Source organism: Physcomitrium patens, chromosome 4, assembly GCF_059467195.1.
Source record: "Physcomitrium patens ecotype Gransden chromosome 4, ASM5946719v1, whole genome shotgun sequence".
Lineage (NCBI taxonomy): Eukaryota > Viridiplantae > Streptophyta > Bryopsida > Funariales > Funariaceae > Physcomitrium > Physcomitrium patens.
In genome coordinates, this window is record NC_143413.1 from 3,435,524 (window position 1) to 3,578,787 (window position 143,264).

At 33.3% G+C, this 143,264-nt stretch overlaps 11 protein-coding genes, 3 long non-coding RNA genes and 1 other non-coding gene across 40 annotated transcripts; 8 read left to right on the forward strand and 7 right to left on the reverse strand.

Moving 5' to 3' along the window:
• The first annotated feature begins 27,117 nt into the window (after positions 1-27,117).
• Positions 27,118-30,259, forward strand: LOC112281712 (alkaline ceramidase). 9 transcript variants are annotated; one of them, XM_024518544.3, is made up of 5 exons: positions 27,196-27,485; positions 28,506-28,511; positions 28,621-28,655; positions 28,857-29,255; positions 29,586-30,259. In XM_024518544.3, exons 4-5 carry the CDS (start codon positions 28,984-28,986, stop codon positions 30,109-30,111), a joined length of 798 nt encoding a protein of 265 aa, XP_024374312.1. In that variant the 5' UTR covers positions 27,196-27,485; positions 28,506-28,511; positions 28,621-28,655; positions 28,857-28,983; the 3' UTR covers positions 30,112-30,259. The 9 variants fall into 9 exon arrangements, with proteins under 9 accessions (XP_024374311.1, XP_024374313.1, XP_024374309.1 ...); XM_024518543.3 differs by lacking the exon at positions 28,506-28,511 and having other exon boundaries at positions 27,118-27,485; XM_024518545.3 differs by lacking the exons at positions 27,196-27,485; positions 28,506-28,511 and adding an exon at positions 27,130-27,170.
• A 4,624-nt stretch (positions 30,260-34,883) lies between these two features.
• On the reverse strand, positions 34,884-36,792 carry LOC141045352 (uncharacterized). The gene is made up of 3 exons (XR_012217415.2): positions 36,658-36,792; positions 36,351-36,454; positions 34,884-36,252 (listed from the first exon to the last, which is right to left on the reverse strand). It is a non-coding gene; the product is annotated as an uncharacterized LOC141045352 (long non-coding RNA).
• On the forward strand, positions 36,724-38,177 carry LOC141045351 (uncharacterized). The gene is made up of 2 exons (XR_012217414.2): positions 36,724-36,926; positions 37,067-38,177. It is a non-coding gene; the product is annotated as an uncharacterized LOC141045351 (long non-coding RNA).
• Positions 37,510-37,582, forward strand: TRNAK-UUU (transfer RNA lysine (anticodon UUU)). Its single transcript has one exon. It is a non-coding gene; the product is annotated as a tRNA-Lys (tRNA).
• Positions 38,178-63,169: 24,992 nt separating the features above from the next.
• Positions 63,170-69,005, forward strand: LOC112281912 (uncharacterized). 4 transcript variants are annotated; one of them, XM_073533135.2, is made up of 8 exons: positions 63,170-63,288; positions 63,941-64,156; positions 64,307-64,935; positions 65,104-65,526; positions 65,779-65,911; positions 67,381-67,451; positions 67,736-67,884; positions 68,433-69,005. In XM_073533135.2, the coding sequence occupies exons 2-7, from the start codon at positions 63,961-63,963 to the stop codon at positions 67,835-67,837; spliced, it is 1,554 nt and encodes a 517-aa protein (XP_073389236.1). In that variant the 5' UTR covers positions 63,170-63,288; positions 63,941-63,960; the 3' UTR covers positions 67,838-67,884; positions 68,433-69,005. The 4 variants fall into 4 exon arrangements, 3 of the variants coding, with proteins under 3 accessions (XP_073389236.1, XP_090105638.1, XP_090105637.1); XM_090249512.1 differs by lacking the exon at positions 63,170-63,288 and adding an exon at positions 63,320-63,687 and having other exon boundaries at positions 63,937-64,156; XM_090249511.1 differs by lacking the exon at positions 63,170-63,288 and having other exon boundaries at positions 63,320-64,156.
• Positions 69,006-69,641: 636 nt separating this feature from the next.
• On the forward strand, positions 69,642-72,125 carry LOC141045271 (uncharacterized). The gene is made up of 2 exons (XM_073533136.2): positions 69,642-71,093; positions 71,662-72,125. The coding sequence occupies exons 1-2, from the start codon at positions 70,887-70,889 to the stop codon at positions 71,857-71,859; spliced, it is 405 nt and encodes a 134-aa protein (XP_073389237.1). The 5' UTR covers positions 69,642-70,886; the 3' UTR covers positions 71,860-72,125.
• A 3,548-nt stretch (positions 72,126-75,673) lies between these two features.
• On the reverse strand, positions 75,674-78,778 carry LOC112281201 (UPF0613 protein PB24D3.06c). 3 transcript variants are annotated; one of them, XR_016502498.1, is made up of 10 exons: positions 78,523-78,764; positions 78,208-78,333; positions 77,949-78,025; positions 77,619-77,724; positions 77,356-77,448; positions 77,129-77,194; positions 76,807-76,952; positions 76,531-76,692; positions 76,345-76,409; positions 75,674-75,993 (listed from the first exon to the last, which is right to left on the reverse strand). XR_016502498.1 is itself a non-coding variant. In XM_024517456.3 (10 exons), the coding sequence occupies exons 1-10, from the start codon at positions 78,678-78,680 to the stop codon at positions 75,846-75,848; spliced, it is 1,047 nt and encodes a 348-aa protein (XP_024373224.1). In that variant the 5' UTR covers positions 78,681-78,778; the 3' UTR covers positions 75,674-75,845. The 3 variants fall into 3 exon arrangements, 2 of the variants coding, with proteins under 2 accessions (XP_024373224.1, XP_090105639.1); XM_024517456.3 differs by having other exon boundaries at positions 76,584-76,692; positions 78,570-78,778; XM_090249513.1 differs by having other exon boundaries at positions 76,584-76,692; positions 78,523-78,759.
• Positions 78,779-79,225: 447 nt separating this feature from the next.
• On the reverse strand, positions 79,226-80,828 carry LOC141044393 (uncharacterized). 2 transcript variants are annotated; one of them, XM_073533345.2, is made up of 2 exons: positions 80,116-80,828; positions 79,226-79,781 (listed from the first exon to the last, which is right to left on the reverse strand). In XM_073533345.2, exons 1-2 carry the CDS (start codon positions 80,674-80,676, stop codon positions 79,413-79,415), a joined length of 930 nt encoding a protein of 309 aa, XP_073389446.1. In that variant the 5' UTR covers positions 80,677-80,828; the 3' UTR covers positions 79,226-79,412. The 2 variants fall into 2 exon arrangements, with proteins under 2 accessions (XP_073389446.1, XP_024373227.1); XM_024517459.3 differs by having other exon boundaries at positions 80,131-80,822.
• Positions 80,829-81,384: 556 nt separating this feature from the next.
• On the reverse strand, positions 81,385-83,978 carry LOC112281203 (uncharacterized). 3 transcript variants are annotated; one of them, XR_012217348.2, is made up of 3 exons: positions 83,420-83,760; positions 81,881-82,024; positions 81,385-81,564 (listed from the first exon to the last, which is right to left on the reverse strand). It is a non-coding gene; the product is annotated as an uncharacterized LOC112281203 (long non-coding RNA). The 3 variants fall into 3 exon arrangements; XR_016502500.1 differs by lacking the exons at positions 81,385-81,564; positions 81,881-82,024 and adding exons at positions 82,425-83,037; positions 83,839-83,978 and having other exon boundaries at positions 83,420-83,695; XR_016502499.1 differs by lacking the exons at positions 81,385-81,564; positions 81,881-82,024 and adding an exon at positions 82,425-83,037.
• A 7,018-nt stretch (positions 83,979-90,996) lies between these two features.
• Positions 90,997-96,681, reverse strand: LOC112281527 (EIN3-binding F-box protein 2). Its single transcript, XM_024518160.3, has 5 exons — positions 96,480-96,681; positions 96,275-96,356; positions 96,021-96,138; positions 95,561-95,701; positions 90,997-94,174 (listed from the first exon to the last, which is right to left on the reverse strand). The coding sequence occupies exons 1-5, from the start codon at positions 96,679-96,681 to the stop codon at positions 91,832-91,834; spliced, it is 2,886 nt and encodes a 961-aa protein (XP_024373928.2). The 3' UTR covers positions 90,997-91,831.
• A 2,721-nt stretch (positions 96,682-99,402) lies between these two features.
• Positions 99,403-101,094, reverse strand: LOC112281088 (histone H2AX). The gene is made up of 3 exons (XM_024517264.3): positions 100,891-101,094; positions 100,231-100,479; positions 99,403-99,898 (listed from the first exon to the last, which is right to left on the reverse strand). Exons 2-3 carry the CDS (start codon positions 100,423-100,425, stop codon positions 99,674-99,676), a joined length of 420 nt encoding a protein of 139 aa, XP_024373032.1. The 5' UTR covers positions 100,426-100,479; positions 100,891-101,094; the 3' UTR covers positions 99,403-99,673.
• Positions 101,095-103,341: 2,247 nt separating this feature from the next.
• On the forward strand, positions 103,342-106,918 carry LOC112281850 (uncharacterized). Of its 6 annotated transcripts, none has more exons than XM_024518797.3 (3): positions 103,342-103,479; positions 103,608-104,658; positions 104,780-105,145. In XM_024518797.3, the coding sequence occupies exons 2-3, from the start codon at positions 104,214-104,216 to the stop codon at positions 104,884-104,886; spliced, it is 552 nt and encodes a 183-aa protein (XP_024374565.1). In that variant the 5' UTR covers positions 103,342-103,479; positions 103,608-104,213; the 3' UTR covers positions 104,887-105,145. The 6 variants fall into 6 exon arrangements, 5 of the variants coding, with proteins under 5 accessions (XP_024374565.1, XP_073389538.1, XP_024374566.1 ...); XM_073533437.2 differs by having other exon boundaries at positions 103,419-103,535; positions 103,704-104,658; XR_012217359.2 differs by adding an exon at positions 105,158-106,918 and having other exon boundaries at positions 103,433-104,658; positions 104,790-104,920.
• LOC112281851 (ribulose bisphosphate carboxylase small subunit, chloroplastic) lies at positions 106,009-106,941 on the reverse strand. The gene is made up of 2 exons (XM_024518800.3): positions 106,547-106,941; positions 106,009-106,365 (listed from the first exon to the last, which is right to left on the reverse strand). Exons 1-2 carry the CDS (start codon positions 106,865-106,867, stop codon positions 106,138-106,140), a joined length of 549 nt encoding a protein of 182 aa, XP_024374568.1. The 5' UTR covers positions 106,868-106,941; the 3' UTR covers positions 106,009-106,137.
• A 908-nt stretch (positions 106,942-107,849) lies between these two features.
• On the forward strand, positions 107,850-110,421 carry LOC112281868 (uncharacterized). 2 transcript variants are annotated; one of them, XM_024518830.3, is made up of 2 exons: positions 107,850-108,095; positions 108,740-110,421. In XM_024518830.3, the coding sequence occupies exon 2, from the start codon at positions 108,904-108,906 to the stop codon at positions 110,002-110,004; it is 1,101 nt and encodes a 366-aa protein (XP_024374598.1). In that variant the 5' UTR covers positions 107,850-108,095; positions 108,740-108,903; the 3' UTR covers positions 110,005-110,421. The 2 variants fall into 2 exon arrangements, with proteins under 2 accessions (XP_024374598.1, XP_090105641.1); XM_090249515.1 differs by having other exon boundaries at positions 107,857-108,143.
• A 25,541-nt stretch (positions 110,422-135,962) lies between these two features.
• On the forward strand, positions 135,963-141,405 carry LOC112281436 (uncharacterized). 4 transcript variants are annotated; one of them, XM_024517948.3, is made up of 9 exons: positions 135,963-136,272; positions 136,590-136,846; positions 137,366-137,771; positions 137,906-138,181; positions 138,395-138,484; positions 138,641-139,660; positions 139,834-140,111; positions 140,385-140,761; positions 140,949-141,405. In XM_024517948.3, the coding sequence occupies exons 2-8, from the start codon at positions 136,728-136,730 to the stop codon at positions 140,722-140,724; spliced, it is 2,529 nt and encodes an 842-aa protein (XP_024373716.1). In that variant the 5' UTR covers positions 135,963-136,272; positions 136,590-136,727; the 3' UTR covers positions 140,725-140,761; positions 140,949-141,405. The 4 variants fall into 4 exon arrangements, with proteins under 4 accessions (XP_024373716.1, XP_024373717.1, XP_090105643.1 ...); XM_024517949.3 differs by having other exon boundaries at positions 137,366-137,762; XM_090249517.1 differs by lacking the exon at positions 135,963-136,272 and adding an exon at positions 137,089-137,208 and having other exon boundaries at positions 136,709-136,846.
• Positions 141,406-143,264: the final 1,859 nt, after the last annotated feature.

Here is a 143,264-nt window from a genome sequence, read left to right on the forward strand (position 1 = left end):
AACCCTTGTCTTTATACATCCGCGTGCAATTTTCTTCATATCTCACAAAATATAAGCTCAAATGCCACGAAATTTGTATGTATAGCTTCTTAACACAAAATTTTACATTCTTCAAAAAGTTTGAGCCAAAAATTCGTCCGAAAACTCAAGTTATGGCTCCAACCATTACTACAAACAAACCCGCTTACTTCCTGCTTTTGATTAGGAAGCGTCGCCTTCAACTCCTTACAACTCCTTCATATAAACTCCAAAAGCAATAATTCTTTCGTAAAAGATGTAGGCCTTAAAATCATCGTTCCAGTTGCACCTTCCGATCTTCAAAAGCTGCTGTAAAACTGCTCGTTTTCTCAAAAGAGTAACAGTATGACTTAAATAAATACCTTAACTTCAAACGGTTATAACTTTTTCACCCTAACTCCAAATCCTCTAATTTTTGTATACAAATTGTTCTCTAAACCCTAAACTTTACAATCCTAGCTTCTATTCTCCAAATACCTCTTTTCAAGTCGCCGAAACCCTTCTTTAGGTCGCGGGCAGCCTCCTCAAAGCCCATTGGGTATGGTATTCGACCAATAGGGATGAAGTTTCCCATTCCTTGCCTTCATCCGACCATGCCTTACTTTCATCCCTCCCAATTAGCTTTCTACTAGTTTAGATTTTCATCCTTAGGTTTCCACCTTTTTTCAAGGTTTCATACTAAATATTTAGGTCCTATATATATATATATATATATATTAATGTCAAAATCAAAAGAAATAAAGAAACAAAGTAAAGTTTCTTATTCCAACTTCTTTTTTATTTAATCTACTAGCCACTCTAACATACATCTAGATTTATCAACATATAATATATTTTAGCTAATTTTTACATACTATAAGCATTTACAGTACGATAACGCATGCTGATGCTAAAGAGAAGAAGGACTTCACAAGACATGAAAAGAAGACTTTTGGCATGATTGCCACTAATTTAGATGAAGCCAACTTTTCTAATATCATCTCTTGCAAAGGACCAGCAGAAGCATGGAAGATTCTTTGTAATATATATGAGAGCAAGAACTTGTCGAATATCATCTTCACCAGGAGAAAATTCTTCACTTACAAGATGGAAGAAGGTGAAGACCTCATGGCTCATGTCAACAAGGTAAGGTCCTTGCTAATCAACTTGCTATTGTTGACAAGCCTTTAGAAGAGAGTCATATTGTCATGACCTTGCTTATGAGCCTTTCCAAGTCCTATAATTACCTCATTGTGGCATTGGAATCCATCAAAGTAAAAGAACTCACAATGGATTATGTGATGGCAAGACTTGTCCATGAAGTGATCAAGAGAAAAAAAAAAAAAAAAAAAAAAAAAAACTCCAAAGTAAGGATTCGGCTCTCTTTTCAAGACAAGGCAAAGAGAGTCATCCCAACTAACATGGTAATGTGAGAACATGCTTCATTTGTAGAAAATTAGGTCACTTTGCTCGAAATTGCTACAAGGCTAAGAAAAGAGATAGAAAAAGTGCAAACAATGCTCGTCATGAATATGGAGGTGATGATTATGCATTCATGGTAAGTGAAGGCACTTCTATGGCTGCCATGTCCAAGTGGATCATTGATTCTAGTGCCACCAAGTACATGACTCCATACAAGTGTTCATTTGATACTTATGAAGAGATTTCAAGAACAAATATCCTCATGGAAGACAATGGCATAGTACAAACTATTGGAATGGACTCCATGGTTATAGAGATTGTTGTGAAAGGCCAAAACAAGAAGATCAGATTGAAGGATGTCTTACATGTACGAAAGATGAAGAAAAATCTCCTCTCGATGAGTAAACTTGTTTCACATGGTTATAAAGTGCAATTTGATAAGAATGGATGTTTTATGGAGACATTGAAAGGAGATCATTTTGCAAAGGGCTTTAGAGATGGCAACCTCTACTTCATCAAGTGTAAGAAGGTGAATGGAATTGAAGTGGCGGCATTTGTTGAATTTCCTCAAGATCAAAACAAGTTTGGCATTTGACATCGATGCCTTAGTCATTTGAATGCCAAGAGCATGAAAGAGCTCCAATCCATGGTAAGTGGCTTAGATCTTGGTCATATAAGCTACAATACTATGACACATACTTGTGAAGGTTGTATTCAAGGCAAACAACAAAAGGCCTCATTTCCAAGTGGAGTTGCAACATGTGCAACCGAGTTATTGGAAATTTTCCATTCTGATGTTTGTAGACCTATGAAGATGCCATCAAAAGGAGGTACAAGGTATTTTGTCACATTCATTGATGACTTTTCAAGGAAAGTATGGATTTTCATTCTCAAAGCAAAGAGTGAGTGTTTCACAAGGTTTAAGGAGTTTAAGGCACTTGTGGAGAAGCAATGTGAATGTAAAATCAAGGTATTGCATACAGACAATGGAGGTAAGTATATGTCAAAGCAATTCAATGATTTCTTAAAGTTGCATGGTATTGTAAGATAAACCTCCACTCCTTATACTCCATAACAAAATGGAGTTGTTGAAAGATAAAATCGGACCATTGTGGAGATGACAAGGAATATACTTTATTTATAATACTTTAGATATGAATTTTAGATAAAAATAGTGGTGAATGTAATATACACAAGAAATAGGTGTCCTACAAGTGCACTTACATCAATGATGTTGGAAGAAGCTTGGAGTGGGAGAAAACCTTATGTTTCTCACATAAGGACCTTTAAATGCATAGCATATACAAAGATACCAGATTGTATGAAATCAAAATTTGATGCAAAAAGTACAAAATGTGTATTTGTTGGATATTGTGAAGATACAAAGGCTTATAGGCTCATATGTTTGGAGACTAAAAAGTTCATCAAAAGTCGTGATGTTGAGTTTTTGGAACACAAGAGTGCTTGTGAATACTTGGAGATGTGTCCAAGTGAGAGTAATGGTGTGTTTGTGGACACATCTTCAAATTCAGCAAAGAAGGAAGAAGACAAAGACAATGATGGTTGTAAAGGTGGAAATGAAGATGAAGAGGCAAAGAAGGTGGACAAGAAGGCCTCTACAATTGTTAGGACTAGCAATGAAGAGCATGAAGATGTTGATGATGATGGTGATGAGGATTATGAACCTTTGAGTGAGAAAAGACTATCTTCAAAAGAAAAGAAGGTTAGAGGTGACCATGGAGTGCAACAAGTTGAGTCTTCTTCAAATGAAAGGAGATATCCTTTGAGAGATAGAAAACAATATGGTGAATGGTGGAAGGACCATATTTTTCCTCAAGTAAATAAAGAACATGCCAATGTTCCACTTCTTGCTGATCTGTTGAGTTTATGTGATGCAATGAAGTCCACGGATGCTATGAAGTAGGAGAACGCTCTGATAAAAGAGTACAAATCACTCATGGATAATGGAACATGGGAATTGACTCAACTTCCACCAAATCGAGCTTCAATTGGTTGTAAGTGGGTGTTTAGAACTAGAAGAGATGTAATAGATAATATTGTGAGGTATAAAGCAAGATTAATTGCCAAAGGCTACTTACAAGTTATTGGTATTGATTTCAATGAGACATTTGCTCCCGTGGCCAAATTCACCACCATTAGAACCATTGTGGCAATTGGGGCAATAATAGACTTAGAGATGCACCAAATGGATGTGAAGACGGCTTTCTTGAATAGAGAATTGGAAGAAGACATCTACATAGATCAACCTCAAGGATTTGTTGAAGAAGGCAAACAACATCTTATGTGTAAGTTGAAGAAATCTTTGTATGGGCTCAACCAATCATCAAGGACATGGTACCAATGTATCGATACCTTCTTTGTGAATGAAGGACTTGTGAGGAGTGGGATTGATCATTCTTTGTATGTAATACAATCAAAAGTCTTCTTGCTGATTGTTATTCTTTATATTGATGATTTGATCAACTTGACCAATACTTTGAAAAAGATGGATTGGTTGAAGGCAAAGTTAGCAAAAGAATTTGAAATGAGTGATTTGGGAGAGCTCCACTATTGCTTAGGAGTGGAATTTGTGAGAGATCAAATTAAGAAGATCATTATATTGAGCTAAAAGAAGTACATTAAAGAAGTGTTGAAATGGTTCAACATGGAGGAGTGCAAGTCCATTGGAATACCTTTGGAGGCAAATTTGAAATTGATGAAGCTCACGGATGAGGAATTTACTGAAATTGAAGAAGAAATGAAAGATATTCCAAACAAGACAGCAATAAGCTCACTTATGTATGCAATGGTTGGTACAAGGATGGATCTTGCATATGCGGTGAGTGTTGTGAGTCAACACATGTCAAAAGCTGGACCAATTCATTGGACAACCATCAAGAGGATCTTGAGGTACTTAAAAGATAGTTTGAACTTCAAATTGTATCTTGGAGGTGATGGTATTACATTACATGGATATTATGATGCGAATTGGATTGGATATGGAAATGATAGAAGATCAATAACGGGATATATATTCTTTGTTGGAGTGAGAGCAATTTCATGGAATTATAAGAGACAACCAACAATTGCAAGGTCTACAATGGAGGCGGAATACATGGCAGCAAGTCATGGTACAATGGAGGCAATATGGCTAAGACAAGTTTTAAAAGACATTGGAGTTGTATAATTGGAAGAAATTCCAATGAAGTGTGACAATCAAGGATGCCTTGTTTTTACCAAGAATCCAAATCATCATTCAAGGACAAAGCACAATGACATTCAATATCACTTCATACAGGAGAAGATTGAGATGAGAATAATTGACATGAAATATTGTGCAACAGAAGACATGCTTGCTGATTTACTCACAAAAGCATTGATGAAGGATAGACATTACAAATTGACAAAGGGATTAGGTTTATTAACCTTTGACCAATAGCAAAGTGGGAGTGTTAAAGTAAATGGAGGATAAGTTAGAAGGTAAAAGATTTTATCTTAGATAAGTTATTAATGGTCAAAGGGCAGTAAAATGATGAAATAAAGTTATTAAGGTGGTGGCTAGGGTATTAAGTGGTAGCTAAGATTATAGGTGGTGGCTAGGATTTAAAGTGGCGGCTAGGTTAAGAGGAATCTAGGATTTAGTTGGATGAAAGTAAGATGAATACTAGCCAAAATGGATGTAACCTCTACCTATAAGTAAAGGATGTTGGAAGTAAGAGGTATCTCATTCCACACTTCTCTTGTGTCTAACCTTGCTGATTTTTACTTACTTGTGTCTTGCTTATTGTGTTTCTTTAATAATATCTTGTTTTTTTCAACAAAGTCTTATTTTATAAAACAGGTTGAGGCTTATGAACCCAAAAAGGCTAAGACTTTGTGATTTTTTGGTTTTAAACAAACTTCTATTGTAAAACAACGTGAAGGATTTGAAGAGAGAATAGGACCTTTACTTGATATTGTATATGATTCCAGCCGCATAATCCTTATTGTAGTTGAAGCAACTTATTTTTTGACGTATTATCTTTTTTGGCAATTGTGGTTCTCATTTTGTAATTGTGTTGCTTCTTTGGACAATATTCAACAGGGTGCCTAACTTCTCTATAATATAAGCATAAACCTTCTTGATGTTGTCAATTTTTTTTTTGCTGTATAATAAATTTAAAATGTATCCTATCAATTTACATTAGTTCTAGCTCTAATAAATAAATTTTTGAAAATTTGAAAGTTGTTATTATTTAATTTTTTAATTTCTAGCCATATCTTTATTTTTGAAGTCTTTTAAATAATCGATTGTTGCATGCAATGGCTTGAGCAATAAATTATTCTAAAGGTTTTACCTTTGACCTTATCAATAATAAATCTTTGATATTATCCTTCAATCCATATCAAAATTGATTGATTAAGGCTTTGTCATTCCAGTTCAAATCACAAGCGAGGTTTTGAAATTAAGTAATATATTTGGTGATTAACGACTATCCTTGCTGTAAAGATAAGAGCTTAGTCTCTACAACTCTTTCTAAATCACTTTCTCCAAATGTAGCCATAAATACTTCTAGGAATGAATTCAAATCATAAGAGAGTTTTGAATCTTTTCCATTAAAGGTACAAACCAAGAGAGAATTTTTCTTGATAAATGTGTTCCTATAAATCCAACTTGAGTAAATCCATTTGGATATTGGAAAGGATGCAACCTTAGATAGAGCTTGACTTTTCGTAGAAATCTTCCAAATTTTGATCTTGTTCCATCAAACTTCTTAGGATATTAATTCTTGTCCCCATCATATTTGTAGAATCAAGACTCTCTAGATTTGATTGCGAGGTTGATCTACTTGCTTCATTCAACTAGACAACTTCTTGTCGCAAACTCTAAACTTCTTCAATAGGTGTAGGCATAGTACTTCCATGATTCATGTTAGAAATATGTGAGATTTTTACTCTTACAGTATTAACAAGCTCATAAAGATCTATAATAGCTATAAATCTATTTTTACTTTTTTTGAGAGTAGCATCTATAATCTTTCCTTTCATAGGCAACTCAAACAAATTTAAAAAGTTAAATTAGAAGAAAGTAATCTGTAACTTCTAATATCAAATAAAAATTTCCACAAAGAGGGGTAATCCACTTTCTTTAAGAAAAAGATCAGTATTAAAAAATAAGATTTTTATTTATAGGTGAATAATTCACAACTTTTAAAATACAACAATAGAAGTGCAGTAATCCATTTACTTCTAAAACAAGACAAAAAAGATAAGTTAGTACTCTTATCTAACTATCAAGGATATAAATCTTGAAGAAAGAAAATCCTTAATATACTCTTGTATCAGTGAAAGGAACTAGAAAGTCACTCAAAGATGATATAATATTGAACTAGAATGGCTATTACTAAAAATAAGAAGACTAGAAAGTCTTAAAGTAAGACTAAAGACTAAAAAGGTATTGAAAAGACTGAAGAGGGCTTCACTCTTGCCTCCATATATACTCTTAATTAAGAGCTATGTGGCAATGTCTTATAAGACATCTAAAATGTATTGACTTTACAAGACATGTATCTTAACCTGTAAGGCAAGTTTTTTATATGTGTTCCATATAATTAGCTTATATTTTAAGCTACTAACTCATGGTTAATTTTTTGACCAAGTTTTTCACCTATCAATCAATTATAAAGACATATAAAGTCAAAGCACCATCTATAAAGCTTTTATAAAAGGTATTATAAAATTAACCTATTTTTATCTATTTTTACCTATTTCTATCTAATCATATAGGTATTTATTAGTATATCTATATATATCCATGATAAAAAGAGATTGGAGCATTAGTGAGGCCAAAAGATAAAATAAACCATTCAAAATATCCATAATATATATGAAATGCCATCTTTTTTGTATTCTCTTTTGTAATAAGTGTATGCCAATAGCCACTCCAAAGGTCTATTTTACTAAAGATGGTTGTGCCTCAAAATTGATCAAGAAGATTTTTCATACTTGAAAATAGATATACATTCTTAAAATCTACTTATTAAAGCCTCAATAATCAATGCAAAGTCAAAATCAGCCATCTTTTTTGAGTGCAAAGAGTATAAGTGCTTTCCATGGCAACGTTGTCATATTACGTGCTTTCCTGCTCGAGAATACGTCGGACGTCTAGCTGTAGAAGGTAGTATGGAGATTCGCTAATATTCAAACAGTCTATCGGTTTTTGACTGTTGGAATATAAACAACTACAAGAATACACCGTAAATCTATACGGATGCCCTTTGACTGCTCGCCGAAGTCCTTTTTATCCCAGCCGGTAGGTCTCTAGACGTTACAGAGAACCCTGAACAACCTAAACTGCTAATCTTCGATACCGCTTTATACTCACGATCTTGTATCCACTGACTGTCTTGTTAGATTAATCCAATAAATTTCATTCACTCCGCATACTCAATCCTATAGACACTCTTTTAACTCTTCATCACAGACGTAACTTGATTTCACAAAACAGTCAAGAGTAATCAAACCCACTTCATTAAAATCCCGATTCACCATTACAACACTGACTTCAGCAACGATTGCCTCAGTCTTCCCAAAACCCTATGAAGAAAAAAATCCAATTCTCTGTCTTTTTTCTCTACCCGAAGCATGAAGCTAGCTCTCTGATTCTTCAAAAAAACTCTCCAAAAACTTATTCTCTCTCCCTCTCATTTCTTAATCTTAATTCTGAATTTTCTCAATCCTCCGTCTTGGATCCGAAATTGGCTCCCACCGTCAGAGCTTGGATCCGAAATTGGCTCTTACCGTTAGAGCTTGATCCAAAATTGGCTCTCGCCGTCAGAGCTTTCTCCTCCGTTTTTACCTTTAAGAGATCTTTTTACTAAAAACAACGTTCCTTGAAACGGTACAGAGAACAGGACAGCCTGAAACAGAATCAAAACCCCATAATTGGGACCACATTGAGTCGCCCGACTAATTCAGGTCTCATATTGGCTAAGAGTCCAGTAGTAAGACCCGGATGTTCCCGAAATTGGATCAAATTGGTCCTTCGCGTCAAATTGGCTGAGGCCCGTAGTAAGACCTGGATTTTTCCGTAATTAGACTGCATTGGGTTGCTCGACCAATTCAGGTCTCATATTAGGTAAGAGGACCCGGATTGGATTCTTGAAATTGGATCCAATTGGCTCTTCGAACCAGGCTCATCCGTCGTGTGAATTGGTCCTTTCCCTTCCTGCTGACTCCCGTTATTGGAATCGAACGGAGCATTTCAGTATGCCTCGACTGACTGTAACGGGGTGACTGAACTTGGCCACTCAGTATTCGCACTTGAGTTGGTCGTTGCTCCCAATATTCGAGGTAACTGAACATTAATAAAAGTCCCCTTTCTTTATATTTTCACGGTATACTCGTGTTACAACACGACAACGTGCTTTTTCAAATTAGGCCTTTCTCTAAAAATTTGTCTAATATCTCTTGTAACTCTTTAAGTTCATTTGGTTCTATATGATAAATCATTGATTTGATTCTAGATAATAGTTCTATTTGAAAGGAGGCACCTTGATTTGGTGGCACACCATTAGATAAGTTGATTGGAAAACATTTCAATATTGACGTATAAGTTGCTTTGCTCATTTTTTTCTTTTGGTTGTCTTTTCTATCATTGAAGTAAGATTTTAAACCACTACATATATTAATTCCTTATGCTATATTTACTACTTTATAAAGGTCATTCATACAAATAAGTCTTTAACAACAAATATTTTTGCTACATCACTTGATATAGAGATACAAAGAATTTTCTTCCATCCACTATCTTTGAAGGAGATTGTTCTTACTAGCCAATCAACTTCTTTATTTCTTACCTCTATCTATAGCATATCAAAGATAATGACATATTTGAATTTTGTTACCTTGAACTTTTTTCTCAAGGCATAGATATTATTCAATCTCAAGATTTCTTCTTTGCATGTCTTATTTAATACATTCTCTTAATCATCTGCTAGGTATATACTTCTTCTTTTAATCACCTTCATTTTAATTCCAAATTGGTCAATAATCCTGGTTAAGATATAATTTTTTATAGAGCTACAATCCATTAGCACTTGACATACCTATTGTCTTAATTGATTCATTAGACATACCAATTAATCCTTTTAATAATTTTCTAAGGTTATGCCATTTATCTATGAGAGACATTAGCTATTCTTAATATTGGTCTTTGGTATCTTTACTAAAGAGCCTCATTTTCTTGCTCCACTTCTTTATTGACTTGATGAACCTCAAGATTGTGAATCTGGCTTAATTTGTTGATACCTTAATTTTGACGTTTCAAACAATCTTTGATTTAATGGCTTATTTCTAATAGTAGAAACATAATTTCTTCTATGCCAATATTTATCAACTTTATAATATCAATGGTTCTTGTAGAGCATCAATCTCTATTAGTATTGATTGTTGTACCATAGTCTTGGATAATAGTACAAGATTTCATATTATAAGTTGTGCTCTATGATTTTTGAAATCTATAGCATTGATCCTCTCTGCAATCCTAATTACCTCTTCAAATATTTATGGATTTTTTAATTCCTCTTGCTAGACCACACGTTTCAATCTTTATACAAATCAATCCATCATCTCTACTTCTAAAATATTGTCAATTTGGAGATATAAGAATTTAAATTGAGAGATATAATCTTGCACTGACTTGAATTGTGTAAGGTTGGTCAATTAATTGTATGCTAATTCTTTTGCATTCATGGGCCAAATTTGATTCTTAAGCTTGGATTCAAACTCTTTATAGTCACAAAAATTATCTTGAGCTCTACAATTTTGAGTTAAATTTTTCCACCAAATATCTATTACATCTTTCAAATAGTTAGCTACATACATAATTCTTTTCATGGTGCTTTTTTTAGATAGTTGAAGGTATTGTTGTATATTAGAAAGCTATTAGCATACATCTTCTTACTTTGAAGTCCTAGAGTATGTATTGGACTTAATTAATTTCAGCCTAGCAGATATTGACTCTCTTGCTTTAGAGGCTTCCATTTGCCCTTATAGAATAAATATCTAATCTAAAAGTTATTATATCTAAGTCTCTATCTGGAATTGCTCTGCAATATCTCTCATACTATAATTTCTTTGCTAGACTTTGCAATTAAGCTTGTCATAGTTTCAAAATAATATTTGATGTGATTATAACAATTGACCTCTCATTAGACAATGGCTATTAAGACACTATGAAAGAACACACTAATACTTGCTCTGATATCAATGAAACGAGACTCGACTCTCTCTAAGATCTAAAATCTTTCTAATCTTTAGCAACATAAATCCTATCACAATTCAAGATAAAGTTAATCAGAATAAAATTAAATAGAATTAAACAAAATAGAAAATAAAAATTAGAATAGAACTAAAAAAAATAGAACAAAATAAAAAAAAAATGCAAATCAAATTTTTATTAAAAGAAAGAAAACAAAGCCATACCTGATCAAATATTCAAATAACCTTAGTTAATTCTATACTTTGTCTAACTATCTTGAAACTTTCTAAAATATTCTTAATAGTAGATTCTACAAAAACAAGTATATTTTCTAAAAGATTTTAGAGGTGTTTCTCACTTAGATAACTACCTTTTTAAATTTTTTAAAAATTGGGTTCTATCTAAATAACCACCTTAAGTTTTTTTTAGAATATTCTATAATAGATTCTAGATAGACCATCAATCTAACTCCAATTCTAGAAACTTTTTAGAAATAGCTGTCTTTACCTATCTCTATTTATTAATAATATAAATATCTTATCTATGCTCCATTACATTGATGGTAAAGAATACTCCTTTACTTTTATATTATTTACATATATCATAGAAAGAATTTGTATCTATTGCTTTAAAGTAGACTTTGATTGAGAGTAGCTAATGCCAAAATTAATTGAGGTAGTAAAAAATCCCATATTATTTAAGGACCACCAAAAAATCTTATTAAAATTTTTATTCAATCTCAAGTATTGTCTTTAGCTAAAACTTCATTTGATTCTTCATAAGGTAAAAATTTAAGCCAAAAACTAAAAACAAGGATTAGATTTGCTAATTTGGAGCTTAAAGAGGTGGCTCACTCAAAAATTATTCATCCAACCTTATTAGGATGTATGGACCTTAGATTATATGATTAAAAAGATAATAAGCAATTCATCCAATGGTTGAAAAATCAACTTAGTTCAAGTATTAATAAAATCATGAATATTAATTTTATAGAGGCATTTGTCACTTGGTAACATAAAAAATTGAAATTTCATTTAACAACTTTAATAAATAACATCAACAATGAAGATATTTATAAGGTAAATATTAATACTACTTAAAATTATAATCTAATAAATATAATTAAAAAAAAGTGATTTTAATCCACCTTTGAGTTTTGAAAAAACTTCTAAAGGACTTATGATCGAAAGTGATGTAGCAATTTATTCACAAATATAAAATGATTGGTTTAGAAGATTTAAAAAATAATCTCATATTAAAAATATTGATTAGAAGTTTATTGATGTATCTCTTAAATATGAAGAGCCAAAATTAATTAAAATAGAAGTTCCATTGAATGAAAATGAATTATTGAAGCATAAGTCTTTGAAAATAGAATATTGAAATATATTTGCTTTGTCTTATAAAGACATCAAAAGCATATTTTCAAAGTAGCTACTAAATTTAATAAAAGATATTTATTTTGATAATTATTATTATAGTCATAGAAAAAATTAGAGAGTTTCAATGTATTGTCTAAAGTAGAATTTTTTATTTTCTTTAAATTAGTTTGGGCTTATTTTTGATAATTTTTTTATAGAAAATTCAAAGAATCTGTCTTATTAAATAATTTATATACCTCTATTGAGTAGTTATTTCTATAATTCCTACAAAAAATTCAATTTTTTATCCAAAAATTATTAAATAGATGTTATTTATCACAAAGGTGGTATATTTTTATTTTTATTATCGTTGATTTTTAAAATATTAATTAGGATAATTAAAGCTTTATAGATAAAAATTATATCCTATTATAATTTGGCTTCTATAAAAACAATCATAAGATTATTGCTATTAAAAATTTTATTGGTATCTTTGAGATTTAGAATAATATTGACTAATGTGCCTTGATTAGCTATATTGATTGCAGTACAATCTTAAATTGTATCTACATGATTCTATGAATAGTAGAGCTTGGTTGGAATTTTGACTCTTGATGAACAATATCATTTGTTCTTGCATTTTTATTATTTTTTGTATAAATTTGTTTTGAAATTCCTTTTGGCTTTGAAAGACTTTGTTTTTGATTTTTTCCTTCTACTTACTCCTATCTTCTAGATATATGAGTTTTAAGAGGATAAGTGGTAATCAAACGTCTAAAAATCAAAGATAATGGTCCATTGATTAGAAATAATTATCAACCAATCTATAGAGGATTTTTTGGAAGTTTCTTATATTTTAAGTATAGATGAAAATAAAATTAGAGATTCTATGGTCTTCTTTCTTTCACCTCTATTATTATTGTTTGTTGATATCTTCAATCAATCTTTCTATTTTTTTAACATCTTATAGATTGCTACTTGATTCTTTAATATCTACCTAATAGTATTTTTACTATTGAGCCTCTTGAATAAAAAAAAATGGATAAGTATGTCATTCATCAAAAAGACTCCTAAAAACCTATTGACTATTAATTCAAACTGCTTAATATATGTAGCAACTTCATTCTTTTTTTCTTGTTTCAAAAAAAAAAAAAAAAAAAAAAAAAAAAAAGTTGTGAAGGCATTACTTTGTCATACTTCCTGTCTAAATTTTTCTTTAAATAATTTCATTATCATATCATAGTTTTTGAAGGTTTGAGAAGAATAGGGAAGAAGGGAAGGAAGAAGGTTCCTATATCATTTGTATACTCCATCTTTTAAGGTACTTGAAAATCATATTAGATAATATTTAGGATTGGTAATTGTATATGTTGTAAGAAGCTCTATGAATCTCTCTACATGTGTGGATGGATTAATTATTTCTAATATCCTTAAAAATTGATAGGTTATAAGGTAAATGAATTAACTACAATCCTTTTAGAATTACAATAGAAAAACTTCTTGATTGAACCAAGAAATTTATGGTTATAGAATTGTAAGAGGATTTTTCTTTGCAATCTATCAAAAAAGATTTTGGTCTTGACTCTTCTTCTTCTTGATTTATTTCTACAAATAAATTAAGAGATTTTAGGCTCAATTCTTCTTCATCTATTACTTAGTTAAGATTTAAATCAATTGGCTTCATTATAAATACGTATTATTGCATTATAGATAGTTCTTATTTTTCCAACTATTAGACCTCAATTCTTCTAAATTTTGAGGTAGATTTTTTAATGACTTTCTCCAAATTTTCGTGAATGAAATTAATTTAGGTTGATTGAATCTAATAGAATATTACATTTAGTACAACTACAAACATAATATTCAACTTGGACATAAAACTTTAATATATCAATCACATATAAATATTAATTTAATTTTTTTAACTCTTTCATCCACAATCCACTTAGAATACTTTTTAACAAGGAAAGAAAATATAATAGAAATATTAAATAAAAGAATATTTATTCGAATATTATCCTAAGTAAGATTTTCTTTCTTTAACTATTATATAGAACAACCTTATGTGGAGATGATCCTAATCAATATTGAAGTGAAGCAAATTTTATCACTGCAATAGCTAAGTTTTTTTTTTTTTTTTCCTCTTCTTTCATACTAATTTTATTAGAAAATTATTTAGAATAATTATTGACAATAAATATATATGATAAAATAACGGTTCCTTATAATATATTTAGTATTTATATTATTTATAAGCAATATCATAAAAGATGTTTATAAATTTATGAAATTTTATAAGTTTTTATTGTATTTTTCTTGAAATTGTTACAAAAATTTAATAAAAATTAAATTTTTATATTAAAGGCTATGAGAGTTTTATTGGATTAGAGTCTTAAATATTTGAAACTTAAGGCTAATGAAAGTTTTTGCAATCCTAAAAAAAATTCTGATTTAATTAAGACAAAAATTTATTTGAGAAATTCAAACTTAACTATCTACACATCAACCAATTTGTAGAATAATTGAACAATTTAATATGAAGAAATTACTATTGAAAGTAAAACTTGATTAGAGAAGAAGGATGGTGGACATTTGCGATGTTAAGAGCTTTTTCTTTCAATTAATGAATTTAGTTTTTCTTGAATTTTTTGTACTTCTTACTTTCTTGTTGATTGAAATGTATGTAAAAAAATTTAGTTGAAATCAATAATTTAATTAATAATTATTAAGATTTTAAAACTACTATAGATATTTATTAGGATTTACTTAGGATTTTTTTAGATTTTTTTAGGATTTATTTGAGATTTTTTTAGGATTTATGAAGGATAAATTAGATTTTAATTTGCATTAGGTTAGAATTTAGGATTTGATTAGAATGTTGATTAGAATTTTATTAGAATTTATTTAGGAATATATTAAGATATTATTAGGATTTATTTAGGATTTATTTAGGATTTACTTTTATTTTCTATTTTTAACTTTTTTTCAAGTTTATTTATTATTTCTTTAAGATTTTTATTTTTAATATTTTTAAGGTTCTTTTTTATTTTTATAAGGTTTTTATTTTAATATTTCTTTAAGATTTTATTATTATATATCTTTAAAATTAATTTATGACTTGTTTATGATTTTTAGTTATTCTTTTTAAACTTCTTTTAGATTGATCAAAAGTTGATTTAGTTTATTAAGGTTTAATTAGAATTTATTCAAGATTCTATTAGACTTATTAGGATCTTGTTATTTTTATTTATCTTCCACAACTAGATACTTGGTATATTTTCAAGATAGAATTCACCTTATGTGATAATATTAAATCATATACTTTTGAATCTACTATTAGTCCTATTCTTTTTAGATCTACAAGAGAGAAACAATACAAAGAATATCTAATGTTGTATCAATCTACTCACCATTGGATAGAATGACACCATTGCCAACCTAAAGGAACACGAGCTTTGCCATCTAAAGCACTGCAATACCAATGATGGAATAATATTCTAGTTAATTTTTACCTTCTTATAGAAGAAAAAAACTAAAAACTGGAATAAACAATACTATAGCTGCCAATACTAACTCGGCCAAAACTCCAATGGTACCTCTCAAGAATCCAATAAAAAGAGCAAAAAATTCCAATAGTAAGCTGTCTTACAATACTGGTTGTTAAAGTAAAAGGAGGATAAATAAAAAGATAAAAGATGTTATCTTAGATAAGTTACTAATAGTCAAAGGACAACAAAAGGATGAAGGAAAGTTACCAAGGTGGCAGCTAGGATTATAGATGGTAGCTAGGGTTTTAAGGTGGTGGCTAGGTTAAGAGGAATCTAAAGTTTAGTTGGATGAAAGTAAGATGAACGCTAGCTAAAATGGATGTAACCTCTACCTATGAGTAAAGGATGTTGGAAGTGAGAGGCATTTCATTCCACACGTTTCTTGTATCTAACCTTGTTGATTTCTACTTACTTGTGTCTTGCTTATTATGTTTCTTCAATAGGTTATCGGCCCACACACACTTTGTTGTACTATTCAAGTAAATTGAAGTCATTTACTGGTTGTTGTTCTTGTGTGGAATAGATCTTATGGTATTTACTAATGTTAGAGATTGTATGATCTAATCTGGTGTTTTGACTTGAGAAGGATCTGATTTGGACCTTATAGATCTCTAACATCAGTTTGAAGCTTCTTAACTCCTAGGATTGAGTAATTAAGACCTTATACAAAGATCTTGATAGTGTCTTTGATTTTGTGGTGAGAAAGTGAGTTTTATGAGTCAAAAAATTAGATAGTGAGGTTGATTGGAGTTCACATACTTGTTAGAAGCTTCAAAAGTTGATTTGGAAGTGTTTGGAGTGAAGAAACATTCATTTGTTCACAAGAGGGCATTCTCAGATTTTGCTAGTACAAAATTATTTTAGTGATTTTAAGCACATAGAGACTCTTTTTTTTGATATTTTTTGATAGACCTCTTCTAAGACATGGCTTCAAGTGAAGGTGAAGGTTTGAGAGTAATTGAGAAGTTTAGAGGTGGCAATTTCTACCATTGGAAGGTCAAAATGGAGCTTTTATTGGCGTCTTTGGACCTTTGGGACATTGTAGATGAAAGTGAAGAGCCTCCAATTATGCATGCTGATGCTAAAGAGAAGAAGGACTTCATAAGACGTGAAAAGAAGGCTTTTGGCATGATTGCCACTAATTTAGATGAAACCAACTTTTCTCACATCATCTCTTGCAAAAGACTAGCATAAGCAGAGAAGACTCTTTGCAACATATATGAGTGTAAGAATTTGTCCAATATCATCTTCACAAAGAGAAAATTCTTCACTTGTAAGATAGAAGAAGGTGAAGACCTCATGGTTCATGTCAGAAAGGTAAAGGCCCTTTCTAACCAACTTGCAATTATGGACAAGCCTTTAGAAGAGAGTGATATTGTCATGACCTTGTTTATGAGCCTTCCCGAGTCCTACAACTACTTCATTGTGGCATTGGAGTCCATCAAGCTAAAAGAATTCACAATGGATTATGTGATGGCAAGACTTACCCATGAAGAGACCAAGAGGAAAGAAAAAAGAGCTCCAAAGTGAGGATTCGGCTCTCTTTTTAATACAAGGCAAGGAGAGTCATTCTAACTAACATGGCAATGTGAATACTTGCTTCATTTATGGAAAACCAAGTCACTTTGCTCGAAATTGCTACAAGGCTAAAAAAGAAGATAAAGAAAGTGTAAACAATGCTCTTCATAAATATGGAAGTGATGATTATGCATTCATGGCAAGTGAAGGCACTTCCATGGCTGCCATGTCCAAGTAAATCATTGATTCTGGTGCCACCAAGTACATGACTCCATACAAGTGTTCATTTGATACTTATGAAGAGATTTCAAGAACAAATATCCTCATGGGAGACAATGGCATAGTACAAACTATTGGAATGGACTCCATTGTTATAGAAATTATTGTGAAAGGCTAAACTAAGAAAATTAGATTGAAAGACATCTTACAGGTACAAAAGATGAAGAAAAATCTCCTCTCGATGAGTAAACTTGTTTCACATGGTTATAAAGTGTAATTTGATAAGAATGGATGTTTTATGGAGACATTGAAAGGAGATCATTTTGCAAAGGGCTTTAGAGATGGCAACCTCTACTTCATCAAGTGTAAGAAGGTGAATGGAATTGAAGTGGCGGCATTTGTTGAATTTCCTCAAGATCAAAACAAGTTTGGCATTTGACATCGATGCCTTAGTCATTTGAATGCCAAGAGCATGAAAGAGCTCCAATCCATGGTAAGTGGCTTAGATCTTGGTCATATAAGCTACAATACTATGACACATACTTGTGAAGGTTGTATTCAAGGCAAACAACAAAAGGCCTCATTTCCAAGTGGAGTTGCAACATGTGCAACCGAGTTATTGGAAATTTTCCATTCTGATGTTTGTGGACCTATGAAGTTGCCATCAATATGAGGTGCAAGGTATTTTGTCACATTCATTGATGATTTTTCAAGGAAAGTATGGATTTTCATCATCAAAGCAAAGAGTGAGTGTTTCACAAGGTTTAAGGAGTTTAAGGCACTTGTGGAGAAGCAATGTGAATGCAAAATCAAGATATTGCATACAAACAATGGAGGTGAGTATATGTCAAAGTAATTCAATGATTTCTTAAAGATGTATGATATTATAAGATGAACCTCCACTCCTTATACTTCACAACAAAATAGAGTTTTTGAAAGAGCAAATTAGACCATTGTGGAGGTGGCAAAGAATATGCTTCATGTACAATATTTTAGATATGAATTTTGGATAAAAATAGTGGTGAATGCAATATACACAAGAAATAGGTGTCCTACAAGTGCACTTACATCAATGACATTGGAAGAAGCTTGGAGTGGGAGAAAACCTTGTGTTTCTTACATGAGGACCTTTAAATGCATAGCATATACAAAGATACCAGATTGTATGAAATCAAAATTTGATGCAAAAGGTACAAAATGTATATTTTTTGGATATTGTGAAGATACAAAGGCTTATAGGCTCATATGTTTGGAGACTAAAAAGTTCATCAAAAGTCGTGATGTTGAGTTTTTGGAACACAAGAGTGCTTGTGAGCACTTGGAGATGTGTCCAAGTAGGAGTAATGGTGTGTTTATAGACACATCTTCAAATTCAGCAAAGAAGGAAGAAGATAAAGTCAATGATGGTTGTAAAGGTGGAAATGAAGATGAAGAGGCAAAGAAGGTGGAAAAAAATGCCTCTACAATTGCTAGGACTAGCAATGAAGAGCATGAAGATGTTGATGATGATGGTGATGAGGATTATGAACCTTTGAGTGAGAAAAGACTATCTTCAAAAGAAAAGAAGGTTAGAGGTGACCATAGAGTGCAATAAGTTGAGTCTTCTTCAAATGAAAGGAAATATCCTTTGAGAGATAGAAAACAATATGGTGAATGGTAGAAGGACCATATTTTTCTTCAAGTAAGTAAAGAACATGCCAATGTTCCACTTCTTGCTGATCCGTTGAGTTTATGTGATGCAATGAAGTCCACAGATGCTATGAAGTGGGAGAATGCTATGATAAAAGAGTACAAATTACTCATGGATAATGGAACATGGGAATTGACTCAACTTCCACCAAATCATGTTTCAATTGGTTGTAAGTGGGTATTTAGAATCAAAAGGGATGTAATGGGCAATATTATGAGATATAAGATAAGATTGATTGCAAAAGGCTACTCACAAGTTGCTGGTATTGATTTCAATGAGACATTTGCTCCCGTGGCCAAATTCACCACCATTAGAACCATTGTGGCAATTGGAGCAATAATAGACTTAGAGATGCACCAAATGGATGTGAAGACGGCTTTCTTGAATAGAGAATTAGAAGAAGACATCTACATAGATCAACCTTAAGGATTTGTTGAAGAAGGCAAACAGCATCTTGTATATAAGTAGAAGAAATCCTTATATGGGCTCAACCAATCATCAAGGACATGGTACCAAGGTATCGATACCTTCTTTGTGAATGAAGGACTTGTGAGGAGTGGGATTGATCATTCTTTGTATATAATACAATCAAAAGCCTTCTTGCTGATTGTTATTCTTTATATTGATGATTTGATCAACTTGACCAAAACTTTGAAAAAGATGGATTGGTTGAAAGCAAAGTTTGCAAAAGAATTTGAAATGAGTGATTTGGGAGAGCTCCACTATTGCTTGAGAGTAGAATTTGTGAGAGATCGAGCTAAAAAGATCATTACATTGAGCCAAAAGAAGTATATTAAAGAAGTGTTGAAATGGTTTAACATTGAGGAGTGCAAGTCCAGTGGAACACCTTTGGGGGCAAATTTGAAGTTGATGAAGTTCATGGATGAAGAATTTACTAAAGTTGAAAAAGAAATGAAAGATGTTCGATACAAGGCAGCAGTATGTTCACTTACGTATGCAATGGTTGGTACAAGGGTGGATCTTGCATATGTGGTGAGTGTTGTGAGTCAATACATGTCAAAGGCTGGACCAATTCATTGGACAACCATTAAAAGGATCTTGAGGTACTTAAAAGGTACTTTGAACTTCAAATTGTATCTTAGAGGTGTTAGTATTGCATTGCATAGATATTGTGATGCAAATTGGACTGGAGATGTAAATAATAGAAGATCAATAATGGGATATGTATTCTTTGTTGGAGTGGGAGCAATCTCATAGAATTATAAGAGACAACCAATAATTGTAAGGTCTACAATGAAGGCGGAATACATGGCAATAAGTCATGTTGCAATGGATGCAATATGGCTAAGACAAGTTTTAGAAGACATTGAAATTGTACAATTGGAAGCAACTCCAATGAAGTGTGACAATCAAGGATGCCTTGCTTTTGCCAAGAATCCAAAGCATCATTCAAGGACAAAGCACATTGACATTCAACATCACTTCATACGGAAGAAAATTGAGATGGGAGTAATTGACATGAAATATTGTGCAATAAAAGACATGCTTGCTGATTTGCACACAAAAACATTGGTGAAGGAGAGACATTAAAAATCGAAAAAGATATTAGGTTTATTAGCCTTTAACCAATAACAAAGTGAGAGTGTTAAAGTAAATGGAGGATAAGTTAAAAGGTAAAAGATATTATCTTACATAAGTTGCTAATGGTCAAAGGGTAGCAAAAGGATGAAGGAAAGTTACCAAAGTGGCGGCTAGGGTTATAGGTGGCAACTAGGATTATAGGTAGCAGCTAGGATTATAGGTGGCGGCTAGGGTTATAGATGGCAGCTGGGGTTTAAAGTGGCGGCTAGATTAAGAGGAATCTAGGGTTTAATTGGATGAAACTAAGATGAATGCTAGCTAAAATGGATGTAACATCTACCTATAAGTAAAGGGTGTTGGAAGTGAGAGGCATTTCATTCCACACTTTTCTTGTATCTAACCTTGCTGATTTCCACTTACTTATATCTTCCTTATTGTGTTTCTTCAATACTAGTCTACACCAACTACAAAATTTTTGACTTGAAGTAGCGACATATGCCTAAAAATTTAGAGTCCTTAGATCTAAGAGACAAGAAGAGAAAAATATTTAAAAAATAACAAAAAAAAGTATTTTTATTAAGTCCTAAAACTTTATCAATAGCCATTGTTCTAGGAAATCTGAAAATCTCTTTTGGGCTACTGGAACAAAGAGAGCTAGAAAAAATTTCAGCTTGTGAGCCAATTTCTTTTTAAATGGTTTATATTTTCTTTTCTTTTTTTCTTAGATAATTCTAGACAAATAACTATTACTACTATCCTTAGTACAAGACAAAAATCTAAACATTTTGAAAATAATACAATTATTCTAAGAAGAAATCACCATTTTATATCTTATCATTGAATATCTATTTATCTAGAATTTTCTATCTCTATTTTACCTAACCATCATATTTTTTATATTCTCAATCCAATTTTTTTTATCTAAAACTAAAAATAAATAAATTTGAAAAGTAACAAATATTCAAGATGGAATATTTATGAATCAAGGTTAAAATCAAATCTTTATCCATTAAACCACATGCCTATGACATAAGCAGGGCTAATTTTTTATTGGTTAGATAGAAATATTAAAAAAAAAAAAAAACTTAAGAAGGATTTTAGATGTATTGGTTTTGAATAAATTGATTTTGTAATGACTTTATAAAAATTATACAAAGTCAAGATTGAATTTGGATGACTCTAATTTTGATAAATAAAGTAGAATTCAAATTTTGAAGAATTATGTGAATTTTGTATCAGACTTACAAGTGAAATTTTGTGTGTTTGTACACATATTTGTATTTATTTTGTAACATAAATTTAAATTCAATAAATTATTTAGATTAAAATTTAGTAAAATTCTAGGAGATTAGGATATCAATTATTAGTATTTTAAAGAATAATAAAGACTTTAAAAAAATTATAGCACTATTTCAATTGGATTAAAGTAAAATTTGATGAATTAATATTTGATACAACTGCCAACATTTATACAAATTTTAGAAGCAAAATATCAATATAAGAAAGAGATCTTGGCATTGAGAGCTCAATTTCAAGGTTAGAAAAGAAGCCTATTCCATAGTTGAGCAAATTAAGTGTCTTTTCTCTTAGTATTTTAGCATATTTCTTCTAAATATTTTTAAACTCACTATCAAGTAGGAAATTAATAGGTGTACAAATTTGAAGCAAAATTAACAATTTAAAAATAAATCATAAGAATTTTGATTCATTATTAGATCTATTTACAAATGATTATGATTCATTCGAATTTGGTTGGGATTTTCTTAGGATTTATTTAAGATTTCTTTTTAATTTAGTTAAAATTTGATTATGATTGAATTAGTATTTCTTTAAGATTTTTTAAAATTTAATTAGGATATTAGTAACTCATAAATTACTAAAGATATTCTTAAGACTAATTTAAGATTTTTTTAATTAAAAAATTTTTATAATGTGATTTAAATTTTTTATAATTATATTTGGAATTATTTATAGTTTTTTGGAATTTAATTAAGATTTTATAGGACTTAATTAGAAATTCATAAAAAAAAATAGATTTTATTAGATTATTTTAAAATTTTATTTAGAAATTTCTTTCGGATTTCATTAAAATTTAATAAGATGTATTTAAATTTTTTCTAGGATTAATAGGATATACTTAGAAAATCTTAGAACTTACTTTGGACCTTATTTAAGTTGTTTATGTTTACATAGTTTGTAATTTAAAATTAATAAAGATAGAAATTTATTACATTAAGGATTCTAAAGAAAATCAAGATTACCAAGATAGTGATTTTAAACATCTCATGCATTTTTTTGGATTCTAAAAACTTCAAAATAAATTGAAATATTTTTTTAAATATTAAAAAAATATATTAATAAATTGAATTAATCCAATTTATTGAGTTGATTTCATTTATTTTATTAGAGTTATTATTTAGCTAAAAAAATATTTCAAGATTTACAACTTTATTTGAATAAAAATATAAGAAAATTAAAAAAATATTAAATATCATATAAAGAAGAAATAAAGAAAATAAATAAATATGAAGAGTGAGTGATATATGTTATAATAATTCAATGTCGTCAAATAATGGTTTAAGACCAAAATAGCATGAAAAAAATATTATAAAAGGTCAATAAAAAAATTATGAATTTATTGCTAATAGATTTAATATATTTATAATTTAATATTTATTTAATTTTTAAACACATAACTTTACTTCTTTTATTTTACTATAAATAAAAAAAATATTATAGAATAGATTCAAAACCAATATAAATAACTCTATGACAAAACCAAGAGAGCTTTTTAAAAATTTATTATAAAAATTGTTAAATCAATATTTGAAAGACAAGTATTTATGAAACAAGATCAAAATCACACTCCAATGTATAAAAATAAGTTTTTATAGAAAATAGAGATATTTTTTAGAAATTTGATCATAATATTAAGAAAGTGATCTTATAAAATTCTAAAATATTAGATTTCATAAGATTGTAATTTTTAAAAATTCTTCATTGAAAATATATATAATCAATTTAATTTCAAAGGTAATAAAGATAAGCATGTTTTTTTAATAGATTATTAAAAATCTAAGTTTGATCTATAATTTTTTTTTCTTATAAAATTATAGATATATAAGAAAATAAAAATTAATATTTATGCGATTTTTATAATTTATTTAAGAAGTATTGAATCACAAATACAAATGGTATTAGAAATAAGAAAATTAAATTAAATTTATAATTTTTAGATGTCTTAAGATTTAGAAATTTGATAATAAAAAAATTAAAGTTATTATTATTAATAAAAAAATTAAAGTTATTCATAAAAAAATATGTTATTTAAGCAAAATACTAAGTTCAAATAAAAATTAACTAAGTTAGAAGATTTATCAATTAGACTTTTTCATCAAATTTGGAATAGAAGTCTCTTAAAGATAAGTGAGGATATAAAAATAAATAAGTAAGATGTATATTAAAGAGAGATGAAAAAAATAGTATATATATTCGAAAAGAAACTAAATTGGCTAAGGCCAAAGAAAAGAATATTAAAAATTCTTGAAACATGACTAAAAAGAAGAAAGGTGTTGACAAGAGTGAAGAAGGCTTTATTCATGTTTCTACATATACTATCTAATTCATAATCTTAAAATATTTTTAAAAAAAATATTAATTTTTTATAAAGATTGTTTTAGGATTTTATTTTTAAAATTATGATTTATGAAAGATTTGTAAGGAGTTTTTAGGATTTAATTAATATTTTTATATAATTTCTTTAAACTATTTTTAGAATTAATATGGATTTTATTAGAAATTTTTAGAATTTATCAATAATTTGATGTTTAAAATATAAAAGAATATAAGTTGTACAGTTGATAGAATCTAAAATATAGAATACAAGATTGCTTGGTTTTAGGATTTGTAGAAGGTTAAATATGTCAAAAAAAAATTATTTTAAATACCTCACTCTTTTTATTATAAAAAAATTATAGACTATAAATAGTTTTCTTCTACAATGAAATATTTATTACATTCTATTGCTTTATTTTATATAACACAACAACAATAGTAGAAGTATAATAGATAAAGCTTTAGATATCTTAGTAGTTTATAGAGTTGTTGCAAGAAGATTAGCTTAAAGGTTATTGTTGCAAAAAATTTACATAAACTTTGTAAGGAAATAACACTAGATTTTAAAGTAATCCACTTTGTAGTTTACACAATATTATTTAAATGTGACGGAGGTAGAAAAAACTTATAGAATCTTTCTTTGATTATAAATCAAATACAAATGTGTATAAAATAATGATTCAATTAAATTATGTTCTTACTAAATGATATTGTATTTTTGTATATTATGTCTTGGATTAAAGACTAATGTATAAGAGCTTAGTGATAATATAGAATGATGTTTTCTAAAAAAATCAATTAAGTTATTACCTCAATACAAAAAAAATTGTATAAAAAAAATCAGATAAGTGTTTGATTTTTTAAAGTTCTATTTATATTCAAACCATGAATTTAAGCTTTAACAGATTACTCTAATATTTTATTTTTTCCAAACTTGTATTTTATTTATATGAATGCAGTTCGTAATGATATATTTGTATTTTTAATTTTAATCAATCTTTCAATAGGATTTATATAAAATTTCTGATATTATTCAAACACCTACCAAATTATAACAGCCTGCTTGAAACCTAAAATTAAAATAAATTATTGAATTATATTTTAGAAAAATTAAATATTATTCCAGGTAAGCATCAACCTTAATTGCCTAAATCAGAAATTTTTCAATTTTGTGCAATATTTGGTTCTAAAAAAGCACAAAAATGGATCAATTCTAGAGTTAAAAACAACATAAATTTCACTTTAAAATATGTATATATTTATTTATTTATAATTCAAAATAAGAAAATGAGAAAGAAATAAAGAAAAAGAAAAATAAAACTTAACACATGCAGTTTCTCAATCTGTTTTTGTACTTGTAAACGACCATTTATTCAGAAAACAATCCAAAGCCGACGAATGAAGAAACGAGCGAATAGATGAACGAAATTTGATGGATGTAAACATTCTCCGTTCTAAAACGGGGGCTGCAAAAGGTCTCGGAAGTCGCGATTTGACCGCCATCATTGCCTCGAGATCCCCTCGGGAGATTCTATGTCGGTGGCCCCGGGGGGGATCGCATGGGGAGCTTCGAGAGCGTCGGGAACGCGCTTCGGAGACCAGGTCGGAGACCAGCCCCGAGCCTCGTAGAATCGTGTTGCAGAAACCACTTTCTTAAATCGACTGTCTCGAGACATCTGGGCCGTCAGAATTTTAGATTGAATCCTGGCCGTTACAGGATTTATTGGGAACCAGGGGGGGGGTGGCAGGTTGGAGAGGGGCAGTTTGGAGGGCGGCAGGTTGGGAACTCAAAACCCATTCCGGATTGGGCCCCCACAGATCCATATTCTACCCCCTCATTGGGCCCACATTAGTAGAAACCCATGCCATTGACCACAAAAAAGTTCCAAAATAAAATGTAGGAACTTATTGTCTAATGCTATGCAAATCTACAAAGATTAGTACCGAGTTCACTTACAAATGGGTCAATCCGTAAAGGTGCAAACCTTCAAGTGCAATATAGTATCAAGAAATGCAAGTGAAGATCGCAATTCTTAAAAGATTGTGAATCAACGAGAAAAAAAAAAAAAAAAAAAAAAAAAAACTACAATTTCAGATTTTTTTTAATAGTATTCTTCACTGAAAAAAATAATTAAAAACACCAAAGTTTTACAAATCCATCGAAGCATACCGAAATTTTTCTCGTTAAGAAATTAATGTGGCATTTTGTACCTATTTGTATACTTGAGGCTTCAATATGTCAAAAATCAAAACCCAAATAATTTACTCATCATAGTGTTGTTGATGAAAAAGATTCCTTTTATACTTTTAAAAAGAAGATTATCAAATTATCTGTTTTACCTTCTTTTTGTTTAATTTTATCAAATACTTTAATAAATCAAAATTTCAAATTTATTTGAAAACTCTGTATTTCATTTTCTGATTTATGTATCACGTGACTTTATTCTGAGTCTTTTGTTAAAAACCATTTTACATTTACAAAATACAATAAATTAACATGAACAGGGTTATGGATGAAAAACAGAAAAATACACACAATCTTAAGTTTCAGATGCATCAGTTCCTTAAACTGAAAATTTAACTACATATACACATATAAAAACTAGGTTTATCTGCTTATCTGCATATCTGTTTATGTTTTATTTTCTTTTCTTATCTTTTTTTTCCATAACTAAACCAAGGTTGTTGAGTTAAAAAGTGTTTTTAAGCAATTGAATTGTGATCTCCCCACTCTCCCCTGCTCGCCCCGTCATGTCCCCTTCCTTGCTCCCTTCGCGCTCCCCTGCCCGCCCCCCTGCGTTCCCCATCAGTTCCCAGTAGGCCCTGTAACGGCTATTCAATATGGAAATCTGACGGTCCAGATGTCTCGAGACTGTCGATTGAAGAAAGTGGTTTCTGCGACACGTAGTGACGAGGGGCACCGAGGCCTCCTCCTCCTTGATGCATTGGGGGGGGGGGGGGGGGGTCATCGTCGTTGAATGCTGCCACTGATCCACACTCACCCTTATCGCCCCCTCGTAATTCTCTTCTCCACGAGATTGTTATTGTGCTTTTTTGCTCTCTCTCTCTCTGCGAATAATGCCTGCGGGCTTCATTCCCCACAATGCTAACTGCTTGCGCTGCATCTCCCTCGCGCCACATTACCACCTGCCCTCACTCTTGTACCTGCTGCTAGTCCACCGTAGTCAAGAGGGAAACAATTAAGAGACATGCTAACGGAAGAGGGGGAAGATCCTCTGTGGGAGTCTCCCACAACTTGTGTTGGTATCCGTTTTCGAGAGCGAGTTCTCTGTGAGTGTGTGCGTCGTCTTGGTGACCAGAGTGTTGGGCAAGTAAGTGGCGAAAGTTGCGAAATTTCTGTGTGTTCTCCTAGGGTTTTCGTACTCCTCCGTCACTTCCATCGCCAATCAAGTCACTAAATTGTTGAATACGTTGTTGTTTTGTAGAATTTGGGAAGAGTAAGGTTGGTGACATTGTTGGGTTGTAGTGGGTGGGTCCGATTCGTGTCGGAGATGAGAGATGCTGGGAAGAGTAGAGAGGAGTGGAGGAGATGGTTTCACTTGTGTTTTTTTTTGCTTTTTATTTATTTGTTAATTTTTTTGAATAGGTTTTCTGGGCTCTTTTGTGGTGTGGTGCGTTTTGGGCTTGAGGTTTGACGTTTATTTGATGGCTGCCCTTCAGTGAGCGATTCGAGTTTATTGGTGAACTTGATCCTCTTCGATTGCGAAGGAACTGTTGTGAGGAGCTCATTTTCAGTGTCTATTGGGCGTAAGATCTGGATAAGATCTTGACAAATTATACAAGAGTTTCCAGCTTTACTGTCATCTTTGCGTGTTTGTCTTCTGTTTCTTCTAGTAGATTTTTTGTCAATTCTGTGTTCCACACCATTTTAAACCAGACGAGACATATTTTAGTAGATGTCGCAAACTATAGTAGATGTCGCAAACTAGGGCAGTTGCGATGCCTGATCCGTCGCATCTGCTGATGTTATCATCTGCACGGACAAGGTCCGCGCATTGAGAGAGAGAGAGAGAGAGAGAGAGCACTTTCGAGGAATTCTCGTAATATTCTTTGGCTTCACTTGAAAGTAGTTTGAGCCCTTAAGTACTATGACTTCTGAAGAACGCGTTAGTATCGGAGTTACGTTCTCTTTGCTGTGAGGTGCGATAGACAGTCATCTGATGTTTAGGCATGCTGTACTTGAGAGACGTGTTTGCAGTGAGAGTGAGGAATTTCAGTATTGGGAGCTATCAAGATTTTTGGACACTGTGGATATCACGCTGATAGTGCTTCCAAGTCTAAAGCTGTACTTGATTACCAATTTACTCAGTTTTGGTTCTGTCTGTGTGTAGTCTCAGGTACAGTCCACTACTGATGGGTTACACTGGGTTGGGCGTTTGATGGATAGTCGACTTTTCGCGGAAAACTTGTGTGGGTGATAGCTCCTGATATGTGATGTGTTGGCAGGTTCAGAAAAGTACTCGTTGATAGCTTCGTTAGAGGTAATTCTATTGAACTCGATTGATTCCTGGAGGTTTAGAGCTTCTATAATATGGATTTTGAAAGCCGATAGATCTGCTTCTCCATGGTGTATTGCTAATTTGTTCTTATGTAATTTGGAAGCCTTAGTAGATTCTTTACGCCCTCATATTTGGTTTTTTCCTTTTTGAGCGGGTGCAATTGTGGATGTCTTCTGGGCGTAGGTCGATCACAGGCTGGCAGATTCAATTGAACGCGCAGTAACTATGGACAAGGGAGTCTGCAAATTCGTATGCTAAGAGTCCGGGGACATATAGAATCAGTTCAACTTGTTGGCTCTTTCTCGCTTCAATGGCTGGGGAAGCTTTAACTTCCTCTACGGCTCAAGGGTTCTGGGGTCCCATTACTGCAAGCACAGAATGGTGTGAGAAGAATTATGAGGTTACACCGCTGGTTGCCGAATTTTACAATACCATTTCCAATATCCCGGGTATCGTTCTTGCATTCATAGGTGTATATTATTCCATCAGCCAAAAATTTGAAAGGCGGTTCAGTGCTCTTCACTTATCAACAATCGCTTTGGGTATGGGTAGCATTCTGTTCCATGCCACCCTCAGATATGCGTAAGATCTCTCACCCTTTCCTATCACTGATTTTCTTCAGAGAGTTCGAACCATAGAGTGAAATCCTATAAATAAATTCCTATTGTGCAGCACCGATTCTCTTAGTTCCCTTTGTCTCTCAAAACGATTCCTGTGGGTTCTGTGGGCAACCTTCCCAGCGTCTTTGTTTTTTCACGTTCGCATTTGATATCGTTTTCTTAACTGTTGGCGATAGTTTCACCCTATGCACACACTTTCTCTGATTGACTCAGTTATCATGTGGTATGAGAGGTCCTCCATAATTCTGATATACTTGTCTGTCTGTGCACGTGATCTACGCATTATGAGCAGTCAACAGCAGTGTGATGAGACGCCTATGGTTTGGGCAATGCTCCTGTACATTTATGTACTTTATTCTCCCGATTGGCACTACCGCAGCACAATGCCCACAGTCCTGTTCCTGTACGGAACTATATTTGCCATTCTGCATTCGCAATTTAGATTTGTTGCTGGATTCCAAGTGCATTACGTCTTTTTGGCGTTGCTTTGTCTCCCGAGGATGTACAAGTATTACATGTACACAAAGGATCCGCTGGTGAGAAAGTTAGCTCATCGGTATGTTCTGTGCCTTGCACTTGGAGCTATATGTTGGTTGGCTGATCGGCACTTGTGTAGTTGGATATGTAAGTTGAAGGTGAATCCTCAAGGCCATGGTTTGTGGCATGTTCTTGTGGGTTTCAATTCATATTTTGGAAATACGTTCCTACAGTACTGCCGAGCACAGCAACTCAACTGGAACCCGAGGATTGAATACTCGTTGGGAGTTTTACCCTATGTGAAGGTTGAGAGAAGTGACAACGATCGGAAGGAGGAATAGGAATGCTCACGAGCACCCTGAGTTCAAATGACGTTTTCTGCATGCTCTCTGGAGCTTTCTTGAGGTGCTTGGTTGCTGAGAAGATACAAAGATTGTATCCTTGATGTATGAAAGCCAACCACTGTAATGTATTATTGGTTATACCTCATACTTGAAGGCTGAGATACATCTTGTACGCACGGTAAACATATTTTAATGTTTATCTTATCGATTGAATTTTCTGACTAAGTGGGGGCAGTGAAGGATGAACACATAGTCAAGTTGGTCAACAATCTAAGTATGAAGGGTCTCAATGGGATTTTTTGTTTTTTATTTCTTTATTCTTTATCTGGGTTGCTGTTCCTGAGTTGCTTGTATTTGACACTCACAAATGGTTATTCCTCATTCCTGACTTCCATTGGCACATTGGAAAATATCTTCTTCACTGAAAATATTCTTCAGTTAAATCTTCGAGTTTATTTTGTCATGCTCTCGTATCTGTTTGCCACTCTCTGAGACAAGCTCAGAAAGAGAGACCATGCCCAAACCATCCACCTGGCGGTTAATGGTACCAAACAGTATTCCTGCAATGGAGATTGAGAGTTCGGCTGAATATTTGTTAGAATGCAGAATTTGAATTACTTCAAGTGCAGGATGGGCACCCTTTGTTCCAGATAGCACCAGTTTTGGTCAATAATTCTCATTCTGAAAACTTTAATCGGATCGTAACACATCTTGTCTTGTAAAGTAGAATGGTTCTATCAGAACAGATGATTGGTTTATTTTTATTTTTATTTGTACCCTTCATCACTGACAATAAGCAGACCAGAGTGAGGTGGTTCGGAAGAGTTTGTCAGTCCGACGCAGGGCTGTAGGACATGGCGGTTTGTAGAGCATCCTGGAAAGGTTTGGAAACGAATCTCGTAGTGGCCAGTTGTGATTTGACGTTCTGGGCATGTTCGCTTAGTTGTTAGAAATGGCACACCTGTCCAAATATTATTTGGAAAGCTCAATACCGACCACAAGTTATTGAAATGTTTGTGATTGATTTCTTAACAGTAAAAATAAATTAGAAAAATCCAAACATATCATTTGTTTGAAAGATATGATATATATATATATATATATATATATAGAGAGAGAGAGGGAGAGTATCTTGCTCAATACTCTCTCTCTAAATATATATCAAGATAAATAATAAAAAAATTAATATCGTGGATTTTCTTAGAGAAATTTATCACTGAATATTTTTTTAAAATTTAATTTCTTTAATATAAAAAGTAGACAAAATAAACGTTTTTTTTATTCTTTTATTTGTTGGAAGTTAATTCTAAACTTAAAGTAACCAATAAATATTCATAAAAAAAGAATTAGGTTGCTATTCATCATGAATATAGCCCAATTTGAAACCAAGAACATAAATAATCTATTTTATTTTATTATGGGGTGTTAGAGTAAGAGAATGCCTTGAAGATAAATTAATAAAGTATTGAGAGGCCAGTAAAAAAAATTAAAAAATAAAGCTAACATAGAAACCACCATAGAATGTTATTTGCTAGAGAAGAAAAGAAGATCAAGTACAAATATTAGAGATTATTAATTAAAGACATAAAATATGAGTCTAAAAGTCACAAACTCTATTTGAAGTTGCCATCTTTATTTTTTTTCTTTGAATCTTAGTAAAAGGTAATTTTATTATATATAAAATATTAAAATAATTAGTAATAAAAATAAAAATATATTATATATAATACTATTAAAAGAAATTATTTTTACTTTCATAAAAAAATAAAAGTCTCTAAGGAAAAAGAGAACATAAACAAGGTTTATCAACATTATTCAACAAATGAATTGCATTAACTTTTTCTACATTGACAAGTCATGTAGGCTGATTTATGAGATACTCTTGATTTTATCCAATTCAATGTCCATCCATTGTTTCACAACTTGAATTTTTACTTGAAAATGCATCAGGCACCTAGTTGTAGAAGGTAAATAGAAAATACAACAATAAGATCCTACCAAGTCTAATAGAATTTTAAATAAGGTCTAAGTAATTCCTAACAACTATAATCAAATTTTAAGCAATCTAAAAGAAAGTTAATAGAAATTACAAAAGAAACATAAAGAAGTCATAAATTATTTTTAAATAAAAATAATGAAGATATCTTTAAAAAATATAAAATAAAATCTTTAAATAAATAATAATAATTTAATATACTAAAATAGAAATATTAATAATTCTTAAATAAATCCTAGATAAATCCTAACCAAGTCTTGATTAAATCCTAATCAAATTCTAAATCCTAGACCAAATCCTAATCAAATCCTAAATCCTAATTAAATCCTAAACAAATCCTAAATAATTTTGAAAAAATCTCAAGTAAATCTTAATTAATTATCATATTTATTTTAAAATCTCAATAAATATTAATTGAAAAAATCATCTTAACTAAAATTCTACTCACATGTCAATTCTCAAGCTATTAACAAGCATATAAATTTTGAGGAAAATTGATTCACTACTTCAAAAAAACAACCTCCTAAACTGCTTAGATATTGGTTGCCTTCCTTCTCCAAACCAAGTGTTGATATTCCAATAGCAACTTCTCCTTGCTAAGCCATTTAATTTCTTAAATTTTTTTTGATATGTAGAATTCTAAGTCTAAATAGTTGTCACCAATTTTTTCTTCAATTGAACTGACAAATGTTGCAAGATTGCAATAACCCTCATTGATCCTAAATTTCAATTATCTAAGACCATAATTCACAAAAACTCTCATAATTGTTTTGTTTAATTGTTGATTAACATCAATTTTTTCAAACACATTCAAGACAAATATAATTACAAATTTACAAAATTTTATTTGTAAACATACTATAACAATCACAAAATTCTAAAAATTATGTTCTTTTTGTTTTTAAAAATCCAAATCCATTGAATACATCTCTTTCTTTGAAAAGCCCTCAAAACTTCAATATGCCTTCAAATCATATAAAAAAAACTCTCAAAAATCCTCTCACAAGAGTGTTATCAAATCCACTCTTTAATCAATCAAAAAAACCTTGGAATTGCTAAAGATATATAGTTTTGTGCCTTAGGATCTAATTTCAACCTTGGTTCACAATGTGTCCTTTCCGAGTATTAATTCTTGAAATTTTGAGGTAATTTTTGGTAAAACTTAGTCTTAACTTCTCCTTAAAGATGTCTATATTAATTACTTATCTTATTTAATTTTATTTGACTCATTTATGCTCCTATAAATTAAATAGAAGTCTCTTCAATAAAAAGGTAATATTAGTATTTATTAAATTTTCTTATCTCTTTATCTATTATCTATATTTTAAAGATAATTTACTAAAATATATTTATTTAAGCTCCTCCATAAAAATAAAAATAAAATCTTTCTCCTTTTATCTAATAGTTATGTTACTATATGACATTGTTGCTTACAAGCAATAACTAGGCAACAAATTGTGCAAAGATTAAATGACTTTAAACAAAGTAAGATTCAACTAAAAGAAAAGGAAGGGTATTCTCTTTTGTCATAGAGAGGAGGGTGCTCTCTTTTCTTGTAGAATGGAGAGAGGGTATTCTTTTCTCTCACAAAAGAAAAGAATATTTTACTTGTAAATATCCTTACCTAAAGAATTTTTTGGTTAATTGCTCCTTTCTAGCAACAGCTTTGTCCAACGTTGAATGACTTCTTGTATTACATAAAGAAGTTGACAACATTCATGGCTACTCTTATCTCTTACAAAGGCCCTCATTTCAACCTTATTTTAATTTCTATTGTAAAAACTTTTGTGGCTTCTTAGCAAGTTGTTATCTTGTTTGTTGTAGCTTATTTTAAACTTTCATGCTCTTATTATTGTAGTATCAAGAATTTTGACATGATTCATTCAAATAGAAGTTGTGTACTTTGATATCAATTAGGAGTGTAATACGTTAGGTAATTATATTTAGATCTTTGGTTATATGATGAAGGCATGGTTAAGATCGTTTTGGTTGGGATAGAGTGTAGCATGATTATTGTAGTAAGTCCAACTAGTGGACACACACCCTTTTTTTTTATACTAGTTCAATTGATTCATATTCATGAGGTGTATTGTATATTAATTTGAGGTTGTTACAAAATATATTTCAAAGTCTATGGCGTTCTTCAAGGTGGATCCTTTTTAAACAAGGTGTAGTTCATTTGATTGTACAATATCTAATAGCAAAGCATTTAGTTCTAAATTTGATTGTACACTCATGTTTGGTTTTTTGGATTAGCAATAAGCTCATAAAGAAACCACAAGTTGTTGCTCCTTCTTTAGCCTATGGCCTTAAGAAACTTACTTCGTTTTCTTCTAGAGGTAATTATTTATTTATTTATTTATTTATATATATATATATATATATATAACTTTCAGATTTGAACTAGCAAGAAATGACCTTCCATGCTTTGGTGTTGAGCTTCAACTCATTCCTTTAGCATTTTTGTATATCATGGTCAAGCGATTTGTTATGATCCAAAGAGATGATAAGCTTATTAGTAGCAGATGTAGCATCTTAGATTTTTTGGATCTAAGCTACTAAGCTTTAGTCAACTAATGGCCATTAAATATTCATTGTAACTTCAATCATTATTTTTGTCTCAATGGAAATCTTTGGCCTGAATTACTTGCCTATTATAATCCACTTTGGTGCTTGTTTTTAACCTTGGTAGAGGTTTCAAGATAAGTTTTAACTAAAATATTATGTCTTGAAAAAGCTAATACATTAATTGTAGATTTTTGTCATATAAGATATGTCATGGGTTTCAATTCAAGCCATTAGTGATGTTAATTTTTTTGGATTTGAAACTTTTTATTGATAAATTAGTTCTATTCAACTATCATTCCTTTGCTTTAGTTGCTTTTGCCTCTACTCTTATTGATTCAATTTTTATCAGTGAACATAGATAAAAAATGATATACATTTAAAGTTTTATCAAATTGTATAAAATATTTGGTCTTTAATTCAACAATGTCTTACTTGTGTAAGATAGATGGAATCTATATTACTAAAAGTTAAATCTATGTCAACTTTTGTTCTAGCCAAGTAATGGAGGATGTCAAGAACTTTTTGATTTATTGTTAAACCATTAATTTATATAGATTTTTCATAATACATCATTATCTTAGCAATTGATGAGTAGCCTACTAACATTAGAACTATAATGCAAATGTATAAAACTTAGGTCAATGATGTCAAGTGAGATCATTGTTGTCTATTTCTAAATTAAATGCACTTATATTGGAGCTTATTAAAGCAGCAATTGATAACTTAAAAAAGTAGGATGGAAAGTTTTCAATGTCTTGTGATAGATATAACTTATCTTGAGCTATATTTTTGAGGTTTTATCAAGTAATACTTATTGCTCCTTTATTTTTCTTTCTTTCAATTTCTTCAACATTGAATTGTTTTTTTACTAGTTTTAGCTTGAACTTTTGTAGTTTCTTTCTTTTCATATCAATTTTAGGTGCATATTGTTCTATGCACTATTTTGGAAATTGAATGTTATTAATACTGTTAAACATTAATATATATATATATATCTTAGATCAAAATATTAAAATTTGGAATAGTAGCAAAATAAAGATAATGGATTTAAAGCAATTCCAAACATTAAGGGAATATAGACCTCTATAAATACCATTGATCTAGACTATAATTGTAAATCATTTTTATCCATAACCATTTTTATTCATTAGCTGTATCAAGTCACTTGTTTCCAACCATAAAATATTTATGATGTAATAAACTTCTACATTTTTGTAAATGTTACTTCGGCTGAAGGTAGTAAAAATTTACATTCTTTACAAAATACAGACAAGAATTTTTTCAAAGTTATCTTGTATAAAATGTTTTTATTCTATGAACGTTAAGGGACGTCAAGAGCACCAACATGGAATCCACCCAAAATAAAAACATCTTGCTGGGGGAATAGGCGAAATAAGATTATTATTTCAACAGAAGATGTGATGGGATAAAGATCATGTACTTGATACCAAAAAAATTATAACAAAAAAGAAATCTTCTGCTGCAACCGTAGGACCTGATCCACTGCTACTGTATCAAGCTTCACAAAGCAATGACAATTTCCGCTCTCCGCCAATGGCTGGCGCAGTCGTCGTCTGAAATCAATCGTTAGCAATCTTCGGAGCACGCTGATGATCAATTGTCTGTACAATTCACTCTTAAATAAGCTAGAGGAATAGCCAAACTTTCTTACTCTGACGGCCGCAATGGTCACTGCAACTTCAAGCGAGAAAAGTTTTTAACCTCGTCTCGGCTCCGTCGTGGTCTCATGGTGACAAGGCTTTGACTGACAAATCACTGAAATGACACTGCAACATGTTGGTCAACCGAAAGGTCACAATAGCCAAACTTAGAAACGACAAGTGCCCCTTTGTCAACGACACTTGGGGTACTGTTCTTTGCTCCAACAAACTACCGCCATCAGTCGATTCGAAACACACCGACTACTTTGAAGAGAACCAAAAGAAAGACAGCACAACTGCATGTGCCGCTGATCGTACCAGGAATCAAACAATGTGGAACCACGGAGACTGATCTCGGGAACACAAGTAGACTTCAACCTCATTAAACCCAACTGACCACGGAATGGGACACTGAGCAGGACTGGGACAGATCTGTGCAGGTCTCGTCACCGCAGTTCATTGGATGAGATGAGCTCCTCCTGCTTCATCCAGATTCGTAACACCGTTGGTCTCCTTCACTTTCCAGCATGCAGATCTGACGAAGTCTAGAATATACTTTTTGGAAAGTTAATCAAAGATTACGAGTGGTATTTTACAAACACAACACATGTAGCAAATCAAAAATAAATATATATGTATGATATTAAAATATCATCAATCTTCAAAACAATTATCAACACTTATCACAATACTAGTAAACATTTTGCACGATTTTTGATTTTTTTAGAAAAGGAAAAGAAAAAACTTCCAATGACTTGTTGACATGGAAGACCATGGATGGGGTCAGTTGGGTGATATCCAATGTCGCAACAAAGAGATGCAAGAACAGTATAATGTTGATCACGTTCCGACAAGTTCACACAAGGCTCCTCTAGACAGCCAGCCTATATCTTAATAGGTTGCTCAATAATGCATCAGAAGACTAAGACGGTCGTCCACGTTCCACAACAGATTTTGAATGGTGAATGTTCAATGAGACTTGGAAGAATCGAAACCCGTTGAGAGTTAGTCGTGTAGACCCTGCCCAGAGATGGTACGCATTTCATACACATTTCCTCAAAGTTGTATCCACGAACAAAATGAAACCCCAGGGGAGTGTGTTTTTCCTTTTTCTCTTTTTTTTTATACAGATAAATTATTGATACGCCTCCTACACAGCCCGTTAGAGCGGCCGACCTAGCTCAGTTGGTAGAGCGCGTGGCTTTTAACCACGTGGTCGTGGGTTCGAGTCCCACGGTCGGCGTACCGAAATTGAGAGTTGATAGGCAATCATTGGTGCAGTGTTGATGACCTCAAAATCCTGTTTTCTACAAACAGACACAGCCTGGGTAGTATTTTACATAATTTCAGATAACACATGGAGTCTACATATAAATATTAGTATCAAAGTTAATGCACTGAGTTTCATGCATTTTAAACGTTGGAAATTTATTATGGTGAATTAAAACTTAATGAGACCATTTTTTTGGAGTTTTATTTGAAAATCTACAGGTTTGTATATTTACAACCACTTCTATATGTAAATCATGTTTTATCAAGCAGATCAATTTTATTTTAGTGATTATTAGACTTTTCATCTTAGTTTTACTGGATTTGTAAAGAAATTCTGATTTTAGAAGTTGATAGTAAGGTTAAGCATTGCAAAATTATAATCCAGGGAGTTGATCTGAGGATGAATACAGATAATGATATACTGTGACATTCTATTGAGTGGTTTTTTGATATTAAAACTTTTAGAGTGCATAATAGCTTTCAGAGTACAGAAAATATTTTAGGAATCTTAAGGTGAAATTAAAGAGTAGCTTAAGCATAAATTATGTAAAAAATTCTTAGATTGATACCCTAAGAGTACTCATTGTGAACCATTGTTGAAACCAAATTGTGAGGCACAAAATTATGCACCTATGGCAAATGTGAGGATTTTTATTTTATTGGAGAGCAAGATTAAAGAAAAAAATTGGTAGGATTTGTTTGACTATTAATTTTAAGGAATTTGAATAAATAATGACTTTGTGAAAGCTTTGCAAAGTTAAAGATGTTTTAGATGACTCTTAGTCTTGTGAAATAAGGAAGAATTTACATGTTTAGGAACAACATGAGTTTTGTAGCAAATCTAGAAGTGAAAATTTGTAGATTTATAAAAATAATTGTATTAAATGTGTATTATAAAATTTTTCTTTGATGAATTAACAAGATCAAGGTTTATTAAGATTTAAATAAAGTAGAATTTTAAAAATTAGATTTTAAAGACCAATAAGAATTTCAATGATTCTAAGAATTTTTCTAATTTTATTAGAATTCTTTTTTATTGAGCTAGAAATTATTTTATTTTATTTCCTATCATCTAAAATAATTTTAAAAGCAAGTTAATAGTGTAAAAAGAAACTATTAATATAAGAAGCTTAAGATTGAAGTTGGAAAAAAAATGCAACTAACAACTAAGTAGATTATGAGCTTTTTATCCTAATCTGTAAGTTTAATTTTTTTTTTCAAATTTTGTGTTATTTTGGTAAGAATTTTACAAATTTTAAATCAAGATCGAAAATTAAATTAATAATTAGTGAGGTTTTGAATTGGCAAAAAGATTTGGTTCAGATTTCTTAAAATTTGATTAAAATTTGATTAAAATTTATTTAAGATATTTTAAGAATTTAAGTAGAATTTGGTTTAAATTAAATTAAGATTTAATTATGATAAATTTAATATTTCATTACAATTTATCATATATAATTTGGATTTTTGTAGGATATTTATTTATTTATTTATATGTTTAAAAAAATATTCATGATTCTTTTAGAATTTTATTAATACCTCTTTAAGATTTAATTTGGATTCAATTAGGATTGCTAAAGTATAATTGAAATTTATTTATTATTTTATTATAGCTCGTAGGTTCATATTTAGTTGCAAAATATAAGATTACCTTTCAAGTCCTAGTATTTGATATATTTCAAAACAAGACAACATGTAATTCAACAATGCTTATTTTGTAAAGACAAAGTTTACTATAACAAAAAAAAAAAAAAAAAAAAAAATCAAGCTTCAAAGATAATTTTTATTACATCACCATTTATTTATTTATTTATTTATTTATTATTATTATTATTTTTATTGAAGTGACTCTTTGTCATAGATATATACATTTACTTCAATGATTACATATATGATTAGGTAGAAGTAGGTAAATATAGTTAATTTTATAAAGTCTTCTAGATAAACTTCATAGAAGCTTCATAGACTCGGTTTTGATTTTAGATGTACTTGTAGGATAGAAACTTTTTCAACAAGTTAACCACATGTTGGTAGCTTGTGGAACAAGTTAATTATGTGGCACATATATAGATAAATTACCTTGCAAGTTAAGACATGTGGCTAACAAAGTCAACACATGTTGGACGTCCTATAGAATATTGCCATGCAACTCTTAATTAGAGAGTACATATGGAGGCAAGAGTGAAGCCTTCTTCACTCTTGTCAACACCTTTCTAATCTTTAGTTTTGTTTCAAGACTTTCTAATCTTCTTGTTTTTGGCAATAGCCATTTCAATTCAATATTATATCATCTTTGAATAACATTCTAGTTCTTTTTAGTGACACAAGAGTGTATTGAAGATTTTCTTTCTTCAAGATTTATATCCTTAACAGTTTAACAAGAATGTTAACATATTATTTTTGTCTTATTTTAAAAGTGAGTGGATTACTTCACTTCTATTTTTGTATTTTGAAGGTTGTGAACTAACCATCTTTAAATAAAAAAAATCTTATTTTTTAGCATTGATCTTTTCTTTAAAGAGAGTGGATTACCTCTCTTTGTAGAAATTTTTATTAGGGATTATAGATTGCTTTCTTATAATTTAATTTTTTGGATTTGTTTGAGCTGTTTATGGAAGGAAAGATTATGAATGCTATTCCTAGCAGAAGTGAGAATAGATTTGCAACTATTACATATCTTCACAAGCTTGTCAAAACTCTTAAAGTGGAAATTTTACTCATTACTAATGTCAACTATGGGAGCACTATTTCTATACCTACAGAAGAAGTCTAAAGTCTACGTCAAGAAGTTCTGGAGCTGAGGAAAATAAGTCGATCAGCCTCACAACCAAATTCAAGTGGTCTTATTTTTACAAACTTAAGAGAGGCAAGAATTAGTGCACCGAAGATGTTTGATGGAACAAGATCAAAATTTTGACGACTTTTATAATAAGTTAAGCTCAACTTAAGGTTACATCCTTTCTCATATTAAGATGGATTTACTCAAGTTGACTTCATAAGCACATTTCTATCTAGAAGTATTTTTTCTTGATTTATATCTTTGATGGAAAAGGATTTATAACTTCTTTATGATTTAAATTCATTCTTAGAAGTATTTATGGCTACATTAGGAGAAAGTGATTGAGAACAAGTAACAAAAATTAAATTCTTATCTTTAGGACAAGAATCACAATGAGCCACCACATATGCTACTGAATTCCAAAACCTTGCTTATGACATGGACTGAAATGATAAAGCACTTATCAATCAATTTTGATATGGATTGAAGGATAGCATCAAAGATTTGTTATTAATAATGCCAATAGTCAAATCTTTGGAACAATTTATTGTTCAAGCCATTGCATATGACAATCAATTATTTGAAAGGTATCAAGAACAAAGACTTGGCTGAAGAAGAACAAATCAAGTAATGGCAATAGGTCCCAAGTTTTTTGAAACATATTCATTAAGGCTAGAACTAATGCAAATTGATATGACATGTTTTAAATCTTTCACGGAGCAGGAAAAGACTCAACATTGCCAAGAGGATTTGTATTAAAATTATGGAAAAGCTAAGCATACTGGTCAACATTGTTCAAAGAAGCAATGTAATTACAAAATGAAGAGCACAATTATCAAAAAGATTATATATTGGAAAATAAATTTTTTCAACTATAATAGAGATCAAGCAACTGGAATCATTTGTAATACCTAATAAAGGTTCTATTCTCTCCTCAAATGCCTCAGCTTATTTTATAATAGATATATTTTTAGGACCTAAAAATCACAAAGTCTTTGTCTTATTAGATTTAAGAGCCTCAGCCTATTTTGTAGACAAAGATTTTGTCAAAAATCAAAAAATACCTTTAGTCAAGAAAAATAAATCCATATATATAGAAGTCATAGATGGCCATTTATTATCTTTTAGAAATGTTATCCATGAGACTGTTCCTTTAGATGTAGCAATTAAAGATCATAAGAACTTTTAATATTTAATGTAATGAGATCTCTCTCTAATTTGATTATTTTAGGATTGTTATGGCTAAAAAAATATAACCCTCAAATAAATTGGATCTCTTGTAACTTTAACTTTCTCAGTAGTATAATCCAAGATCAAGTTAGTGAAGTAGAAGTACATAAGTTTAGTACAGCCAAACCTTTATTAATAGTTGCGAGAGCTTTCATGCATGTTGTAAAAAAATGATCATCATTTGATATATATACTACGTTCATTTTATGGTAAAAAAATGTCAAGTGATATTTTTAGGTAATATCAAGAATTTCAAGATATTTTTGAAAAGACAAATGTAGATATTCTTCCAAAGCATTGACCTTATAATTATTTAATTGATATGCAAGAAGGAACTTAACCATCATTCGGACCAATCTATAGCTTATCGTAGAATGAATTGGCTGCATTAAAAGAGTACATTGATGAGAACTTTGCAAAGAACTTCATACGTCATTCTAAATTTTCAATTGGAGCTTCTATCTTATTTGTAAAGAAGAAAGACGGATCCCTACGGATGTGTGTGGATTATCGAGGACTCAATAAGATCACCATCAAAAATATGTATTTTTTGCCTTTGATTTCAATACTTCTTGATCAACTCAATCAAACAAAGATCTATACAAAAATAGATCTACAAAGAATATATAACTTAGTTTATTTCAAAGAAGGAGATAAATTACAGACTGCTTTTTGAACTAGGTATAGATATTTTGAGTATAATGTCATGCTTTTTGGACTCACAAATACATCTGTCACTTTTCAACATCTTATGAATGATGTTTTTTGTGAGTTTTTAGATGATTTTATCATTTATTATTTAAATAAAATTCTAATCTATTCTAAGAATAAAGAATAATATGAATTTTATATTTGTCGCATATTATAAAAACTTAGAGATGCAGGATTATATGTCAAGTTGAAAAAGTGTATATTCTACACTATTCAAGTTGACTTTTAATGGTACATCATTTCTAACAAAGGCCTTATGATAGATCCTAAGAAGATTCAAACTATCATATATTAAAATATTCTAAGAATACTATGAAATGTATAATATTTTTTGGGCTTTACTAATTACTACCAAATCTTTATTAAGAATTTTTTTCAAGTTGCAGCTCCGCTTATACGTTTGACTTGTAAAGACAAACTTGAGTGGAATAAAAAAACAAAAGTATCATTGGCTGCTTAAAGAAAGAATTTACTTTTGTACTAATCTTGTATTGTGTTGACTTTTCTAAGGTATTTTTTATGGAAATAGACGTGTTAAACTTTGCTTTGAGTGTCATGTAGTAACAAATGGGAACAAATGATAAATTCCATCTATTAGCTTTCTATTCGAAGAAATTTTCAGCAGTCAAGATTAATTATGAAATCCATGTCAAAGAGTTCTTTGCAATCGTGGATTCATTTCAAGAATGGTGTCATTATCTAGAAGGCGCTTCAAATCCAGTCACCATATATATGGATCACAATAACCTTGAGTACTTCATATCAACTCATATTTTGAATCATTGTCAAGCTCGTTGGAGCATATTTTTATCCAAATTTAATTTCAAGATCACTTATTGACTCAAAAAATAATAAGTTTTATTAATTTCTATTTCTAGATATTCTTATCTTTGATCAAAAGAAGATGATGAATCTTTAAATCAATAAAGAATAATTCTCTAAAAGCATGAATATTTTCATCTTCAAGCAATAAAATCAATATTAACTATTGATTCAATCTTTATCAAGTAAATTCAATCAAGTATATCCTTTGATCTTCTTGTTCATGATATCAAAAATATTTCTTCTACGTTCTATGTCACTTCAAAGTTTGAGTTCAAAAACAACTTATTATATTTCAAAGATTGTCTATAAATTCTTAAATGTGGGATATGATTACGTGTCTTTCAAGCTCGTTATGATTTTCTAGCAGCCGGATATTTTGGAAACAATAAGACTTTAGAGCTTATATCAAGAGATTTTTAGTGGCCTCAAATGTGGAAGGCAATCAAAGACTTTGTACAATCATGCGATACTTATTCAAAATCCAAAACTCCTCGCCATCAGTCTTATAGACTTTTTCAACCATTACCAATTTCAAAACAACCATGGAGTTTTATTTCTATGGAATTTATCTCAGATTCTATTGCTATTATAGATTATTAAAGGATATTCTTTTGGATATGGGGACTCAATTTGTATCAAGTTTCAGAAGAATCCTATTCAAGATTCTAAAGGTAGATATAAAGCTTTCTTTGGCTTTTTATCCTCAAATTGACGGACAAATAGAACGAGTTAATTAAATTTTGGAGTAATATTTGAGGTCTACCACCAACTAACATCAAGATGATTGGACAACTCTTTTGCTATTGACAGAGTTTGTATACAATAATTTGGTACATTCTTCTACTCAATAAATACTTTTTTTTGCTAATTATGGTTATCATTGACAACTTGATATTTTTAACTTTTTAAAAGTTGATAATCTTATAATAAAAGATTTAGCAAATCTTTTGTCAAAGCTATATGCAACAATGAAGACACAATTAAAAAAAAAACTCAAGAACAACAAAAGACCAATGTGGATGCTTATTGCAAGGTATAACCACAATTCAACATATGTGACAAAGTATGATTACTTTGTTCTAATATAAAGACTACTTATCATTGTGATAAGTTGGACTATTGTAAGTTGGAACATTTTTTTATTTGTGAACTAATTAATCCTATTGCTTATCAATTACATCTACCGGAGTCTATGAAAATCTACCTTGTATTTAATATGTCTCTTTTTGAGCCGCATAAGACAATGAATATCTTTGGAGGAAGACAAATGCCACCTCCTTCTATAGAAGTAGATAATAATGAAGAGTTTGAGGTAGAAGAAGTCTTAGATTGAAAGCGACGCTGAAATAGGTTGGAATATCTTATTCATTAGTGCAGATATGATATTAATAAATATATATAGGAGCCATCAAAGAATCTTACAAATATAGTAAAGAGAGTTTAAATCTTTCATTAACAACATCTATCAAAATCAAGATGAAGAATAACAAAACTTTGTTATAAAAGAGATAAGATCAAAGCAAAATAATAATCTATCTTCTATCTTTCTTTGTAGCTTTTGTGTATTTGTGACGTTAAAGAGATAGAGAACTAAAAACCAGTAGATTCAACTCAAAAGCTTTTATTTGCAGACTTACTAGATGAGACATTATAATTGTGACAACCTTTAAGAAGATAAAATCAGGATGAAGATCCTCAAGAATTACATGTCCTTCTTCAAATAGATGGTGAGATACAATATATTTGATATCACGACCTTAGAAGTGACTCTTAATATTTGGTGATTTTATTAGAAGTAAGAACAACTCGTGACGATGTTCTAAATATTTTATTTGAAGAAAGTTACAAAGGCCTCAACAACGATCAAATAATAGGGTGGTCTTCTCACCCTAATATAGGACACTATCGATGGCTGAGAAGGCCTATCAACCATCTTTGTAGAAAGCAAAGATCAGAATATGTGGCAAATATAATTTGTCACATCTTGAATTTTTTCAATATATGAAGTTTGCTCTTTATGGAACTCGTCTTTAGAAGAAAGACTAATGTCACAGACATATACATTTATCCTCATAGTTACTTATATGATTAGGTAGAATTAAGTGAATATAAATTAATTTTATAAAGTCTTTTAGAAAAACTTCCTAGCAGCTTCATAGAAATAATTTTGATTTTAGATGTATTTGTAGGATAGAAACTTGGCCAACAAATTAAGCACATGTTAGTAGCTTGTGGAACAAGTTAATTCTATGTAGTAGCTTGTAGAACAAGCTAACTATGTGGCACATACATAAATAACTTGCCTTGTAAGTTAAGACATGTAGCTACCAAAGTCAACACACGTTGGAGGTTCTATAGAATATTGCCATGTAGCTTTTAGTTAGAGAATATATATGGAGGCAAGAGTGAAGCCTTCTTCTTTCTTATCAACTCTTTTCTAGTCCTTAGTCTTCTTTCAAGTCTTTCTAATTTTCTTATTTTTGACAATAGCTATTCCAGTTCAATATTATATCATCTTTGAGTAACTTTCTAGTTCCTTTCAGTGACACAAGAGTATATTGAGGATTTTTTTTCTTTGAGATTCATGTCCTTGACACTCTTTTAAGCCATTTTGCATAGAAATAAATACATTAGATTTTTGTCTTAGTAGAATGTTGTTTTAAATGAGAAAAAGTGATAAAATTCATCCTATAGCTTTTTATTCAAGAGAAGTTTTTAGCAACCAAAAGCAATCATATGATTTGCAACAAAGAACTTTTTGTAATTGTGGATTCATTTCAAAAATAGTGCTATTATTTAGAATGTACTTCTATGCTAATGGTTGTTTGTATTAATCACAAGAACCTAAAATATTTTATTTGAGTATGTAATTTAAATCTTTTTTAGTCTTATTGAAGCATGTTCTTATTAAAATTTATATTTAATATTACTTATTCACTAAATAAATAATAAGATTTGTTAGATGCCTTCTATAGATGCTTTTATCTTGTAACAAATAGAATAAAAAGAAATTTTTATGAATAAGAAACAATTCTTTTGAAATTACAAAAATTTCATCTTTAAGTTATAAAATCAACAATGCCATTTGATTTAGAATTTTTTTATTAAATTTATTAGAATATTTATTTAGATTCTTTTATATATAATATTAAAAAAGTATTCTACATTTCATAATACTTTTTAAGTTTGAATTTAAGGAAACCTTTCTTATTTCAAAAGATGCTTATATCTTCTAAAATATGAGGTACAATTATATATTTTTCAAAATTATTGTAACTTTCTTGCAATAAGATATTTTATAAATATAATAAGATTTTGAAATTACTATTAATAGGATCTAAAGAATAAAATATTTTATAATATTAAGTGATATTATTTTAAAATCAAAGATTTCTTGTAAATAACTTAATAGATTTTTTCAACCATTACTTATTCTAAAATAACCATGGTCAATAATTTCAATGAATTTTATTAAAAATCTTTTAAAATCAAGATTTTATGATCTTATATTTGTAATAGTGGGTCACTTAATAAAAATAGTATATTTTATATTCCATAAAAAATTATTATAAGTAAAGAAAAATTTAGGTTTTTTTTAGCAACATCTATTGCTATTATAGTATACCAAAAGATATTGTATCAAACAAAAGAACTCAAATTGTATCAAAATTTAAAAAAAAAAAATTAAAATATTGAAGATAGATATAGAATCATTATCATTATAATTAAAAATTAATAGACAATCAAAGCAAGTGAATCAAGTATTAGAAGTAATATATTTATAATTTATTATCAACTATATGTAAGATAATTAGAAAATTCTTTTATCATTAGTAAATTTTTTAATAATAATAAAATACATTCTTTTATTCAATATTCATCTTTTTATACCAACTATGGATATTATTTATAATTTTATACTTTTTCTTTCTCAAAAATTAATAATCATTTGATAAAATATTTAGCAATTTATTTATTAAATCTATAAGAAACAATAAAGAACAGTAAAAGAATATTCAATGATAAAAAAATTAATATAAATGGCTATTAAAAGAAATATTTTAAATTCTACATTAGAAATTAGATGTGATTATTACATTATAATATTAAAACTATCCACTCTTATAATTGATTGGATTATTATAGACTTAGATCAATTTTTTTTTAAATAATTAGATTAATTTAGATGAATATTGATTAAACCTATAAGAATCAATAAAGATTCATGTTATTTTCTACTTGTCTTTTTTAAAAATATACAAGGTAATAGATTTATAAAGAAGAAGATAATTGCTACCTCCATGAGTAGAAGTTGAAAACAATTAAAAATTTTAAGTTCAAAGAATTTTGGATTCAAGGCAACATTAAAATAAATTAGAATATCTTCAATATTGGTACAGATATGACATTATTAAACGTATATAGGAGCCATGTGAAAATCTGATAAATAAATTATATATTTATTTTTTAATTTTTTTATCAACATCTATTAAAACTAAAGAATTATTATTAATTATGTGATGGTATAAATAAATAAAAAACAAGTTTATGAATCAATTTGTAGAACTTTTTTGCAAACATGGAGAATCAACATCTAATAGATTCATTTTAAGATTTTTTTAACCTAAAAACTATTGCAAAAATAATGAATATCTTCAAAAGAGATTTTACTTTAAATAGATGATTAGATAGAACATGCATAATATTAAAATCTCGAGAAGAGAATCTCAATGCTTTGTAATATTATTAAAGATAGATATTATACTTATCAAAATGCAAAATATATTTTTTGAAGGTAATTATTAAGGCTTTAATAATAGTCAAATAATTAGATAGTCTTCTTATTATGATATGAAATATTTTTTATGGTTAAAGAAACATATCAACCATCTATGTGCATAAAAAGAAAAGAACTTATTACAAATATCATACATCAAATCTTTAAGTTCATCAACTTATGCAATAATTTGATAGCTCTTTATGAAACCTACTACCTAGAAAAGAAGATTAATATCATAAACATTTATAATTACTAATATCTAACAGAAGTAGGTAGAAATAAGTTAAAAATTTAATATCTTATTACTAATATTCTTGTACTTGTGTCAAAAATAAGAACTTGAAGAATATGAATAACTAAGTAAGGCTTTTTTTAAAGAAAAATAACAAAAAATAAATAAATAAATTTATATATACAAGAAGAATTCAAAATAGTTATTTTTGAAGATTAGAAAAACTAGAGATTGTTGAAATTAGACAAGAAATAAAGAAGAAATTGAAAAAAATATGTGTATATTACATATTTAACTTATATAAGTAATAGTTAACATATGGAATAAATTTTCAATCTATCACTTACCAACAAATACTTATAAATATATATTTGTATCTATAAAGCTTTTAATAAGCTTATTCATAAGATATCATCTTCATTACTTATTTTTAATTATTTATGTTATTAATATATATATATATATAGATATGATAATATTTTCTTTTTTAGGTACAAGTTCTATAAGAAGAAATGATTACATATTAAAAAAGTTATAAATGCACTAAATTATATTTGCCATATATTTTGATTTTTTTTCCTTTAAATATAATTGATAGGTTTTTTGAACCACTAATAATATTTCATACCAAGGAAAAAAATTCAAGTTGACATTTGATTATTATTAAGGTCTTTATGACTTTTTTCAATCAAAACAATAGAAACACTATCAAGAGTAGTTTCTACTTCCAAAAATATTATCAAACATTAAGAGTTTCTTCTAAAATTATAAAACCAAATATGTTATAGCTTGCCATCTATTTAAAAAAGAACATATTTCTTTTGAAGGTCTTCACTTCTATTATGCCATCTTAAAATTTGTGATAATCTCAATACTTTATTTTGTTACAAATAAATTATATTGAAAATCAAATAAGAAGTTGAATAAAAGAGTTTCAATAAGAAAGTTAGCAAGAACTTTATTAAATCACATGAGTACAAGATTAATATCAAGAGAGGTTAGCTAAAGCTTTAAAAGATGTATTTTTGAGATTAAAAATCCTTTCAAACTTGATTCTAATATATATTAGGTATTAAAAACCTTCTTGAGAAAATTCCATGTTGCTTGATAATAAACCAAGCTTAAGAAGCTCAAATATCATCTTCAAGGTTTTCTTATTTGAATTGACTATAACATAAGTATTTTCTTTCTTGAGAAGGTCCAACTTCATCTTAAAGATGATCTTGCAAAGATTATAAAAGTTGGAATAGTTAATCTAGTAGCCATGATAAAAAAATAAAAAGGCTCCAACTTTGGCTCTATTTTGAGATTCATGATTTAAAAAAAAATTAAACACTCTCCAACTTGACATATTGGATCATAAACTAGGTACACTAAATTCTAAGGTTGTTGTAAGAAAAACTTATTTTCTTTGTTTTATATAATATCATAATAGTAGCTTCATAAAGAAATCATCATAAAGTAGGTTTGGATTTATGAAGATAGAATCAATGAAATTCTTATATTTTTTGTTGCATATCACTTAAATTTTCTATTGATTCTCATATACAATCATTAATATCATAGTTGAATCAATGAATAAAATACTCTAACTTATCTCTTCTTCATCAAGAATCAAAGACCTTTTGTACTTCATATTTCACATGATTTTTTATTTCAATACAAGGCATTGATGGTTGTATATTTCTTAGAATAGTTGATTTTAAATAAGCCTCCAAGAAAAAAAAATATAAAAGACTAGATGTATCTTCATGGATGTGGATAGTTTCAATCGATAAGCCACTAAATTGATTTGCTTTGGAATACAAAATTTTCCAAGTCTTTGGTAGTTCAATTTTTTACAAATCTGATTAGACTTTATATTTTGTCAAAGAAACCATACTTCATCTTCAATTTGAAAAGTTATAAAGGACATGAATTTCAAAGAAAGAAATCCTTAATACATGCTTGTGTCATTCAAAAAAACTAAAAAGTCACTAAAAGATGTTATGATGTTAAACTTGAATGGCTATTGCCAAAGACAAGATGATTTGAAAGTCTTGAAATAAGAATAAAGACCAAAAAACCATTGATAAGAGTGAAGAAGGCTTCATTCTTGGCTCCATATATACTCTTAACTAAGAGCTATGTGGCAATATCTGATAGAACCTCTAAAACATGTTGACTTTGCAAGACATATATTTTAACTTGTAAGACAAGTTTTCTATATATATTCCATATAATAAGCTTATTTCACAATTTATAAATACAAGGTTAATTTATTGATCAAGTTTTTAACCTACCAATCAACTACAAATATATATAAAGTAAAAACAACATCTATGAAGCTTCTTTAAAAATATTTATAAAATATATCTATTTTTACCTACTTCTACTTAATCATATATATAAATATTAGAATAAATATGTATGTTTGTAATATTATCCTTTTTTCTAGAGAAGAATTTCATGAAGAGTGATCTTCGTATATTGAAGAAATTCAAGATGTGGCAAATTATATTTACTACATATTCTAATCTTTGTTTTTATTAAAGATGGTTAATAGGTCTTCTTAGTCATCAATAATATCTAATACTAGGATAGAAAGACTACCTTATTTTCAACATATTTTCAACAAGAATCATAGATGTACTATGCTTGTGCCTATGGAAGAACTTCAAAGATTGCAGCAAGAAGTTGTGCAATTGAAGGAATCAAGTAGATTGACCTTGTAACGAAATCCATGGAGTTTTGCTTCTATAAGTATGATGAGGACAAGAATTAGTACGCCTAAGAAGTTTGATGGAACAAGATTAAAATTTTGAAGATTTTTACAACAAGTCAAGCTCTATCTAAAGTTGCATCCTTTCCAATATCCAGATAGATTTATTAAAGTCGAATTTATAGGCATATTGCTATCAAGTTATGCTCTCTCTTGATTTGTACCTTTAATAGAAAAAATTTTGCGACTTCTTTATGATTTGAATTCATTCTTAGAAGTGTTTATAGCCACATTTAGTAAAAATGATTAAGAAAGAGTAATGTAGACTAAGGTCTTATCTTTATGGTAAGGATGACGGTCAACCACCATATATATTGCTAAATTCCAAAACCTCGCTTGTAAACTAGACTAAAATGACAAAGCTCTTATCAAATAATTTTGATATGCATTAAAGGATAATATCAAAGATTTGTTATTGAAAATGTCAAAGGTAGAATCTTTGAAATAATTTATTGCTCAAGCTATTGCATGTCATAATTCATTATTAGAAAGACATCAAGAATGAAAATATGGCTAAAGAAAAAAAATTAAATATTGACAATAACTCTTAAGTTTTTAGAAAATAATTTATCAAAGCAAAAATCAATACAAATTGATACAATAGGTTTTAAATTCTTCATAGAGTAAGAAAAAAGTTGATGATATTTTCAAGGTAGAGAGAATTTGCCTCAAGAAAGCACTGAGCTTCTAGCTGCTACTATATGCTCAATCAAGTCTAAGATATAAAATTATCAAGTTTATATATATAATATATTTTCTTTTAGGAAAATTACATCAATACATAAGTCCAAGTATCAAAAATATATACAAATATATGATAAAGTATCTTAAAACCTTATAAAAGATATTTTTTGAATATCAACAATTTATATTTCACGATTGGACTGTTGATGTATTACATGTTGTTTTACTCAGGAATGCACTAGGCACTTAGCTATGGAAGGTGAGATTATGTTTCAAAAGTAGCCAAGAAATCCTAATAGGTTTTATCCATGTGAGAAGAATATAATCTGAATTTCAATTCAAAAGTGCTTAAAATACTCTTCTTAGTAGTCTTAACCATACATAAATCCCAATCACCTTGTTACTTTCATATTTAAGCAATTTAGATTTTTCTTATAAATCCCAATCCTAATCAATGAATTTTAACAAGTTGTAACATCCAATCTGCCCATCCACTTGATATAGAATTTTGCATACAATTGTCAATGCAAGTCTTTTAAATGCTCAAGAAGTTTTAGCCCAATCCAACTTACAGATTGTGAGAAAACCTCCAAAAATTGCACCAATGTCACTTGGCCGCCAACTTGAAAAGTGAAGCAGAAATCCTAGCATTGATATCTCCTTCTCCAATCATTAACTTTGTTTCAAAATCGATGTGTAGCTTGATCTTTAAGTCCTCCAACACCATGCCAATTTTCACCTTAATCTAACTAATGGATCTTTAGATATTATAGAAATCCTACCTAACCTCAAACTGCCATCTTTTAAAACCCTCTTGTGCTAAAAATTAGATTTCTCTAAACCACGCCATTAGATTATCACAAAATTTTGTATACACTTAGCACACCCAATAATCCAAACAATATCAAATTTTCAACTATAGATGTCATGCCAATTGCACGAACTAGCCAAAATTGCTAGTCCAAATTATATTATATAAAATCCAAATCATTGATACAAACCCTGACTTTGAGCAACATTTTCTAAGTCCTCCAAAACCCTCTCCAAACACTTCTTATGTCTCTGGAAAGAACTTTAAGCTAGTTCTTAAATCTTAACCTCCAATCTTTGAATGAAATCCTATTTTGCCATAGGTCATCGTTTTAGTGGCCAGAGGTCTGATTTCGACCCTGTTTCACAAACGGTCGACCCTTGGGTATCAATCTATCCCATTCTAAGGATTTTTTAGCCCAACCCTTTTCTCAACTTAACCTTAGTACCAACTATACTAATTATTTAGCTCTTCTAACCTGATTTCATCAATTTATGGTCTTTCTAAGGTAGTAGAAGAGTCTCTACAACCTAAAAGGTAAAATTACTAACTAACCTTCAACCTACTAATTATTAAGATAAAAAATAACTTAAGAGGCTTTTATAAAAGCCATTTTTAGATACCTCAAATTATAATTAAACTAAGATAATTAGATATTAATTAGAAATTTAATTTTGATTATAATTTTATTATATCATCGTATTACATCATGACACTTGACTCTATGAAGATCTACCTTGGAATTCACGTGTCCTTTCTTGAGTTGTATAAGACAATGAATATCTTTGGAAGAAGACAAATGCCACCTCCTCTTATAGAAGTAGATAATAATCAAGAGTTTGAGGTAGAAATTTTTTTTGACTTAAGGTGACATGGAAATAAGTTGGAATATCTTGTTCATTGAGGTAGATATGATATTAGTGAACGCACATGGGAGCTATCAAAGAATATTGCAAATGCAACAAAAAAAAGTTGAAGCCTTTCATTAAAAACATCTATTAAAATTAAGATAAAAAATTAGAAATCTTTTCTATAAAAGAAACAAGACCAAAGAAAGATAACACTCTACTTTCTATCTTTTTTTGTAGTTTGTATGTAGTTAAGGAGATAGAGAACTAACAACCAATAGATTCAACTCAAAAGCTTTTATTTGGAGACTTACTAGATGAGACATTGCGATTGTCACAACCTTCAAGATGATGAAATCAAGATGAAGATCCTCAAGAATGACATGTCTTTCCTCAAATAGATGGCAAGATACAATATGTTTAGTATCACGACCTTGTATAAGATTCTTGATGTTTGATGATTTTATTAGAGATAGAAACAACTCTTGATGGTGTTTTAAATGTCTTATTTGAAGGAAGTTATGAAGGCCTCAATAATGACCAAATAATAGGATAGTCTTCTCACTTTGGTATAGAATACCATTCATGATTGAAAAAGCTTATCAACCATCTTTGAAGAAAACAAAGATTAGAATATGTGGTAAATACAATTTGTCGCATCCAAGATTTTTTTAATATATGAAGACTGCTCTTCGTGGAACTTATTCCTACAATAGCAAATAATATCATGGACATACATAAGTATTCAAGTAAATAGTTATATGATTAGGTAGGAATAATTAAAAATAAATAAAAGTAGGTTAATTTTATAAGACCTTTTAAAGAAGCTTTATAGATGCTGCTTGACTTTACATGTATTTGTAGTTGATTGGTAGGTTAAAACCATGGTCAATAACTTAACAATGTATTGGTAGCTTGAAGAAAAAACTAACTATGTGGTGCATATATAAAAAACTTGCCTTGCAAGTTAAGATTCGTGTTTTGCAAAGTCAACACATTTTGGAAGTTGTATAAGACATTATTATGTAGCTCCTAGTTAAGAGTTTATATGGAGGCCAGAGTGAAGCCTGCTTTATTCTTGTCAATGTCTTTCTATTCTTTAGACTTATTTCAAGACTTTTTAGTCTTCTTGGTTTTAGTAATAGCCATTTTAGTTTAATATTATATCACCTTTTGAGTGATTTTTTAAATTCTCTTCAATGACACAAGAGTGTATTGAAGATTTTCTTTCTTCAAAATTCATGTCTTTGACAGGATCTTTACCTCAATTATATTGTCTTGAAGGTTGTGACAATCATGATGTCTTGATTGACAAATCAGTAAATGAAAGCTTTTGAGTTGAATCTGCTAATTAATGATTCTTTGTCTCTTTAATGTCACAAGTATACAAAAGCTACAAGTAATAGTAGAAAGTAGAATGCTACCTTCCTTGGATCTTATTTCTTTTATGATAAAGATTTTCTATTCTTTATCTTAATTTGATCGATGTGGTCAATGAAAAGCCTCAACTCTCTTTGTTATTTTTGTAAGATTTTTTGTTCATTCTTTTGTGCATTCACTAATATCATATCTATATCAATGAATAAGATAATCTAATTTATTTTGGCATCGCCTTGAATTTAAGACTTTTTCTATTTCAAATACTTAATTATTATCCACTTCTATAGGTGGAGGTGGCATTTGTCTTCTTGTTGAGATATTTACTATCTTATATGGCTCAAGAAGAAACATATGAAATACGGGATATATCTTTTGTGACAAAATATATATATATATATATATATATATATATATATATATATTGTAAATACCTATATGATTATATAGAAGTCGGTAAAATTAGATAAAAATAAGTTAATCTCATAATTGTTTTTAGAAAAGTTTCCTAGAAGCCTTATAGATATTGCTTTGATATTATATATATTTCTAGTTAATTAATAGGTTAGAAACTTGATCAACAAATTTACCACATATTGGTAGTTTATAAAATAAGCTAATTATATGGGACACGTATAAAAAAACTTATCTTATAAGTTAAGACATGTATCTTATAAAGTCAACACATTTTAGAGGTCATATAAGACATTGCCACATAGTTCCTAGATAAGAGTATATATGTATATAAGAGTAAAGCTTTTTTCACTCTATTCAATGCCATTCTAGTTCTTAGTCTTATTTTTAGACTTTCTAATCTTCTTATTTTTGATAATAGCCATTTTAAATTAATATCATATCATCTTTAAGTAAATTTTTAGTTATTTTGAGTAACATAGGAGTGTATTGAGGATTTCTTTCTTCAAGATTCATTTCTTCATAATTTGATAAGAGTGCTAACTTACTATTTCTATCTTTTTTTAGAAGTGAGTGAATTATCCTACCTCTATTGTTGTATTTTGAAGGTTGCAAATTACCTACGTTTAAACAAACAATCTTATTTTTAAATATTGATTTTTTTTAAAGAGAGTGGATTATCCCTCTTTGTAAAAAATTTTATTTGATATTAGAAATTATAGATTATTTTCTTCTAATTTAACTTTTTGAAAAAATTAAAAGTTTGCATCAAGAAATTATATAATTGAAGGAAGCAAGTAGATTGATCTTACAACCAAATCTAGGAAGTTTTCCTTCTACAAGTATGACAAGGACAAGGATTAGTATATTTGAAAAGTTAGATGGAATAAGATCAAAATTTTGAAGATTTTTGCAACAAGTGAAGCTTTATCTAAAGTTGCATGTCTTCCAATATTTTGATGGATTTATTCAAGTCTAATTCATGGGTATACTTTTATTATAAATTACTCTCTTTTTTGTTTACACCTTTAATGGAAATGAATTTATAACTTTTTTATCATTTAAATTTATTTATGGCCATATTTAGAAAAAAAAATTAAAAAAGAGTAGCAAAGATCAATCTCTTATTTTTACGATAAGAATCATGGTCAACTACTATATATGCTATTAAATTTCAAAACCTCGCTTGCAACATAGACTGGAATGACAAAGCTCTTATTAATCAATTTTGATATAGATTGAAGGATAATGTCAAAGATTTATTATTAATAATATCAAAGGCAAAATCTTTAGAAAAATTTATTATTCAAGCCATTGCATGTAATAATTAATTATTTGAAAGATATTAAGAACAAAGATTTGGTTAAAGAAAAATAAATCAAATAATGACAGCACCTCTCAAGTTTTTAGAAATATATTCATTAGGATTGGAACTAATGCAAATTGATATAGTATGTTTTAAATTCCTCCCGGATCAAAAAAAGAATCGGCAACATCAAAAAGGTTTATATTTATATTATGGAAAAGCTAAAGATACTACTCAATATTATTCAAAGAAATAATGCAATTACAAAGTAAAAAGCATAGCTGCTAAAGAAGATAATGTGTCAAAAAACCAGTCTCTCTAACTACAATAAGGATCGTGGAGCTAGAATCTAGCACAATTTTTTAATAAAAGTCTTATTCTTTCCTCAAATCCTTCATCTTATTTTATAATAGAAGTTTATTTAGGACTAAAAAATTACAAAGCCTTAGTTTTATGAGATTTAAGAGCCTCAACCTATTTTATAGAGTAAGATTTTGTCAAAAAATAAGAAATATCATGAATAAAAAAAACTAAACTATACACGTAGAAGTCATAGATGGTTGTTTATTATCTTCTAGAGATATTATGTATGAATCTGTTCCTTTAGATGTAGCAATTAAGGATCATTATAACCTAGTAATATTTAATGTAATAAGATTTTTATCTAATCTAATTATTTTAGAATTATATTGATTAAAAAGTATAATCTTTAAATAGATTGGATTTCTCATAATATTAATTTTTTTGATAGTTTAATCCAAATTTTCTTTAATTAAATAAAAATATATAAGTTTAATACATCCACATCCTCATTGGTAGGTATGAAAGCTTTTATATATATCGTAAAATAATGGTTATCTTTTGCTTTATATACCGTGTCTATTTTTGATGGCAAAAAGATATCAAGTGATATTTTTAGCTAATATCAAGATTTTTAAGATATTTTGAAAAGAAAAACATAGATCTCTTTCTAAAGTATCATCCTTATGATTGTTCCATTGATCTTCAAAAAAGAGCTCAACCACCATTTAGACCAATCTATAGCCTATCACAAAACAAATTGGTTTCTCTCAAAGAATATATTAATAAGAAAATAGCTAAGAATTTTATATGTCATTCAAAATCTCTAGCCACGGCTCTTATTTTATTTGTGAAGAAAAAAGATAAATCTCTACGGAGGTATATGGACTATCATGGAGTCAATAAGATTATCATAAAAAATAAGTATTTTCTACCTTTGATTTCAAGACTTTTTGATCAATTAAATCAAATAAATATCTATAAAAAAATAGATCTACAAAGAGTATATAATCTAACTGTTGAGTATTTAGTAACAACTAAAAGCTCAACGTTTTCTTAAGGCAAACTCTCTCTATCTCAATATCAAGATACTTCTAAGTTTGAGTTTGACAATAACCTACTTTATTTTAAATGACACTTATATATGCCAGAAGGAGAAGCATGTTTATGTATTCTTCAAGCATGTCATGACTTTCTAATGGCATGACATTTTGAATACAATAAAACTTTATAGCTAATATTCAAAGTTTTTTGGTCGCTTCAAATGTAGAAGGTTGTAAAAGACTTAGTTCAATCATGTGACATTTATTTAAGGTCAAAAACTCCTTGTCATCAACCTTATAGACTTCTTTAGCCATTACCTATTCTAGAACAACTATGGTCTTCTATTACTATGGATTTTATTACGGATCTTTTAATCTCAGGATCATGTGATTCTATATTTGTGATAGTAGATCATTTATCAAAATGATACATTTTACACTATGTACAAAATCTATCACAAGTAAAAAAACTACCAAGATTTTTCTTGATAATATTTATTAATATCATGGATTGTCAAAAGATATTATATCAAATAGGAGGGCTCAATTTGTATCAAGATTTTAGAGAATTCTTTTTCAAATTCCAAAGGTGGATATAAAGCTCTCTTCAATCTTTTATCATCAAACTAATAGACAAATAGAGTTTGTTTATAACAATACAATGCATTTTTTTAAACAACAAATACTTTTCTTTGCTAATTATGATTACCATCCATGACTTGAAACTTTTGGCTTTTTAAATGTTGATAATCCTACGACAAAAGTTTTGGCAAATCATTTGTCTGAGCTACATGCAACAATGAAGATACAATTAAAGGAAGCTTAAGAACGCAAAGATCAATGTCGATGCCTATTGAAAGGAATAACCACAATTCAATATATATGACAAGGAATGGTTATTTCATTATAATATCAAGACTACTTATCCTTATGATAAATTAGACTATTGCAAGCTTGGATCTTTTTTCATTTGTGGACTAATCAATCCAGTTGCTTTTTGATTATATCTATTAGAGTCAATGAAGATCTATCATACTTTCTATATGTCTCTTCTTGAACCATACAAGATTGTAAACATACTAAGAAGAAGACAAGCTCCACTTCCTCCAACAGAAGTGGACAATAATAAAGAATTTGAAATAAAAGAAGTTCTAGACTCATGGCGATGCTGAAATAAATTGCAATATCTTATCCATTGGTACAAATATGATATTAGTGAATGCACATTGAAGCCAATAAAGAATCTTGCAAATGCAACAAAGGTAGTGGAGGCTTTTCATCAACGACATCCATCAAAACAAAGATAAAGAATAATAAGTCTTTGCTATAAAAGAAACAAGGTCTAAAGAAGATTGCATTCTAACTTCTATCTTTGTTTGTGGTTTCTATGTATTTGTGATACTAAAGAAATGGAGAATTAATAATTAGTAGATTTGACTCAAGAGCCTTCATTTGCTCGCTTATTAGATGAGACATTGCAATTGTCACAACCTTAAAGACAACACAATCAAAATGAAGATCTTTAAGAATGACATGTTCTTCTTCAAATAGATGGCAAGATACAATGTTTTTGATACCACAACCTTGGAAACGACTTCCAATGTATGGTGATTTTATTAAAGATAGAAATAATTCTTGATGGTGTTTCAAATATTTTATTTGATAGAAGTTATGAAGGCCTTAACAATGATCAAATAATTTGGTGGTCTTTTTGCTCTGGTATGGGATACTATTGATAGTTGAGAGGCCCTATCAACCATCTTCAAAGTATATGGCAAATATAGTTTACAGCATCTTGAATTTTTTCAATATATGATGACCACTCATCATGGAATTTATTCTTAGAAGAGAGATAATGTCACAAATATACATATGTAAACCAATAATTATCTATATGATTAGATAAAAATAGATAAAAATAGATTAATTTCATAATATCTTCTATAAAAGCTTTTGAGAACCTTTATAGATGTTGCTTTGATTTTATAGGTATCTATGATTGAATTATTAGGTTAGAAATGTAGTCAACAAGTTGGCTTTAAGCCATACATATTAGTAGCTTGAAGAATAAGCTAACTATGTACCACACATATAGAAAACTTACCTTGTAAGTTAAGGCATGTGTCTTAGAAAGTCAACACATATTAGAGGTCCTATAGAACATTGTTATATAGCTTCTAGTTAAATAGTATTTATAGAGGCAAGAGTAAAGCCCTCTTTATTCTTCTCAACTCTTTTCTTGCTTCTAGTTTAGATTTAAGAGTCTCTACATTCGTTATCTTTTGATAATAGCCATTCTAATTTCTTTTTAATATACATACTATTTTATTCTTATTTTTTCGCTTTTCTTTTGACATTGATTTTTCAAATTTATGCATTTTCTTCCAATTCATGTCCTTAACAATGCTTCATCTCTTTTGTTGTAAGATATTTGAATTGTATTGCATTAATTTGCTTATCTTTAGTTTCAAAGTGTAGAAGTAATATATTTATTGAAATAATAGAATCAAAATTTCTAGTACATTGCTTTGTCAAAGTTCACAAGCGTTGATCTTGAAAATATTGAAATAATTGAGTATCACACTTTACAACTTGATTAATAATTTCATTGAGAATTTGAAGATTAAGTAATGATAATAATAGGTCTTTTACATCATTTCTTAGTCTCTAATAGAATTGGCTCATAAGATCTTATTTATTCCAATTGATGTTACAAGTCAATTGTCTAAAATCAGATGCATAAATTAATGCAGAGCATGACCCTTAACGTAATAAACAAATCTTTGTTATTGCCTATTGGGCCTTATCATATTTTTCAAATGCCTCTACAAATCTTTTAAAAAAAAGCTTCAAAATTATTTAAGATTGAAGATTTTTTTCTCAATTAAAGAAATAAATAAAAATAAGACTTTTTTTATGAGTAAAGTTCCAACTAAACCAACTCACGACTCTTTTGTTAGATAATGCTGAAGTTGTAGAAATGTTATTAATTAAATTTAATTAACAAATACTTTAAAATTACAGCATGTACCATCAAACTTTTCTAGAAGACTTATCTAAGGCTCTTTATGTTGTTGAATAGGTAAATTTTCTTATTGAGATATAAGTATCAGTGCTTCTTTAGATATAGAAGCTTGAAAAAGTGATTGTATTATAGATTGAATTGCTCTAGGTCTTGTATCACAATAAAATCTTACATAAATTTCTTTAATTTTAGCAGTTTTAAAAGATAAAGTGTTTAATATATTTATAAATAATATCTAACTTGGACTAAGGAGATTCAATTATACTAACATCTTCACGTCCAACCATCTTGAAAGATAAAAGGGAGTTTCTTAACAATACTAGTTTAAAAGAAGATACTCCATAACCTTTAAAGTACTTAGATGACTTCAAGACGAGGGATAATCCACCCTCTATCAAGAAAGATCAAGCTTTAATATTGATAAAAAGACAGCCTTAACAAACTAGCACGGCTATCTTGTACATAAGACTAAATAAGAAGTTGAACAAAAGAATTTCAATAAGAAAATTAGCAAGAACTTAAGTAATTGAGATGAGTACAAGATCAATACTAAGAAAAGTGAGTTGGAGCTCCAAGAGATGTATTGTCAAGAGTAAAGATCTTCTTAGCTTCAACTCTAATATATATTAGGTATTAAGAAGTTTCTCAAGAAGTTCTCATATTCCTTAAAGACAAAGCAACTTTAAAAAGCTTTTTAAAAAGTTTTCATCATATTAAGGAAGTAATTCTCAGAAGCTTCTTAAGAAGTTTCTATATTTCTTGAAGACAAAGTAGCTTTAAAAAGCTTTTTAAATAACTTTATTTATTTATTTTTACTTTTAAAAAGCTGTTGGAATATTTTAAAATCCTTCTAGAACTTTCTAAGAATCTTTTTAAAATATTTTAAAATTTATTAGAACTTGATAGAATATTTTAAGAATATTCTTAAAATCTTCTTGCTAGATATCCATAAGAATAATAAACAATAAAAATATCTAAAAGCTCTCAAAAAACATTATTTAGAAGATGGCTTGAAATGCTAATTGAAGACTTTTAAATATTAGAAATGAATGTGGCATGAATACAAAAATGTGTTTTTTTTTTTTTTTTTTTTTTTTTTGTAACATACATAAAAGCTCTCATGCTTATAAATAAGGACTTGGTTGCACTAGGCTTTATGACTTTTTACTCGGTTTATAAAACTCTTAATTATATTTTAAAAATAGTCAAGACTATAAAAATCCAATATATATGAATGTTATATTTTTTTTAACCATGATAAAATGATTCCATTAAAAAAATATCTAATAATATTGAATTTCATTAAAGATATTATGACCATTAGCTACTACATCTAAAAGGATAGTTTTATAGTTAACATCTCCAAAAGAGAGTAAACAACCATCTATGATTCTACATACATAGGCTTTGTTTTCTTAATTTAGGATAATCACAACAAAAATACAACAAAGAAATAGATTTGTTTGATTGTATATTTTATAATAAAGCTTCAAAATAGATAATAAATACTTATCCAATAGCAAAATAACATAATATATTAATAATTAAAACAAAATTAAATCAAAAAAATAAAATAAATAATTTTAAAATTGATAAAATTATTAAAGAATATATATATTTATATTTTAAATATTAAAGATATTTTCAAATTTTAAATGAAAAATCATAATTTTTTGAAGAATATAATTTTATTATGAAAATTCCAAAAACTAAAAATAAATACATTATTCATAATTTCTTTTATCTTGTATTTATTTTATTTATTTTTATCATACAATGTGTAATAATCTATAGCTTCTGTTACAAAAAGGTGAATATTTGAAATAAAAGAAATTTTGAGGAAAGAAAAAATATATTATCTTTGTCTATTTAAAAATCAGATAAACTAACTTCATTTTATCAACAACATTAAAATTCATCAATTTGTTTTCTTCTTTCTTTCATTGCCATTTATAATAAATTTTATAATTTAATTAAATTTAATTTCAAATAAAATAGAATTATTTCACAACTTACCAAAATCATATAGTATTTCATGTCAATTTTATTTTTTTCTTTGTCTTCAATTTTATTATCAAATAACTATAAAGAATTCTTTTTATAAAAATAATAAGAAAATTAAATATCTTCCTTAAAATTTTAAAAATTTAAAAATTTAAAAATTAAAATAATAACCAATCACATTTTCTATACAAACCCGTGAAGGGGGTTGCTAAAGAATTTAATTCTTCATGTTCCCACATCGAAACCCCAAAGAGCATGAAACGACCACGCGGAATTAGGAAGAGGACCCAAGCCCGACCCTTGTACCGAGCCTCATGTCCGAACCTAGAAACTGAGCCCAAACCCCCAGCGTCGGTGTCGAGCTTGAGTCCACAGAAACCCTAATCCTGCTTTTTTCCTTTCCTTCATGTAAGCTTTTGCTTCTCACTCTCTCACCCTCTCTCTCTCCCGCTATCTTCACAGGGACGAACTCCTCGTCCTCCTCCTTCTCGTAATTGCTGTTCCAAATCACGACTTGCATCTTGCTCCTGACTCTCCTCGGAGGCACGTTCTCTGTCCCCTTTCGCATGTCTCTTATAAGACAATGAGTGTGTCGACACCTATTTTTCATGAGTTTTGGCCCTGAATCCTGGGTGGTTTTATAGATAGCCATTTTCAATTTTGACGGTGGGGGTTTGTGGTTGAGGTTTATGTTTATGTTTCGGTGTTGCTAGCTCTGGTTGTTGCTGTTATGTGCGCTAGGATTTTCGAGGAAAGGGTCTTGTAGGTCGGTGCGTTGTTGGTTTTTTTTTTTTTTTTTTTTTTTTTTTTTGGTCGTGTGTTTGTGGCTCGCATTGCGTGTTCCTGGTTTTTGGTTGGGTATGGTTGAAACTCATGCGGTGACGTCCGGAGAAGCGCTTCCCCATGTTAGGAATCTAGAAGGATTGGTGGTTGCTGTTGAGGATTGGTGAGCACTTTTAGCTCTGTTGAGATGTGAGTCTGGGTTTGGCCTGTCGAAGGCAGCGTAGGGTGAAATTAATCTAAGTTGCATCATAGTTAGCTTAACACGTATATGCTCGGATTCGCAATTCAGAGTTAAGGAACTGTATTAATCGTGTAATTTCTGCTACGAATCCGCCCATTTGTATTTAGTGTGCTTCATGTACTATCATTCTCCTAAATTGGTTTTTTGAGTGGTTATTAATCTGCTTTGCAGTCAGGAGGAATCATCTAAGTCAGTATGGACCAGAAGAAGAGGAAGTTGGAAGATCCACCAGCCACGAATGCGAAAGAAGACAACACTGCTGTAGTTGGGGGACCAACAGTGTCTGTTCCTTCTTTCGTGATCACTAAGGAGGATGTCAAGAAGCTTTTGGAGTCATTTACGAAGGATCGATTGATGGATTTATTGGAAAATGCTGCTCTTGTTCATACAGGTTATTCCTCGTCGAGTTATCTATCGTCCTAAAGCTCATTTTGGATGTGGTTTTTCAACGCGAGAGATACAGTGATGGGTTTATATATTTTCATGTACTGTTCAACTTATTCACATGTTCTCGATGGGTGTCGCTGTTTGACTTTTGCAGATGTTCTTCAGGAAATTCGCAAGGTGGCTGACAAAGTTCCTGGTCATCGGAAGATTTTTGTAAGGGGCCTTGGTTGGGACTCAACGACAGAAACCTTGAAGACAGTATTCTCACAATTTGGAGAAGTGGAGGAGGGGGCGGTTGTTATGGACAAGGGTACTGGAAAGAGTAGAGGCTTTGGATTTGTGACATTCATACACATGGACGGTGCTCAACGATCACTGAAGGAACCTAGCAAGCGGATTGATGGACGGATGACAGATTGTCAGTTGGCATCAACTGGGGCGTTGCAAATAAATCCTAATCAAGAAGTTTCAACGAGAAAAATTTACGTGGGCAACATATCCCTTGATCTTTCTGCGGACAGGCTGCTGGCTTTTTTCGCAGGATATGGAGAAATTGGAGAGGGTCCCTTAGGATTCGACAAATTCACTGGACGCTCACGAGGTTTCGCTTTGTTTATTTACAAGACAGTTGAAGCTACAAAGAGGGCATTGTTGGAGCCAATCAAGACTTTAGATGGTATTCAAATGTACTGTAAGCTTGCCTCTGAGAATCAGAAACAGGGGCAGGGGAGGCAAGGCCCTCCCGGTAAAAGCGACAATGATTTAATACTAGGCAGGCAGCAGGTAATCTACATCAATCATCTTGTCCATCTGAAAATGCGTTTATTCTTATGGTCGGGGACCAGTTTGTATTTTAAAGCTGATGTGGTGTTCATTTGATCACATGTTTTTACGAAGTGGTACTGAGAGTAGTTGTTGTGAGAACCTTCTGCTGGCTTTTCTTGTGTGCAGATATCAACTCCTCCGTCCCTCTCAAACGAACAAAATATGTCGTACGGATCCATGAATACTGGTTCATTAACTACTGGAATTCCGCTCAACCAGGGCGTGAATCAAGGAATGAGTCAAGGAAGTCACATGGGTCTCAATAATCATAATCAAGGTCTTAGCAACCTGAAGAGCACATTGAACTCGCCCCTCAACTATACATTGAATTCATCATTATCTCCTCTAGGACAGTTAACGAATTCATCGTTAAATGGTTCTTTTAACTCCGGTCACCCACAAACATCCCTTGGAATGGGATCTTACAGTTCACAATTGGCTGTGTCCCAATATGGAGGTCAACCAACTGGCCTTGGTGGGCAACCTACATATTCTTCGATGAATGGGGTTCTTTATTGCTCGGCAGCCAACTCAGCAGCCTCGCAGCAGGTATTTAAAACGAATTTTATATTGCGCATGACGATTTAGTGTAGGTCCTGTAATTTGCATGCTTAACTGTCTATTTTAATTAATTACATTACATCTAATGAGTGAGGCCGTTCGTATTATTCGGGATAACTGTGTTGATCTTGGCGGACCTGCAGTTTGTACCGAAGTACTTGACGTTGCATTCGCCTAATACTATGTCCAACACATGTATATTTAAAATCTGACTTCTCTCATCTACTGTATATTTCTCAGCAAGCAGCGCTGCAGGTAGCTGGTGGTCATTACGGATATGGGTCATATCAAAGTCCTCAACTTCCAACATCTTCTGCTCCTCGCGCCCCTCCCGTAGGAAATATGTACATGCCTTCCAACCATAACCTAAAAGGTAAGCATTGGTGTCTTCACTTTCTTGCTCTTTAAGGTGCGCTATTCTTTTACTGACCAATTGTGAGACCTCCTAATTAAATATGCTCGAATGATTGTCCTCTTTTCGTTCAAAGTTGCGAGTTTGGTTCACGTCTGAGAGAGGCATCGGAGTTTTGAATGAATATTAAATCTTGGATGTTTTATTTTGGATGTTGAATACAAATTCAGCAATAACAATTTTTTTGTCTGTGATGTTTCATGTCTGGATTATCTACATGTCTGTGATCACTGTTCAGTGTATACAAGAGTTTCAGTTGTTTTCAATTAGGATGATTATGTTTGTGCTACATTGGGCAACAGAGGTTATTTGTGAGAAGGGAGATTTAAGTACTAAACATTGTGCTTACTGTAAATGTTCTGTTGCGGATTTTGTTCTTTTGACTTTTTCTTTTTTTCTTTTTTTCTTTTCTCCAGTTCTTTGCAAATTGTGATAGTTTAACCTTTTTATCTTAATAATGTTGCAAGCTTGTTGGTCTAGTTTCTTTGAGGAATTCAAGTTTCGAACGGGATATTACCACAGTTTGATAGCAAATACAAAAAACAAGAGTTGAAATTAGTGGTGAAAAAGTTTGGTCATTTCATAACCGATGCCCATAATTTGAATCTCTGTGACTCTGAAAATCTCTAATATTTATCGTTTTTATCCATCAACTCTAGCGTACGCCATGCACTACTTATTGTTCTAGTAATTGACGGATCTCTGTTGACAATGTTGGTGGACATGGGATTACCATGAGATAAGTTCCAGGCCCGATCGACCAGGTTTCACAAAGAAGCTTTAAAGATTATTTTTTCTTATCAAATTTAATGTATAAAGATCCAAAGTGGTTTATTGCCATGTTTTCAGTCAAGTAATTTCATGACTGAAAAGTTATGGAGACTAATTATTCCTTTTAATTGTATTTTTGCTGTTAAACGAATCGTTTGGTTTTACATTTAACAACATGCTCAAGTAGTGAACGGTTTGAACTGATGGTAGCGTTACATTTGTTGGGTTTTACGGTTTGAGTTCTGCTCCGTTCTGTATTTCTCGTTTTCTCATTTTCTTGTTTGTCTTCTGTTTTTTGTTTTTTGTTTTTTGTTTTACTTTCATTGGCTGTAAAGTTAACTAGGTTATTACCGATCTTTTTTGGATCTTCAATTTTGATCGTTTCTTTCCAATTCGATCAGTAATCGTATCAGATTGCTGTCTATAGCATGATGGGTCATTTCGGTTGATTGAAACAACCCCCCGCTCCCTTTTTTCATTTTTAGTTATTTGTGGATAAATTGTTCACTCTCCTCCAAGCAGATAAATTGATTGTATCAATAGAATCTTAGAGCGCTTCTTCTAGCTGCAGTATGTCTAGGAATATGGCTTTTGTTATCTGCATGCTTTATTCAGTTTTCAACAGTAATGTCGGGGTTTACACATACCTCATTGTGTAGGAGTGCTTCAGCTTTCAAGTTTTGTAGCTTCTGTTACTGAAATCATTTTGATTATTCTACTTGGAATACAGGTATGTCTACGATCGTTCTCTTTGGTCCGTTTTATCTTTGCAAAGTATTTTCTTCCAACTTTTTACTTTGTCGTATGGTTTTTCAATACTTAAGACAGAAATACGTGCAAGGCTAGGGCTGCAGATGGACAGCTCGTCACTCGGATGTGGGTTCGATCCCCACTAGCCTTTTCCTGATGTAGTAAGGTGCTGGATGCATGTACTGGATGTAGGCTGGAGCAGCTGTCATGCTCCATTACGCTGTTCCATGGTTCTCTTGACTAAAGTAATCTTTGAATCTCCAGATCGTGGTATTTTATCACAATTGTATTGGTAATTTGAAGATGAAAGCAGACCTTTCTGATGCTATTAATCTTGAGTTTGCAACCTGGACGGACAATTATTGAGCCTTAGAATTGGCACAAATTCAAGGAAGTTGGAGAAATAATTACAGGTATGTCGTCATGGGAAGTTGCTCTTGGAACTCGCATTGGTTGAGTGGACTGTATAGCTAATATATGATAAAAGGAATTTATTTTTGGATCTGCTACCTCTCCCACCCTTAGAAATTTTTGGTCACCCTATTGATGTCCTTGGATGTATCTTTGAAAGCCCGTTGAGGATCAAGAGAGTTGTTTCTACGCACAAAACTTTCAGTGGGTGAATATCAGATTTCGCTTTATGGTGTAGTCTTGCACTTCTGTTGGCCACCTTTTAGATGCAGGCAAGCTGGGCATATAGTTAAAGTAACCGAAGCGGTGTTAGTAAGGGAAATTACCTTTGGAACTTCACAAATTGGCTTCTATAAACCTCGTGTGCAACATAGCTCTTAAATATATCTTGCAGAAGTGACTTAGTATGCATGAATTACCTTCTCTTATGCTCACATTGTAAGGTGATCTGAGTATTTCGTCATGCCAGCAGATGTACTTCCATTAGTATCATCCTTGGTACGCACAGAGCTTGCAAGTCATGTCTATAACTTCCGCTGCATGTCTACAGATGCCAAGTAACTATTCAACTATCCTTCCATTTCATATAAATTCTGGATTTACATGCTGCGTTCTTCGTGAGTGGGGAGTTATCATCTGCAGTGAACGAATGTCGTCCAGCCTGCCCTCCACTTCAGATGAAGTTGAGGACTGTCAACCAATAAAGGTTCAACACAAGTTTCGCAAGGGCGTCTTGAATGAGCCACTGGAAGGCTGCCATCATCAGCCACGTCTTCGCACTTCTAAAATGCTAAGCATAGTATCAACGATGTACAGAAGAATGGAAGAGAAGCATTCGCTGCAGATGATAACTCTACACCCACCAAGAATTTGCTGTTTATCCTGCAAGGGGAAGCTTTCCTTGGTGCCAACTGTTTCTGCAAGTGGAAATGAATATTTATATCTTCAGGTTTCTGCTAGTCCAGAGCTGCATGACCACGAAGCAACCAGTGTTCGTGTTTTTTTGTGAGTTGTGAAGAATGCATTGATTATAAACTAGACAAGTTGATGCTCTCGTGTGGCCTCTTCTCCTGTACATCCTTTCTGTTGAAATCATATGCATTTGTGACGGTGACTTAGATCACACCCAATGAATCACGTGCTATGATCATGAACGGATTAATGGTTGTCCTCAGAACATTCGGCTTTTCTGTTCTCGATTATGATTGTTACTTACAACTGTAGGTAAAACTGGGCAGCCACTTTAACTCGTGAAAATAGAAACAGGTGCTCACCCACTACATGGATTGCAATTATTGCTTTACTATGCATGCTCCACGGTCCTGGAATTCTTCCCTTGGGCCTTTCTCAATCTGAGAACCATATCTGATGAGTCTGGTCGACAGAGACTTATTAATTAAGCTCACAACACATTCGGGTTGAGACGTCGTGCACTGCAATCAACAAAAGAGATCTGACAGTATTCTCATGAGCAAACCAAAATCCCGCTGCGGTATATCATTTGAAAACTAGAGCGCACTGTCCATCGAGTATCATGTGAAGATATCTTGCAAGTCACTAGGTCAAAGAACGTGGATTAAAAAGAGATCGATGTAAAAATGATGCTCGATTCCCGCAGCCATGGGACCTACAAAACCTCAGCAGCAAAATGTTCAGTTCAAGGAGGGTGGAGCCCACGGAGCATGATTAGCCCACGCCGCACAGTAAAAATCCTTCTCATATGAAGCCCAAACCGAAGTTGCTGCACGCATTCAACACCGCCACAAAAAATATTGCCTCAAACCGAAGTCGCGGCACAAGGAGCAGAACTGAAGCGCTTTGCAGGAGGGAAGTTACGTTGAGCAGCACTCGATCGCCTCTGGAATGTTCCTCGAGCTCATCATGAACTCGAGCTTCGATGATGCGCAAGTGTTGGCCGTCGTCTGATTGCCTCAGGCTGTTCAAAAGGCGACCTTGTGGGGGCGCGCTCGCGAGTGATTGACAGCAACGGGCCCATCCTCCCTCTCGAAGAAAGATTTCACTGATGCCATCTCCGACGCCTGCAAGACCTTTCTAGATGGGACCCACAAACTCAAATCGCTTGGATTGCTACTCGCCATGGATTATGCAGATGGATCTCCTCCTCCTCCTTACAGAGTCCAACCACTTTCCCACTCTAAAAAAAAGAAACCCAACTGAATCTACGTTTCAAAAGTGTTCAATAACTGACTCAGGTTTTCTCTCATGTTTTGTAAATAATTTGTACATGAGCAAGGAGAATTTTGTTTCTTTCGGAGCTCCCTCTAACAAATCCAATCCCACTCGGGATCCCGTTGCCCACAACCCAAGACGCGAGCGAGCGAGCGAGGCTGTCTCTCCTGTATCGCCAATCGCAAGCATGATCCCCTTCCGGTGCGCCTGAAGATGCCAACCATCTGTTGTCGTGTCCCCCGGGCTTCACACCCTGCAATTGTCTGATTTTGCTAAGCTTCGCTGCGTAGACCTCCCATCACGAGCTCTCGTAGCGAGGGACTTTGCTTACGAACTTCCTTGTTTTGGGGTCGAGAATTGTGCCAGAGAGGTCGAAGATGCTTGCGGCTGGTGGGGATGTCGGATTTTGTAGAATCGGAGATCGTGGGGTCTGGTGATGGGGGTGTTGTGGGTAGGATTTAGGGTTTCGAGTGAAGCCGATGTTGGGTACTAGGTGTCTGTTTTGTGTGAGAATTTTTTTTGGGACTTTGTGGATTGTTTTGGATTGGGTGTGGCATTTTGCGGTGGTGTTTCGGGGAATTAAAATGTGTTTCAGTGAATCCTTTTGTTGTGGTGTGGGACGGATTTGAATCTGATGGTCTGTGTAAGAGACTTTGGAGTGTAGTCGTTGTCTTGGTTTTAGTCGTAGAATTAAGTGCGAGTGTGTTATACTTTTTTCCTTTTCGGGATTTTTTCTTCATTGTGAGTCTTCGAAAGAGAAGTTTTGGAGAGGGATTCCGTTCTCTACTGAAAGCGTGTAGGGTACGATAGAGAAATGGCTGGGATTTTTAGAAAGATTTTTGGTAGTTTTTTGCACAAAAAAGAGGAGAAAGATGAACAGGTTCAGGAGAAGAGGACTCCAGTGGTTCCGCCAGAACAGAGAACTGGTTCAGGAGGTTACAGTAGGAGGGTCACCGTTCCGGCGGATCCTATTGTGTACGCTCCGGTTGTCACTCAATGTAATGGGAATGGTGGAGTGCAGGTGAGTTGCTACTTCTCAAAGTGCCCTACTTCCCGTTCTTTGAATAGATTCATGTTGTGGGATAGTCTTCGAAAGAGAAATCTTAGCGTTATCGTAAGCTGTGGCTGCGGTGTAGATGTTGAAACTCAACGATTGCCTGCCATGGTCTTGAGCAATACACATCTTGCAATTCTTATGACGTCAAAGCAACCACTATTGTCAGCTACATTGCGGAAGTAATTAGCAGTCTCCTCCGCAGTTTATCCTATATTCAGTTGCCCCAACAAGGTCTACATATGCTGCACTCGAAGGATCCAATTTTAGTGCAAGAGTTGAATTCTCGCTAGGTGGTAGAAAATAAGATTTCCATTGTGCGTGTGTTGTTTCAATGAATTGGGAAATATTTAAATTCATGCTCACTGCAATCACGTATAACAGTATTATTGATTGTTCAACGTGGCTTTCTTAGACCCTACCTAATGAGGCTGAATGTCGGATTGGATATTAATTGTAGAGTAGTGTCTCCTCTCTCTGTTGAAGTTTCTCAACCACGTAAAGTTTCTATGTACAAATTGTCTGTGCCGTGCAGGGGTTGACGTGGTATGCCAAGGAGTTTCGTGCAGACGATGATGGCGACGTGGCACAAGAGTTTTTGAGGGAAGTCATTCCTAACGCCCGCGATCTCAATGCAACCATGCCTCCGTGCTTTGAAGCAGTGAGGCATACAAGACCAGTGAAGCTGAAAGGTCCTGTCTGCACACAGAATGGAAATGTGCATATTTCTTGAGTTAATTAGCTGTTGACACGAAGAAAACCTGATCCCATCTTAGGTTTATTTATAATCCTGGGTTAATTATGTAAGATTAGTGGATCTGTTCCTCCATTCTTGAGGTATGCATGCCTTTATTGGGCTTTACGTCATGCTGGTAGCCAACGCACCTAGCATCATGCTATGAATTGGAAGGAGGTCATTTTTTTGGTTGCTCGTTGCAAATGTTCTTCACAAATTCTGCTGATTACAACTTGAATATTATGTTTTAATAAGTTCTTTCAGTTACTGTCTCGGATTGTCCTATACATTCATTGTATTTACTATTTCAAATGCAAAATTATGAGTAGCACTCTCCTGCCTCACTAGTCCTGACGGAAGTGTCAAGTTAGTGTTCAATGACGAGTGTGATATAATTTGTGATTACTATGCTGTAGCATCATCTTGTGCAGGATTTATAGATGATCTCTAACAGAAGCAAATCATCGGATGACTTGCACCCACTGTTATCATAGCGTTTAAATACCATCATTCTTACAGCACTGTTGCAGAGTAAACCAGCCACAGATCCATCTCCTTAGAGTGCGTGGATTAATGCGTATTATGAAAGCTCATATTACTGACCTTAATAACCATTAATTTCATTTACAGTCTATGATCATAACTGTCATAAATCACATGTCTACTGAAGACTGCTTCAAGTGGTGATTGGAATGTGGTGCATCATCCACTTCGTAATGGATAAGAATCTTAGTACATGGTGTGATTGACACAGCTAAGACAGATTGGAGAAAATGCATTTTACACTGAGTCTTACAACCAATCAGATTTCTAATAATCTTAAATTAGTTGTTTATGATAATGCAATTTATCATTATATGTTCTGAGACTTATTTTTAAAGCTATTTCGGTTCATTAATTTTGTATTTTAATGATGACCTATTATTTTTTAACTTCTGACCACAGATCCATCTCCTTGGAATGGATTTTCATTGTTTTTGATAAAGCTCAAATTTCGTCATAAAATCATCTTTTTTTATTTATTTCTTTATTTTGTAGCTTTTTTAAAGGATTGTGTTAGCAAAGATTGTGAATCTAGACGAAACATTAAACAACCCATAAGGTCCATACTTTTGTACTGAATGGAGTGTTTTCAATTTATTGTTTATTTTTAATCAGAACTTGATAATGTCCCAACTTTGAATTCATGAAACTAAAAACATTTTGAACCCAACTTATCAAAGAAAAAAATTGATTCAAGAACTTGAATATTTAATTTTTGATTTGGCTTATTTGATTTTATGACTGATTTTTAACAGAAACATTATTGGTTAAAATTTTACTCCAAAAAGTTGGATTGGTTTATGAAGTTTTAAAACATAAAATATAAAAATTAAGTTATATTAATCATAAGTTTTACAAATAATCAATTATATTTGAGTAGTTTCCATTCTTTGCTTACAAATATATATATATATATATATATATATTGTTACTTCTGTTGTTGTATTTTTTAATATTTTGACATGAAATTTTATGATGTGTTTAGATGTTACATTAAATCTTCACTTTGACGTTTTTTTTTTCTTATTTACTTTCAATTGTTAACACCCATGTTCAACATCAGTTTATGTTTTTAACATTTTAACAAGACAGCTAACAGTACTTCAGCGAAGCAATTTCATTTAAAAAGATCAACTTTATTATATTCTTAAGAGCACTAAAGCATTTGGAGCTTATGAAATACCTACTTCAACTCCAACAGGTAAGACTCCTAGCCAAAACGTGTTCTGAAGATTCTAAACCAGTATTTTAAAGACTAAAATCAAAGAGATAATATAACTGCAAAGAGCAGATGGAAAAAGCAAGTAAAGAATGAGATTTAGCTTCTGTGATTGCATGTAAGTTTGGCTTTCAGTAAAGGATATTGCAGCAAAACTGAAAACAAGCAGAGATAATACTGAATAGCAACAGTTGTTCCAGCATCACTCAAAATTGAAAAAAGTGGGGAAGTAGCTTGTGTCTGCCAAGAGTCAAACCTGGGTCCATTGCCTGGAAGGCAATTATCCTAACCTTGAAGTCCTCTCCAGAGTTAAAGAACAGAGCACCAAGGTGTAGTACAAAAAAGTGCGAGGCACAATGTTATGGCTGAATGCCTAGTAACAGGACTAGTGACTATAACAGGGTACATCAGCCATATAATCCTATGCCAAATTTAACATGGGTAGGCTAATGTGAAGGGTTTCCTTGTGTTGCAAATACACCTTGGTCTATTCACACTTTTTGAAAAAGTGTTATCATGTTTCTTAGTTTCTCAGCTATGCCCTTGTATTTGAAGATGCTATGCCAAATTTTGGTTTGAAGGACAAAAACTTAATGAAAGCAAATAAACAAGTGAGGCTCTCTCAAAGAAACATGACAAACTAGAATGGTTATTGCCAAAAGACAAGGAAATCTAAAGACTCGTGAAACTAGACTAGAAGCAAGAAAGGAATTGACAAGAGTAAAGAAGGCTCACTCTTGCCTGTTTATATACTATCTATCTCGAATCTATGTGGCAAAGTTCTATAGGACCTCCAAAAACATATTGACTTTGTATGATATGTATCTTAACTTGCAAGGTAAGTTTTCACTATGGATGCCACATAGTTAGCTTGTCCTAAATCAGTGAACTGGCCGACATATTGCTTGCCTTACATCGCTAGTGATTTTGTTCAAATCCACCTAGGGCTCATTCCAAAACTGCCTCTATGCCATCTTCAGGTTCGAAGATGGTACCTATTAAACCTAGTGCAGCTAATATTAGTATCTTGATACTGAACCGGAATGCCAATAGAGCGTCAGAGGCAGCCATTGCCTCTACTATGCACCCGTCTAACTATCTTAGTAGGATTTTTTGCAATACTGCAACAGTTGAAATTGAGCCGTTCCTTTGGTGCCCTAATGTGGCTTCATCAGCAACAAAGATGAGTGGTTGTTACACCCACTATGCATGTATTTTCAATTACTGAGTTTACTTCATCAATCCCCAGAGCTTCGTTTTGATCCCTCTTTGCTTTCGACTTTCTCATCCTGATTGTTCTTCTTTTTGCATCATAAAATCATTAAGATCAAGTGAAGGATTCCTGTTGGATTTACATCAATGTGATGCTATGAGTGAAGCAATAAAGTACTTCAGATGCACAAAAATGCACATCCATTTTCAAATAAACTTGAATACATAAAGCTGCAAAATCAAACAAAACATGATTTTATTTTTTGAAGTATTTGTTAGTATTTTTTGAAGTATTCAAGAATCAAACTCCATTTTGCAAAAATTCTATAGAATTGAAGTGATAGTAATAAAACATATGTCTTCTTTGACAAAATCTAATGAGTTGATTCAATCATTAACTATAGATGATTTATAAAAGAAGACCTAATAATTCTAACCCAAATTCAAATTCAATAGGCGATAAATTTCACAATAATTAAATCGTGATGTGAAATCCTATGATGTCTCACGGTTCTTACACAAATAAAAATAAAAAACATACATATACATATATAAATAATATTATGCAGTTATCCAAACAGTCATTCTTACTAGCATGTAACAAAATATTTATATAAATTATTACATTTGAAACATGATAACACTTGACATTTCTTAGTAGTGAGTTTGTCCACAATACACAATCCATTTGGCGCCTTAACTTATAAACATCTCTCCATATGAAAATTGAACAAATCACCTTGTATATTTCTTGGGATCTAAGCATAGCATTCTGTTGACTCAACAAGTTTCTCCAGGTACAAGACTCACAAATCAAATTTGACATTTAAATGCGAATGCGGAAACCCGATGGCATATTACGGGATAGGTTTATTAGCCTTGAAGATCTTGGTCTTAATATCTTCACAACAAATACACGTGAGTCAATGTTGTAAGGTTTAAAATTTACACTGGCTGCATTGGATCATGAACTACATGGTTTGGGAAGGCATTTGCGCTCATACTTGGCTCAACCCCAAGGATCATCCCAACCTTTGGGTCCACCTTTCTTGATGAAAGATATCATCGTTCGCACAGTTTCCTCAACGCGGTTTGATAAACTATGATTGCCCCATGGAATAGCCGCCCTCTCCGCTCCTCCCATAGCATCACAAAGCCTGCAGCGAGCAAAAAGTAGCAATGGTTTAACAAACTCACCAGCAGTTTTCAATGCGTACCTGTCTGCTGTATGCAGAGGGTGGTAATGCAAAAAGTTCACCAAGTAACACAAAGTCTTCTAATGGGATTATACTGAGCTTATCATCAGTTTCCGGAAACTATCCTGAATCATAATTTAGCACGATAAAAGACTGGGTACGTGCCCATACTTCCCTACAACGCTAATTTAGCCAGATATTGGAGAGCATTAGAAAATGAATTGTAGTCAGCAAGGAAAAAAGATAAATTAGCCTTGATAAACCTTCCAGTTGCAGATTACACGACGAGGCAAAATATGTTGCAACACTTACCGCTTGAGTAACTTGGCTTTGTCAACGTAGTCCGGCACATACTCGTCTGACATAGAGAATATTACCTGGAAATACAAAATCCAGCACCACACTTTCGTAATCTCGACGGAGACAACAGTAAATCCTTACAAAAGAGAGACCCAGTTTGAAGATGTTAAGTCCAGTGTCTCATAACTATATTCTCACCTTCAATCGGAGAGTTCCACACTTAACCACAGCTGTGAAAATGCTGACCGTACCTGACAAGGTACCCGTGACATGTGCCCCAATAGCGCCTTCAGCTGCGCATCAGTGAAGTCTGAACTGAACAGATCATCATCGCCCATGTACGCACATAGTGATCGGAACCTGCAATAAAACCGAAAAAATAAAATTGAAAACAGTGGTAGCTGGGTTGTAGAACAATGCTACTTTGTTCTACAAAAGCATAACTTGTACCTTCCTCAGTAGAAAATTTATTACCTATTAGCTGTAATTGGTGCTTCTGGACTGGCATCTCGGGGCATCAATTCTTCGCCTTTACCTTCCTTGATCATTCGCTCAGCCAGTTCAAGCATGGGCTGCGTCTCGGGTAACGTAGCTCGGAATTCTCTGTCACTGACTGGTGCCTGGCAGATCAACCATCCGGATAGATAATATTACGATAAGTTGAGAGCACTCGCCTACCCAAAGACCAACATGCCCCTAACCTGTTCCTGTACTAGAACAATTTCACTGGACTGAAACGGGACGAAACTTGATGCGATCACAATACGACACCAGCTAGATGAAGTAAGGAATTTACTTGCAAAATAGCGCCCCTCACTGCGCGTGTGCAATGCCCTCCAGTCCGCAAGTAATGAACAATATCCTGGTGCACCATGAATTTAAATCATCTCTTCAACTAAAACATAAATTGCTGACTCACGTGCTCGTTCTATGCATAACTTTGCAGAATCTCTCTGAAGGATTTGAACATTTCCTTCAGCACTCTGATGACATGAAATCTTTGCAGATTCGCAAGTAAAGTACCTGGCAACCAGTGCTATGACCAACAAGAATGAACCCTTCGGAATCTTCCTGGTCGATTAAGTAGTTGAGAAGCAGTTCAATCTCTACTGCGTCCTGCACATGCAACACGTACGAATCCGTCAAAACCTAGAAACCCAATTTCATGTTCCTTCCAGCATCTAAATTAAGATCTGCGCAACAGTATCCGTAGGAATTCGTAAAAAGAGCCATGCGTGATCACAGAATAAGTTTGTTCTTCAGTTCGTAACAGGAAGTTACTGTACCTCCTTCAGACTTGAGGTCCCAAACCCCGTGTAAGAAGACGTCAAAAGTGGCTGCACCAATGACCATTTTTCGGCTTCCAGCGCTTTTGCAAGTGGCTCGACATAACTGCAGTCAATGAGAAAATATTCCCGAACTTCTCAGGGATTCTATGGCGAATAGTGTAAGGCTAGAGCTCCAATACATGCTCCCAGCACAAGAGCAGGACAGGGGGACACAATCGGACGATAAATCATGCAAAATTTTCTTGAAATTACTCTTCACAAAGTTAAACTAAAAGACTTTCTTAACCACGAGGTTCTGCTGGCATCGAGCGGGGAAAGAGAACGCACTCTGTTGCAAGGAACCCATCCGTAAGTCCCCCAATGAAGACAACCTGCTGCTTATAGTTTCCTGTTTTGAATGCTACCTTCATCCACGCAGCCACAAGTCACTTCTCAGAAAACTAGCAGAAAGAAAAGACAGATCTCTGATGAACTACAACTGAATACAAAAGGATAAAGCACATCATCTTCTCGGCAAACAAGAATAGGGTTACTGGATTTAAGTCAAAGAGTTCTACAACAATCCTTGGATAGATAGTTGTTCAACCTGGTTAGATTTGCTGCCATACTTGAACAGAATGCCTTGCAGGTGTGGTAGTTTCCTACTACTGGCCATGGCGTCTTTGTTTTCGCTACAACACCTGATCGCTCGCTCTCGCTCCAAACTTACTACCTGAATACCACCACCTCTAACATCACAACCACGAGTAAAATCCCTTCTCCAGACCCCTCGAAGTGCCCTCCTCTGCAAACAATAGTCTCCTTGATTGCTGCTGAAACTAGGTTGACATGAGAATCTTCTAAACTTTCCGTCTCCCTCAACAACCCTGCTCGCGGATAAAATTGATGAGAAACTGCTGACCCCAACTGCTTGTCTGCGTGTTTGTGTCGCTAGGGCCCCACCAATACCTGGAATCGGTCTTCTTGCGCAGTCCGCTGGTAAGCTTCTGCCATTGCACACGGGGCTGCAGCAGCTGGCCATAGACAGACACATGGACGTGGACTCACTTTCCAATACATTCACTACACTTGCGTTGTATCTTCACGATCCAATGGTTTCCGTGATTGAGTCTGGATCGTTAAGAAAGTAGTCGACCGGAACCTTTCGTCCATTGCTGAGCCAGATCTCTACAAAAATACGATGAATGCTTGAAGATCTATGGGCAGTTCATACCTTGGCCTACGGAATCGGGAATGAAGCAACAACCACATCCGTAAAAAAACGCGTCAACATGTTGGGTTGGAAGCGACAGTTGACCTGAGCGGATTTATCCGTGTTCGAAAAATCGTATTGTCTCAATAATACTGAGAGTGTTCGTGGTATTGTGACACAAGTTCATGCCCATTGGACAAACCCTGCTTAATTAGAAAGACTTCATAAATCCCCAGAACTCACTTTTTAAAATAATTATGCCTAAAGCTGTGTGTGTTTTTTCCAGGTGGACTCACTCCAAGCGTTTTTCAATAGAGTTGTTTTCTAGAATATATTGTTGAAAAAGGGAGACCGAGGCTTCCATGGGTACAAACAGGCGGGAGCAAAATTCATGAAACATATATAACTGGCGAACGGAGAATCAAGTCTTATCTTTATTGCATACATTTTTGAGGTGATATTGATTGACAAAACTTTTCTACTGAAAAAACATTTCAACTAGGCAGACCACTTATTCTCGCTATTTAATTCGTGATGCGGCATAACGTAGTCCGATCCATCGTCTCAGGAAGTGTTGCATGAAAGCTGCATGTCTCGTCTCACGCTGGGCAAGAACTCACGGTTCGAGAGAGGGAGTAAGGAGGCTCATCCTTGGCCAGCCACTCGAACACATTGAAAACTTGAGTCTGATACAGTAGGGAAACTGTGACGGTGTTCACGAACCAGCCCGGATGGGGGCCTGAGTCGTCATGAGATAAGTGCATACGGCATATATTTTGGACGCAATTACCCACAACAGTGAATGTGTCTGTCGCTCCGCGGTTGAAGTTGCGGTTCTGGCTCTTAAGACCTACAAAGAGAACAGAATCACCGTATTTGTCGAAGAACTCAACGTTCACATCGGCTTGTGTACCAGCTCCTTCGATATTCCCAGTACTTGTAATGATCGTATACGTGCATTGATTGTACTGCAATGCCCTCAAACAAAGGCCACAATGACTAGTTCAGAATCCACTGTTTACATACCCGTTAAAATCCAGCAACTGCTGAAAAGGTAAGCTATACAGTGCAGAATCTACACAGAATACGACAAAGAATTTGCAGTTTACTTGATTCCTCTTTGTTCAACACCTTCAAGGGTTGACATGAAGATAATGACGCACGGGCGTACAAGAAACCGTGGAAATATGAACAGAAATTCAAACATTTAATACTAATAACTGCAAGCGCGTGAGCAAACAGATGCAAATTCAGAACCATCTATGAAAGAATGGACTGTCATTAAACCCCCACTATACCTACCTGCACGGCACTCACCATAGTGGTATGCGCCATAGAGCCGTCATCACCAGATTCCGGTTGCGGTGCTGGCTGGTTGTTGTAAGAGGCATCAGCTCCAGAGCCGTGCGAGGGTGCAGGCGCAAGAGCCGGCACTCCGGGTTCACTATAAGCATATGGCGCACCGACGGGAGTATACCCACCGTAAGGAACAAGCGGAATCGCATCAGATGGTGCACTAGGCATTGGTGCCCCAGAGAAGGGATCAACACATTTTGCTGGTGCTGAATCACTGCTGGGCAATCTCCTTTCATTGGGAAGCTTTGAGTTATCTGAATCTGAGGGTGACGGTGACGAGGAGGGAGGGGGAGAGTCGAAGAGAGGCAATGCAGCTGGATTTACTGCCAAAGACAATGGAGGAGGTGCAAACGGTGGTGCAGAACTATTAGCAGGTGCAGATGCAAAGGATACCATGAATCTAGAGGCTCTCACTGGGGCACACATCAGAGATATCACAGCTAGCACCAGAGCTGCAAACACCAGTTTTCCTTCCCTCTGGAAGGTACCATTGCTTGAGACATTCATACTTGCAGAGTCGGAGATGGCACTCAGGGACTCAGGTGTCTCCTACGAACTTCAGCGGCAAGAAACTGGACTGAGGAAGACTGAAGTCGGAATGTAATAGAGCATTGAGCAGTGGGACTGAATGATGAGGATGAGAGACATATACCAGTTGAGTCGCTTTTATAGGTAAGGCTTCAAGTAGATGTTGAGAAGAGAATCCAAATATTGACGTTGTGGTGAATTGCGCTTAGTCCCGTAACGTCCTTCAGCAGCTGTAATTCAAGTACCATCGACACGGATACATACCCATTCTCGAATGCGCTTGGGTCGGAGGACAAGGCACAGCAAAGAATGAGGAGGCTTCGATTAGTGAAGCAATGACTGAGATGGAAAGCTTGAAACTGATACCTTTTTACATTCGAAAAAAAGCAGCGAGACATGATACAAACGAAGGCTGCAATCAAAGGATGCTGGAACGAGAAGAGACAAGAAAGAAACTGAGGAAATGTTTTTACCATAAAACTTAGAAAATCTAAACTGACAACTTGTATTAAACATCGATAGATTTTTAATACAGGACTGTGTTACTGGTAACTTCTCAACGAATACAATTGTGCCATGGCGCTGAAACCTTCAGCTAGCATTACTTGCGCACGAGATAAGAAGTTTCTGACCAGAGGAGTTGATTTTTCCTCAGCTCCGATTACCGAAATATTTCATGCCTTCTCCTTCTTCATTTTTTTTTTTTTTTTCCCCTCAAAATAGACGTAACAAAAGTCACAAATTCACTTGTGTACCTTGCACATAAGTGATACAGTAACGCACCAGAGATGCAGTTGAAGACATCGGCATATTACAATGCTTTGAGATCACTTCTTCCTCGTGGCTTGAAACTCCAAACCGTGCCTCCTTCACCCACAGACGAGAGTAGAAACTGATGCAACCATGAGACAACCAACCTCGGTACCCACAAGCGTTACACATACGCAGCTGCTCAAGGCTAATCATGAGTTTTCGCACACCAAAATTTCATACGTGGCAAGGAATGTACAGACTAACCATTATCATGCTACAGATGATTAAGGCACTCTAAACGTACTCAGTCATGATGCCAATTTTGGAATCAATATAACCTAGGAAGGTGAAGCCGTAAACGTACAAATTTTCTCACAAATTTGGCATTACCTCTAATCTTGCATGTTCCCAGCATGATAATAATTCTTACCATCTTGCACTTGATTAAAAGGGAAAGGTCTTTATTACAATACACGACTTCACTTCCTTTCCGAAAACAAACTCTCCCGACTCATGAATGCCTCAAACGAGCCAAAAGTTCATCTCCAAGTAAGCCTTCGCCCTCCAGCCCTGGCTGAATCACAAACGACAGACCACGACTACAAAAAAACATGAAACAGGATTTGTAAAATAATTTGGACAATGTCCACATAAAGATGCGGCATGTCATTTCCAATATCTGAGGCTAGACATCACATTCGCCATGACGAAATTATGTATCCATACTGATGCTTTAGTCCATAAAAGCTTCGTAAAATATGTAGTGGTCACCCTGTTAGACAAACATTCAAATGAAATCATACATAATCACAATAACTAACATAACCATTATCCCGTTCTCATATGGATGCCCACACATCTATGCTAGGTATAATTCATGGACAGCATCTACAGAATGAAATTCCACATGGATGTTATCAGTGTAACTTGGCACTTGCGAACAGCAGGGCCCAACACGAGCACAAGACACACTGTAACGCATAAACACTTTGTCCAGTAGGTCACTGGCTTAAATTAATTCAATATAATCAGAGACATGGCGAGGTTCAACTCTGACCTTGCATTCTCACAAAAATATCATGCACTTTAACAAATGCTTGCTAAGTATCAATTCTAAGATCGTACCAGAGAAAAGCCAAAATCCCTGATCCCACCTAGATGTTGCCCGCAGGCGACCATAAGAAGAGTCGCCTAAAAACTGAAAAGAACGTAATCAAAAGAGGAATTCAAGAATTATTGTCATAATTTTCTCTGGAAAGTCAGCACTGTCAATGTTAACTGTTTGGGCTTGGTGCTTCACAAGAGCGGTGCAGAAAAGTGTCACGATGAGCACCGATGCAAGCAAAAACGCACCATAAGCAAAAAGAGCCGGTACTGAAGCAGATCGTCAAGTGTGTGCACAACCCGCCGCACTACACAGCCCAGCATTTGGCGAAAGGCGAGAGTTTCGTCACGCAAAAAATTGCGCAAGAGCACAACTGTACTAGACCAAGTGGCGGGTTGTGTGCGGTTCCTATTTCTTGTTATCAGAAACTCCAAATCCATGGTCGCTAAGCTAACTACCGGAATTTCTTATGCAACTAAATCCTGTATACACAATACGACATAAAATAATTCAATGATCATCCCTAGTGTCAGGCAATCATGCCTGCGTAGCAAATTGGGACTTTCAGGTAGTCAACAACTTCAACACAAGAAAAGCTACGGCTTCAATTAGGTTTAGTATAGGTCGAATCATAACGATGCAAAACCATCGGGAAAACCTACGGAGCACATCTATGCAAACTCCCAAATACTAACTCAAGTCGAAATTTGTGATCAAAACACAGTATCCGTAGAACCTGCCTCCTAAAGTCTCAAAGTGCATATTCTAGAGATCAACTGTCAAGAACTTCGACCGACATAAAATCTACGCCAAAACATCACCGGTAACTCCAAAGCGACATCAGATTGAAGACGAAATTCGTACCAGGCATACAATGAGCTCAACTATTGCTTTAATGTGAGACCGGAGGAGCGCAAGTGGCACAATCAGAAGCTGCGGCCTGATGCGTGGACTTGGGCTGCGCACGCTGCGGCGAAGAGGACGACGGAGCAGAGCAAGCAGTCTTGAAAGCAGCGATGTGTTCCTTGCACTTTTCCCCGTCCCCCTTGTGCTCCTCCAAGCATTTCTTCAACGCCGCAACGTCGCACGGTGTCATCGTTGCCGTTGCAGCAAGGAAATCAATTCCTCCTCAACGCAACACTGCACACCAACACACCACCAAGCTCTTCAGCTGTCGCTACGGAAGCCGAAACAGACGCAGGCGCATCGGGAGGTTGAGGCAGGCAGCTGGTGCAGAGCCCCTTGAAAGCCCCGAGGGAAAGCCATCGCCTCTGAATCCTCACCACTTGGTGCAAATCCCCCCGCGACGCCGATGTCGCCCCCACCGCAGTCTCGAAACCCTAATTTTAGCATCCTGGACATTCCTCGTTGTCTGAGCCGGAATTCCCCACAACATTTATAATGCAATAAAATAGTCCTATCCTCCCATTCAATTGATGGAATTGAGAATACATTTCAAAGATTATGTAGAGATTGCTAATGATGTTGTGAGGAATTCTATCATAGTGTTTATCTCCTTTACAAGAACATAGTTTACTCTTTTTATTTTTTATTCCTCTTTTCTTCTTTTATATTATTATTTCTAGTTGTGTTCTTTAGTTGCAGCAAACTCAAAAGGTTGTTGTGTGAGGAGGAAAGGGATTGCTTTGACATGGTGGAAGATGGCATCTTTTGTCTCCCATTCTTGGGATTGTTTATATATTGCAAAACTAATTGACTTCAATTTTTTCTCCTATAAGAGATTGAAAAACCATTTTGATTATTTATTTTATACTTTTCTTTTTGTAAGTGCTACTTTGATCCAAGTCCATTGGAAGGAGATTGGACCACATATGTGTTTTTGGAAAAAACGATCTTTAATTCTTTGTGTTCTTTTCTAATCCTTTATTTGAATTTGATAATGTTCATTTTAATTCTCAATTTATTCATATGTACATATGTATGTATGTATTTATTTAGAAAGATGAAAGAAAGAACAATATGAATAAAATATTATTTAAGATTGACTATAAATGTCTTTATATTGATTTAGTATATAGTATAATATTTTTTAAACATGTTTAAAGATATTTTGATTAAATAAAAAAATATTTAAATATGCTCTAAAAATAAAAATAAAATTTTGAAGAAGAATAAGAAGATATGACATAATATTTAAAAGAGTGATATCTTCTAAGTGTGCTTAGTTACAAGCATCTTTGTAGTTTTATTTACTTAAAAATATAGAATAATAATAGTTTGTATTTTTTTTATAAAAAATATTTATAATTAACTAAATTTTAAATATTTTAAAAGTATATAATAAGAATCACTAACAAAAACATCACACAAAATTATAATTCGACATTTGGATAGCCATGTCAATGTATATATGAATTTGAAAGATTAAAATTTAAATTACTTAAACAAAAATAATCATATTAGATATTCACATTATATCTATATATACAATTTATAAAGAAAAAAGTTTTTTTTATCTATTATTACTTTATATTTTAAAAAGACTCTACAATAATATCAATCAATTAAACTATATATATATATATATATATATATATATATATAATAAGACTTATTATTAAATTATCTATTAGGATTTCATTTATTTTTAAAATAGAAAATTAATTTTAATATTATCTTAAATAAAAATAATAAAAATAATAATAGTATAAAATATATAAATTTATATCTATGAAATTTTTTCTTCTTACTTGTATAAATTAGTTCTATAAAAAGTACAATAAAATAACTAAAAAATAGTAATAGTAGAAACTTATTTTGACTTATTTATTAATGAGATATTATGTTTTTTGAATTTTTTGAATTTTTTCATATGTTAAAGTAAAAAAGATCCACATTGTAATAGATAGCCATATTTATTAGTACATTTATTTAAATAATTAAGTTAGATAGAAGTAAATAGAAATAAATAGAAGTAAGTTGAAGTAATTTAGATTATTGATATCTTGTTGGGAAGCTTTTTAGAAGCTTTATAGACTTTACATGTCTATATATGTGATTAAAAGGTTGATAATTAGGCCAACAAGTTGGCCACATGTTGCTTAATTAAATAAAATAAATTATTTGTATTACAAGTTGGCCACATGTTGCTTAATTAAATAAAATAAATTATTTGTATTACAAGTTGGCCACATGTTGCTTAATTAAATAAAATAAATTATTTGTATTACAAGTTGGCCACATATTGTACATTTAAATAGAATATGTTATTTGTATTACAAGTTGGTCATGTGGCACACATGTTTTTTAAATTTTCCCTATAAATTATACAAGTATTTTGCAAGTTGGACACATCTCATAAGGCCTATAAGACATTGCCAAATAGTATTTTAATTGATATTATATATAGAGGCAAGAGTGAGGCATTCTTTATTCTTGTCAAAACTTTTCTTGTGTTTTATTTTAAATCAAGACTTCTTAGTCCTTTTGCATTTTGTAATAGCTACTCTAGTTTCTATTCTATATCTATTTTTAGTTTTTTATTACTTTTAATGATATAAAAATATATTATCATTTTTAGATGTATAAATTCATAATTAATATATCTATCTATCTATTTATTATATATATTAAAGATATCTATCTATTATATATATATATATATATATATATAAAGATATTTTTTTAAAAAATAAACTAAAAATCTAATAGTTTTATAATAATTCTAAAGAATATGTACAAACTTAATTTGATTTAGTTTACAATCTATGAATTTTTTAATTATTCATGCTTCTTTAGATTTTTGTTATGATTGATGTCCTTGACAAGTACACTCATAAGTTAGTAAGAAATGTAAAATCAAGCCTAGATAAGATATATTTAAGATACAATAGGACAAAAATGATAATAAGTCAAAGAATATCAGATTTAGATCATATCAAAGAAACCTAAACAGTGAGGCTGTTATAAGCATAAAATCAAATATTTTAACTTGTTCAATTTTTAAAGACAAGTAAAATTATTAGATTTGAAATTTGAAATTATGTGAATATTTTTAATTTTTTGACATGTTTAATTTTTAATTTTGACTTGAGTTACGTTTCTATTTTGGAGGATTGTAATACCAATAGTATAAATACTTTAGTATATAAGATCTTTTATTGGAAGATATAATCAATTAGACTTTAGTTTTAAGATTTATATTTTTGATATAAGAATTTCAAGACTTTAGAATTTATACTTATAAAGGTGTGCCCAATTTTTTTGACATCTTTATTTTACAATTTTGACTTGACTTATTTTCAGTCCCACCAATGCATCATAATTTGTGGATTTTTTAATATTTTTTTATTTTTATTTAGAAAAAAAATAAAATAATAAGCTTATAAAATCTATTTGATGATCTAAGTACTTATTAAGATTTAAGATTTAAAATTTTAGAATTTAGAATTTAGAATTATATAAGTTTTTCTATTTTTATTTTTATTCTTTTATTCTCCTTATTTTTTAATTTCAAATTAACCTTGCATCTATTTTTGCTCTTTACAATTCTAATGGTCTAAACAACTTGTCGTACAAGTTTTTAATTTGCAAAGTATAGAAACTTTATTTGGACATTAAGATGTTGATTTTTATTATAGAAGGATGTTTTTAGAGCTTTTAAAATACTATTAAATCCGTTTTTGGATTGGCCATTCTAAATATGTCATCAAATTGTTCTAAAAGTGTATGAATTTGTAGCTGTTAAGGATTTGAATGTTTTAAATTTTGAGTTGACTTTGAAAATATATAGGATTTTGTTAATTTTGATTCGAGTTGTTTCTCTAATTTGGAGATTAATAAATCTAGTGGTGGTCTTAAAATGCTCTATAAGTTTTTTTGATTTTTAAATATAAGATCTTTGATTTGATATATACATATAGATAGATAGATAGATAGATAGATTTTTCTTTTTCTTTTTTAAATTTTGAATTGATTTGTTCTTATGTTTATGATGCTTTTGATTCTAATAATATATTTAAAATCATTAGCAAGTCTTAAAATTATAAGATATGAGGTTTTAAAAATTCTTTAATAATCTTTATATAATATCTAAAAGAATAAATAAATGCATATAAACTTTTTTATATTATGTTAATAAAATAATAGCTTATATAAGTATATGTACATTTTTTAATTATAAAATTTCATATTTAGATTATTTTTCAAATATAATTTATGTATAAATGACTTAAAACAATGTAATCTATATTCTAAGCTTATGCAATAGATTGCACATGGCCATGACAATTTGCACCATTCTCTCCAATAAAGTGTCAAGTTCTTCTAATACAATCTTCATATACTCTTTTTTTCTTCTAATATCTACTAAAATTAGTCTTCTTCAATATTATTCCATCCATGCTTCTATCGACCACCATATTATAAACAAATCAATATGCATTGTGAAGAAATTCAAAGATGAGGTGATAATTACTTGGATCATCTTGCTCTCAACCATCATAGAAAAATCGGCCCTCTTATATTAAAGCCTGTTGATGTGCTTGAACACTTCTCTACTTCCTTGCTTGTAGAAGTTGATGCTCTATATGCTTGATACTCCATCCTATTGCTTGTCTAACAAAAGTCAATGCATTTTTCACACAAATAGATTTTAATAAAAGTATATTTAAAATATTTTCTTTGTTTGATATTAAAAAATAGCTAATTTATTTAAATTTTATAAAACGATTGATAAATAATTCATTTACAATTTATCTAAGATAAAATAATAATAATAATAAATACTTTAAAGTCCATAATAAATTATATATTTTACAATTACCTATGTTAGTATTAATTGAAAAAAGAGATATTGATTGAATAAAGTTTTTGATCATGAAGTGCATTTGGTAGGAGTTTAATTTCATGGAAAGTTGTTCTCATCACCATTTTTGATCTTCAAGTTTTCAAATCAAATTTATTAATATTATGTTTCCTTCATTACTTAAGATATATAGGCATAAATCTCTGATCCAAAACAAAAATAATATTTTTATTATGACTACTAGGAGTTTGTAGAGCCAGATGTAAGATAAACAACCTATTTCCGATAAGCATTTCAGCATATATCTAGTAGGTGTAAAAATGGAAAAAATACCTCTATGTAGGAAAATAGAAATCAAAATGATTCTAAGTATTTTGACACTATTTTCTAATAATAGAATTTTATAAAAAATTTAACAAAAGATTCTTTTGACCCATTTTTAACATATAAATCAACCTAATTCCAATTAGTAGTAGATTACAAAACCAAGAATCCAACTTTTACAAAACGTGATGTGTAGGACTTAATTATGCTATCAAACTTCTTCTAATTCCATGCTACCTATAGATGTAAATTTGTAGATGAAGCAACAAAAATACAAACATCTAGTTATAAGTAATCTACCATGTTCAAGTTGGATTTTTGCCACTATTCTTCTTTGTTTTTGCTCATTTCCAAATAATATCTCACACATCTTCCATCTTCCAATCCCACTCTAATAACTCCCTGATTTATCTATGCATAATCAACTTCTACATATGTAAAACTCCACTAATGCAAAAATCGATTTTTGACAGATCATCCATATTGATTTTTGAGTACAATGAATTGTTTAAATTGCTCATAGTTTAACATCATTTCTCCTAGGCTCCAACATATTTTTGACCACAAAATGTTAGAATTGATTGAAAATAGGTCACCTACCTAGTGAAATTATCCCATCCTATAAGTGAAAAATGAGAGGTTGGTTGACAATGGATTGGCTACTTTAGGAATAGAGAGCAAAGTAGTTGTCCTCTCCTCATTTGATTCATAGTTATAAAGATCAGTTGTCAGTATAATTTATCTCTTTAGCCTAAACCTTGTTGAGAGATTGTAGATTTTGAATTTTTCAAATATATCCCAAAATTCTACTTACAAATAGACATTTTTCAACAAATAATCATCCATAAAAGTTGAAGTTGAGGCAAAATCTTATTTTACCTAAATATTTGTATATTTTATTTGAAGATTTTTTTTTGTAATAACTTATTAGAATAATTAAGAAAGTTGCTTACGGCAAAAGCAAAATGTTTATATAACTAAGACTTTATTTTATTTTAATTTTTTATAAATTTTAAGCAATTCTAAATTTATTTTGTCTTGCATTTCCATTTATGTGTCCATAAAAAACGAAATTTGTAATGCAAAAAGTGATTGCCATCACATGTGAAGATCAAACTTTAGAACTTCAGGAGTGGCTGACTAGGTGAAATATTATTTGGATGGTTGTGGATAAAATCTTATTGTATAATATTCATTCATAATATTAGTTTGAAGAATGTTCTATAATAACAAACTTCCTATGCATTGATAATTCCAAATTCAAGCAATTTCATGTAATTTGATATGAAAACTTAAAGATCAATTTCATGCAATTTCGAATTGATACTTGTTTCAAATTTCTCTAAATATTTTCCCTTGAGATTCTCACATTTAGGCTACTCTGATTAACTTTGGATTTCTAAGTTATGCAAGTACATTATAAATATTTGAATTTCCCTAAATTGCTTATTTGGATGAACATTAATATCAAATTGGTCTATCCTACTGCCTAATCAAGGAATTATTTCTTCATAATCTTGGATTTTTTCATGTCTGAAATATATTTTTTATGAAATTTTTGCTCATAATTTCATATAATTATTACGTATCAATCTATTACAATTCATCAAGATGTACATCACATTAATGAACATGTTTGTAGGATTCTTTCATTAAAAATAGTTGCACAAAATAATATCATGCAATTTGTGCTAGTACAATATTTGAAACTTGACAGCTCTCATTCTTTTAGATTGGTGCTTGCTCATCTACAAAATTGATTCTTTCTGTGAGTTTAAGATAAAAAAAAAAAAAAAAAAAAAAAAAAACTCTTAGTGTCAGATTTCAATACGCTTATGGTCTTCAAAATTTCTTTTTTCCATAATCCTCAACCAAACAATGAATGACAACTCTAATTCTTATATTCATATGTTCCATTCAACTAGGCTTCTTAACAATTACTTACAGTTGCCAATTTGAAACATCAGAAACGGAATTTCTATAAATATATAGATTTCCAGATTGAAGAGCCCAAGTTGAACCTTCAACTTCACAGTAAAATAAGTAGAATCCAAGGCTGCGTCCTGAACATGGTAGCGTGTTTTATTTTAGAGCTGTGGATGTTTGCGGATTCAAAGTGGACTTCCCATTTCCTGCTCCAGATGAAAACACTCGAATGCTGCAGAATATCAACAATATAAGTTGTACTGCAATTTTGGAGATGAAGAACATACCATAGCATCTGTGGGTGGGAGGCACACCCACTTCCCAAGCACTGTCAATCATGCATCTGACAATATCGTTCCCACCTGGAAAATTAGCAGTATATTTAAAGCAGAAGGAAGAGACTTCCGAACACAGAACACAAGTGTTAAGACGAAACATTTACTCAATACAAAGTGCAGAAGTACATTCTGGTAGTTGATGTCTTTGATTAAAGTCATCGTCATAATCGTCATCACACGAAACTGAAAAAATCTTCAGTGATCACACAAACGTAATTCTATTCCTGTTCAGATCTAGAGCTCTTGCACCTAGGAGCCTGCAAAAAAAACTTGTAGTTGTGTCGGAGAATCCCGAAACAAGCTCGTCGGGGATAGAGCAAATATAATGAGGTTGTGAGCATCCACTCCCATTCCCAAGACACACTAACACCTGGTGACTACTACCTCCCCTAATTCTTTTGTTACAAACGAAGATGATGCTAACTGGTTACCATGGGAACAAGAAAAAATCCTCTCTACTCTACCAAGACGGTAAGATGAGGAAGAATCGGCAGTTCTCTGAGACCACATAAAAAAACATGCATTCTAAATGCATGACTGCTCCTGAAACAAAGCAGACATCATCAGATAGATGATTGACTGCAAAAATAGCAGTTGTGGAACCCAGGTGTACATATCGTTTGCCTCCATTGGCGTCACTTCTGTACTAGAACTCCATTCAGTATCAGGTTCCCGGCATGTCATCCAACACTTCTTCTATACTCCCCTTCGTACAGGTTACATCGTATAAAACCCATCGGAAACTCCACTTGAATGCGCAAAGAATCTGAAATTATTGGCTTACCCATGGTTCGATGGTATCTTCTACATGAAAACCGCAAAAGCATTTGTGCCGAGAAAAAGTTCCAAAAATACGACGGTCGACACTTCCCATGTTGGCGTTATGTGGCATGCCCTAAAGGACAGCCATCAGTTAAGCTCTTAAGAGCTTACAAAGTCGTCGCAAGACCAGAGCTGGGACTCGAGAGAACTCAGCCCTTCTCTAGTTAGAAGAGGGCAATTTCGCAAGTTAAGGGACCCGAGTAAAGGACAGAAATCTTCGATCGAAGACAGACTCTCGTCCGTCAAATTAATGCATCCTGTAAATGTAAGGCCCTGGAGAAACAGCCCCTGCGAAGTAACCAAAGATCGTAAACCAGAGTCCGTGATAGAAGTTCCAGAAAGATCCAGCTCTTTTAGTAAAGGGCACTCCGTGGCCAACGTCTGCAGGCCATTATCGCCCACTTGGTAACAACCATCCAGGATCAGGCGCTCAAGATCACCACAGCGAGAAGCAATTGCGGCAACAGCCACATCTGTAATGTTTTTACAGTTGGTGAGGTTGAGATTTACAAGGTGCTCCCCACAAACTTCTATTATGGAGATTATTGCTTCGTCATTAAGGTCGGTCAGTTGACTGAGGTCCAAATTCTCCAACGAGGGACAACAGAGACCCATTGTTACGATGGGCTCGACTCCTACATTCTTACACTCGGTAACATTTAGAGTTTTCAAGGAGAGACATCTAAGAGGCAGCTCCTCAGCTCGCTTTCCCCCATTCCAGAAACTGTCGCACTTTGAAAGGTTTAGCTTCCTGAGGTTTCCCTTACCCCGTGCAAGGGCTGCCAGCACACCAGCATTCGTAATTGCATGACATCTCTCTAGCTGAAGACTGTCGAGACGGATACAACACTGCATTAAGCCTTGCAAGCCTCTATCTGTAATTGACTGGCACTGTGTCAGAACACACGTTTCCAAGTCTTGGCAAACTTTTCCAACCTTCTCCAGAGTGAGGTCTGTGAATCCAGGGCAAAAGGTTATCAGCAGACACTTCAACTGTTTTAGACCAGAGCCTCCGAAACATCCAAGAAATCCTTCTTCAGTACACCAGCTAAGATTCGCAAGTTTCATCCTCGTAACAAACTTGCAGTTATCCCCTATAGCAATTAATCCTTTGTTGCTCAATCGTAACTTTTCCAGCTTCAATTTCGTCAGCTTGTTACAACCCAAAGTAATCATACAAATGCCAGCACTACCCACCATTGGACAGTTTGTCAGACAAAAGGAAGATAAAGATCCACTCCATATTCCCAAGGCCTTCAGACTGGCATCCCCAACATTAGAACAAGAGTCTATGCTGACCGTGGATAGTAAAGGACAACCCTTCGCAATGGCTTGCAAACCCCGATCGCCAATTCCTGGACAATTCATAATGCTTAGTTTCTCTAATGAGCGACATCCACTCCCAATCGCTGCCAAACCGACATCTGTGATATTCTCGCAACCCCACAAAGTGAGAGACCTCAGAGCAGCACAGCAGTTTGCTATAGCTATGAGGCCGCTGTCACTGATACCTTTACTGGCACGAGCCAACCCTCCAATGACTTTCAGATCAACAAGACCCCCACGTGCAAGTTCACCAATAGCCACAAGTGCAAGCATCACATCCGTGGCCTCCTTGCCTTGCAAGATGCGAGAAAGTTCACCACATACCCATTGAGGCTGCATTTGCACCCGTGGTTCTCCATCTATAACTATGTCTATCTCATTACCACAAGGATGCACTTCATTTGCATTCCCCACTGTGTCATCGTTTGGTGCCTCGTCAGACCAATCACCTCTAACATCTGAAAGCTCTTCCATCCAGACATCGGATTTCTCTGCGGCTGACATGGAACCATTCTTAGTAGCACACAAGTAATCCTGTGTGCATGCTCCTTTACACATTGAAGCAGATTCGATCTTGAAATCGCCTCGTTGCATTCGAGACTGCAGCATCAGCCACCGCATACAAACGGCAGCAGCAGCACAGCGGTCCTGTACCTTGGGTAAGAAACCAAAGATTTCCTGCAGGCACTCATCTGGCAAATCATTGATAAGGTCCACTTGATCAACCTCCGGAACTCTCACTAAAGAATATCTGTCTGGATTTTTGTTTAGCATCCGTCTTCTTTTGGTCGTAAGCGAGAGCGACTCCACAAAAACCGATGCTGCAGATCTGTAAGAAGGTAAGATCTGCGGCTGCGCATCTGCATGGAGACCGGAGTGGTCACCCCCTGTGCATTCGGGTCGCTGTGGAGAATCCTCATCATTTGCTTTGTCAATGTAGAAGCCATGATAGCCACCATCGAGGGCGCTGAAAGTCTGCTGGGCATAAATTAAACCCATTCCATCAACTGGTTTTCGTACAACACACCGTGCAGCTCTTGCAAACGAGCCAATCAATTCCTCCTCTGTCGTCATGCATGCTGCCTCGACATCAGCGCCGCACAGTTGGGTGAAGCCCTGCGAATGTAGCCAAGATTAACCTCTCACGTCAGTACTTTTCCGCATAGAAACTGTTCATTGCCAATTGTAAGATCAAGTATAATATTGATCAGTAAGCAAACCACCCATTAATAAGAAGAGGGTACAGGCACAAGCTAGTCATTGAAAAACAGATTTCAAGTCGCCTGGAGAAACTTTCAATGTCCAGTTCTCCAGTACTTCGTTAAGAGGCGGTAAAACGACGTGCAAAATAGGCTAGTCATTCATAATCTATAAGAATTGTGAAGGAAAACCCACAAAAACAGACAAATATGACAGGCACTAACTGAAGAGCTATGGAAAAATCACAGCCTGAGATGAAGGAAACTGATAGAGCACAAATGCAGATACAAGACCTTCACTGGCTTGGGTAACTAAGCTGATGGACACAAAAATTCATCCCCAAAGAAGTAATAAAACTAATGAGCTGTGAAACTTCTCGTGCTAGGGCTACTGCTTCGGGGGAATCGATAGCACTCACTGCAGAAGAGGAGTACCAAGGAGTCACTGACGGCAATATGTTCAGAACACAATAATGTGCAAATCGGCCTTCTCTCGATGCTATCTTGTTTATCCCCCAGGTTTAGGTTGCGAAGAAAAAACTGGTCACACCAAGAAAGTCTACCTAAACTGATGCGCTATCATGTTCTTGTTTCCCTCAAAGTAGTACGTGCCCACCACAAACATAACGCGGTCATGACCTTAAACCTAGACATCGTCACCACTAAGCTCTGATCAACAAATTAACAACCTGGTTTTTTGTCTACTCCGTGAGTAAAAAGTCTAGCGAATTGCGTACGCATTGCAATCAACCCTACTACTTTTTGGCGGTACGCAGATTTGCCCTCTCGCTTCATCACCCTTAGAGTCACGCTTACAAAGTCCCTCTCCCACAAACCGTGCGGGTGGCCCTGGCATACCACCCCCACGCACAACGCCAACTCGATAACAAAATAAGGAAGCACGTCTTCACACAAGAGAGTGCAACTTTGGGGCCCCAAATTCAGCTTCCTCAATTCCCAGTTCCAACTCCACACCATCCTTTCCCTAACTTCACCATTCATTGCATCCGTACCCTCTTACTCTCACAGGGGAAAGAAAACTGAAAGTAGGTCACTCTCAAAAAAAGAAAAAAAAAAAAAAAAAAAAAAAAAAAAGGACACAAGTGCGTCAATCACGAAATACCTCTCCGAAACCACCAGGGTACTCGACCCACGACTTCACTCCCCAAGTAGCCCTGGATCCAGTACTCCGACCAAGACACCCCACACAAAACACGCAGCCGCTGACACTCTGTACCGATTTGAACACATAAAGCAACACTCCACCACCCTACCAACAAAGCAAAACAAAAATAAAACCCACCTCGGCAACCAGACTCCATCCCCAACGAGTTAATCCGAGGGCAAACTGCGATGCACTCAACAGGCGCAGAAACATGTACCTAGAAGCATGAATGAACCGATGCGGTGCACCTTCGCTGCTCTCTCTATTCGTCGGCTCCAGCTACCCAGGGGTGAGGGGGTCCTATTCCTCCGAGTCCCACTCCTCCAAACCTTGCAACACCGGCGGACACTCCACCCCTCTGCTCGCCCTCCATCAATCCCTCCCTCCCCCAGTTGCAAAAACTACTCCTGCTAGTGCTGCAGGCATATTGATGATGATGCAAGCGATTGTCACCTCAATCTCACGCCCATCGAGGAACAGGTACCCTTAACCTAGACTGCCTGCCTGGCTACAATCCAAAGCTCATTCGCGAACAGAGCTGCAATCTACATTCCCCGCCTCGAACGCAATTTCGAGAAACTGTTAGGAATGTACCCACCTTCTTCTTCGTCTTCCCCGCCATCGCCCATGCATCCCCCCTGTGTCGTCTGCGCTCTCGCTGAGCCTTCGCCGAACCTTCCCTGGCCTCGGACACAATCCTGGCCCTGCCCCCACACCTGCAGAGGAGCTGCACCCAGACAGACTCCCCCTAGCAGCGAGGTTCGGAAGGGGGATGCACTTGAATCCCTTTGGATGTTTGAACTATCCGGCCATACTTCATCCAATCGTTAACGGAATCTACGGAGCGCGTACCTGGACCCAGTGAGGGTGAATCTCCTTTTGCAACCCGGACGGGTCCCGTTCACACAGCGCTCGCGCGCGCGTCGCTTGCTGCCTGTTGACCCGAATAGCTTGCGTCAGTCAACTGAGCCAGCCGGCCGTGTGATCTCGTGGTCCTCGAGGTATCTCTTTTGATCAGGCTTCCGTCGCCTTTTGCATTCATTCCTGCACTCCGTGCCTGCTTCCTTCCGTTCCTGATCTCGTTTGTTTAGCTCGTCGCGCTGCTGCTCTTGTCCCGATGCCTTCCCACTCTTTCGCGCCGTAACTACTGCGACACTTAATGGAATATTCCTTTCCAGCGTGGCGATACCACATTCATTCGTGGGTTTCGTGGATGATATCCGTTCGTTTTGATGAGGATGTAATTCGGATACGTCCATTCAGGATTAGAATTTGGAATTATATGAACGTTGTATTTGTATTAAATGTGAATAAGTTTATAGTTCTATTTCTATGTTGTGCTTCACGAGTTTTAATACCAGTAACAATGTATGTACGTGTAATGATGTGATTCAAATGGTTATTTGGATGTAATATCTTAATGCTTTGATTGTACTTCCCACATACATTTTAAATCTTAATAATACTTTTGTGTGGATTGAATGAAATGGTTTGAAATATTTTTATTTTCTAGGTAATGGATAAGATTGTTAACACAAGAAATTAGTAACTTAATTGTTATTTTAAGAAAATATCAATAATACTCATTTAGAACATAAAATATGTGACACTCAATATACCATATTAACAATAAAATATAAATTTTAATATCAAGGTAGATTAGTTAAATAATCTAAAACAAGATGTCAAATCATGATTTGATGATATTATTGTTCTATATATATTTTTTATTAATTAATTAAACACAATATCTTGATTGGAGTGTATCCTTCTTTACATTACTTTGCAATCCCAAAACTATGTTACTCCATCAAACACTTATTCAGATATAAAATCATTTTATAAAACTTGATATTAATCTTTGAACATTATTGAACGTATTTCAAATTATTTTAAAATCCAAAGTTTTTTCATTTTTATTTTAAATCCCAATACAAGCTTTGCTTGTTATAACTTATTGAATTAATTTATGGAAGATTTTTAGACAACATGAAATTATCCTTTTTATCAATATTTTGTCAATCTCATAAAAATAGAATAAACTAGGAAAAAAAAAACTTGTCTGTAAAACAATTAGTAGGATAATACTTTAATTTGAATAATACAGGCTTTTTTGAATTCATGACCTTTGGTCTTTTAAATCTAATACAACAATTCTGAATTTTTTATTAGTTTGGTTGAAATAAAATATCAACTACACACAAATTGTAATAGTTATTTGTATTGAAAGTATAAGATGGGTTTTATCTACATTCTTAAAACTGTACATTAGAATATAAACAATTTATCCCAATTAGGTTTTTTTTGTAGATTAAAATGAAATAGATTGATCTATTCTGTCCTCTGTAGTGAAATACTTCATAGCTAAGTAAAAAAAGATTTAAATATTTCTTAATGCAGTTACAATAAATTTATATTGATGAGAATATGAAGTTGCATAGGGAGTTTATATATATATATATATATATATATATCTACACACACATACATACATGAATATATGACAAAATCATTTAAGCATACACATAATTTTTTTTGTTGGAAACAATTCATACTTATAATACTATATGTTTCAACATAAAATGAGTGCTAAGAAACTGAGGTGTCACAACAAAATGGCACTTATGAAAGTTAAAATATACTCGGAAGATAAGATAGGACAATATAATATAATAACGCCAAATTTTTCAAATGCAAAGAAAGTGTTTGAAAATTGTATATAAATTTATTTTATTTTATTATTTATGGTTGATCTGGAGACATAAAGATTATTAGGTGATATGAATGAAGAAAAGAATTCTGATAAATTGAAGTTGATTTGTTGGTTTGTTCAAAATAGGACTAACATACATATCATGAGGCAAGTTAAGGTTGTTAATGCTAATGAAGTAGCATTTTACATTCACTTTATTGATTAGAAGGAAATATATATATATATATATATATATATATATATTATTCGTAAAAAGATTCAATTGGTTAAATGTAAAAGGTTTTGTTGATGTTGTGTGTTTCTGTTTTTTGATTTTTTTTGATTTTTTTTACGTAATTTTGATTTTTTTTCATTAAAATGATTATGGCTATTACAAAAAAAAAAAAAAAAAAAAAATGGTATCTTTAAATGTATGATATAACATATTTATGAATTTTATTACAAATCTTTTTGACTAACAATAATACAATATTATATTTTTGCCGATAAGTTGGTTTAATACATTCTTTATTATGATTACAGCTAAGGAAATAACATTAGACAGTAAATTTGCAAAAATATAATTTAATGCACAATAGAGTTTGATATATTATTATTAGTCATTGTGTTGGATTTAAAACATAAATTAATATAATTTATTTGATAATAATTCTTTAAATAGATGATTTCTAACATATAATTTAGCATGACATTCTATCTTTGAATAAAAAGATAATAATTGAATAAATGAATAAAATTTAAACTGTTTTGGTAAGTTATAGTTTTTTAAAAGTTAAAACTTATTGAAGGCGAAGTGGGTGATTTTGCACAAAACGATAACAAACAAGAAAATAGAAATAACCCTCTACAATATTATCTGATATTATATAATAAGCAAAGTGCAAATTGGAAGTAATAACCTTAGAGTGGTATTGCCACCTCAGTTCGGATAAGGTGACAAAAGATATTACATACATACAATTTTGATGCGAACTGAGATGAATCAGTGACACAATTCTCACAAATCTCACGCCCTGAAAATTAGATGTAGTTATTCATGAAAAGAGTAATCATGGAAGATGGATGATGAATGTAACGCACAAGTATAATTACAACTGGACTGATTAAATGTGAAGGTTTGTCGATGTTTGCATTAATTTGTTTTTGCAGGCCGTGTCAAGAGAGCTTCATATCTGTTTAACGTCACATAACAAGTCGTGAGTTTGCAGCAGAGTGAGTAAACCATATCCATCTTCGTTGGTAAACAAATGCAAGTATCACACCAAAGTCCGTGAGAATTGCTATATTTCCTCATACGAATCGAAGTGATCCAAAGCGACAGATTTTTGGCAAACTACAGCGAATTTAGCTGACTTGGGATAAAAGGGTTCTGGCACTGGCCTTCCAGAATCTAAAGTGCAATTTGTACACGACGGGCAGTGAATGTCGAACCAGCAAAAACCAGGACAATGGAGCGGAGGGTACTCTGAATCAAGAGAGATGGAAGTAATGGAGGTCTAGACAAATTTGTTTTGGACTTAGCCAGGGTGGAGAAGTGTCTAAAACTCCTGCGAAATGCTCCCTCCGATGTCCCTGCCACCCTTGTCAGTTTTCTTCGGCAAGAGTACCGTGTGGATGTTGGGCAGGACACCACCAGCGGCAATTGTGACTGTGCCCAGCAACTTACTTAGCTCCTCATCGTTTCGCACCGCTAGCTGGATGTGGCGAGGGACGATACGATTCTTCTTGTTGTCTCTCGCAGCATTTCCAGCCAGCTCAAGAACCTACGCATAATGTTCTAAAGTTAGGCACACGTTACTAACGATCTTAACCAACTTGCACCCTTCCAGAGAATGAAATATACTTCAATTGGAGAGGGACGAAAGGGACGATGAGACAGACATCACCCTCATCATCTATCTGAACCCACGTCGCAATTTGCTGGCCCTACCACAGTAACTTGTCGGCCTGTTTGCCGCCATATAGTATTATGAAAACTTCAGGAACACACATGGCGAGCACCAGCTATCAGAGCTTCGCGAAGAAATTATGCAAGCGACCTAAAAGTTAAAAAAGACAGAATCTCCAAAACCAGGTCAGAAGCGGAAATGCTCACCTCAGCAGCTAGATATTCAAGCACTGCAGCAAGGTAGACAGGGGCCCCAGCTCCAACGCGCTCGGCGAACTTCCCAGACTTCAAGAACCGAGCAATTCTTCCCACAGGAAACTGAAGGCCAGCCTTCTGCGACCGGGAAATAGATTTGGAGGCCTTAGACTTGCCACGGCCTCCAGTAGCGCCTGTAGAACTCATCGTTCTGAGAGCTCCTCCGCGCTCCTTCAATCACGCAGAGGTTTGAGTACTGTCCTGTAATTGTAAGGCAATGCAACCAAATTAATCCTCCACAATCCCTAGCCGGAGGATAATCTTGACTTGCCGTTCACATGAAAGGATCGAGGCAAATCCAAACGAACATGAATACAGCAAGCTCGTCGTAACAACTACATCTAAATCCCACTTCCCAATCACTCTTTGTAAACCTCCACCACCCTGGTGCTCCAAACGAAAGAAACACTCAGAGACAGAACAAGGTCCGGTATTCTATTCGATTTGTTCCCTGCTACAAAAACATTTTGTCAATCGATTCAATGACACAAAGGAAGTAAAGCGAACATGCCGCCGGAAGAACCCAAGAGTCCAACCACTTCGATGTTCCAGCGATTTGACCATCCACAGTCGACCTCGATGCAGAAGTGATTGAAACCTCGAGGTACTAACCTTCTATGCAGTGGCAAGTGCAGACATTGATCGAAGCAAGAGTACAGGCGAAGCAACAACGCCAGAGGCAGCGACGGATGCATAGGCTAATGTTGAGACTGTGGAAGCCTGAAATCTGAAAGAGGTTAGAGCTGGGAGAAGTAGGTGGGGGGTGCTCAATTCTCCATTTGAGAATATGAGTTGTCATTCTATTCGTAGATTAAACCGACTTTTGGGGGGACGCTAATCGGTTAAGTTGGACTTCGCCTCAAATTCTAGAGGGTTCGAGGGTTCTGATCACGCCCATCCGGTTCAGGTCGTGGCCAGAACTGGCAGGCGGGGACGAACGGAATTTTCTGCTTCTGGCCGAGTTTGCGAGGATCTATTCGAGGGTTCGTATCTGCCCAGCCCTCCGTCATCCGTAATGCATCAAAGCATCTTTCTCACATGTTCTTGCCATACCGCCACCCACCCACGAATTTCGCCTGTACCCTACCATCCGAAATGCATCTTTAAAATCCATCTCAACATCTTCCATGAGTGTTGAAGGAATGTTCTTCTCCTCCGTGGGCATTCCACTGTGATCGATGGGCTGCACAGGCAGACGGTTTAATCCAAAGCTGTGCGATGTTTCGGGTGTGATCGGAGCAGTGCCTTACTTGTGGGGCTTCTTTTGTTGTTGACGTCTTTGCATTTTTTCCGTCGCAAGTGTAATGCTCATCCCCTGGGTGTCGGTGAAAGTGATGTTTAGTGAAAGTGGTGCGAAGGTGAGAACTAGCCATCTCATGGTGGAGCTGATTGATTTTGGGATGAGTTTTTCAAGCAGTAGATCATGAGTCTTGGGTTTTTGTTACAACGAGTCTTAGTTGCGGGGGGGAATGATTCTGCAGCACTGTAAATGGTTGCTAGAAGAATCGATTCACACCATGAAAAGCATTGGTTGTATTGCGTGATTTTTTTTGTCCAGATATTTTGCCAGTCTGGGAGTTGTTGTGTGATTTCCACTGTGAAGATTGCAAGCATTGATTTCAGATGTTGATTCTTTGAGGATCCAAAGAGTGATGCGCTTCATTTCTTCACAGCATCCCTATTTTCATGTGTGTAATAGTTCGGGCTGACATTGAAGTGAACCAAGAGCGATTTCCCTTCATTACATATTTCACTTCCGTCTCAACTCCAATTGACTTATTTTCTGAGTTGCTCCGTTGCGCTAAGTTACTGTACCGTGGAATTCTCGGCAGTGGATTCATTGGCCAATGATCGTCTTCTTCCCTCGACTCTTTCCCCTTTTGAACCGCCCTTGTGCTCTCAAACTCGTCTCACACTTCTTTCTCACTAACTGCAGTCGTAATCGTTCCCCTAGATCACAGAAAAGATGTGAAAGCTCCTGTGCGCTCGGAAACGGTGGCATTCCTGTGGTACACAACTTCGTCTGATCTTCGTCTGAGGGGTCTGTGGAAGAACCCCCTCTCTCATCAACTCCTACCCTACGAAGCTCATGCTTTTGACACATCACTGAGCTCAGCTACGAAAGCCTCATAAATATCAACACAACCACATAATCTCTTTCGGCACCTTCAGTCACTGCTTTCAAACTTTTACCAGCTTGTGATCGATGATTTGGGATTCGAGTGAGCGATCAATTATCTGTAGGAAATTGGCAGTATCACGTCAATTGCGAGCACGCAGTTCTGTTGCGCAGTGAACGGACAACAGTGATGAAATATTGGAGTCTATGTGCTTGAACAGGGAGGCTTCATCTGCGTCCAAGTAGCGAATTGTCGAGCTAAAGTGCGTGAGCGACTGCTCGGATCATATCCCAAAAAAGAGTTGGCTCCAAGTCACGCCTCTGAACGATTTATTCGGGCAAGTCTAAAAATTCCCTACATATGCTTGTGCGAAATATCCAAGTCTACAGAGCCCTTGAATGATTCCAACTATCTTCTATCGGTGACGAATTACTGTGCCTTGTGCAGATACGAGTCGACTTAGATTATGCTCATGAACCACGCGATAGTGCTGGTTTGCAGACTCAGTGAATGTGTACTTCGGCCATTGCTGATGCCTGATTCTTTTGATGCAATTGCAAAAGCTCTGGCCCGTGAACCGGCTTTGCAATGACAAAAGGTCAGGCTTTCGTCGGCTATTGCGAAAGTACAGTGTGCCCTACGGTTCGCTCTGTGGAAATTCCTTACATCTTGTTATAATTGTTGTAGAAGATCGTGAACACACGCTCCTGAAAGCAGCACAATCGCGAAACGACCGACATTGTATAATTACAGAGCTTTTTGTTAGCACTTGCTCTAGGATAAGGCAAATCATGACGACGACGTTGCATGATCGAATTACCTTGATAAACAGAGTTCCCTTCAACCAGTCTTTTGAGCACGCTGTACAGGGTGGAGATAAGGAACCATGTGTCAATGAGTAGAATCTGGAGCCTCGTGAAATCTCTACACTAGTTACTCAGAAAATTCTCAATGGAGGAAGGAACCGGGGACGGCGTTTCAGTAAGACCTCTACGAATCAAGCGAAGCTACATCACCAAGAAGCAAACGGAGCAGTGCAGATACCAGAAGACCAGAACTTCGTCAACTATTCAGGCGGATGGTTGCAAAATAACTGTTACATGTCTTAATGGAGGCTGGTCAAATAGTTGCCATATGGTTAATACCCTCTTCTTCTTCGAGTACTTTCACCACTTTTTTCTGACACTTCAGCTTGCGTTGTTTTTGCAGCGTTCTCTACCACCTTGCAAAGTCTTGGCAAGTTCAAAGCCCACTTCATAGCCTGTTCGTTGTGAAGAGTTTGAATTACTTTTCTATGCCATTCAGGGATGATGGGTACGCTCTGAAGCTTCTTTGTGGGGGTCCTAATTCATGTGGAGGAAAGGTTTGGGAGTTGACTTCCAAATTGGAGGCGAAGGTGAAGAACCAACTGCCGAGACGGTTCAATCGCAACGGCGAAGGAGAACTTGCCCACAACGACAGCTCCAGCTTGGGATCCCCCCCACGCGTCGCACAACGGAGACCTCGAATCAAGTCTTTTACATGACACTTCGGGACGCGGAGGAACCCATGACTTCGCACGATCAATGTCACCGTCATTGGAAGAGAATTTTCAGGGCAGGAAGGTTGGGGACAGATCTCCCAATTAATCAAATGATCGCATTCACCAAATGCCATACCTAACCTCAGTAGCCGAGGTAGGATTTCACTTCTGCTGGAACGAACAACTTCTCCGTCGATTTTGAGATTGAAGGTAGTGCAATCATCATTTGCCTTTCACAACCTAAAGCATTGGTGATCGAATGTCACTGGTCCGAGCGCACACAGGGCGTGCCCATGGATCCAAGCCCTTGGCGCGCCCTGCATAGTGAACCCGCGGATCACAGCGTACCTTTGATGCTGGACATGACGAAGCACACTCTAGGATTGGACAAGTCAAGTGACCCCAACTTGGCGACGTTGATAGAAAAGACGGATACAACCTTTGGAACACAGAAGGCCAGGGATCCAAATGAGCCCATCACGGTAAAGGATACGATGGCGACTCAGGAAATGGACAAATCGAAAAACTATGTAGCGTTCACTCTCATGGACGAGACGAAGCACACTCTGGATTTGGGTAATTCCCGTGATACAAATGCGCCTTCCTTGCCAGAAAAAACAGAAGCAAATTTAGGGCTAAGTGGGTCTACGTCGCAAATTGGTAAAGATATGCGGCAGACTTTCCCCGCGCATTCGGGTTTTGTGCCGCCAGCAAAAACTGGTCTTCGACCAGTAGGAGGTAAGTAACCATCTAGCATTCTCGAATTTTTTCAAGCATTGGAAGAATGTTTCTGAGCAGGCAACAATCTCTAGTTTGGGGAAGACGGAGTTCTGTTTACTTGGATTGAGATTGATTGCAGATTATGGCAGCGCTGAAAGGAGGATGACAACTATCGACGTACCAGAATACAATCCATCGGTAAACAAACACGAGATGCCTTGCAGTTGGAAGAACATTATCTGGTAGCAAGTCTGAAGTTGTTGAGGGTCAAGAAGGCACGGTGAGAGAGACGGGGTGCAAAGCTCTTCGATGTCGCAATCTTCTCATTCATGCGTTGTGAAATGCATCAGACTTGATGAGAGTTGTAATGAATCTTGCCGTGTGATGGACTATGACAAAAACCCTGATGGTTGAACTGCAGTCTGGCACAGTTAGGGTTGAGACGTGTCACGATCATTGTACACGACGTTTTGATGAATTAAACCATTGCAGTGCTTTCGTGTAAGGGTGGGTACAGATGGAGCAGTTGGGTTGTGTACCCTGTTGTGACGGCGATTGGTAGGGGTGCAGCCATGCAAGTGATTTGCATTGTCAGTGATAGAGATTGTTCGTTACGAAGTGTTCTGTCTTATCAAAATGTTTGAGTGCTGGTATTTGAAAAAATTTCAATTCTACTTCATCGGTATGCACTGATGCAATTGCAGTTTTTTAAAACGTAGTCGACGAGCCGGTGTTTATTTCCTCGCCCATACAAGTTGATGTGGTTTGAAGGTTTTCTTCGAGAAAACCGATATACCTCGTTAACCTGATGCTATCGAATTTGGAATTAGGATGAGCACTTTATATGTTAAATGTACTTAAAATCACTCCTTGCACATGTCACAATTCACGCGTGGTCATAAATTGTAGGTCGCTGCACAAGCAGATTTGATCAGTATGTTGAACGAGGAATAGTCGCCTATTATCATGAATGTTCATTTTTTGTATTTGCTTAATATTCAGTTGTAATGCAAGTTTGAACTCTGAGCGAGCTGTTGCAGAGATTACAAAGATTATTTTTATAATTTCCACATTTCTACACAAACATGGTTGGTGGAGACTTACAACGGTAGATATATATTTAACTGTATGCAATGTCTAATAAGCAAGTTGACGGGGCCACCGGCAATTGAAGGATTTCCAAATCGAATTCGAAACACTCCACTCTAACCATAACCTGAGAGTACTGGGTGTAGAAGAGTCGATCTCGGAGATTGAATGTAGATGTCTTCACGTCAGGAATGTGAAAGCACAAATCAATTCTCTGGCTAGATTACATTGCATAAAGTCGAAAGACAGGGAGAAAGGAATAGGAAAGTACACTTCACATTCGTGCAAACTGAGTTTTGAAATTCAGTTTCGTGTTCAAGCCAGCAGAAAGTAGAGTACATCAACAGCAAGGGTTTCAAACCTCGAAACTACCTAATGACCTTTAGAGTCAGGAGCTCAACAAATTCTCTAGTTGGGCCTGGCGACCAAAAAACCGCAGATCTGAACCTGCTTCACGTTGTCGAAACCCAAGATACGTACGAAGCATCCGGGAAAGGTCTTCTTGCACTCCTCAATCTCCCTCAGGACCTGGGAAGAGTCCTGGCATCCGAACATGGGCAGCTTCCACATAGTCCAGTAGCGGCCATCGTAGTACCCGGGAGATGAGTTGTTGGTGCGGGACACGCCGTCAGCGTTCTGTTTCACAAAGATAGCCAAGACATGTTTGGTCAATTCGCGGTTTACAGCCTTCACTGAAGATTAATGGAGGACGGCGAGCTTAAATTCTAACGATAGAACTCCTCATTAAGACAAAAATGATAAGCCAACATCAAACAAACAATGCAATGCAGCACCAGACAAGGTTCGTGAAACTTACCACGTCGAACTCGAGGCAAGGGATCAGCCCTTGCTGGATCATGTACTCCACCTGTTTGGCAATGGAATCGTCGCTCAATGGGGGCAAGTAAGAGAAGGTCTCGAACTTGGTCATGCCAATGGGGTTCCACACCTGCATGCACTGCACGCGGCTGCCGTTCTGGACGGAGCTCAAGCTCTGGGCCTTGCTAGCGAACAAGGTGTTGCTCTTCAGTCCGGAGAAGGCCTTGACGGAGGCGGACTCGGAGGTGGACGCAGCAGATGAAGCTGCCGTAAAGGCAGCGGGGGCCACCATGGTGGAAGCAGCAGTGATGGACGCCATTGCTCAGAAGTAGGATCGACTCACAACAGAAAACAACAGCAGGAATTACAATCAATGCTGTAAAAACAGCAGGGGATTGCAACTGTGAGTGAGACTGGGGCTGGAGAAAGAGGAATTATGTAGCAAGTGGGTGGAGTATGAAATCCCACAGCTGGATGCAGGGACCCAGGAGATGGCAATGGAGTGAAGGGTGTCCACAGACTCGGGGGTAGGGTGGACGCCATCTGATCTTAGTTTGGATGGCGCAACAGTGCCCTCGCTTCTGCACGGAGGGGAGGTGTGAGGCTGGGAGCCTCTCAGGTCCAGAAAAAGAGCATGGGGCTTGCTTATCTCCGTCTTTCCTTCCACATTTCCGAGCTCGTAGTTTTCTGTTCCATCTCTCAACGCTCAAATTTACTCCTCTGGATTAATGACTCTATTGCATTAGGCTTAAAGATGTAAGCAAACAATACAGTGCGAAACATGATTCTCGGCGTTTTATGGTTCGGAAACGAACTTAGGATAATCTTGAATTTACTCAGGTTTTTTGATGCAGGACGATGAAAAATAATGTACCAAGTGTCAATCACTTAACATCATTTAATCATCCAATTATCTTTCTTTTGCTTAAGGCCATAAAGATGTCTAGGCAAAGCTTAGTATCAAGAGATTGGTCGTGCTTGTGTATTCACATTGGCCAGCACCTTCGTAATAAAATGATTTTCTTCAACTGTGTATGTCTAGACTTCCAATCTCCTTTAAAATGAAACAAATTGTACAATTAATTTATATTATTTTAGAATACAAGTTTTTTTTTAACACAGGACCCTAGTTTATGTTCTCCACTCTAACGGGGAAAATAAGGAAGTAAAAACTTGGTATTTACAGGGGAGGATACAAGTAAGGAATAAAGAAAAGGAGGACATTTGCTGAAGACCCCACCACCGAATCAACTCGTATTTTGCTAAATTCCGCTTCGTGCAAACAAAAATAAGAGACAAGAGGTAGCCAGAGAGAGGGCCTTGAATACTTGGGAACCGCTAAAGGGTTATGGGAACTTGAAGTTCTAGGGCTTCGCTAGGGTTTCGGTTAGAATTCTAGGGCTGGGACTCCAGAAGATGAATTACTTGGAGCTTCAAATTTTGCCTGCAGTGGTGAATTGCGACAGTTAGCTATTGGAATCGCTGCTGCGGGTGGTATCCAGCGGAAGACTTAGATTTAGAGTGGGCATTTCCTCAGGCTACTGAAGGTGAGGTGATTGGCGGTGGCTGCATCTGCTCGTAGTCTTCAATCGAGGGTGTGTTTCTCGTGTGTCTGGGGGTTAGGGTTTTATCCTGATACTACGTTTTGGGCTGGCTTTATGTTTTGTTTTGATATCTTTGATTATGAAGATGCATTGAGCGAGCATTTGGAAAGTTTCAGGGTTTGGTGTGATGTTGATGGTTTTTGGGTGCAATTCAATACGACACGCAGAAGCAAATCAGATTCTGTGTTTGTATAAAAGCCTTTCCTCTGTTGCAAGCTATCGTCAATGTCTAGTGACAGGAATTTGGGGGTTCGCATTTGGACTGGTGACAGTGTTTCAATGGTTCAGAATGTTTGAAAGGGCGCGTGGCTTTGGTCTGAGATTAGTCTCAGAATTTGCGAGGAATGTTGAATTCGCGTTGTGCACAGTGGGATGCCCCACACAGTTTCTCCAATTTAACTAATAAATCTGTCGGACCTTTCAGAAGCGATCAGTTCGTATCTGATATAAGCATGTCTTTGTTTATTGATTTGGTTCTTCGACTTAAAGCTCTCAAGTTTTCCTCCAAGTCACTTGTTTCCGTAGTTTTGTCCTCTAATTTCCTTTGATCCGATGACCGTAGTGGTAATTGACATCGTTTTGTGCAGGTAAGAAATGAAGCAGGTTCTTGAGGAGCTTCTTGTGGGATGATCCTGGTTTTATAGAATCCTACAATCCTGGGGTCGATGTCTTTAGACATGTACTCGTCAATGATATTCCAGTCTTATCCTACCGAATGTAATATTACATCTTAACGAGTTCTCTTAGCCGAATGGGATGCTATGGGCTTCTGGTTGATCGTTTAGCGAGACCGCGCCTCTTTAACATTATGTCATGTAGTTATCTATGTCATCCTAGGAAAAAATTATCTCAGATGTTGTCTGTTTCGGCTGCAAATTTAAATTCCCTCGTAACCTCCACTATTGAGAGTAAGGCCATGGGAGAAAGCCTCAAGGTAGTGTACAAGCCACTGCAGTCCACGCAAGGGACGGGTATTGAACCAACTGTAGTAGCTGAGGGATTTCAGGGATGCCCAGCTGCTCAAACTGATGCCTCTGATGATGACAATGGTGGCGTCACTAGTACAAGCTTCACAGCTCGGCGACCATTCTGCGATACATGTCGGAAAGCTCAGTCTCTTTGCATCTGTGTTCGGATCAAGATGATTGTAAATAACAAAGTCGGCATTACCATTCTCCAACACCCAGAGGAGAAGGATCATCACTTGGGAACTGCAAGAATAGCCGCTTTGGGCCTGCGCAATGTGCAGGTACTGTCAATCCCTGAGACTGATGAGAGAGTTTCCTTCCGAATTCGTCAAAAAGTTCCTGGTTCAAAGCGCAGCATAACTGGCAGGGTTGGCAATAAAGGAAAAGTTAAGCTTGAACCACAGACAGCAGTAGTATTGACACCAGATGTTCAAGAGAGCGAAGCTGATCATCAGCAATCTTGTGATCCTCATTTGATTCCTGCCTGGATGAACTTGCCCCCCAGGGTGGGGCTGTTATTTCCCAGTGACAAGGCAATTGATCTGGTACCCGAACTTTGTGAAGGAATGGATTGCCCAAGCCACTTTATAGTTCTGGACGGTACATGGTCCAAGGCCAAGCGAATCTATTTCGAGAACCCTTGGCTCCACAATTTGCAACATTATAATCTGCCTCTCTCGACTCCTAGTATGTATGGTCCTGTAAGGCGGCAGCCCAAAGAGGGGTGTTTATCAACTGTCGAGAGCATTGTCTGCGCATTGAAAATGCTGGAGCCTGCTACTGTTGGTCTTGATTCACTTTTAGAAGTGTTTAACTCTATGATTGAAGATGCCAAGGGTTTTCAAGCACAGACTGAACTCAAATATCGGCGAAGTGGTATGTGACAATCTCAAGTGGTACCTTCATTGCAGAACATACCCTACAGGTCAGATTTGCTGCAGTACACTCCACCTGTTGTGGTATCTTCAGGAAAGAATAAGTGGCAATAACTTCAGAATATTGAGTGTCTCTATTCCATCAGTTGCTCTTTCTCGTCTTTATAGACTGGTTATCTACACTGCAACAAACCTGCGTGATAGGTGGTGAGGAGGCTGATGAGCCCAGAACCAGAGCACTGCTACTCAAGTCTTACAACATTTTTTTTGTTGAAGCCTTTGAGGTGATTTTTCTCCTTCTCAATACAATTATCTTTTTAAGGAGCACGATAAACGAACAACAATCGTATATCGAAATGTATTCCAGGTGTATTATGCATCTTGGCTAACAGAATGTAACATCTTGGGCCAAATTTAGTTCTAAAAGTCTCACCGAGGTTTCATTGGTCAGTCGATGTTGATGAAGCGATCCCTAGTTTTCAGATTCGGAGTAAATTGAGACCTATCTTGTGAATCCTGCTCTGTTTTTTAAGCCTTCTGCTTAAATTCCTGGAGAAAAGGGCGTCCTCTATTTGTCAGTGCATGATTTCGTTCACAGAATTGTGTTGAAATGTCTATGCCTTATTGTTAATATGGTACCCATACCCACATCATCTGCAGTTGTTCGTCACGTATTCGAAGTGTAATTCTCGTTCATTCCCAGAGTTTGTCGTCCTGCAGGAGAAGATAATTATGGAATCCTTGTCTTCATTTTTAAGGCATGAATGTGCCTGAAGAGCTATGTTTTGCAAATCCACGCCAAACTATTGCTCCATGCGAAAATGTGGTCTCGAGTAGGCAACGGAGGTCCTGCCGTAAAGAACGACAAAATAAGAGTCGTGGTTGTCTACAGCCTTGTCGTTGAGTTCCCTCGCGACCCTTGCGCACTACTAATGCAACCTAAAACCGGAACTTCAAACACGACCAGGTGAGGCAGTAGGTTGCCAGCACTATACCATTGTATCACCAATTGAAAATATCTCAACATAGCCTGAGCCCAAATCTTGAACCGCTGAGGGGTCATTATCTGGTGTTTTTGACATCAATATATATGTCCACTTGTGACTGGCTCATGAAATTCTGCGTGCTAGAATCCATGATCAAAGAAACAATAGTCCAAAACTTTAAGCAATACGACACCGTCTGTTAGATTGTTTTAACACATTTATCACCACAAAGGATAAGGGGAGTTATCCAGCTTTTTATCAATCTCGTCACCACCTTCCATTTTTTGCGATTTGTTGATAAGTCCAATGAGTACAGAATCTCGATCTTTCACAATCAAGTTAAAAAACGAATCACCAAAATAAGAGGTGAGCAAGTCACTCGATCCTGAAGGTATATGTTCGTATTATCGAATAATTTAGCTATTACTGTGTCAACAGAAGTCTCAAGAAGTCATAAGAAAAAGCTTAGAAATTTTTAAATATAAAAGAATTGTGCGCAACCTCAGTTTTGTGTCCCAGTTATTGAAAAGTCATCAGCCAACATTTTTCAACACAATCATCGTCTACTCACTCGCCAAGCCTTGCATGAGCATTAATAAATTAAAGCCAGTTAACCTGCACCATATATCTGGTGTAGACTTTGCGGAGAGAATTACAATCCTAAATATCACTGTGATCAAAAAGAGGGTGTCAAAGGAAAGGTTTCAAAAGATTACCTCTAAATCTACCTCACTTGTATTGGTAACATGTCACATGGTGGAGCACACCATTCCTTTCTCTGATCCACCGCGTCGACAATGATACGGCTTCGGCGTCGCCACCTTGATGGAGAGCTACTGCTCCTTGGAATATGCATCAAGTTAGCTTTCACATACCCTCGATGTTGTCTTACACAAGTAGTGGAATATATGCACCAATCTTCGCTACATTTCTCACCTGCGCTCTAGTAACGCCAGATGCAGTTAATGAACACAACTTTATCCAATCTCTCCAACAAGAAATCCACCAGCAGGTTAAAACCTCACAATCCCCCTTCGACTGGGTACTCCTTCATCCTTGGCTGCGGTTTTGTCAGGTCCAACTTTCGATCAATGCACTTACTAACAAAGCACTAATTACCCAAGTCGAAGGGAATTCGTTAAATGATTAAGCACACACGGATTTCACTCCAGGATCTTCACAAATGTCTGGCATGTCCACAACCGCAATATGGCATCACAGAACCGACTGGCAGAGCCACAGAAGACATATCTAACCCATGTCGGATACCTCACCAAACTCAATCCTTTCATAGAAACGGAACGAGTCAGAGTCACAACAAACATCAAGAAAACACGGTAGAGGCACTGATCGACACCACATCGGAGGTACGCACCTTGCACATCCATCAGTTGGCTGCGAGCTAACCTGAGGGTGAACTCGATTTGCGGAGTCGAGTTCCTGGCATTTGCTTCACCGATCCACCAACCAACACGCAACGGCCAGGATTGGCACAGCAAACCTCCTGTGCCAAAAATGAGCTTAAAGCAAACCATTACGCGAAATCTACGATCATGCATCACCGACGCGCTTTAATAATCGCTGCAGAATCACATGCTTGCATAACTCTCTTGATACGCGCTCAGGGTACGTCACGAGATCGACGGCTCGGATCGTCGCATGCATATACACGTTTTCATCCATCCGTGTCTCTTCATTCATTCGTGCTCAGGATGACTTGCAAAATATGGAGAATGGACTTGTGCGTGCATATGACATCTAAGTGCAGGTCATTTTTTCGTTAGTATTTTTGAGATTTATTCTAAATAAAAATGTGAAAAGTTTGAACATTGTTGATGTTTAATACTTATGAAATAAAAATTTAGTAGAAACAAATGCAGATTTTTAAAAATTAAATTATCTTCTATCTTTTCATTTTCTAGTGTTTAAAAATGAATTAAAAATAATACCTATTTTTAGTTATCATTAATTATTTAATCTTATTTAATTTTTTTATTATGTTTTTTCTAATTCTTCTAAAAATTTAATGATATGAAGAATTCATTGCAATTTGTTTAGGGATCAAAATACTTTTGGTTTGGTACTTTTTATTTTTGTGAATTTTTATAAAAGAATCGTTTCTTTACTACTGAAGGCACTAAAAAAATTTAATAGTGTCATGTTACCAACTTTAAACTGGATATTATTTCTCATTTTTATTCCTTTTAAAATATTCTTTGTAGTCAATACATAGGTAGGAAAATCATAAATGATACATCTTAATAAATGACTATATATATATATATATATATATATAAGTTAGTACATGCACACATTCACATATAAATGCAGTTATAGATATATAAACTACTTCTTGTTGTTACATATTTATAACTATTTTAAATTATAATTCCATTAGGCATAGATTTTTTTACATCTATTTTTATTTATTAATAAATTATTTTAAATTTATTTTTATAAATGTTGTCAAGAATATAGTGATATACATTAAAATATGTTGTAGAGCATGGAGTTATTAGAAGTGTGTGACTTAGGTTTTAGATCTTAGAAGAGGTCTTAGAAGGAGGTCTTGGAAGTCTTTAACTACCCATTTAAGTCCCATGGTATTTAAGTACTCCAAAATCCTAAAATGACTCATCTTTTTTAAGTTGAGCCTTTGAAGGAAGAGTTTGAGTATCTTGCCTCCCTCATTGTAAATTAATACACTTTTATAATATTTATGTGTGGCTTGACTTATTATATTTGTTGTAGAGTTTTTATATTCTTTTGGAAGTTTTTTCTATTTATTATTACTAAAAAAGATCTTACTATATATCTAGTATTAATTTAATAGATTGATATGCTAAGTTTAGCCAAAATATGAATTTTGGTGTATTTTGGTGTGTTTTGTTAAAGTTAATAAGTGATAAAATTGTAAGGATTTCAAATTCATTGATACCATATTCTTTAACCATTGACTTTGGAATATACAAAATATGCTTGAATATCTTATGTAAATGAGTTATTATTTTTATCCAAAATTAAAGAATTTTATTTAAAGTCAAAAAATATTATTAATATATATATATATATATATATATATATATATATATATATTTAATCCAAATTAACTTAGCTTATCTTTTTTTTTTTTATAGGAATGTATATGTTGGGCCTTTTTAGACTTGTAAAAGTATATATATGTTGAAAAGATTACATTTTTCTATGTAAAAGATGGTTGTAGATTTGTTTAGTGGATCTTCAATTAACTTTAAAGATGTGGAAAACATGTAATGAAAATATTTGCCTCATTGTAATAAAGAAGATGTAGTATTACTTACAAAAGCTCTACCAAATTGTTACAAGAAGTTATCTATCAATGTGTATAGTAGGTGCACAAAGAGCCACAATGCAATAAGATAGTTCTAATTAGTGCAATAAATGAGTAAATTTGGGAAGGATTTTCTAAGATCCAAGTAAATACAATTCATACACCATCACGAAGTACAACAATATCAAGTATCAATACACAAATAAGTTGGAATGAATCAACTACATTGACGATTAAAATGATAAGTACAAAAAAGATATTAATATTGTGAGGGCTATGTGTCACGGATATACATATTTATTATAATATATATCTATATGAATAAGTAGAAATAGATAAAAATAGATTTATTTTATAATATTTTCTAAAGTAGCTTCTTAGAAGCTTCATAAATGTTGTTTTGACTTTATACGTATTTGTAGATGATTGATCGGATAGAAATTTGATCAATAAGTGATCTATGTAGATATAGCTTACAAAACAAGCTAATTATGTGGTGTACATATAGTAAACTTGCTTGGCAAGATAAGATATATATCTTGCAAAGTCAACATGTTTAGTACGTCCTATAGGATATGGCTATATAACTCCTAGTTAAGAGTATATATGGAGGTAAGAAAAAAACCTTCTTCATTCTTGTCAATGCCTTTTTAGTCCTTAATTTTGTCTCAAGACTTTCTAATCTTCTTGTCTTTGGCAATAGCCATTCTAATTTAATACTATATCATCTTTGAATGACTTTTTAATCTTTTTTAGTGTCACAAGAGTGTATTCACATTTTAGTTCTTTGAGGATCATGTCTTTGACATTATGGCATTAAGTGCCTTTAATTGAATACTTGTGTGGTATCATGTAGTTACATGACCATATAGTGAAAGAAGAAAGAAAAGATTATATTATAGAAGAGCTTAACTAAGAATGCTTTAATAAAATATCTTAAAAATATAAATAATTGACAAGAAGGTAGTAAAAATTAACAAATGTTAATGTTGCCTTTTTGAAGAATAAACTTCTATTTACTTTGTAGAAACTTAATTGAGCCAAATCAAAATAAATAAAATAAATAATTTATATAGACATTTTTAAGAAGGAATTAAGCATAGGTGTTAGCAAAAATTATGTCAAAATATGAAGAATTGATACTAAGAGAGGACCAATTGTGAATTAAGGTCAAAATCAGACCCCAAGATATAAAACCACATACCTATGGCAACTCCAAGGTTCTTTAGTTGATTGGAGAGTAGAGTTTGAGAGTAAACTTATGAGAGGATTTTTAAGAATTTATTTAATGTGATTTGAAGGCATATGGAGGTTTTGAGGGATTTTTTAAGAGAGAAATGTATTCGATGGATTAGGATTTTGAGAAATAAAAACAAAGTTCACAAATTTGAGGATTTTGTAAGTGTCATAGCATGTTTAGGGGTGAATTTTTGTTAGTTTATAATTATGTTTATTTTTAATGTGTTTGAAAAATTTGATGTTGATTGAAAAATTAAATTGGTGGTTATGAGAGTTTTTATAGATAATGGTCTTCAATTAATTGAAATTTAAGATTAATAAAGGTTTTTACAATCTTACAACAACTGCCATTTGATTGAAGCTTAAATTTAAAAAAAAAAAAATTAGAATTAAAAATCTATTTACCAACCAATATTTGAAGTAATTTAATAATTCAATAAAGAAAAAATATTTTTGAAAGATCAACATTCAAGTTGGAGAAGAAAAGCAACCAACATCCAAGAGGTTTTGAGAGCTTTTCCTCAATTGGTGATTTTGATTTTCTTCAAATTTTATATGCTTGTTAATTTCTTGTAGATTGAAATATGAATGAAATTTTAGTCAAGGTCAATGATTTTATTAATATTTATTGAGATTTTAAAATATCTTTAAAAAGTGGTTAAAATTTACCTAGAATTTGTTTTAGATTTTTCAGGATTTGTTTAGGATTTAGTTTAGGATTTAGGATTTGATTGGAATTTCATTAAGACTTGATTTAAGATTTGATAAAGATTTGGTTTAGGATTTAGAATTTTGTTAGGATTTGATTTAGGATTTGATTTAGAATTTGATTCAGATTTTATTAAAATTTTATTAAAGTTCGGATAGAATTTTTTAAAGATTTATTTAAAATTTGATTAATTTAATTAAAATTTGATTAGGATTTTGTTAGGATTTTTTTAGAATTTTTAAAATTTTATTAGAATTTAATTTTGATTATATTAATATTTGATTAATATTTATTTAAAAATTATTTAGGATTTATTTAGATTTTTTTTTTAGTATTTGAAAAGGATTTTTTATTATTTCTTTAAGGTTTTTATTTTATATTTCTTTAATTTTTCTTTATTTTTCTTTTTTGAAATTTATTTATGATTTTTTTCTTTTATAATTTCTTTAAGTTTTTTTTAAATTGGTTAAAATTTAATTAAGATTGTTAAGGATTATTTAGAATTTAATTAAGATTCTATTAGAATTAATAAGATTTTGTTGTTGTATTTTCTATTTACCTTCCACAACAAGGTGCCAAGTGTATATTTAAGTAAGAGTTTATGTTATACAATAGCGGATATGCCACGTGCAATAACAAGTATAATAATCAATGTAGAAAGGAAATGAAGTTTGACTCTTATAAGAAGTGCAATGTTTACAACTAATGATCATTGATTGAGGTCAAAATTAGTAGATTTGAACTTTCTCCACTTATGCCTTGATAGAATTTGCTAAATAATGATGCCATGGCCGGATTAACAATAAATGGAGATTTAGAAGTTGATGATAAGTTTAGAGTGTGGTGGTGAAAATACCTCAATTGGAGTTTTGTACCATTGAGCAAATTAAAGTTGGATGGATAGAGCTTGAGACACAAGTATTCACAAGTAGGAAGTTCTTGAGGCCAAAGAGGGTGATAATAGACTACAAGAAGAATATGGCTTTAGAAGCTACAATCATACATAATGGAGGTATTAGACTTATATGTACAATAAAGGTGTTTGGACTTTGTTTATTGCAATTGAAGAGAAAAAAAAATCAGCAATGTATGAGAATCTACATTTCACAATAATATCATTACTTTGCAATGATCTCAATAGGTAAGATATGTAATCAAGTTTTAAGATTTAGATCCATGTCTCCAAATCTATAATAAGGTCCCTAGATTGAGGTCTATATTTAAAAAAAAAAAATTATGTTCTTTAATCAATAACATAGAATCAAAAAGAATGACTATTAAAGCAAGCCATTTTTTAATTCTTATTAATAGGTAGTCAACAAGGATAAGACAATTAATGATCATTAGTGGAAGATGTAATCAAGACAACATGTTATAAATAAGATATGATTGGAGGTCTATTTTAACCAAATTATTGGTAATTAGAAGTACAAGTGGTGATTAATGACTGTAGGTCAAAAAAAGATACTAACTAATCTATTCGATCATTTTGTCCTGTGCTTATAGAATGAATAGTCTTGTGCTTGTTTTTTAAAATTAAATTAAAAAGAAATAGTGAAAAAAATGGAAAGATTTTTTTTTTTACTATTTTCTTTAGTAATTCTTCTTGCTAATTTTTCTATCAATTCATATTGTGTAAAAAATAGTTATTTACATAATTCATAATAACTTATTTTGATTTGAATTTTATGATACAAGTAATGGTAATATTAAAACCTATTACACTATTAGTTCTTACAGAAGGTAATTAATAGCTTTGTACTATTTATATATTATATTATTTCCTAACTACTATATTAGAACCACATTGGAATCTAAAGTTTGAACTACGTAGAGTAGAAAGTGAAGGCAAAGCATGAAAGATTATAAGATTTTGATAAGTCTCTCAAAATATCCACTTATAGATGTATAACACATAATAAGACTCTACTTTAGCCTTAGAAGGTCTATAAAGATAGGAGTGGCTTTGAATAAGTTATTGATTGATAATAAGTTGGAAATCATAGAAATTTTGGTAACAAGTTGAGAATCATAAGAATTTTGGTAATATATTAGAAATTATAGAAATTTTGGCAAAAAGTTGGAAATTATAGGAATATTGGCATAATTTGGTGAACAATGGTGATTTACTAAAAAAAACCTCAATAACTATAATATGTCAATTATAAAGTGAATTAAGATAAATTCTAAGTTGGAACTACCTCAGAGTTTGAATAGAAGTTGTAGGGCTTATTTAATTTGTAATATTTCAAAAATTGGTAATTAAAGACTTATATATAATAGTAGAATAATATGAAAATTTTCTAGAGGAAATAGAATCACTTAAGATAAAGAAAGTTAATTATTTACTAGAAAAAGAGAAAATTGGTGGTTATATATTATGTAACAATTTTTAAAAAATAAATTGCATGAATTTATGGAGCTATCTAAAGAATGACCAAGTTGAAAAGAAATTAGGATTCAATCCTTATAGAACATGATAAGTAATCTTTTAATACTTAAAGGTTGCCTCAATATACAACTACTTGGAGTTTGAGGTTTGACATGTAGCATAATAAAGACATTTAGAGATTATTGGGCACTAAATTTCAAGTTTTCATTTAAAAGACTAGTAAAAATAAAAAAATCAAAGAATTGATGGTAGTACTTTGTCAAGTACGAAAAGATGGATTTTAAAGTAAATATTTAAGGTAGATAGCTCTTAGAAAGAAATAAGTATAAAGATAAAATAGAAGAAGAATAAAATTTTTAATTTAACCATATTCTCAATATATTTGAGGTATTTTGGTTGAATTATAAAAATTAAAGGCTCAACAAGATGTTCTAACTTTAAAAATTTCAATTGAAGGAAAAAAAAAGAATTATTGTGATGCTTATTATGAGCTTCAAAGATTGATGGAGAACATTAAAAGAATTACAATTGTATATGTTGTTAACTATTAGTATAATATTTTGAACTCTAAGTTCAAGGATTTGGTTAGAGTTATAGTAGTGAACTTGTCTTTTAGAAATCTATCTATCTTCTAATATGTTTTCTTGGCCACAAATTCTATTATTGTTAATTTGAAAAAAATAGAATATTCATGCTTATGATAGAAAAGGTCTTTAAAACTATAGAAAAGATCAATGTTGTTTCTACCAAGGCTTCTATGCTTGCATGCTTTAATTAAAAGGATATATGTGATGTAAAATATAAACTATCTAAGAAAAAACTTTTTTCAAGATATAAAACTATTACTCATCCTATAACTAAGTGCTGGATTCTTTACCTAAAATTGAAGCCAATCAATGTAAAGAGGTTAAAAAAAAAAGCCAAAAATGACTAAGAATTTAAAAATAAACCTTCAAAAAAAAAAAAAAAAAAAAAAAAAAATCTTTTAGCAAGATAATGGAAAGTTAGAAGAATAAGACTAGAGATGAGTCTTATTTGAGGACAATTAAAGCTCAATTGGCATCAATTATACATACATTAAAGACCAAAGATGCTTCTATAAAAGAAAAAAAAAAGAATCTCTATTAGTTTATAGAGTATGGAATGAATCTTTTTATAGTATGGATGAGCCAAGTTATATAGTAACAACTAAGACATATACACAATAGGAAGTATTAAAAGATGCTGCTAATACACTTGATTTACAAAATAAAAAGATGCAATAAGAAATGAGGTTTTTAGAGTTATTTTTTAAAAATGATTTGAATTCTAAAGCATTATAGATAGTGTTGAAGAATGCAAAGATAAAAATTTCTTATAAAAATTGTACCGAGTAGTCAAGAGGAGATGGGATTTCATTTGTAGTAGCCATAATTTGCCAGATGCTTATATTTTCTATTCAAATGATTAGAATAGTTGGAATTGTTACAATTGGAGTATCAGAGACAAGCATTGATCTACACAAGGTTAAAAGATGCAAATCCATTGTAGCAAAAAAAAATAGATATTTGGAATAAATAAATCAAAGAATAAATCATTAAAATAAGTTAATTTTTATATAGCAATAGTATAAGTTTAAACTATGTTATATATACTAGCAATTAAAAGATCTTTTTTTACATTAGAAATTATAGTAGTAAATAATATATATGATTTATTATAGATTTTAGAATCTTGTAGAAGGTTTTTTTACACCTCAAAGGATTTCATTAGACTTTGGATCCTAACAATTGATGTTGGATAAGATTGCCATTGAAACTTTGAGTCTATAAAAAAATATATTGAAGAATTATTCTTTTACTATTAATGCATCTATAAGAGGAATAGAAAAGTCTAGTGGAATTATAATTTAGCCATAATTAATTAAACTATGGTTTAATGATGTTATGGATGTAGTAACCATTAAAACTAAGACTATTGTCATCCAATATAAGCCATATGATATATTGGTAGATGATACAATATTATATCACATAGATTTTATTTGGATTTTTAAAGTAAAATAGTTTCATATAAACTTGAATGATAGGCTAATAATGGACATAAAGCCATTCTATTTATATAATTTTTATATATAAAAGATAATCGTTATATAAAATATGCTATGGTGAAAATAGAAGTAGATAAATTCTTGGATGAATGGTCTATTTATAAAGAACTTTTGTCATCTTATATAATCTTTATAAAACCTAGTAACAAAAAGACACATTTGACCAAAATGTATAAGACAACATTAGTATGGAAGTATAAAGAAGAGCTTTTGAAACAAGCCAAATGCACACTAATTAAGATATGGAGTGATGATTTTTTTCTATTCAAAAAATTTAAAAGTACAAATGAGACTTCTAAAGCCTTTCTATTAGTAACAATATCAATTACTTGGTAGCCTTTTGAGAAAGTCATTTTTTTATTAGATTAGTTTGATGGAATTGATACTAGCTTAGTAGTTATTTTACAAGTAGGTATAAAAGTTAAAAAATACTTGTATATAGACAAAGATCTAGTGGCCAAGATAATAACCATTAAATATGATACAAAGCTTAGGAAGTGCTATCCTAGCTTATTCCAATATAAAGCAACTAAGACTTCTTTTACTACATTAATATAAGACATTATTTTGATTGATGAAGTTTAGTTTAGTGCAGATGATTTAATGAATTTATTTATTACAAGTTGGAATTTTCAAAATCTTTCCATGATAGAAAATCAAAATGGACTACAAGACTAGCAAAGTGCTTCATTTCAATAATTCATTAGAATTTTCCGAACTCTTCATATTATTATGTTGTAAGATAATTATTAAGTAAAAAAAAGAAAAAAATACATATTATAGAGTATTTTAATTTAAAATATTATAGCAAACTATGTTAAAACTATAGATGATAGTCAAGGAGGTAATAAAAATAATAAGTATCAATAATGGTTCTTTGCAAAATAGGCTTCTATTTATTTTCTAAAGCCTTAAATAAAGCAAAAAAAAAAAGATAAAAAAACTAAACAATATAAGCATTTTAAAGAAAGAATTAAGAATATATTGTAGCAAAAAATTATGTCAAAAAATCAAGTATTGATATCCAAAGAGGACCTATTATGAACAAGGTATGAAATCAAATCTACAGGCACAAAACTGTGGCCATTAAATGTAAGTAGTGTGGAATATATTACTAAACAATCGAATGTATATAAACAAAGCGTGCCATGGGATTTCTTAGTAGTACTATTTAGTTGTTTGATTATTTTATCTTTGAGTATTAATAAATGATGTTGAAAAAATAATGGATCTGAATTATTTGACATGCATATTAGCTATTGTTATGAAAAAACATCAACTCTTGTATACTATAGAGTCATTTTTGCAATCATATTTAGAAGTTTAATCTATAATATAGGATCTTTTTATCTTAGGATAAATGATATCAAAGCTAAGAATAAAAAGTGGTAGCTACTACATCTTTAAAAATGGTGGAGTATATAAAAACTACTTGAGAGGTATTTTGCTATGTCTTCAAATAATTATTAGGTGCTTAAGGAGTATTTAGAGAATTTATTTTAAAATGGAAATACCAAAACAATAGATAGGATATGATTCTTATTAAAACAAAGGAAATTTTTGGACATATCCAGCACAAAGAAAAAAAATCTTTGTATTCAATAGAGTTGTAGAGCAATCATAAAGAGTGCTATCTATTTCAACGGAAGGAAAGCCACCATTGATAGTAGAGAATTGAGAATAAAATATAGGGCTTGAAGATAAAGTGCAAAGATATAAAGAACAATAATTCCTGAAGAAATTTAAGAATTAAGTCGCTTTTGGATTGAAGGATTTAGAGATTTTTAAAGAAAAAGAAGTAATGAATGATTTGGTGGATCATGTTTATATTTTTTGCAAATATTTTAGGTATGATGAAGCAAAAATAAAGTTGATAAAAGCTCAAACTAAGAAACTTTTGGATACCAAATTGGCAATTTTTTCTAATAACAAATATACATTAGCTATTATAATACCTTTTAAAAAAGACATATTTGGCAATTGAATAGAAAAAAAAATATGGTGAATATATACCTATCAACAAAAGAACAAAGTCAAATAGATATGCCATATCTATCTTTAAAAAAAGTCATAATATTATTGAGCATGCAAAGTTTTTTAATATATTGGATTTGAGATTTGGATATTATCAACTACTAGTAGAAAAAGAAAATAGACATAAGATGAAATTTTAAAAGATTGATGAACTAGAAAAATATAGATTATATTAATAGAAGTTTCTATCAATTGGATTGAAGAATGTACTCACTAAATTCTATACGGTGATGGATAAAGTGCTTGTGATGTCATATAACATGTAGTCTTACTTAAGAATGCATCAAGCATTTGAATGTAGAAGATAAATTGGAAATTATAATAAACAAAGATTCTAACAATCTCAATAGAATTATAAATAAATCTTAATAATTTCACTCAAATTTTAATCAAATCTTAAAAAAGTCTAAAAAAACTTATAAGTAACTTTAAAGAAATATCAAAAAATAAATCTTTAAAAAATAATAAAAAAGCCTTAAAGAAATTCTAAAAAAAATCCTAAAAAAACTCAAATAAAACCATAATAAAATATTATAAATCTTAATAAAATCCTTTAAATATTCTAAATAATCCTAATAATATTCTAATAAAATTAAAATAAAATCCTATTAATCCTAATAAAATCTTAAAAAGATTGCAAAAAACTATAATAAAATTCTAAAAAAATCTAAAAAACTCTAACTAAAATTTAATGAATTCTTATGGAAAATTAAAAAATTCAATAAATATTATTAAAATATTTATCTTTCTTAAAACTTAAATACATTGCAATACAATGATTAATAACAAACATAAGAATTTTGGTAAAAATTGAATTTTTTATTTTAAGAAAAATATTCTTATTTTGCTCAAATATTGGTTTTTTTTGTAATTATATTTTTTGATCTTGTTTGAGAAAAAAATCCTTATTAAATCATTTATTTGATCTCAAAATTGAAAAAATTATTGCGAACAAATTTTAATACTTGTTCATATAAATTTGCTTTAATCCAATTAGCAGATTTCTTAACATCATAATAATCCTCACTAACTTTAAAAATCATATATCTAAGATTCTAATGTAATTTTTTTTTAATAATCTCCAATTTGATTAGAAGATTGGTCAAGATTATAATAACTCTTATTTATCTTAAAAATCTAGTATTTAAGATCTTAATGTAAAAAAATTCTAATATTCTTTAATTTAATTATTTGATTGATTTTAAACTTTAAAACAAATTCTAGACAAGAAAATGTATAACTTCATAAAATTTTGTCCATCTATTTACTACAACATTTATAAATTTTTTAAATATATCATTTTTTTTATTTCTCAAAATCCAAAGTTATTGAAAATAGCTCTTATTTTAAAAAAGTATTAGCAATTCAAAAAATATCCATATCACTTGAAATTAAATCTCTGATAAACATTCTAAATTTTCTTCTCAAATCTCATTTTTTGATTAACAAAAAAATGTTAGCTTTGCTATAAAGGTATTGATTTGTATTTGAAGGTCAACTTTTGACCCTAGTTCATAAACAATCTTCTCTAGGTATCAGTTCCTAATTTTTTAAGATAATTTTTTCTACCATATTATTTTAATTTATTTTTAAATATTCCTATATTATTTATTTTTCTATTCTACTTTATTTTTCCTTCTTCATGATTATACAAAATAAATTGAAGTCTTTTTCACTAAAAGCAATTTCAATATCAAATATTTTTTCTACCTTCCTATTCTTTATCTATATTTTGCTATTATATTTTTCAATTAGGCTCTTCTATAATAAAATCCGTATATTTTTTTCTTTCACCATATAATTATATTACATCAAAAAATTGCAACTCTTTTTTGTAAGATGTTACATTGATGATATCTTTGTTTTTAATAAAAACAAGAAAGAGTATAAAAAAACATCTTAAAATGGTATTGGAGTACTTAATAGATCATGGGCTAAAATTATATTTAAGAAAATGTCTATTCTTCTATTTATAAGTCAAATACTTAGGGCATATGATTTAGCCAAGAGGCCTTGGGATTGTGAAGAATAAGGTAGAAGCCTTTGCAAGCATTTTAAGACTCAAAGATGTGAGTTGATTGCGAGTTTTTTTTTGGATTATCTAACTATTTTTAAAAGTTTGTTGCAAGTTTTACCTTCATATCAAAACCTTTAATTATATTCACAAAAAATAATCAAGAGTGGATATAAGGTGATAAATAAGAAGTAGTTTTTATAGAATTTAAGGCTAGATTGGCTAATGCACTAATCTTATATAGGCTTATTTTAGAAAGGCAATACCAACTTCATACAAAGTAGAATACTTAGAGTATTGGAGTTTTTTTTCACTTAGATAGATAATGAATACAAGAAATTGGTAGTAGCTTATGCCAATAGATTAAATAATAATATCAAAGCTCAATATAATTCATATGAAAAAGAATATATAATTGTGTTTTGGTCGATTACATACTTTTTTATGTTATTTATATGGCAATAAATTTCTCTTTATAATATACCATCAACCATTTAAATGTCTTATAGAATTTAATAAATTTACTAAAAAAATTACATAGTGGGCCTTGATGCTATAAGATTATATCTTTGAGGTGGTCTATATAGCAACATTGGTGAATATAGATATTGATAGATTGATTAAGAATCCACGCTCAAGCCAACAAGCTTCTACAAGAATTAGATAGCATATTAAGAAAAATAAAAAAAAGATGTACATAGATAAAATATATTATTGTGTTTTTTTTATTATCAATAAATAGAAACTCATCAAAAGGTGCTTGTAATAAAATAAAAAGAAGATAAAATTTTGAAGGCACTTATAATTTTTTTGAAGATAGACTAACTTTGAATTACTCAAAGAAGAAAAATTTACTACTTAATATAATTTCTAAAGAGAAAAATAAGATCCTACAATAAGCCAAATAGTTCAATTGGAAGGAAGTTTATTTATATAGGAAGATGCCAATTGAAAAAAAATATGTGTTACTGAGGCCATAAGAAAATGAATAGCTCGTACTAAAGAGAATTTATAGTCTTCTATAGAATCTATATTGGTAGATTAATATACAATGAAAATTACAACATGTTTTTAGATGCCAAGTTTGTGATTAGGTCCACTCTTTATTTAATATTTAAATACATGTTTTATAATCTTTACTTAGTATGGGCCTAAAATATTGATGGAGTTTGTATTTGAATGGCTATTATTTATCACTAAAAAAATATAAAAATATATATATTTAATAATTACATACTTTTCTAAATGAATAGAATTAGAGAATTTTCTTAACAAATTTTGTGAAATAGTAGCTTATGCTTTCTTTGATTGGATTCTAAATTGCTTTGAGGCACCAATTGAGGTGTTAATTGATTATGGTAGAAATTTTTTACATGAGTTCTTAGGCTTTACTAAAGGAGGCATCTATTAATTATAAGGCTATATTTCAATCTCATTCTAAAATAGATGATTTAACAAAATACATGGTACAAACTATCAAGAAGACTTTTAAAAAATACACTCTACAAAAAGGACATCATAGAGAGTAGAACCTGCAATTATCTTACTTGGCTATATAATACATGTATAATAAGCAAGCTTCTTTAAGTATTTTTTTTTATTATTATTTTATTGTAAAATAAGATAGAACCAAACTTTCTAACTTCTATTAAACATGATACATATGCAATAGTTAAAATGTGTGATTCCAATATGTGTATAGAAGTATGTAACACATAAAAAATTTTATTCTAATATACTAGGCCAATAGCATTTGATAAACTTACTATTGCTTAACATTATAATATTCTGTAATATGCCACTATTATGGAAGGAGGCTATAGATTGCAACTATGTCTATTTCTATTAGGTGATTATATTTATTTTAAGAAAATTTTACCAACTATATTAGATATGATAGCAATTGAGTCATTCTAAGATTTAAGAAAGTACTTTCAAGTAGTGTGTTGAAGTTAGAAGTTTGTAATAAAAAATATAATAGAATCTCTCTAAAAATTATGCTCCTTGTTATTTACTAAATATAATTGGTATGGTGGATCCTAATTTGAATGTGATTCTAGCCAACTTTATGTGCATGTTCTATAGAAGAACTCATAGATCTGATATAATAATCCTATGTAATGTTTGTTCAATAGAAGAACTCATAGATCTGATATAATAATCCTATGTAATGTTTGTTCAATAATTTAATATATGAGGTGTTTGACACCATCTTTAGATGAAGTTCATATCGATAGATGGATTTACCTACAGTATAAGAGGAAATCTAAAAGAAATTAATAAGTTAATAGAAGTTAATTTGATTAATATTACATAGCTCTTTGATTGGATTGATGTTGATTGGAATGCACCATCATGAAAGGGGATTCATTGATGATGCATGGAACAAGTAAAAAAGGCCTAATTGGCCTTGGCTTTGCTGAAAAACTATGTATATTTAGAATTACTTCTATTATTAGTTTTAATAGTATTTATGTAAGACCATTCCACATAATTTTTTTATTGTTATAGGTATTGAGCTACAACTCAAACCAAATGTAGATTGGTGTTGTGTGGTGTCTTTGTTAACATTGCCACTTGTACATTGGAGATACATATTTATTAATGTGAGTACGTTAGTATAGACATAGTTTATACATTTTTAGACTATGTGATGTGGTATATATATAAAATATTGGTGCACAACAAAGGCATTATATATTCAATTATTCATATAACACCAATTTATGTTTTTGGTGGTTAATATTACATACTTCATATTATTGCTAACTTTTAAAATTAGTATTGTATTCTTATTAATAATTACATAGGTTCGATTAAAAAAAAAGAAGATATTAAATAAATTAATTTAATTTTTTTTGAAGTAAAAGCTATTAGGAAACCACTAAAATTCTATAATATTTTGTAGTTGTAAAATTATGTTACAACATACACATTTATTCATGGATTTTGTATCAAATTCATTGTTAATATATGATGTGTTAATAATTGTAATTTTTAAAAAACTTTACCACATAAAACATTCTAAATATTTAAATAACAACATTTAACAAGCATTTCATATTACTTTAAACATGGTATATGATGTTCAAGTTATTTTATTCAAATTTCAACATATTTATATTTCAAAGAATATGAAGAACTCTCAATATATATATAAATATATATATATATATATATATATATATATATATAGTGCTCTTAAACTCATGCTTTTTAAATTTGCACAATTCATTTTTGTTCTTTGATATTTTTATTTTAAAAACTAAATCTAAATTTTTATGAAGCAATTGTACTGCAAGTTGGTTTTTTTTTTTTTTTTTTTTTTTTTTTAATTTTTTTTTAATTTTTTTTTAAAATAAATTATATATATATATATATATATATATATATATGGAATAATAATTAATTGAAGTAAATTGGATTTGCATTGCAGTAACAATCAAAGTTTTTGACCATTATATTAATAACCTTAGTTTAAAACTATAATTCTTATGTATCAAACCTTAATGGCATAATTGCATCAGTTTTTTTAATTTACAAACCTAATCAATGTTTTTTTTTTAAATATAATAATAATAATAATTTTTTGTGGTTTATTATTTTTTTATTAAATATTTTTTTAAAATGGCTTAATTTCATACTTATCTTAGTTTTCAACTTTGAAATTGTAGTAATATTTATAGTAGTTAATATTACATAATACATAAGAATTATATTTTTAATAATTAATTAATTCTATGTATATAATATTTATTTAGTATAATATTTTAGATCTATTTTAATTCTTGTGTAATTCTATTTAATTTTGAATTATTATATAATCCATCTTTTGAATCTATTTAAATAGTATATTAATTTTTAAGGAAAGATTTGCATACTTATAAAATTCTATCATTCTCCTAAGTAATTTTATTAGTTTTTATTGCATATACTTATAGCACATGTATTTCAAAAAAAAAAATATCAAAGATAATATTAGATTGTTTTATATTCATTGAAATATCTTAAGAGAACAAAATATTTTGAAATGTTGTTAATTATTTCTTATAATAAATTATATTAAAAATAATATTTATTAGAATATAATATTTTTTATATTAAACTAGCATGCTTAACCAAAGAATTTATTCTATCTTATGTAATTTTTTTTAATTGTGACACTTTTAAAAAAATAGCAAATTTTATTGATATTTTGATATTAATATAAGAATAAAATAGTAGTAAATATTAATGGCTTTATCATATTACTTTTAAATTTTAATTTACTTTATTTTATATCACAAGACTATTCTTTTAATTTCATCTTTGATTCAAGTGTTGCATAATTACATAAAATATTAAAATAAATATTATGAAAATAAATAAATAAAAGAAGTTAGGTTACAAGATTTCATAGTTTCATAAAAGTTGTGATGGTAAAAGCATAAGTAATATTAACTATGTTTTTGTAATGTAAACCAAATATCATATTGTGCATTATGCAACACTTTTGTATCAAAAAAGTTATTTAAAAAAATAACTTGTAAATTTTAAAGTGGCTTGAATTTCTAGTCTAGATTTATACAAGGATTGTATAAGAGGTAAAAGAGATAGATAAATAAATAAAAATTAGATAGTATATGATATTAAATACCCCACCTTACCATCTAGCATATTTATATACACATATACATATTAGTTAGGATTTGAGATAAATGAAAAAAATTCTAATTTCAAAGTTTAGAGTAATTAATAGAGATAACATTAAACATAAAATTTTAAAAAATTACAAACTTATTAATACATAAAATAAAAACATGCACTATTGTAGATAGATAAATAATCATATTAAATCAATCTTTATGATTAAATCAAAAAGATATAACAAAAAAAGAATTTAAAAATAAATATACATAATATTTTTGGATTATTTTAAGATGGATTTTATAGCATCAAATTACAAAATTATTTGGTTTGATTTGTAGAAACTTGCAAATAGCAAAAAATAAAAATAATGAGTACATTATATAGTAAAGTTTTAAAGTTGCTAATAATGCATATACTAGGAGGGGCATTAAAATAAAAAGTTGTAAGGAAAAAAATCCGAATTTGAAGAAGGTTCTATTGCATTGATATTGATGCTCTACAAAGAATAGAATTATGATATAGTAATTAATTAAAGATAATTTACTTCAATGACAAAATATACTCACATTGCTCATCTGTGTTATTTTTTTTTTTTGTTATTATTTTGTCTTAAACTAAATTAAAAAGATTCAATTTTAGAAAGCAGCTTTAAGTCAAGCCTATGACTTTTAGGCTTACCCTTCATGCCCTCATTTCATATTCATTGAAAATTATGGTCATTTACATGAAAGTTGTATTTTTTGAAGAATTCCATGTTGGCTATTGTATTAGTCTCTTCATTCTCTAAACATTTTCCTCCCACCCATTCTACTACTTCAGCACCCCTTATTGCACTGGAGCTAATATCAAACAACATACAAGTATATGTATGTAAAATAAATCCAGATGTATTACAGCTTAAGTGGCCATGGTAACAGTTGCAACTGAGGGCTGCTTGTTTCATCTAACAAGTCAACAACCTACAATGTCCAACTCCAAGCACACATACCTACCATCAGTTTATTTTTTTATTTTATTCTTTATCTTTTTATCCTTTTAAAAGTGTAGTTATCTACAAACCCCTAAATATGTGGGGCATTGTATGTGGCCATTTTTATAAAGCCAGTAGCCACAGAAGCTGTAGTGGTTTGCACACTGTTGGAAACCCAATGAGGATGCAGTTTGTGTTCTAAGTTGGATTTTGTACCTCAACAAGTCAAAAGAAGAATCACATGTGGTGCAAACAAAGAAAAGCTAAGTAAGCAAAGTAAAGAAAAGAAAAAGGAAGGCAAAGGCTCAATCAGTGAGAGAACTGGGGTCCATGAATAACCTTTGTGGATTTCTGCCGCTCAAGGTTTAAAGCCGCAGTCTGTTAAAGAGCCATGGACAAAGTGGGTAAGCTGTTCAACTCTACCCATAAAAAATTTGCATAAATGATGACCTTCAAATTTATCTATAAAGTGAAATAACCAGTTATTTTAAAATAAAATACAATAAAATAAAAACTTCTCTATGGTGAAATCATAAAAGTCCACGTACAGTTGAAAGGTCAAGGAGCAAGCCCTACAAATTCTATGATCTGGATTCACAGAGCCATGTGACAAATCACACAAAGGTACAAAGTGAAAAAAACATAGATAAAGAAGCTCCAATCAGTGCAAGAACTGGGGTCCATGGAAATTTTGTTTTTGTGGGGCTGTTTATCTCTGGGTTATGTAGCTGTAATTTGATAACTTCCAATCGTCCAGTTACACTTATTTTCATGCTCCAGAAAAGCTTTCCTTTACTAGTGAAAGTTTTGTCAATGAACGCCTAGATGTTGTACTACAATTGGATACATAGCTTTGGAGCAGCCCAGCTTTTGGCCTGAGGAGACAAGCCTCTGTAGGGTTGAACTTCACAGATTTAACTTAGTCATGTACATTTCAGCTATAGTCACGTTGAAACCCACCAGTTGAGTTTTATTGTGTAATTTAACCTTGACTAAATAATTAGGATGTAGGTTCACAAGAGGAAGAAGTAGTAGAAGAAGTAGGTATGTTTTAACCTTTACCTGTTCATAGTTTTCAATTTCAGAGCATTTAATTTGTTAATTTCTTTTCATTTCCACGAATTTAATGCATGGGAAGCAACTGACAAGAGAAGTGCGGCTGTGTCATATGTGTATTTGCAGCGTCGTCGTGCAGCCTAGATGCGATTGATTTTGCAACTAGTGGTGAGGAAATCGTAGGGGGTTGTGCAGGAAAACAATAAAACAAACACCAATGGCACAAAGCTCCAGGAGGTTATGCTTTCCAAATCCCAATGTCTGCTAATTTATTACAGCAAATATACACTCACACACACACCACTCCAGACTGTGAACTGATTACGAGATTGTTGTTTAACAGTATTGCTTGGAGGAGTAATCTGTGTGTGCATAATTGCGTTGTTTCAGCTGTCCTGTAAGCTTCGACCGATTAGTTAATGTACTCATACATGCGAGTATGACCATGAGGAAATGATTGAGAAGCTAGTTAACAAAGTGCAGGTGTTTCCAGCATGAGTGTTCCAGGAGCTGCATGATCTACGCAATTCAATAGAAAAAAGGGGTATTGTCCACCTGAGAATCAGCCTGGCTCCTGCGCATGCAACAGTGCGTGAATATCTGCCAGTCAGTTGCTACTGCACACAAGTACGAGGTGATTCTCCTGCCTGGGGCTGCAAATCAGGTTACACAATCTTTGCTGAATTTAGAATAACTGGCACAATTGATACTGTAAGGCTGCCCCGTCTGCAGTAAGCTGCCACGCTTAAAGATGGTTGAGCAGCAGCAGCAGAAGTGTCCAAAGGGAGATTGTCAAAGGTTTTGGCAGTTCGTACGCAGGGAGAGCATATTCCTTACTGAAGTTTACAGCAGAAGAGAAGAATAACTTCTTCAGATTGTAGGCTACTGATGTTGAAGAACCCCACATTCATTAACTCCTCGGGAAGGCATCGAAGTTCACAGCTCAGAATCACTTTTTTCCGCTCAGCATGTACCAGACTGATCCTCTACTGACGCTAATTGGCGCCATGGAGTGAGGAAGAATTCCCTCGTGGATAGGGATCATAGACAGCAGTAGAATCATACATAAGTGAAGTTCCTTGCCAATTTTCACGCCACCACAGGCCTCATACTCAGCAGTACGCAGTTCACAGACCTTATTATATTATCGCATTTCGGGGGGGAAGCCATGTTTCTTTCTCGAGCTGGGACCATTTGGCTGCTCCATTGCTAGCGTCAGCTACTCGCGGAGAAGGCTGGCGATGGCAGACGATGGCGTGAAGCGGTGGTGATGATCATGGTTCTTTGTTGAAGATGTGTCGGAAACAGCTCGTTGCAACACCTACAGCTTCGTACTCCACTATAAAGCCATATCTGTCAAGTCGACTGCCATTGTCAGGTAGCTTAGACTTGTGTCCACACAACGATCAGCTGCGTTTGGAATTAAGCGTGATTTGATGGAAGCATCTTGCCTGTTTGGTAGAGATGATTATGATGGCAGAGCTGCTTAAACAGGAGTATCCGTTTTTGTAGGCTTTCACTGAGAAATTGAGCAGGAAGATGTTGGACATGTGGGATATCACGCTTGAGTGTCTCGGCTTGTCTCGCTTATTCAACTCTGTCCAAAGTACTACTGCTGCATGTCAAATTCGCGCTGTTGCAACCTCGGTGTAGATGTGCAGATAGACAAGCAGTTCTTGAGGGTGCATGTTTGCCATGGTGTTTAAATGTCACTCAGCCAGTATGCAACGGTACAAATTGATGTAGCAAAACTACAAGGGAGTGGCTCCAATAATTTGTAAGTGAATGTTCTACTGGGTTTCGAAGAATGTAATCGAAGACAGTCATGATATGATTGTTGATGTCTCCGTTTGCTGATGTTAGAGACCTTAGAATTCTGAACACGGAGGGAGAGGAATGGGCCATTCATGAAAGGAAACACAAAATTGATCTTGATCATTGCGACATTACCACGACGTTAAGGCAGGAATACATCAAATCTATCTCCTCCTTATTCTTCTCAAGTCTCACGAAAAGTGTGAGACGATAGAAAATTTTCAAACTTCTATCCATTCTCCTTGTTTCTATAATTTTCCCGGAGGCGTGAAGAGAGCAACTAGATGAAGACTACACTTAAGTCGAAGCTGCAAGTCTTCATTCAAAGGATTGTGTCATCAAGCGTGTACTGCCTCGTTTCCATGTGGTTGGTCAGAACAATTGTCTTCACTCTGTTGATTGGGAAGTGCATCCTCATCTGGCTTTTAAGGTTATCATTTTCACTTGTTCGGGAATTCTCACGACTATATCCAAGCGTAGAACTCTTCAACTTGACAGTAGCATCGCCACTATTGACTCGAGCCACGAAACAGTCAATAGAGAAGATGGAAATCTTGATCAGGAGCTCGAAGTGTGATGAGGCAGAGGGTCTGACGACATCACCGTTGTTACCGATTGTGCTCAAGGACCGGGTGCGAGTCTCTGAAGAAAACCGTGAAATGGAAGACAGAGAGAGATTGTTGTACGAGTTCGATAAAATTGTTGCGCCGCAAGTGTCTGCCTTCCAGCTGGGAGAGATCGTCGTACCCAGTGACGACACCAGACAACTAGCGATGTTCCTGAAGTCGAAGCTTAGCGAGACGTGCAACTCGTTGTCCTCAGTGAACATCAGCGATGCTATTTGTGGGCCCATCTGCAACATCAGGACCGAAGAGACAATCAGCCATTGTGTGGACTCATGGGAGGGTTGCAACAACATTACATACGCTTTAGTGTACATTGTGGCTCGCCTTCAGTGTGACAACAAGGTCCATCTCGTCCTTGCCGGCCGGAAAGTGGAGCATTTTCTCGGCTCCAGCGAGTACCGTAACCGGTTCAACCCTCCTCACACGCGATTTGATAAGCGAGAATGGCAGTCTTGGACTCTCGCTTTCTTCGGATCGCTGAGAGAGAGTGCCATCAGTTCGGCACTGGAGCTTCTCGCCCGGGACCCAGTTCATGCTCAAGTGTGGTAGTTTCTTCTTCGGGTGCTTAATCCCTTCATGTACAGTTTGTGAATAATGCTTGATAACATATAATGATGTTATGAGAATAGGACTAGAAATATCGCCGTTGGGTTCTCGAGGTGGTCCCTCTGGTACCTGTAGACGACCTCTACTACCTAAATCGAAGGAAGGCTGTACAGAACAAGTTACGAATGGTTTCGTAACATAGTCCAGGTGCAAGAGAGCGCGTTGACTGGAATCTCCTCTTTGGCCCTAAATTTTACAGAGTGCGAAAAGTTTTTCACATCACAAGTTGCCAAGCTGCACATCACAGTGGTTTTAGAATTGTTTCATGCATCATGTCAATCATGGGATTGCATTTCACTTCGAAAATCTGAAACTGATCCACAGAGGCATCGCTACAGAGTTCTCAAATTAATTCACGGTCTAAAACATTATTTTTAGCCCTCGCCACTCGTTGTGGTTCCTAGAGTTACTGAATGATAATGACGCGAGAGGGGAACGCTGTTTCGTAGCCTCAAATCGGTTTGCGATTCATCCTTCGCAGTATGTGGTAGATACAAGCAGCGGGGATCGGTTCGCTTCGGCTGCGTCCATGATGCTCTCTGGACGAGAACATGATGGCAGAAGCGACCCAGTGGTAGAGAATCATAGCTTGCATCAAGGCGATGCTGGCAACTGAAAACCCTGAACCGCAAACGCCGTCCGTGGTGAGCAGCGAGCATCGAAGCATATTCAGAGGAATCTAGTCCCTACTCTAGATTCAACTCCGCCTTGCTTGAGTTCGAACCTAGAGGTTCACATCTGAAATTATGACCAAGAATGAATGTGGCTCACGGCAATCAGACGTGGAGGTTGAATTGGCGAGTGGACAGCCGGGTCCATTTCCTGTCTGTCGTTAATTAGCTGAGTGGATAAGATGCTTCCAGGTTTTCGTAACTGCCATCACACATTTCGATAGAAAACTTGCTTCATCAGTTACTTCAATGAATGTTGTACAATCCCACCTGAATTCTAGTTCTCTTGATACGAGATCCACCATTAAAACTAATCTCGTTTAGGAACAATGCGATAATGTTAGGTTAGCTTTATAGATATAAATATAAATATGTCTCATGTCTGGGTGCTCTTAGTGTGAGACCCAACAGAATGGATTTGCTTCATTTGTTAAGTAAACAAGGAAGTATTCATTCCCCGAAAAGATTGTCTGTGCCTCAGAGGTCCAGGATCTTGCAAACCCTAAATTCTACGTCCCTCATTAGTTCGGAAAGTATCAAACCGTGAACATCTGCAGTTTATTTCTCTGAGTTCATTTCATTACGGTCGAAAACTAATCTAATGAAACTGCATGTGGGTATTTTGTAGTAAAACATGTTAAATAGAAAAAAACAGTGGAGAAGAAAATCATCGTGAACTCCAAAAAAACCTATGATCCCATCCTATTGTGTGGAATGGAATGTGATGGAGAGATGTAACCGGCGACCCGGCGTTTCGACGGGACGACCCGGCGTTAGAGACCTTCTTTCTGCTCCTCAACAGGCACGATACCACGCCACTCACTCGGGGGCAAAGCGAAAGCGAAAGCCGACGGAGGGAGATTGGTATGGCGCAAGGCTTTCCTGCACTTTTGCCAACACCATCTTTGTGGACAGCATTCGCATCCCCCATCGGACCCACCTTCTCTAAAACCGCCCCCCAGCTCCCACTCGCAATCACCGCTTCACCCCGCCGGCGCACCACCATCAATTGCACCACGATTCGTAGTCCGATTCGTAGTTCCGTGCTGTTAGTCTGAAACTTGGTTTCGTACTGTCGCGAATGCAATCCTCGCCGGGAAACTCCGTGATGTGGTGCTTACTCTAATCTTGGTGAGTGCCTTTCTTCCAGATTTCAATTTGTTTTTTGAGTTTTTGATGTGATTTGTGTAGGGCTTCTTGTCTAAATGTTTCTTTGACTTCGCCCAGTTGGTATTTTATGCTTGGAGTCTTGGTTAAGAATCCGTACTTACTCTGCTTGTGAATATGGAGTGTGAGAGAAAGTGTTGGAGCACCCTGTAGTTGATGAAATTAGCGGATTGTGTGCACAGTTTTTGTTGAGTTTACTAAATACGTCACGGACATGCTATTTGGAATTTGTCTGTATTGTGCACCTTTGATCTCAACCTTGCCGATTGGGTATAACACAGGTTCAGGCAAAGCATTTGTTGATGGTGTGCCCACTGCTTTTAACAAACGTATTAGACTCAAGAAGACCTGGGCCGCAAAATTTTGGGGAAAGAGGATTGGAGGGAAAACAATGTTCCGAGTGAATTAAAGGGGTGAGCATGTGTTGGGTTCGAGGGCGATTGCCCTCTTCCTCGTGCGGATCATGTCAAGCCTTTGGAACCTCCAAAGGTTCCTCTCACAGAGTTTCCGCATCAGGAGTTCGTTTTGGTTTAAACAGGTTTGGCTCTTCCCTTCAAGGCATGTGTTTATTTGTTCCAATTATCCCAAATAAGGCACTGCAGGGGTACGTATCAGAAACTTGAAATGGTATAGACAACATATATGATTAATCTTAACAAATATTCTCTATAATTATCCAGTTTAGTAAATGATGCTAGTCATGCCAGTTTTGATGGTTTGCATAATTTTGAATTCAATTTGTTACGGTATGATGAAGCACGCATGATTGCATGAAAACAGGATCTAAACGATTTCTAAAGCCGCTTGGATTTCTCGATCCCTGTGTAGCGAAGTAGAAGTAATTCTCACAGTCCACTGTTCCCAATGATGAATTCGGGTTTCACTGCAATCGGTAAATAGGTATATCTAGCACAACGCAGCCACGAGCTTCGGACCTCAGCGATGGAAAATTACTCTCTTTGGTTAAATTTTTAAATACAAACTTGTGAAACTATTTGTAGATTCATGACCACCGATTTATTTCGACCGTTGAACCAGTTGGATCTGTATTGTCCAGATGTGCAAATCAAGTCATGACGCCAACAGCTTTCGCTGAGGCACACCTCCGGTCATTTTCGAGTAAAAAAATTGACTCGATGGCCGCTTCATCCCCTTCCGCCATGGGAGAGTTCTCATTTTTCAAGGGGATAACCTTGTATGTTGTGAAGAAGTCGTCTCGAAGACAGGGTATGAGGTGTCGGGTCGTCGTGACAAATATTATGATTGAGAACACCGGAGGAAGTAGAAACCTGGGAGATTTGAAGGGTGCCGAAGAATCATCAGCTAAGAAGCCACAATTGGAGTTGAGGAAACCTGCGCCTACGGTGGATCCCGTTGACACGCCGGTTACGAAACGTGTTCATCGTGTCGATGTGCCTGTTAAAGTTGGCTTGAATGTGCGACCTAAAGTGCAGGTGAGAAATGTGAGTTTCAGTTTCCGATTTTAGATTGAATGAAGAAAAGGTTACCACAGATTTTATATTTTTCTGACCTAATCTGAGTCTGTGATAATTTCCTATTAGACATTTGAACTCTTAAATCTGATTTTTGAAACCAGGTGAGACCCAAAAGGATTTCTGGTCACAGCAAGAACGTGAGAGCTAAGGTTCCAAGATTGTTGACCTCGCACAGGGAGGCTCGTCCTAGATTCTCAAACGCAGTTGCTTGTAGTCCGGAAATACAATCTCTAGTTGCTGCTTTGCGGAAGTCATGGAGACAGTCTCGCAGTATAGACGATGTGATGAAGAAGCACCCCAAACCATTGTCCCCGTTCGACATTACATGTGTGCTAACTGAATTACAACGGCAGCATGATTGGAGATGCACGTTAGAGGTGATTATCTTTTTGTATGTCCCTTCAATGACGTGAACAATTTTGATGGGAGCTATACAATTGTTCCCTGCTTGCTTCCTTGGCACCAGTTACTCTTTCCTTCTCTTATAGCATGCTAACACTAAGACTGTGAAGATGTGCTAGGATGGAATCAACTTCACTTAAATACGTTGCTGATCACTTATTGTTTGTACTCGATGTCCTTATTTGCAGGTGTTTTCATGGTCGAAGAAACAGTCATGGTACTGTCCCAACTCTCGGCTCTACACGCGCCTCATTGGCTTTCTTGGGAGAGAGGGTCGGGTTAGTACGTATCCCTCATACTTGTGACGAGACAATTGTCTTCTTCCACGATGTTTATCTGCTTTGAATGCATACAGGATTAGACGTCAGTTTAGGTTAACTGATCCTATGTAACACTCGCTGCATGTCTGACTCTAGTGCTCTAAAACGATGTAGGTTCACAATGCCACTTTATTATTCCAAGAAATGTTATTAGAGAAATGTCAAGCTGATCAGTACACATACACCGCTCTGGTTAATGCTTACGGGAAAGCCAAGATGTTTGAAGAAGCTCTTGCAGTGTTCAGTCACATGAAAGAGTCAAATGAACCCAACTGTCAACCTAATACTGTGACATGCAATGCGCTTATTGACGCCCTGGTTAAAGGAGGTCTCTACGATCAAGCTATACAAGTCTTTTTTGACATGCGGGATGGTACCAACGGCCTCGAGCATGGATGTGAACCAAATGTTATTACGTATAATGTTCTCATTGACGCTCTCTGCAAAGAAGGACTATTAGATATTGGGATGAAAGTTCTTCAGTATATGAGGGATGGAAACACGGACCAGAGTGTTCAACCAAATTCAGCCACTTACAATACCCTTATTAATGCTTGTGGAAAAGGAGGGCTTTATGAGAAAGCTGAGGAGTTGGTGGACTTGATGGTTGAGCATGGTGTCCAGCCGGATCACATCACGTACACAGCCCTCATTGATGCATATGGGAAGGCTGGTCTTTGGGAGAATGCTGAAAATACATTTAAAGGTATGAAAGGGACTAATGTATCCGTTGACGTAATGGCGTACACGGCCATGATTGATGCATATGGCCGAGAGGGCTTGTACCAAAAAGCTGAGGAGATGTTCAAAATGATGCAGCATTCTGGTTTAAGACCCAATCAGGTCACATACTTGTCACTGATGGAGGCTTATGGAAAGGCCGGCTTGCCAGAAGAGTCCAGAAATGTATTCAACATCATGCGGGAGTCCGGTTACGAAGGTAATGTTTTGATATACAGTTCTCTCATCGATGCCTATGGAAAGGCTGGGAATTACTTGGAAGCTGCTAGAATGCTCGATATGATGAGACGAGCAGGCTGTCAACCAAATCTCATAACGTACTCCGCTATTTTGTCTTCCTGCTGCAAATCCAACTGTTGGGTAGAGGCGCAAGTGCTTCTACGAAGGTTGCAGGTATTTGGGTAGAATTGACTGTTCCACTTTTGATTGGAGCCTTTTTATTATTTCAAATTTTATTGTCTTCTATGCATGCAGATACCTCCCGGTGCTGTCTTCAACTTCATTGTAAGAACGGTAGATAATCTGGGAAGGAGTGTGGTGCACTCACCAATTTGATGGTAATGCAGGTATCAGAATCTGAAATGGAAAGAACTCTGTTCATGCTGATTAATGGATGCGAAATTAATGACAAGCTTTGGGAAGACGTGGCAAACATGTTTAACGGCTTAACCAGGCAGCCTAAGGCGGCACAACTTTCATTCTACAACTCTCTTTTGGATACTCTGTGGACTAGGGGGTTTGGAGAACGAGCCTGTCGTGTCCTTCGACATGCGAAAGAGAAACAAGTGTACGATGATTCGTTTTATATCTTCAGTAAATCGGAATGGTGCCTTGACCTTCACAGGTGAGTTGTATGCACTAATATCACTAGTTACTATTTCAGTATTGTGGAAGCGATTCCTGCAGTAGAATCGCGGGATTCCACATCCATTACAATCGTCACTTCAAAGTCACCCAAACTTTCCCATGTCCTTCGGTCCCTACGAACCTCAAGTTCCTTTCTGTGTAGGCTAGTTGGCGACGCTGTTTACGTCACATTAGTGAACATGAGAGATCTCAAAAGCTGTATCTCATGAGATGAGAAGCTCACAGCACAAACAAACGTTTTGCTCTGCAGATTATCGGTTGGAGGAGCTATTACCATGTTAACAGTCTGGCTTGGAGAACTTCATCATGCATTGGTTTGGGGCGAAGACGCTCCCGAGAGTGTAGTCATTGTTACAGGAAAAGGTTCTCATTCCAAGTCTAAGAGCTCAGTCTTAAAGACACCTGTTGATTTGCAACTAGCGCAGCTTTGTTCGCCCTTCACAGATGTCGTTGGTAATTGCGGTCGTGTCTCTGCATCTGGGGACGACGTGCAAAATTGGCTTCTATCACCTTGCACATCACAACGCCTGAGATTAGTCGATGTGGAATACTGCGACAATAAAGTTGTGTCGTCACGCAGAACCTCTTAAAGAATGTGCTGCTGTACGGTTATTGTGAAGACTCCAGGTATGCATTCTGAGTTTTTCTTTGCTTAAGCACTGATATTTTTAATATTGATTTTCAACTGGAGATGTGTTTGTGAGGATGTTTGTTAGATGCTATCTCAATGCAGTTGTTTTTTCATCAACATCTTGTAGAGTAACGCATTTAAGTCTCAGCTCGACAATCTAACTCATTCACTTGGGTACTGCAGGGCCTACGCCTGTTTAAGGCGTACTGCGAAGGACATTACTTGATCATGGGCTAATAGCTGTTACCCTGCTGAAGTTACATTTTTTGCATGAGTCTAATGACGCATATTTAGGCACTCCTGGTTTCTGAATGTAGAATTTATATCGCTGTTGTTTTATTACATGTACGAGGAGAATTTGTACATTACCCAATTCATTTGTACAATATAGGAACCTTTTCGGTATTTGGTAAGCAGGTATTGAACGTAGATGTACAAAGTGCATAATTTGAAGGTAGTACGTCAGTACAATCTGTATTACCAAGAACTGTTTCGCAACGCCGATGGGAGCTTAGGATGTACTGTGCCATGGCTGGGTCAACCCTTCCAGAGAGTTCATGAAGAATTTTATTGCCTTAACTGGCAGTGGTTTGTACATTAGTCACAGTTAGAGCAGTAAATTCAGCACTATCCTACTCAACTTTTTGGGAATCCCAAGGCTGTGTCATACAAATGATCTGTTTGCTGATAGGCTTTTTAGATATCCAGATAACTTGAAATCGATATTGGTAGAAACCGTTAACGTACAAAATATGCTGAAAATTATCAAACAATTGTTTCATCGTGAATGTTATTGTGCTGAATAAATCATGATGTCAAGATTTTTGTTTAAATTTATAGAATACTACTGGTTTTTTCATACTTTCAAGCTGTTTACTTAGGCCTTATGATTGGATGTACTTAATTTAAAAAAAAAAAAATCAAATCGGTGTTCAACTTGTCAATACAAGTTACACTTCTAATTTATATTTCATCAGAAATTCAGTTGAATACATCCACAAATATAAATTTATGGATGGAAGTTTTCACAATAATTTTGAAGTATTAATACCAAAACCATGTCGTTAGACTGCTCCGATGCTTAATGCTAAAGTACTAATGTAAAAATTTAACGCACCCATTTTTATATGTAGAAATATTTTATTTACTTAACATGACTATGAAAATGTTGAATTGGTTCAGTATAACTATGTTAACAGCATTGACTAAAATGCAAAAAAAGCATTCCCACTTAAAGATGTAAAATTCAGATTGTCATACTGAGTTAAACAAGTCTTAATAAGTAATAATTGGTTTAAGATTTTCAAATATTCAGATTCTTTTAAGTAAAAAGAAATTTGACTTCCAATCCATGCATGTTTATAACATTAATCAAGCAATATTTCAAAAATCAAGAAATTAAACTTTTGTTTGATTTAATAACATAATACAATATATTTTGATATTGAGATCTAATTTTCTATTGACACAAAATTAATATAGCAAAAAAAATTAAACATGATAATATTTAAACTTTCTATATTGTGATATGTTGTATTTTGTATGTGTTTATATATTATATGTATGTATATATATATATATATATATATATATATAACTCAAACTACAAGAGCACTTCATATTGCTATATGCACACTTACAACTTTTGGAGGCTTTTAATTGGCTGGATGTTGTTGCGTGGATTCTACCATGTAATTCAACTATGCAAGGATTAGGAGAAGTAATATGGTCCTACATCCTAAACCTTCAATTGCAATTCTCACAAATGAATCCAACTCAAACACATTAGTCAACTAAAGCGTGGGTATTACCATTGCCATAGAACCAATTAAAGTGCAACACCAAAGGATTTATAGAATCCATATCTTTAAGTGGCTTCATATTCTAGCGTGTCCACTCCTTTCCACCTCAATGGCCAATTTCTCATCAAGAAGACCTCTTTGATGTGAGATTGTGAGAATTTGGGATTGGATTTGATGCTTCTTTGTTTTTCTTTACCAAATGGCGATGAGGTGGTATATATATATATATGTATATGTATGTATGTATGTGTGTGTGTGTGTGTGTGTGTGTGTGTTTTTTTTTAAACAATGGAGTGGTTTATAAAAGAGGAGTTAAGATTTTAGAAATGAAGTGTAAAAATTCTTGTACTTTTGAGTGTCTATCCATTTATTAAAAAAAAGATTTATACTAAGAATATACATTTTTTTTTGCTTATAGCCAATAGAAATGTCAACACTACCCACATTTGAAAACTACTTCTAGGAAAATCTCAATAATCTACTAACCATTTCCATAGCCTCATACTTTAGCTCTCAAATCTTGTGAAATGATATCTATCTTAGTACAAAATAACTCCACAATGTATATAGCAGCACCAATGTTTCATACCACATTTTCTTATCTTTTTCTTTTGCAATATTATTTATCTTTCATTGTATCAATGTTAAAAACTAATAAAAATAATTTGACTAAGAATTTTGTCTTATTGTTGCTTGT

What these genes read in the sequence shown, in the direction of transcription:
- LOC112281712 (XM_024518543.3), top strand. Translation starts at nt 28,984, where the DNA reads ATGGCTGGGGAAGCTTTAACTTCCTCTACGGCTCAAGGGTTCTGGGGT. An exon ending in CATGCCACCCTCAGATATGC is followed by an intron (nt 29,256 to 29,585) that starts GTAAGATCTCTC and finishes CATTATGAGCAG; the next exon opens with TCAACAGCAGTGTGATGAGA.
- LOC112281912 (XM_073533135.2), top strand. Translation starts at nt 63,961, where the DNA reads ATGGACCAGAAGAAGAGGAAGTTGGAAGATCCACCAGCCACGAATGCG. An exon ending in TAATACTAGGCAGGCAGCAG is followed by an intron (nt 64,936 to 65,103) that starts GTAATCTACATC and finishes TCTTGTGTGCAG; the next exon opens with ATATCAACTCCTCCGTCCCT. An exon ending in TTATTCTACTTGGAATACAG is followed by an intron (nt 67,452 to 67,735) that starts GTATGTCTACGA and finishes TTGAATCTCCAG; the next exon opens with ATCGTGGTATTTTATCACAA.
- LOC141045271 (XM_073533136.2), top strand. Translation starts at nt 70,887, where the DNA reads ATGGCTGGGATTTTTAGAAAGATTTTTGGTAGTTTTTTGCACAAAAAA. An exon ending in ATGGGAATGGTGGAGTGCAG is followed by an intron (nt 71,094 to 71,661) that starts GTGAGTTGCTAC and finishes TGTGCCGTGCAG; the next exon opens with GGGTTGACGTGGTATGCCAA.
- LOC112281201 (XM_090249513.1), bottom strand. Translation starts at nt 78,654, where the DNA reads ATGTGTCTGTCTATGGCCAGCTGCTGCAGCCCCGTGTGCAATGGCAGA. An exon ending in GTCATAGCACTGGTTGCCAG is followed by an intron (nt 77,195 to 77,355) that starts GTACTTTACTTG and finishes ATGGTGCACCAG; the next exon opens with GATATTGTTCATTACTTGCG. An exon ending in GCACCAATTACAGCTAATAG is followed by an intron (nt 76,693 to 76,806) that starts GTAATAAATTTT and finishes GTTTTATTGCAG; the next exon opens with GTTCCGATCACTATGTGCGT.
- LOC141044393 (XM_073533345.2), bottom strand. Translation starts at nt 80,676, where the DNA reads ATGAATGTCTCAAGCAATGGTACCTTCCAGAGGGAAGGAAAACTGGTG. An exon ending in CTATGGTGAGTGCCGTGCAG is followed by an intron (nt 79,782 to 80,115) that starts GTAGGTATAGTG and finishes AGGGCATTGCAG; the next exon opens with TACAATCAATGCACGTATAC.
- LOC112281527 (XM_024518160.3), bottom strand. Translation starts at nt 96,681, where the DNA reads ATGGACGTATCCGAATTACATCCTCATCAAAACGAACGGATATCATCC. An exon ending in TCAGGAACGGAAGGAAGCAG is followed by an intron (nt 96,357 to 96,479) that starts GCACGGAGTGCA and finishes TCGGGTCAACAG; the next exon opens with GCAGCAAGCGACGCGCGCGC. An exon ending in CGGGGAAGACGAAGAAGAAG is followed by an intron (nt 95,702 to 96,020) that starts GTGGGTACATTC and finishes ACCCCTGGGTAG; the next exon opens with CTGGAGCCGACGAATAGAGA.
- LOC112281088 (XM_024517264.3), bottom strand. Translation starts at nt 100,425, where the DNA reads ATGAGTTCTACAGGCGCTACTGGAGGCCGTGGCAAGTCTAAGGCCTCC. An exon ending in TTGAATATCTAGCTGCTGAG is followed by an intron (nt 99,899 to 100,230) that starts GTGAGCATTTCC and finishes CATTATGCGTAG; the next exon opens with GTTCTTGAGCTGGCTGGAAA.
- LOC112281850 (XM_024518797.3), top strand. Translation starts at nt 104,214, where the DNA reads ATGGATCCAAGCCCTTGGCGCGCCCTGCATAGTGAACCCGCGGATCAC. An exon ending in TGGTCTTCGACCAGTAGGAG is followed by an intron (nt 104,659 to 104,779) that starts GTAAGTAACCAT and finishes GATTGATTGCAG; the next exon opens with ATTATGGCAGCGCTGAAAGG.
- LOC112281851 (XM_024518800.3), bottom strand. Translation starts at nt 106,867, where the DNA reads ATGGCGTCCATCACTGCTGCTTCCACCATGGTGGCCCCCGCTGCCTTT. An exon ending in CTTGCCTCGAGTTCGACGTG is followed by an intron (nt 106,366 to 106,546) that starts GTAAGTTTCACG and finishes TTTGTGAAACAG; the next exon opens with AACGCTGACGGCGTGTCCCG.
- LOC112281868 (XM_024518830.3), top strand. Translation starts at nt 108,904, where the DNA reads ATGGGATGCTATGGGCTTCTGGTTGATCGTTTAGCGAGACCGCGCCTC.
- LOC112281436 (XM_024517948.3), top strand. Translation starts at nt 136,728, where the DNA reads ATGTGTTGGGTTCGAGGGCGATTGCCCTCTTCCTCGTGCGGATCATGT. An exon ending in GTTCGTTTTGGTTTAAACAG is followed by an intron (nt 136,847 to 137,365) that starts GTTTGGCTCTTC and finishes TGTATTGTCCAG; the next exon opens with ATGTGCAAATCAAGTCATGA. An exon ending in TTCTTGGGAGAGAGGGTCGG is followed by an intron (nt 138,485 to 138,640) that starts GTTAGTACGTAT and finishes AAAACGATGTAG; the next exon opens with GTTCACAATGCCACTTTATT.